The 144,179-nt window shown below is 38.8% G+C and overlaps 4 protein-coding genes across 7 annotated transcripts; 2 read left to right on the top strand and 2 right to left on the bottom strand.

The window, feature by feature from the left end:
* Window positions 1-39,763: 39,763 nt before the first annotated feature.
* LOC149821481 (vacuolar protein sorting-associated protein 41 homolog) lies at window positions 39,764-95,883 on the top strand. 3 transcript variants are annotated; one of them, XM_089982016.1, is made up of 19 exons: window positions 39,764-40,156; window positions 70,054-70,323; window positions 70,445-70,624; window positions 70,700-70,954; window positions 72,206-72,338; window positions 72,576-72,666; window positions 74,251-74,353; window positions 75,200-75,303; window positions 75,394-75,487; window positions 75,586-75,741; window positions 75,847-75,909; window positions 76,038-76,103; window positions 92,553-92,753; window positions 94,024-94,101; window positions 94,184-94,303; window positions 94,438-94,518; window positions 94,601-94,686; window positions 95,115-95,196; window positions 95,283-95,883. In XM_089982016.1, exons 1-19 carry the CDS (start codon window positions 39,821-39,823, stop codon window positions 95,694-95,696), a joined length of 2,913 nt encoding a protein of 970 aa, XP_089838142.1. In that variant the 5' UTR covers window positions 39,764-39,820; the 3' UTR covers window positions 95,697-95,883. The 3 variants fall into 3 exon arrangements, with proteins under 3 accessions (XP_089838142.1, XP_089838143.1, XP_089838141.1); XM_089982017.1 differs by having other exon boundaries at window positions 72,203-72,338; window positions 95,287-95,883; XM_089982015.1 differs by having other exon boundaries at window positions 72,203-72,338.
* A 3,379-nt stretch (window positions 95,884-99,262) lies between these two features.
* LOC149821480 (serrate RNA effector molecule-like) lies at window positions 99,263-122,253 on the top strand. 2 transcript variants are annotated; one of them, XM_089982013.1, is made up of 12 exons: window positions 99,263-99,938; window positions 102,255-102,364; window positions 106,172-106,226; window positions 118,006-118,080; window positions 118,195-118,269; window positions 118,355-118,402; window positions 118,971-119,039; window positions 119,174-119,980; window positions 120,059-120,107; window positions 121,044-121,318; window positions 121,412-121,606; window positions 121,789-122,253. In XM_089982013.1, the coding sequence occupies exons 1-12, from the start codon at window positions 99,541-99,543 to the stop codon at window positions 121,847-121,849; spliced, it is 2,217 nt and encodes a 738-aa protein (XP_089838139.1). In that variant the 5' UTR covers window positions 99,263-99,540; the 3' UTR covers window positions 121,850-122,253. The 2 variants fall into 2 exon arrangements, with proteins under 2 accessions (XP_089838139.1, XP_089838140.1); XM_089982014.1 differs by having other exon boundaries at window positions 99,289-99,938; window positions 121,044-121,240.
* Window positions 122,254-123,966: 1,713 nt separating this feature from the next.
* On the bottom strand, window positions 123,967-129,628 carry LOC149821479 (large ribosomal subunit protein uL4c-like). The gene is made up of 2 exons (XM_089982012.1): window positions 128,706-129,628; window positions 123,967-124,282 (listed from the first exon to the last, which is right to left on the bottom strand). The coding sequence occupies exons 1-2, from the start codon at window positions 129,553-129,555 to the stop codon at window positions 124,245-124,247; spliced, it is 888 nt and encodes a 295-aa protein (XP_089838138.1). The 5' UTR covers window positions 129,556-129,628; the 3' UTR covers window positions 123,967-124,244.
* A 2,376-nt stretch (window positions 129,629-132,004) lies between these two features.
* Window positions 132,005-139,655, bottom strand: LOC149821478 (peroxisomal nicotinamide adenine dinucleotide carrier-like). Its single transcript, XM_089981956.1, has 11 exons — window positions 139,329-139,655; window positions 138,325-138,441; window positions 138,124-138,198; window positions 137,207-137,337; window positions 136,868-136,929; window positions 136,578-136,729; window positions 134,072-134,251; window positions 133,892-133,999; window positions 133,739-133,807; window positions 132,916-132,970; window positions 132,005-132,516 (listed from the first exon to the last, which is right to left on the bottom strand). Exons 1-11 carry the CDS (start codon window positions 139,407-139,409, stop codon window positions 132,317-132,319), a joined length of 1,230 nt encoding a protein of 409 aa, XP_089838082.1. The 5' UTR covers window positions 139,410-139,655; the 3' UTR covers window positions 132,005-132,316.
* Window positions 139,656-144,179: the final 4,524 nt, after the last annotated feature.

Below are 144,179 nucleotides of genomic sequence, written 5' to 3'. Positions count from 1 at the left end.
TGTAGATGGGTATTTAAAGTCAAAACTAAGAGTGATGGGTCTCTTGAGAGATATAAGGCCCGCTTAGTTGCAAAAGGATATGGTCAAAAATATGGGATTGATTATGAGGAGACTTTTGCCCCCGTTGCTCAAATGGTCACCGTCCGATGTCTTATAACTGTTGCTTCAATCAATAAATGGAACATCTATCAGATGGATGTTAAGAATGCATTTTTAAACGGAGATTTAAACGAAGAAGTATATATGGATGCTCCTCCTGGAATGGAATATCCTAAAGGAAAAGTGTTTCGTCTTCGGAAAGCACTTTATGGTTTAAAACAAGCTCCCAAGGCTTGGTATGATAGGTTTAACTCCATAATGTTAGAAAATGATTTCTCATCCTACTTTACTGATACTGCTTTGTTTGTTAGAAAATCTAATGCAGGGATTGTCATTCTACTACTTTATGTGGATGACATGCTTATAACTTAGAGCGACTCTAAAGGGATTAAAAGCATAAAATCCATTTTAAAAGATAAGTTTGAAATGTCTGACTTAGGCTTCTTAACTTATTTTTTGGGTATTGAGGTAGCTTACTCTCATAGAGGATATTTTCTATCTCAAACTAAGCTTGCATCTGAGATTATTGACAGGTCAGGTATTACAGATGATAAAGTTTGTGAAACTCCTGCTATAGTAGGAGCTAAAATGAAGATTGATGATGGTGTTCCCCTCTCCGATCCTACTCCCTACAGGCAACTAGTAGGATCGTTGATGTACCTAAGCATCACCAGACCAGATATCTCACATGCGGTGCATACGGCAAGTCAATTTCAGCATGCACCAACTTCTGTTCACATGGGTGCTATCTTACGTGTCGTAAGATATCTAAAGCACACTATTAATAAGGGAGTTTTTCTGTCTTCTTCTTCTGAGTTAAGATTAATTGCTTATACTGACTCTGATTGCGGAGGTGACCCAAATAACCGTCACTCCACCACTGGTTTTTGTGTATTCTTAGGTGACTCATTAATCTCATGGAGATGTAAAAAGCAGCAAAAGGTGTCTCTATCATCAACTGAAGCGGAATATCGTGCCATGGCAACTACTATCATGGAAATTGTTTGGATTCATCAGTTGTTGGAAGACATGAGGATCACTATTGAAGGTCCTACTAAGCTTTGCTGTGACAACAAAAGTGCGATTTATATTGCTAAGAATCACACTTTTCATGAGCGGACCAAACACATAGAGATGGATTGTCACTACGTTCGGGAGGCGTACCTCAAAGGAATCATTGACCTTCCATATGTCACGTCCGAATATCAATTGGCGGACTTCTTCACTAAAGCCTTGTGTGCTCCGCGTTGCCTAGGTTTGAGGGGGTGTTAAATTATATACCTAATCATTCAATGTAATATATATATTTTATATATATAAAGTAATACATATACATATATTAATATATATGTATATGTATCTACTTATTATATATATAAAATATATATTTCTGTTTTGTTTAGCCGTAGGGGTAGATTAGTCTTTTCCTCCATTTTACGCACATTCAATTTATGAATGTGATTGTAATTTATTTTCGTTTTTCTTTTCCTTTTATTTTTTATTTTCTTTTATGTAAAGTACCAAAAGGTACCTTGGGGGGCCCACTAGCATAGACGTTGGGCCCTCTCCAACGGTCACATTTGTGACCGTTGGAGGGGCTCCAACGTCTATGAGTGGAGCCCCTCCAAGGCCCCTCTTGTGTTGTTATAAATAGGGGTTTCACCCCTTTGTATTTTTAATGGCTTTGAGTCAAAGCCCAAGTTCTCAATAAATCGATTCCATTGTTTTTATGCCTTTGTGCATTTGTGAGTTATTTGTGGGTTGTGCTTTTTGTGCACAAGTGTTCTAAAGTGTTCTTATTGTGCTTTCGTGGTGGGTTTAATATCAAGAATATTAAGGTCTTGATATTAGTATCTTATTGGAGATACTTTCACAATGTTTAACACTGAACTAATGGAGTGAGAATCAGCATATCAGGTACTAACAAGGGAAAAGGCAGTAACACTGGATCCAAGACACAGAATCAAACATAAATCAGGAAGAGAACTACCTAAATTTACAACCAAAATCAAAGCAAACTACATAAATTTATGACAGAATGTCAGGAAGCCTCATACAGTGTCCAGCAGTTTGCTCTAATTATGTAAGTAATTTAAATGGAGAGAACTAGTTGCCAAGACAAAATAAAATAACAGGCCTGAAGAGTTTAAGCAGGGGTGTCAACGAGAAGGATCTGGTTAGGACACAGGTATTAATATCCAAACCCGACTAAACTCAGACCCAGGTCCTAACAGGTATTTAAAGACAAGTATCATACCCGCCACTCCATGTCATATATGTAACACCATATCTGGATTTCATTTGAAACCCAACTACCTAGATCTGACTAAAAAATCCCTAGGCTAAACAAACCCAAAACACCTAAAAATAACAATCATCAAACCTGACCGATTAACATATACATGGAATGGGTTTACATTGGTTCGAGTACACAAGGCTCGGATCAAAAAACTAAAAAAATCATTAGACGACCTTGATACTTAGAGCCTTGGAGACAGAAGATTATCACAAATAAACCAAATAAAACATGTAAAATAGCCAAATTTCAATTCTTAATCCATATATAGGTTCAAACATACAAAACAAAACAGCTAACTGCAACACTATAACTTGAAAATTACAACTTTTAAATAATAATTCAATTAATCCATTTATAAGTTAAACAAACCAAAAGAAGTACCAGGTAATTGCAATACCGCAACCTATAAGTTGTAACTCTTATAACTAGAAGATGAAGCTAAAAATTTCATTCATAAAATCAAGAACAAGTCATCTAAGTTCACAGTCATGCCAAGCATGATGGCATCATTACAAAATACAAAATTTTGTTTCCAATATGCCAAATTTTCCAAAAACAGCAAACGTGCATCTCCAACAGTCAAAGGCTACTCATCCCCTACGACAAATCTCCAAAATGACACAATATGCTTTACTCATTATCTCCCAAAAACACAGTACTAGAGCTTGCATGTCCTAATGTCTCAACTTCAATTGTTTAAAGTAGCCCAAATATTTCCAATAGCTTCAATAAACATAAAACGCATTCCTGTCACAAGTTCAAATTTATGGTTGTTGGCTGAAGTTAATGTAATACGATAAATTACACAAAATAAAGATTAGTCAAACTCAAGAATGAGAGATGGTGAAATAGCATTGTTGTGATCCATGCTCAAATTATGGCAATCAAATATTGATGACAAAAATAATGAGTGTAGAGCCAGAAAATTCAACAGTCAAAACAATCGAATAGAATAACCATATTAAAATATTCAAAAATTAAAATAAAAAAATAGTAATAAAGTAACAAAAATGAACCCTTTGTAGCATCTATCCATCAAATGAGCTCGAAAAAAAGTCAGTAATTACTAAGTCGATATCATCTACTACTGATTCGCATTGATAATAATCAAAATCTAATACCTCAACATCTGAAAAAAAAACATAAACAGACAATTATGTGAACCTCCTAACCAATCTTAAGCACAAACTAGTGTTTGTACTATATTAGGCTCCAATAAACTACAATATGGATCAAATATTCTTCCTGCCATACTAAATGTTGATTTTGAAACAATTATTGAACCATGACTGGGTAATACATCGCGTGCCACCAATTATAGGATTGGATATTTTATAAAATTATGTTTCTACCAAACGAATATGTCAAAATTTAGATTTTTGAAAAAAACATTCCATTCAAAATATATATCCATGTTTGTTTTTATGTTTTGGCCTTGAGAACATAGTTGGCAAACTTGGCGAGTCGACCCTAATTGGACGGGTCACCAATTTAAAACCATTGATTCACATGTCACTTGTGTGTGTTTTGTCATGCATTTTGTGGTTTTAGTGCATAATGCTCCTACAAGAATACTTGTTATAAAGAATCATATGTTTTTAAATCATAAATATTAACAATTATGTATAGTTGAATACATATATAGCTTAGTTATTGATGTCATGTGCTAAATTTAGTAATTATACAATATGGATTTTGATTTTTTTGGTATGTTAACACTAGAAAATGCATAGTCCTAACTCGTCCGAATTATCGAGTTGACCAGCCGACTCGTGAGTCAAGGGTTCAGCGATATGAATCCGAGTTTGCCAACTATGTTTGAGAAGATTCATAAAGGTAAGCTTTGAATCCACCTAAAATATCCAAAGATTCTTCACAAATATTACGAACAATATAGTCCAATTAAAATACACTAGCACTTGACTAACTGCCCGAAGTACTAGAAATAGGTATATATTCATTGTAAAGAGAGACGAGACACTCTTATTTCATAGTTTCGATCATAACTCTGAACACCATAGATATGTGGGTAACAATACTCTATCGATTTCATTTTATACCTTCAATCTAACACATCCGCCACTCATGGTTAAAGAAAATATCTTAAAACCAACGTTCCAAGACATGGATCCATAATAACACACCTAAGACGTGCACACCCACCTCTTTTTCTATCTTAGAATCAATGTTCTAAGATATCAAAAATTTATTTTAAAAATAAAATCTGATTTTTTAAAAGAAATTTGTACTTAAAACAAAATCTTCAAAATTAAAAAAAAATATCGTGATATTTTACATTTTTATTGACTACAATATTTCTTGTGGATTTTCATGATCTTTAAAAAAAATAGCCAATATTTGTCAAAATGTGTCCAAGTATATAGCACTCAATGGTACATAATAAATTTAAAATTATACAGAGAGAGAACAAAAGATGTGTTAAATTATGTATCCCAATCTTGTAATACAATACATATTTTATATATATAATAAGTACTACATATACATATATGTATATGTATATATAGTACTTATATATATAATAAGTAATTTTCTCAATATTAGCCATAGCGGTAGTTTAGGTATTTCCTTTTATTTTTATGCATATTCACATTTCGAATATGCGTGTAATTTCTTTTTTCTTCTTTTCTTTTCTTTTGTCTTTTTCTTTTTTCTTTTTGACTTTGACTTGCCTTGGGGAGCCCAACCATGTAGACGTTGGACCCCTCCAACGGTCACAATTGTGACCATTGGAGGGGCTCCAACGTCTACATGTTGGCCCCTCCAAGGCCTCTTGCATTCAATAAATAAGGGGCTCTCCCCTTTGTATTTCTTAAGCTTGTGGGATTATAGCCCAAGCTCTTTTAGTGGAACTTATGACTTTTGGGTTCGCATTTGTGCATTTGTGAGTTTGTACTGTGCTCTTTTTGCACAAGTGTTCTTGTTGTGCGTGTATGTTCACATTTGTTTCCAAGAATATTGTAATATTGTTCTTGGCATCTTGTTGAAGATACTTTTACATGGTATCAGAGCAAGGTTAGTGATAAAGGATCGTGGATTTGTTTGTTTTTCGAGTGCCTTGAAAGCACGCCTTCGGATATTTGAAGATTGAAGTGGTGGAGCTTGCTTCTCAAATATTTTGGAAGAATATTGTGCAAGAAAGAGCTTTAAATTTTGTGTTGGTGCATATTTCTCCCTCTTTTTACTCCTTAATAGGTGAAAAAAAGTCTCATTTTGCTCTCGACTTTAAGCTAAATGGATCCAATTATCATGTTTGGGTCGGGAACATGGAGGCTCACATAAAGGGGAAAGGTCTATGGGGCTATGTGCAAAGCACAATCCCCGAACCGGAACAAAAAATTACCATTGTTAATGAGGATGAAATCAAAATTCTCGATGGAGAAGAAAGAATCAAAGCTCTTGAAGAATATTCAAAAAAACATGAGGAATGGGAAATGAGGAATTTTAAGATCCTCTCTTGGATTTTTTCCTCCGTAGAAACAAAAATCAATGCAAATATCATCAAATTCAAGAAGGCCTCTCAAGCTTGAGAATATCTTGAGAAGATGTACACGTCTAGATATTTATCTCATAAATATTATCTTCAAAAGAAGGCGCTAACGCTTCAACAAGGGGAGATGTCTATAAGAGAGTACTTTGTCGAGCTCTCTTCTATTTGGGACAAGCTTGCTATGCTCGAACCAAAATGGAGTGGAGAAGCAATAGTGCTTCGCCACAAACAATTGGAAGAAGATAGGTTCTTCAATTTTTTGAATGGGCTTAGGCCCGAATTTGAACAAATTCGGTCTTCCCTTCTATCCGCTTTCACTTCCCCCTCTCTTGAAAATGTAATTACTAAACTTAGTGGGGAAGAGACTCGCATGAGGATTAGCAAGAACCATCTAAGTGTTCTTGCTAGTCCTCACATTAAAGAGAATGAATGTGCTAATGCCGTATCAAGACTGGAGAGTAATTTAAAGTCCTGCAAGCCTCCTCATTTCAAGAATCAAAACACAAGTGCTCAAGGATTGAAGAAAGACTATAGCAAGCTTACATGTCATTTTTGTAAAGAACTGGGGCACATTAAACCTATATGCCCTAAATGGAAGAAAATTCTTGCTATGGCCATAACATCTCAACCGGAGGAACAACCATCAACATCCAATGGGTCTCTTTCTCTTCATCAAATTGTAGAAGCTTTGCAACCTTTCCTCAAAGGAGGAACTTCCAGAGCCGCTATGTCTACCTCCTCTCCTTCCGGTAAGATATCTTGGCCTTTAGATTCCAGCGCATCTTTTCATATGACCTCAAGTGTTTGTTCACTTTCCGAATTTTCTAAAAATTCTAGTATATCCTTTGTCTCAACAGCGAATGGAAAACCTCTTGAAATTGAAGGAATAGGAAATTTTGAAAAACAAGATTTTTTTATCCCCAAAATCCGTCTTATACCTAAACTAAATTTAAATTTACTTTCGATCTCTCAACTCTCGGATCATGGTTGCGATGTAAAATTGACTTCTGATAAATGTTGGATTCAGGATCGTCAGTCTGGGAGATTGATTAAGGAAGGCTCTAGAAGAGTCGACCTCTACTACATTGACTTTATTCAAGTCCCCAAGAATCAATTTTGTAATGTTCAAAACAAAGATATTCATGTATGACATAAGAGACTTGGTCATCCCAACATTGTTAAAATCTCTTATTTGCCTTTTGTTAAATATCTTTGTAAAGGAGATTTTGTTTGTAATGATTGTATTCTTGATAAAATGAAAAGTCTACCTTTTTCTCAAATATCCATGTTTTCGACAAAACCCTTTGAAATTGTTTATTGTGATGTATGGGGTCCCGCTCCTGTAATATCTAAGGAGGATTCTCGTATTATGTTATTTTCGTAGATGATTTCACTAGGTTTGGTTGGATATACTTTCTTAAACATAAACATGAAGTTTTTTCAACTTTTAAAACATTTCATATGATGATTTTAAATCAATTTAATGGAAGTTTAAAAATTCTTAGGTATGACTCCGGTGGTGAATATCTTTCAAATGAATTTAAGAGTTATCTTGAAAGTTATGGTATGCTCCATCAGAAATCATGTCTAAAAACCCTGCAACAAAATGGGTTAGCCGAACTGAAGCATAAGCATATTATAGAAACTACTAGAACCTTGCTTATTTCGCAAAACATTCCAAAGAAACTTTGGGCTGAAGCCGCCCTTACCTCGGTATATCTCATAAATAGATTTTCATCAAAAAATTTGAGCAAAATTTCTCCTTTTGAAAAGTTATATAAAAGTGCTTTGTCCTTATAGATAGAAATGATAAGCTTTCGCCAAAGGCCATCCCTTGTGCCTTTCTTGGGTATTCAGAAACCCATAAGGGTTTTCAGTGTAGCCAAAGATGATGATTCTAGTGATGATGAGTCAAATCAGAATGACTCAAGTGATATTGAGGAAATCTCCTCACAACAACCTATCAATGAAGGACCATCTAGAGATCCCATCACCTATATTCATAGAGATAGAAGCACCTTTAGAAGTGCTCTTGAAAGATATGATAGTCAGACGGTTCCTCGTGAAGAGGAAAATCTTCGTAGAACCGAAAGACACGGAAAGGCTCCATCTAGGTTCATATCGTATGACTCCTTTTCACCTAGATATAGAGCATGTTTCAGTGCTATTCATTCTTATGTAGAACCTAAAAACTTTGTGAAAGCTAGTAAAAGTCTTGAATGGATAGTTGTGATGGAAAATGAACTCAAAGCTCTAAAAAAAGTCTAAGACATGGGAATTTCAAGATCTCCCTAAGAGAAAGAAAACAATAGGGTGTAGATGGCTCTTTAAGGTTAAAACTAAGAGTGATGGATCTCTTGAGAGATATAAGGCTCAATTAGTTGCCAAGGGTTATATTCAAGAGTATGGGATTGATTATAAACAAACTTTCGCACCTGTGGCCCAAATGGTCATTGTTCGATGTCTCATCACTACTGCATCCATTAACAATTGGAACATCTATCAAATGAATGTTAAGAATGCCTTCCTGAATGGTGATTTGAATGAAGAAGTTTATATGGATGCTCCACCTGGAATGGAGACTCCCAAAGGAAAAGTGCTTTGTGTTAAGAAAGCACTCTATGGCCTAAAGCAAGCCCCTAAGGCTTGGTATGATAAGTTTAATTTTGTGGTGTTAGAAAATGATTTTTCTTCTTGCTTTACTGACACAGTTTTGTTTGTTAGAAAATCTAATGCAGTGATTGTGATTTTGTTGTTGTATGTGGATGATATGCTCATTACAGGAAGTGATACTAATGGGGTCAAAAATATAAAGTCAGTTTTAAAAGATAAATTTGAAATGTCTGATTTGGGTTTTCTAACTTATTTTTGGGGTATTGAAGTAGCTTACTCTCATAAAGGGTACTTTTTATCTCAAACTAAGCTTGTTTCTGAGATCATTGACAGGTCAGGCATTACAGATAAAAAGGTTTGTGAAACTCTTGCTATAGTAGAAGCTAAAATGAAAATTGATGGGATTCCTCTTTCAGATCCTACCCCCTACAGACAACTTGTAGGGTCTTTGATGTATCTGAGTATTAACAGACCAGATATCTCTCATGCAGTCCATACTGCAAGCCAGTTTCAGCATGCACCAACTTCAGTCCACATAAGTGTCATCTTGCGAGTCGTAAGATACATAAAGGGTACTCTAAATAAGGGAGTTTTTTTGTCCTCCTCTTCTAATTTAAAAATTAATTGCTTATTCTGACTCTGATTGGGGAGGTAACCCCAAATAATCGTCACTCCACCACTGGTTTTTGTTTTTTCTTAGGAGACTCACTGATTTCATGGAGGTGCAAGAAGCAACAAAAAATATCACTTTCCTCAACTGAGGCTGAATACCGTGCCATGGCAAATACTACAATGAAAATTGTATGGATCCATCAGTTGCTAGAAGACATGGGGATCACAATAGAAGGGCCCACCAAGTTGTACTGCGATAACAAAAGTGCAATCTACATTGCAAAAAATCACACCTTCCATGAGCGGACTAAACACATCGAGATGGACTGTCACTATTTTCGTGAGGCGTATCTCAAAGGAGTCATTGACCTTCTATATGTCACATCAGAATATCAGTTGGTTGATTTCTTCACCAAAGCATTATGTGCTTCGCGATTCAACTTTCTTTTTGGCAAACTCTCGGTCATTCTGCCCTAAGTTTGAGGGGGTGTTAAATTATGTATCTCAATCTTGTAATACAATACATATTTTATATATAATAAGTACTATATATATGTATATATAGTACTTATATATATAATATGTATTTTTCTCAATATTAGCCATAGGGGTAGTTTAGGTATTTCCTTTTATTTTTATGCATATTTACATTTCGAATATGCATGTAATTTCTTTTTTCTTCTTTTCTTTTCTTTTGTCTTTTTCTTTTTTCTTTTTGACTTTGACTTGCCTTGGGGGGCCCAACCATATAGACGTTGGACCCCTCCAACGGTCACAATTGTGACCGTTGGAGGGGCTCCAACGTCTACATGGAGGCCCCTTCAAGGCCCCTTGCATTCAATAAATAAGGGGCTCTCCCCTTTGTATTTCTTAAGCTTGTGGAATTATAGCCCAAACTCTTTTAGTGGAACTTATGACTTTTGGGTTCGCATTTGTGCATTTGTGAGTTTGTATTATACTCTTTTTGCACAAGTGTTCTTGTTGTGCGTGTGTGTTCACATTTGTTTCCAAGAATATTGTAATATTGTTCTTGGTATCATGTTGAAGATACTTTTACAAGATGAGTGTGCACGGCTTAAGCATGTTATTATGAATTGTTTAATGTTTTGAAATATTGATTTTAAGATATTTTCTTTAACCATGGATAATTGTTTTACAAATGATTGCGCTTTTTCAAGAATTAAAGATAAACTATGCAATGGAAAATTGTTCTTATGTGATGGCCATTTGTTTTATATTCGTTGTGCAACTCACGTTTTTAATTTGATTGTGCAAGATGGTTTGCATGTAATTTATTTGAATCTTGAAATTTTTTGAATGCAATTAAAGTATATAAAAGGATCATAGTTTAGGGATTCAAGATTTAAATAGGTAGTTAATCAAGTATGTATTAAGTGTGAGAAGTTATTATGTTTGCATGTTCCTACCGAGTGGCACTCAACTCATTTCATGCTTCAAGTAGCTTTAGAATATAAGGGAGCAATCTTTCATTTCCAAAACCGTGATCCAAAGTTTAAAAAAATCGCATCATCTATTAATAATTCAGAATGTACATGACAAATTTGTGATAAGTTAAAGGTGTTTTATGTAGTCGCTAATGAATTTTCAAAGACCAAGTTTCAACTTTCAATATATTTTTTTCTTAAATATGTTCGGTGAAATTTTAACTTAAATCATGGTCAAAGAGTGCAAATGTAGATCTCTGTAATATGGCCAAAAAATAAAAGAAATATTGATAAATATTAAGATAGTTGCAATTTGGTTTTGTAAAAGATAGATGTGCTAGATCTAAGGTATAAAATAAAATCAATAGAGCATTATTATCCACACATCTATGGTGTTTAGGGTTATAATCATATCCTTAAATGAGGCTCAACTCTCTTTAGATGGAATACATGTCCATTTCTAGTACGAAGACATTCAAGTACTAGTGTAGTTCAACCGAATGATGCTCATGTTCACGACATGTGTGAAGAATCTTCAGATATTTTGGGTGGATTCAAAGCTTAGCTTCATGAAGCTTCTCAAATACCAATACATGAAAACAACATTGTTTTTATGGATATATATATTTTGAAGAAAATGTCTTTCCCGAAGATCCAAATTTTGACATATTGAATCGATGGAAATATAATTCCCCAAAATATTCAATTATATCATTATTGGTCTTCAATCACGTTTCAGCCTTTATACATGCATCTTTATAGAAAAATAGAGAGAGAGGGTCCATCGACCTCTCAAATTCCTTTTTTATTCAGCCTTCTAAAATTAGGTACAAAGACATGTATGCCCTCTATAAAAAATACAAAACACAAATGTATACATGGGTAAGTAAATGACTTTGATAAGTCAACTATTGTGGACCATATTAGACTCCTCTTTAACACTCCCCCTCAAGTTGGGGGTGAATATATCTAGCATCCCCAACTTCTTGGTCATCTCTACATGTTTGGCTTTAAAAAGTACCTTAGTGAGTACATCAGCCACCTGACTCTGAGTCTTCATATAGGTCACCTCAAAAGTTTGGTCTTCAATTTTCTCTGGAATAAAATGGCAATCCACCCCAATGTGTTTTGTCCTTTCATGATAAACTGGATTGGTAGCTATATATGTGGCATATTTATTATCACAGATTCACAATACATTTTCATTGGTCGCTCAATATTCATGCCAATTTCTTACAAGATCGAGTTGAATTCATGTTCTCTCACAAGCTTCAAGGGCCTTGGCTCGATATTCTAACTTTGCACTAAAACGATATACATCTTGTTTCTTACTTTTCCAAGATACTAGGTTTCCTCCCACAAAAAACACAATATTTAGTGGTAGATCTTTTGTCATCAAGGAAACCTGCCCAATCAGCATCTGTGAAGATTTCCACCTTACAATGATTATGATCTGCATAAAGAATGCATCTTCCAAGATTTCCCTTGAGGTATCTTGATACTCTAGTCACTCCCTGCACATGTGCCGGACTTGGAGCATGCATGTACCTTCTCAATATGCTCATTGCATAAGTATTATTGGCTTTGCTATGGTGAGATAAATCAACTTCCCCACTAGCTTTTGATATTGAACCTTATCCTCGTATGGTTCTTCCTCGCTCTTGCATAGCTTATGGTTCATCTCTATAGGAGTTTCCAATGGTTTGCATCTTAGCATACAGATCTCCTTTAATAGATCTAGCACATACTTCCTTTGAGAAAGAACAAGCCCCTTGGAGGATCTCAACACCTCTATTCTAAGAAAGTACACCAATATCCCCATGTCCTTGATATCAAAGACATGTTTCAAGTAAATTTTGAGTTTAGAAATTTCCTCTCCATCATCCCTTGACACTATTACATCATCAACATAAACAATGAGGCTGCTCACTTGCTCTCCTCTTTTTATGAAGAGAGCATGATCGAAGGTACTTTTCATTAGCCACAAATTGGGCCTTATATTACTCTATAGTCACAGATGCCTTAAACTTGAGAGTATAGACCCATTTGCATCCTACCACCTTTTCCAAGAGCTAGTGCCACAAGATCCCCGGTCTAGTTCTTTTGAAGTGCCTCCATTTTACAAATCATGGCTTCTCCAATAAGGAAACTTCATAGCCTCTTTTGTGGATATGGGAATAGGAGTGGTGTCGCAAGTGGCAATAAAGGTTTTGTAGGATTCAAAAACTTGATAAGAAACAAAATTGCTCAAAGGATATTGAACACAGTTTCTTTTTCCTTTGCGAAGAGCAATAGGCATGTCCAGGTCATTGGGAGCAGGTATAGAAGTATTTAGTTCATTTGTCTATGTATCATCTGGGACCTCTAAAGCAGGAGTTTCTTCAATCATGAGCTTTGAAGGTAGGATAACATTTCTTTCACCCCTAGTACGAGTTTTAGTAATTACAGATTTTTGGACAGGCTAAACATTGGTAGAGTTAATCAATAGGAACTCTAGGAAGAAAGGGTATTCCTAAGTTCTCATGTTCCCAATTTGCAAGCTCTTGATCCTCATTACTCTTGGTATAACATGGCATTTCCTCAAAGAATGTGACATCCATTGACACAAATTTTCTCCTAGTTGTAGGGTCATAACACTTGTATCCTTTTTTAGAGGAAGGGTACCCAATAAAGATACATTTTGTAGCTCTAGGGTCAAGCTTATTTATGGATACACATAAAAGATGGGCATAACACACACATCCAAAAACCCTAGGAGTGACATGAAACCGAGGCTCATGAGGTTTTAACAAACTAAGTGAAGATTTACTACTTAATATTTCACTAGGCATCCTATTGATCAAATAAGTTGTTGTAAGAACCCCATCTGACCAATAATTTTTAGGTACATTCATTTCAAACATGAGTGATCTAGTCACCGCAAACCTTAAAGGTCAAAAGTTGTGCCTAGGCGCAGGGCCACAGCCTAAGCTTATGGATCTATGCAATAGGGCCCCTATTTTTGACCTAGGCTGCCTAGGTTGTCCCCGCCTAGGCCATAAGGACATGGTTGTCAATTTTTTTAATTTTTGTCTTCTTCCTTTCTTTCGTTTTCTTTTTCTTCTTCCTCCCACCCCAAAAGCTTTTTTTTTGTTCTCTAGTTTTCTTCTTCTTCTTTTGCTTTTCTTTTTACCTACTCATTTTTTTCTTTTTTTCTTCCTTCTTTTTCACCCCTCCGGCTTCTCTTTTTCTTCCTCTTCCTCTTTTTATTTTTCTTTCTTTTAACCCTTTTCTTTTCTTTTTTTCCTTTTTCCCTTTTTCCTTCTTATTTTTTCTTTTTTTCTTCTTCTTCCTCATCTTGCCCCTCCACTCCTTATTTTCCGTCTTTTTTCTCCCTTTTTTTCTTTTTTTCCTTCTTTTTATTTTTGTTGTTTACATGTATGCATGTGTCTTTGACACACACAAATACACACATATATAAAATCTGTTTTTTAAGTCATCTATTTATCGATATATAGGGTTAATCTAACATTAAACTACTTGTGTTTAACATTAGATGGATTCAACCTTATCAAAATAACTAAAATACACTTAAAAGGCAGTTTCAAAAAATACATGATTACTTTTTGAGGTAAAAAAGGTAACTTTGATAGATTCATAAAGTTGCTTTTTTCAAAAAGGTGATTTGACTTTTCAACCTCTTCAAGTTCAAAAGCCTATAATGCACATAGAAGTAATCATGCATTTTCAAAAATATCATTATTTTAATGGGTTTTTTAGTCATTTTAATAAAGTTGAATTCATTTAATGTTAAACATAACTAGTTTAATGTTAGATTAACCCATATATATAGAATGAGGTTCATCCTATCCCCTTTTTTTACGTCACCATTGAGACTCTAAATATCAAAGTTTTCTTTGTTTTATGCTCAATTTGAACCATTAGACGTGTTTCAATTTGATTTGATGTAAAAAATGTGAACATCGTATCATGAAATTTTACTATGATACCAACCGATGATTTTTTTTACCTCTTTAAAATACACATATGAGCATAAAGATGCTTAATCAATTACATGTTCTTTATTCGACAACAATCAGAAACACATCTAGCGGTTAAGATAGAGTATAAAACATTAAAAAACTGTGATTTTTGGAGGGTCCTAACACTGTCCTAACCAAACAGGGGCAAGATAATCCTCTCTCTCTCTCTCTCTCTCTCTCTCTCTCTATATATATATATATATATATATATATATATATATATTGTTTATAGAGTAATAGGATGGTGTGCCCCAAGTTTTGGTGTGTGTTCTATCATCCTCCCTTTGAAGAATCATATAAACTACACCTAAGAGAGGAAACTCCTCACGCACCATAATAATCGCCTTAAACTGTTCATACTCTTCACCAAGACCACAAGAAACTGAGTACTTTCCTCTCTTCCAACTCTTCTTGTCTTTGCTTGGTGCAACTAGCACACTTAGCACAATTTGATTTAGAATATAGGCTCAGTTCTTCCCACAACATGCGAAGCTCGCGGTAATATTAACTAAGAGACCAGGTTCCTTGTTTGCATCTGTGAATTCTATCCATGACATCACATTTTTTAGCCACATTTGTCTTCCTCGAGTAAGCCTCATAAACTGCATCCCACACTTGGTAATTTCAAATTTCATGAAAGTCCTTCCAAACTGAAGGTTACATGGATTGGAGAAACTATGCGATAACCAAATATTTATCACTCCCAATCTGCAAAAGTGGATCACTTTCCCCATGTTTTTTCATTCTATCATTAATATATCCAAGTTTCCTCTTTGCCCCAATGACTCTTCACAGAACTAGACCATTCTTCGTAGGTTTTACCATCAATCTTCACATTTGTAATTTGAAAGGAGGATCCTTCACTTCCATAAGTAGGCCCTGCACTAGAAGACTTAGATTTAGTTAAAAGGTCCCCGAAGGGAGTAGTGGTTCCCTTCTCGTTTGGTCCTTCCTGAAAGTTTTTCATCTGTACCTGTATTGAGAAAGAGAAGAGAGAGAGAGAGAGAACCCAAAATGTCGATTGCAGCTGTCACGATTTCTTCATACAGAAATCGTGACCTAATGGTTGTGTATTAATATACTTATGTTTACATTGTGGGTCGGGTCGGGTGGAATATCCAAACCCGGATACAAATGAAAATACAAGCTTAGGCTTATACATGAATGAACTCGGGTCTGGTATAGGATCCAGACCCGAAACGTTGTTCACCTTTTTCACCCCCCCTCAAGTTGATCATGGTTATGGACCATGCACAACTTGCCTTTAAGCATCAAAAAATGATCATTTGTTAACCCTTTTGTAAAAAGGTCTGCAACTTGTCTTTCAGTATTGACGAACTCAGGCTCAATCTATTTTTCTTCAACTTTTTGTCTCACAAAGTGTTGGTCAATCTCAATGTGCTTAGTACGACTGTGATGTACTGGATTGAATGACATGTTTATAGCACTTTGGTTGTCACATAGCAAGATAGTGTGGGAGATCTTTTCTCCTACTTCAGTTAGTAGATGTCTGATCCATGTGACTTCGACAGTAGCAGCAGTCATAGACCTATACTCAGCCTCAGTACTTGATCTAGCGATAGCCTTTTGTTTTTTACTGCTCCAAGAGACTAAATTTCTTCCAATGAAGGCACAATATCCTGATGTAGATCTTCGTTCATCAGGATCTCCTGCCCAGTCTGCATCACAATATACAGTGAGTCTATGCTCATCTTTGCCATATGGTCGTGGTGAGTATGTCAATCCATCCCCAATAGTCCCTTTCAGATATATAAGGATCCGCTTGACGGCTTCCATATGTCCAGTACGTGGTGCATGCATAAATTGAGACACTTGATTGATTGAATAAACAATATCAGGTCTAGTGATATGTGAGGTACTGTAACATTCTTATTATGCTTCGATACCTGGTGGGGTCATCACACAGATCTCCATCATGAGCGCTAAGTTTTTGATGAAGCACACTCAGAGTTCACAGAGGTTTGCAGTCTTTCATGCCTGCCTTGCTAAGAACATCTACGGTGTACTTGTGCTACGATGTACTTGTGCTGAGTGAGTGTCAAGCCATGAGCCTGACTATCAACTTCTACACCAAGAAAATAGTGCAGAGCTCCAAGATCTTTCATTTTGAACCTTTGACCTAGTAAGTCTTTTACTTCTTGGATATGGGCCGCAGAGTTTCCTGTGATAACAATATTATCGACATAAATTAATAACAGAGTGGTCACAGTCTGACTTCTGAAAATAAACAATGAGTGGTCCAGCATGGAACGTGAAAATCCATGTTTCTGAATCTCTAGTGAGAAGCTATCAAACCAAGAGCGAGATGCTTGCTTCAGACCATAGATAGCTCTCTTTAACCTGCACACATGAGTTTTACAATTTTGTTCTTGATATCCAGGGGGTGCTCCATGTACACTTCCTCCTTTAAGTCCTCATGCAAGAAAGCATTTTTTACATCAAGCTGACTCAACTTACATCCATGTTCAACAACCAGAAAAATAATAATTCGAATTGTTCTCATTCTTACAACTGGACTGAAAGTCTCATCATAGTCTTGCCCTGCTTCTTGAGTGAATCATTTTGCCACGAGCCTTGCCTTGTATCGTTCAATGGTTCCATCTGGCTTGTACTTTATCTTGTAGACCCATTTACATCCGACAACATTTTTGTCAGGTGGTCTGAGAACAACTTCTCAGGTTCCACATTCATGCAAGGCTTGCATTTCATCATTCATGGCTTCTACCCACTTGGTAGAAGTGGCTGCCTGGTAGTACATAGTGGGCTCATCTTCCTTATTGAGAGCAATTAAAAAGAGTTGAAGATCCAAGGAGAAGTTGTTATAGATAACCCACCTGTCAATGGGATGTCGTATGCGGCTCGATTTTCTGACCTCAGGAGTGTGAGAAGGAATCAGATTGTTGACTGAGACATGATCTGAATGGCTTGATGTTGTCGGTCTGTTATAGCTAACCCACCTGTCAATGGGATGTCGTATGCAGCTCGATTTTCTGACCTCATGAGTGTGAGAAGGAATCAGATTGCTGACTGAGACATGATCTGAATGGCTTGATGTTGTCGGTCTCTGTCTAGAATAGACAATGCCTTTGTATATGCCCGGTACTTTCTCTGAATTCTGTGGCCCCGACCTCTCAGTGTTCTCAGACATCTCTTCTTCTTGTTGCACGCAATCTGATGAACATGCTTCATTGGAGCCAGGAAAAAGTTATGAACTCAACCAAGGATATTAAACTTCAGTTGGTATATTCGTTGCATCAGCTTTGTCATCAAAATTTTGTTCATCAAAGACAACATTTCTTGAGATTCTAATATGTTTGTTGGTGGGATCATAACACCTATATCCTTTGAAGTCATCTGCGTATCCCACAGACCTACACTTCTGGGCCTTGTCCTGAAACTTGTTTCTCAGGGACCGATCAATATGCACATAGCAAACACATCCAAAAACACACAGATCATGATAACTAGGATGAGCTCCAAAGAGACAGTGATAAGGAGACTTATTTTCCAGAACGACCATCGGCAATCTATTTATCACATACACGACAGAATGAAAAGCTTTTGTCCATAGGTTGATGGGAAGATTGCTGTCATGAAGCATACTCATGGCACTTTCAACGATATGTCTATGTTTTCGTTCAGCAATCCCATTTTGTTGAGGAGTGTGAGGGCAGGATACCCTTCTTCCTATTCTGTTATTTCGAAGAAAAGAAATAAAATCACGGGATGAGAATTCCCCACCTCCATCACATTAGAAAAATTGAATGGACTCAGAAAATTGATTTTTGACCAAGGAAAGGAAATTTTGAAACAAAGAGAAGACTTCTGACTTATTTTTTATGAAATATATCCAAGTGTATCAAGAATAACTATCAACAAAGATTAGATAATATCTGCTTCCAGACCGAGAGACAATTAGGGCGGGTCCTCACACATCAGAACAAATAATCTCAAAAGGTTTTGAAGCTCTCTTATTAATGGAATGGAAAGACAATACATGACTCTTGCATGAAAGACAACTAGAACATTTATGACTGCTCTCATCCCCATTAAGACTTTCTTTTGGAATGAGATTATTAGAAACAAGTTTCTCAATAAAATGACTCTCAGAATGTCCTAACCTACTATGCCATAAGAATGGCTTATTATATTCAGAGATATTAAAAACACTGGCAGAAGAGGATGAACACGAATCTAATGAAGGCTTCGAAATCAGGTGAGAAGGGCGAACATCATGACATGGAGCTTCTTCAAAGACATATATGTTGTCTCGTCTCTTTCCTTCAACGAATGTTTCCCTCGTGCGTAGGTCCTTGACCTGTACAAAGAAGGGAGTGAATTCAACTGAAGCATTATTATCATCAATAAGTTTGGAGACGGAGACAATATTTTTCTTAATGTCAGGAGCATGAAGAACGTCAGAAAGAGTAAGAGTGGAATGTGACATGGGAAAGACAGTCTTTCCAACATGAGAAACAGGATGGTGGGATCTGTCTCCAGTGACAATCTTACTTTTTCCGAAATAAGGAACAGGGTTAGAAATTTTACCTGCATCACTGGTTACATGAGTTGTTGCCCCTGAATCGACAAACCATGTGCCTTTGACACTCTGCTTCAATTTTAACTCTGACAAGGCAAATATCAAGAAATCTTTAATCTCTCCACAGTCTGGTATTTATGAACTTTCTTTTGGTTTCTGTCTGTGGACCCTTTCCTTTATTCTCTGGATTATACCAACAATTCGCCTTGATATGCCACTTCTTGTTACAAAGGAAGCAAGTAGGAATGGATCTTGGTCCCTGCGCATGAGCTAACATGTTTGTGTGAAATTGTTTACGAAGAGACAATACGCATACAAGCATAAATACTTTATAAAAGAAGTGCACGAAAGCACTCTCATAACACTTAAACAAAATATGCAAAAAGCGTATAAATAATAAACATGCAATAATGCATGTATTTCATAAAATGGAAGCAAATGCTTGAGACTCTCAAGCTTATTTTACAACAAGGGGGAACACCCCTATTTATACAAGAGGAAAGGGGTGCAAGAGGGGGCTCCCCAAAGGAGTCGTTGGGGGGGCCCCAACGACTCTATTGGGGGGACCCCCAATGCACCTTTTTGTTATGCAAAAAGGAAAAAGAAAAAAGAAAAAGAATTACAAAAAAATAAAAGGAAAAAAATACAGCATATTCCAAATGGAATATGCGCAAAAAGTAAAAAGACAGAAATACCCTTTTGGGTAAAAGAGAAAAAGGGAAAAATATATAAATATATATACTTATATATAGAGATATGTATATATATAATATATGTATATGTATCTCTATGTATATAAGTATATATATTTATACTTATAATAATGTTTTTGAGTATACATTTTAACAACCCCCCTCAAACTTACGGTGTGATAACCGCAAGTTTGTCAAGAAGGAAATGAAATCTAGGCGAACAAAGAGCTTTTGTGAAGAAGTCCGCAAGTTGATACTCAGACGTCATGTATGGTAAATCAATGACCTTTTTCAAGTATTCTTCCCTGACATAATGGCAGTCCATCTCTATATACTTTGTTCGCTCATGAAAGGTGTGGTTTTTGGCAATATAGATTGCACTTTTATTGTCACAACACAACTTTGTTGGTTCTCTGATAGGCACTCCCATATCTTCCAAAAGGCGTTGAATTCATACAATTTCCATGGTAGTGGATGTCATGGCTCTATATTCGGCTTCCGTGGATGACAGAGAGACCTTTTGTTGCTTCTTACATCGCCATGAGATCAAAGACTCAGCTAAGAACACACAAAAGTCAGTGGTGGAGTGACGGTTACTAGGGTCACCTTCCCAATCTGAGTCAGTATAAGCAAGTAATTTCAATTCAGAAGAAGAAGATAGAAATACTCCCTTATTCACAGTTCCCTTCAAATATCTGATGATGCGAAGCACAACACTCATATGAACGGTTGTAGGAGCGTGCTGAAACTGACTGACGATGTGTATAGCATGTGACAAATCAGGTTGAGTAATGCTAAGATACATTAAAGAACCTACCAACTGCCTGTAAGGAGTAGGATCGGTTAAAGGAACACTATCGTCAATCTTCATTTTTGCTCCCACAACTTCAGGAGTTTCACATACTTTGTCATCAGAAATCCCTGATATGTTAATAATCTCACAAGCAAGTTTAGACTGGGATAGAAAATAACCACGTTGCGAATAGGCAACCTCAATTCCAAGAAAATATCTCAGAAAACCCAAGTATGACATCTCAAATTTTGAAGTCAAGACGGATTTAATACCCTTGACTCCTTGAACATCATCACCTGTAATTAACATGTCATCAACATAGAGTAATAATATTACAATCCCTGCATTAGATTTTCTAGTAAATAGAGCAGTGTCAGTATAACAAGAGGAGAAACCATTTTCCAGCATTACACTGGTAAATCTGTCATACCAGGCTTTGGGAGCTTGTTTCAAGCCATAGAGAGTCTTTCGAAGACGAAGAACTTTATCTTTAGGAATCTTCATGCCTGGTGGAGCATCCATATACACCTCTTTGTTAAGATCACCATTTAAAAAAGCATTTTTCACATCCATTTGAAAAATGTTCCAATTTTTAATATATGCAATAGTAATAAGACATCTAACTGTAACCATTCGGGCTACAGGAGCAAAAGTTTCTTCATAATCAATCTCATACTCCTGCCCATACCCTTTTGCAACTAAGCGAGCTTTATACCTTTCTAGGGATCCGTCGCTCTTAATTTTAACCTTGAAAACCCATCGACAACCTATAGTTTTCTTTCCTATGGGTAGAGTTTGGAAATCCCAAGTTTCAACCCTTTTAAGAGCATTAAGTTCATTTTGCATGGCTTCTTGTCATTCTATACATTTTTTAGCTTCTTCAAAATTCCTTGGCTCAAAGTAAGAGTGAATGGCACTAAGACAAGCCCTATACCGGGGTGAAAAATAATCAAAAGAGACAAAACGAGTTGGAGGTCTCCTATTCCTCTCAGATCTTCGGTGATCGAGAGCAGGAACAAGCTCACTATATTGGTCAATGGCACTTCTAAAGGTGTCTTGGTTTCTACGTGAGTAGGTTATGGGGTCACTTGAAATCCGGTTTTCTTGTTCATTGAGAGGGTTATGTTCTTCAACATCACTATCATTTTCCTCATCATGGTTTGATGATACATCATTATCACTAGATATATCATCATTACTAGTCAATAAATAATAAAGGAATGAGTAGTCAAAATTTTCTTGTTGAGAAACATTTTTTTCAAATCCACTTTCATTTTCTAAAAACGTTACATTTCTAGAAACATATAACTTATCATCTCGAAGATCATAGCAACAAAACCCTTTTTGAGTTTCGGAATACCCAAGAAAGGCGCAGGGGATAGCTTTGGGAGAGAGCTTGTCATTTTTATCCGTAAGTATAAAGCACTTGCACCCAAACTCGCAACCTATTATAATCAGGTTCAAGCTTATATAAGATCTCAAAGGGGGATATTTTCCTTAATATCCTAGATGGTAAACGATTTATCAGGTAAACAGAAGCAAGAGCTGCTTCAGCCCAAAAAATCTTAGGAATGTTTTGGGAAATAAGAAGGGTCCTAGTGGTCTCAATGATGTGCCTGTGTTTTCTTTCGGCCAACCCATTCTGTTGAGGGGTTTTAGGACAAGACCTTTGGTAAATAATTTTGTGATCTTCAAGATATACATTAAATTGGTTGGAGAGGTATTCTCCTCCAAAATCACTTCTAAAAATCTTTATATTACTGTTGAATTGATTCTTGATCATTGAATGAGAGGTTTTAAAACACGTAAAAACTTCATGTTTGAACTTAAGAAAATAGATCCATGAATATCTGGAGAAGTCATCCACAAAAATAACATAATAAGAAAAGCCTCCTTTTGAAACAACAGGTGTGGGTCCCCAAACATCGGAATGAACTATTTCGAAGGTTTTAGATGAGAACATAGTTTTTTGCTCAAAAGGTAAACTTTGCATTTTTCCGAGAATACAATCATTACAAGAAAAAGAACTTTTACATAGATCCTTCGCAAAATGTAAATAAGATAACTTGGTGATATTAGGATGGCCAAGTCTCTTGTGCCACATATTTATATCTTTGTTCCGGGCAATATTACAAAAAAAAATTAGAACTTGGAGAGATTCCATATAGTATAGGTCTCCTTTTTCTAAAGTTTTCCCTAATCAATTTCCCTAACCGGCGATCATGTATTAAACATTTATCACATGAAAATTTAATATCGCAACTATGGTCCGAGAGTTGAGAAACAGAGAGAAGGTTTAAGTTTAGTTTAGGTATAAATCTAATGTTTGGAATGGAAAAATTTTGAGTTTCAAAATTACTTATTCCTTTAATTTCAAGAGAGGTTCCATCCGCAGTGGAAAGAAAGGATGGAGAAACATTTTTTTAGTAATCGGAAAGTGAAAACATGTTTGGGGACATATGAAAAGATGCACCTGAGTCCAAAAACCAAGAGACTTTACCTGGGATGGAAGAAGTAGACACGGCGGCACCGGATGTAGCTCTCTTGAGAAGAGGTTGAAAGTCTTTGTACCTGCATATTTTCAGAAAAATAGAGAGAGAGGGTCCATAGACCCCTCAAACTCATTTTTTATTTAGCCTTTTAAAATTAGGTACAAAGATATGTATGCTCTCAACAAAAAATACAAGAGACACATGGATACATGGGTAAGGAAATGACTTTCATAAGTCAACTATTGTGGACCATATTAGAGGCCTCTTTAAAAGTTGGCACATGATGTATTAGTCATTCATGTTTCAACGGTTACTTCAAAATCAGCCTTTAGTACGTTAGGAAGAGAATTACATTCATAATGCAATTCATTGGAGCCTAATATGGTGCAGGCAATAGTTTGTGCTTAAGATTGGTTGGGAACTTCATTAATAGGTATTATAGTTTTTTTTAATATACTTATCAGTTTTCATCACTTGTTCAATTTATATAGAAATTGTTACTCAGTTGCTCACATAATGTGTGCTAATGATTCTTCTTTTTCAGGTGAGGTATCATATTTTGATTCTTATAAACGTGAATCAAGAGCAGATGATATAGACTCATTGACTCTTTTCTCTCAAGCTCCTTTAATAAATAAATGCTACAAAGGATTCAATTTTTGTTACTTTACATTTGTTTTTCACTTTAATTTTTAAATGTTTTAATATTGTTTACTCTATTCGATTGTTTTTTGCTATTGGAATTGTAGGCTCTATACATTGTTTTTGTCATCAGTATATGATTTCCACAATTTGATCATAGATCACAATACTTTCACCATCTTTCATTCTTTAGTTTGACCAATCATTGTTTTTGTGTAATTGTATGGTATTACATTAACTTAAGCCAACAGGCAATTCATCTTTCATATATTGTTCCTACTTATAAAATATTATTTGTTATTAGTATGAAGTCTAAACTTATGATTTGAATGTGTTTTATGATTATTGCTGATATTTGAAAGATTTAGGTTGCTTCAAACAAACAAAGTTGAGACATTAATATGTGCAAGTTGCAGTGTTTTATTTTGGGAGATGATGAGTAAAGAATATTGTGTAATTTTAGAAATTTGTCAGAGTACATGAACGGCTTTTGACTCTTGGAAATGCAAGATCATATTAAGAATTAAAATTTGGCTATTTTACGTGTTTTATTAGGTTTGTTTATGATAATATTCTATGCCTCCAAGGCTCTATATATCAAGGTCTTTTTTTATTTACGGATTTGGTGCTTGTGTACTTGAACCAATTGAAACCCGGTCCATGTATATGTTAATCGATTGGGTTTAGTCATTGTTATTTTTAGGAAATCCGGTTTTGGTAAGCCCTAGGATTCATTAGTCGGATCTGGGTAGATGGGTTTCGAACCAAATCCAAATATGGTATTACATATATTATGTAGAGTCAGGTATGGTACTTGTCTTTAGATACCTGTGAGGACCCAGGTCCGAGCTTGGGACAAGTACTATTTAATGAAGTTTGGATATGACTACATTTGGGTCTGAACCAGATCAGACCCATTGACACCCTTATGCAAGCTGCATAAAAATGTAAAGGACAAAATGGAACACATGCTTAATCAAGACTTACATTCACAAGACCCCTTAATTATGCGGATGCAAAGTGCAATTGAAGCAGCCATGAAAAAACCTCATCACCACCAATAAATAATAATTAGTTATAGGAAGCACCTTGTAGCAGTTGGGCACAAAAGATACCCTTACTTGATAATTGTTCCAACACGAGAGGAACACACAGACACTAAACCAACCCACCAACTTCTGAGGCCTCAAAATGTTGTTTCAAAGGGCCAGGACAAAATTTAGACACAAAAGAATATTTATAAATCACAAAAGAAAAAATTGCTTACGAAACAATATGTGAAGGTTTAAAAGAATATCACGGTTACATGGACTTGGTCTCAAACAATCCATAACATAGTCGTTGCATTACTCATTATGCATCTCAGATACATCTAGTATCAGACATGGAGCAGCAGGACATTCCTTGCGACTTTGGTGCACACAATAGACATATGCAAGTATATACGATATGCCACATGGATACAAATATGGATATTGATAGTTGCAGTTGTAAAAAATGAGAGACAAACACATGGCTGAGAGCATACATAAACGCATAGGCTGTACACTTTAAATTAGAACAATTAATCATAATGATTCAGAATTATTGACCATGAATTCATAGTTTCATACTTATAAGATAAAAATGTTCATGTATTAAGTTTTTTATTTTCATTTACAGATTAGGAATATGTCTCCGTGTTCATGCATCTAACATGACCGAGTTCTAGAAAAATGAGTGCTGCTCTACCTTTATTCATGCCATATTTCAGACCTACGCCCATGCCCATGTCAACCATTGTGTTAACATGAGTTTTACTATGAAAACAACTGTTGTCTGTAATGTTTAAAATATGCTATGAAAATAATGGCACACGCAGTGTTCAAGCTATGCTACTAAAGATTCTAATAAGTGCCAATAAATTAACGCAGGCTTCTCTAACAACTTATTAAAGTATCAACATAATAGTTTCTCTCGTTTTTTTCATTTATCGATGTTCTTTCCTGGTTCCAAGTGCGCATCTTTCATGCATGAACCAGCAGAGTTATCCTAGGATCAGCAATATTCACACAGAAACAATACTTGGTAAAAATCGTTACAGCTAACGAACTAGCAAACGCGCCAAGGATGAAATTCCAAAGATCAAAACAAATTTGAAGCCGCAGAAAAGTTGCAGGATATTAGAGCTTCTAATGCGTTTAGAGTAGCACAACAGGAACAATGGCGTACACAAACAGGAAGCTAACAGACCTGTCTAAGATGAGCAAGGAGATGGTCCTCCGCCACACCTCCTTAAACCTTCAGTTTAAGCAATGGCAACCTTCATCCGCTCGGCAACCACCGATCACCTGCATACCCAAAGCCTGAAACCACTGCAACATTTTGTTTCTAGTGTCGTCCTGCCGAAACAACAGGTCTACTTCGCCAGGATAGAAATCCTCTCTGCAAGACCGATATCTCTACAGAGCCCCTGCCTCAAAGCGCTTTCTCCAATGGCAAACGTCACCGAGTTCACAACAGAAGAAGGAGAATCCCTCGAAATTGCACGAGTAGAAGCCGAAGCTCCCGATCCACAATCCCCTTCACCTGAAGAAGCACGAGAAGAGCTTCCCGTGATTCAATGATTCTCTGCATGCACCAAAGACTCAGCGACAGCCCACGGAAACCAGAAACCCGATCTACTTCCACCTCAGCCGTCGGAGATCAAAAAGCGGCGGTACTTTCCGAGATAAAGCTATCGGAAATCAAAAAGCGGTAGCAATAGATCGAAGTCGATGACCAAGAATGGAAAACGACGATCGGACGAAGAATGCAGGCTTTGCAGAAAACCCTACGAGAGCCGAGCTCGGAAGGGTGAACATTAGGAAATCAAACCGGTCGAAACGGCCTTCAGGCACCCATATTTATAGGCAACCGTCCGGATCTCTCTTCGCGTTATTGGCTACATCTTAATGCCATTTCGCGTCCGTCCACGGCACCCATCAAGCCACGTCAGCAAGCTATTTTGTTGGACGGCAATGAAAAAGGAAGTGGGACCCACAGGAAAAGAAACCGTTATCCTTCTGCCACGTCACACAAACTTTTTGCTGACGAAAAGTAAACGGAACATGTGTAAGGAAAAAGGGTCACGTGGGTCGGGTAACGACCAACGACAAAAGACGATGCTTTCTCTGTATTGTTGGTGGAGAGAGGAACAGGTGCAATGTTTTCTTTTTTCTTTTTTCTTTTTCTTTTTAAATCGAAGGTGAGACTTACACAACGTACCATTTGGTTTTGAACTTGCGACGTCCGGGTGACCTGCACTAATAGCTCCAAACAAACAAGCAGAGCTCCCCCCATCAGCCTACCTTACTCTGATAATGTCTGCCTAAAACTTACCTCTAGACCTCAAGGAATCGTCAAGCTTCAGCTTACGCAGGAAGGTGACGCCCATAAGATTTAATCCTAGACTGCACGTCTTAACAGTCTACGACCCATCCCACTACACCAAACCACCTAGGTCATTGCAGTATCTTGTTGCACCTTATCACAAAAGCAAATCAGGTCATGCTGAACATAAGCGTTTTTGCTCACGCCGACATCATAGCCGTCTGTTTGCATTTTGGATGAATGCCACGTGGTTTTGTTGACTTTTGAGCTTTTAAAAATGCAAATAGGATGGCCACCATGTTAGCATGAGCAAAAACGCTCATGTTCATCTTCCTCTTACTCTTGCCCGCCAGTATTTTCATCTCTCTCTATTGGGCGTGATCGACCACCTTTATCTCTTTATCTGGTTTAACCACCTCTCTCTGACAGGGGGTGATCCACTCTCTTTCTCTTCCTAAGAGGAGGCTGATCAACAGTCTCTCCCTCGTTTTTTCAGATTTGTCAACTTATTTTTTATTGGACATTATGGGTTACGGGTCCAACCCGCAGTCTAACCCGGTTTGACACCCTGTTAGTGGGTCACGTAAGTGACTGGATAATGGAGGTAGTGGGTGGGAGTTACGTGAATGTAGAGAGACCACATTCACGTAACTGCCCAATTCTCCATTATATAAAGAGGTTTGGGGTTACGAAAATGATGAGATTTCGTAACAATCCCCTGCCAAAATATTGTTCTGCATTCAGGCGCAGCAAAACGGGTCCTGATCACCGTCGACATTAGGCCTGGGCTCATTGTGGGCGTCGACCGGCTGAGGAAAACGCCGAATTGACTACACGGACAATGGCAAATTCAGGTACGCTCCCTGTCTTGTTTGTTTTACAGGGTTTCGCCCAACAATGGGTTATGGGCCCACGGCCACGCATTTCCGCTGTGTGTGGCTGCGTAGGCCGTTTCGGCGTTTTGGCGTCGGTGGAGTCGCCGTGGGGTGACAACCACCGGTAAGCGGCAGACTGTCGCTGTGGGGCGACAGTCATCACCGGCAAATGTCACCGTAATGGGCGACATCTTTTTTCCCTGTTCTGGCAAACCTCAAAAAAAAATTGTGTTTTATACCTGTGGTCGTTGGGCTGCAGGGAGGTTTTGCTGTCGCCGGGATCATAGCCGGAACTGTCGGGTTGGCCGGCGTCTGGACATTTTGCCGGAAAGCTGCAGGTGACAGCGGTGGTCTTGTCGGTGCCACGGATCACCCACCCCATCGCCGGAGGAACCTGCAAAACCGACGATGTCAATAAAAAAAATATATAAAACCCTTACCTGTCGCCGGGGATGGGTGGGTTTTCGCCGTGGATGGGCAGCCATTGGCCGACAGCATCCTTACTGATGTCGGCGGGGCTGCCGCCGGACTGGCAGGCACTGCCATGACCTTCAGCCATCGACTCCACCTCCATAGTCGTCGCGGGGCGACGTCGTCTGACGAGGAGGGGGGTTGTCGCCGGACCGACGTCACCGTGGGGTGACGCAGGTCGCCGGCAGCTGCGCCGGTCGTCGTGACGGCGACGTGGGTCGCCGTGAAACCGAAAAAGGGGGAAACCGAATACCCTTTTTCGATTTTCCCTAAAACTGAAACAGAAACCATCAGGTTTCTGTTTAGGTTTTAAAATCGGACCGGATCGGGTCCGGCGAGGCGACCCGTGGACAGACCCGATCCAAACCATTTTGGGTGGATCGGGTCTGCACTTTTTCCTTTTGGATCTGACCCAGACCCATAAAGGTATCGGGTCTGGGTCTGGTCCGGAAAGGATCGGGTCCGATCCGGACCCATTTTTGGATCGGGTCCGATCCGGGACCATTAAGGACCGGGTCGGACCCGGATCTGGTTTAATCCGGGTCATACCCGGTATCCGGTTTGGACCGGGTCCATGTTGTACCGGGTAGAACCCGGTATCCGGTTTGGACTGGGTCATACCCGGATCCATGTAGAACCGGGTCTTACCCGGATCCATGTAGGACCGGGTCGTACCCGGGTCCATGTTGAACCGGGTCGAACCCGGTATTCGGTTTGGACCGGGTCGTACCCGGGTCCATGTTGAACCAGGTCGAACCCGGTATTCGGTTTGGACCGGGTCGTACCCGGGTCCATGTTGAACCAGGTCGAACCCGGTATTCGGTTTGGACCGGGTCGTACCCGGGTCCATGTTGAACCGGGTCGAACCCGGTATTCGGTTTGGACCGGGTCATACTCGGGTCCATTTTGGACCGGGTCGAACCCGGTATTCGTTTTGGACCGGGTCCGACCCGGGTCTGTTTTGGACCGGGGCCTACCCGGGCCTGTTTAAGACTGGGTCTAACCCGGGTTCTGTTCGGACCGGGTCTGATCCGTATTAAGTATGGGTCAGGTCAGACCCGGATCCCATTTAAAACTGGGTTGGATCCATAAAAACAGCACTATTGAGACTGAATGGGATCAGGAACCTGATCTGACCTCTTCCGTAACCGGTTCGGAGCCGTTTTTGACCGGTTCTTTCCAGATTTTCACCGATTCCGATATGCTGAGACCCTATTTTCATAAATATAAAGAAATACAAGGATTTTGGCATACGCTTATAGGGTTTTATGAACTTTTGTTCATATTAAGTATCGGTTTATAAGGTTCAGAACCGGTTCAGACCCTTAGATGACCAGTTCGGGGCGGTTTCAGACCGGTTCAGAGTGTTTCTAGACCGGTTCCTACATGTGGACCCTGGGTTTTACCCATATGAGCATGCTTTTGTTATATTTCATGCTTTATAAAGTATTTATTTTGAATAAATGCATGACTTATGCATGTTAATTCATGTATTTAACGTTGGTTAAGTTATGCATGATGATTTTAAGCATGAATTATGACTAAATTTATGACAATTAGTTTAAGCATTTTTGTTGTAGTATGAACTGATATTATGTCATGAATATACATGCATTAAAATGTGTGCATGGGTGTGCTCCATAATACGAATAGATTTTTCGGTAAAAGATTTTGATTAACCGATTCATGTAATCATCAAAGTGATCTGAGTCATGTTAATTAAAGATTCTTTGGACCGTATTAAGATTCGTAATTATGATTGTGTGTGAATTTATGAAACATCGATTCTACCCAAAGGTAGGTCGTTGTGTTCCAAATTTACACAAGGTGTGATAGTAGATGTGCATTCCAGCCCATGAAGCATGTTCGTACCCAAAGGTACAATGCTGAATTGCCTCTGAATTCATGATCTACTAGTTTCACCAACTGTAGTCAATTCCTTGAGAATTGAAGAGACGGAGCAATTATGAGTAGTATCGTTTTCACCAAAGTGAAACGATAATGGCTCAACTATGCTTGTCTCAGAAAAGGTGAAAATAAAGGGTCTCACTTTTACCTTTTCAACACGAGTCTCGTTTGAGCAATAATAGTAACTTCTTTTCGTTTTTCGTTCCTTTAATATATCAGGTTCCTTCCATATCGACGGTTCTAGTAGTATCCTTATCTTAGACGGATCGAATTTTTCTGATTGGAAAGAAATAGTGTTATTCACTTTGGGCTATATGGATTTAGATCTGACCCTTAGAATTGACGAACCTCCCGCTTTTAATGAGCAGAGCACAGCCGATCAGAAGGCTGCCTCTCAGAAGTGGGAGCGCTCTTACAGACTCAGCCTGTTGCTTTTGCAATCTCGGGTGGCTAAGAACATTCGAGACGCAATTCCTCACTGTAGGACTGTGAAGGAATTTTTGGGAGCCATTGAGGCTCAGTTTGTCACTTCTAATAAGGCAAGGGCCAGTACCCTCATGTCCAAATTAGTGTCTATGAAATATGCTGGTGACAGTCACATCCAACAACACATTTTGGAAATGAGGAATATTGCGACTCAACTGAATGACATGAAGTTCGCCATCTCTGACTCCTTTTTAGTCCATCTGATCTTAACCTTGTTACCTACTGAATATGGACCCTTTGAAATCTCCTACAACACACATAATGATGAGTGGTCTTTTAATGACCTCTTGAGTAAGTGTGTTGAGGAAGATGAGAGATTGAAGGGTGAGAGGGTGCCAAGTGCACATATGGTCTCTCATAAGGATAAACAGAGGTCGAGGTCAAAGAAAAGCTCCTTCAAAAGGAAGCATCAGAAGAGAGCCACTGGGGAGAGTTCAAACTCTCAGGCGAAAGCCAAATCCCAGTTGGGTGGTCCTTCTATAAAGTGTTTCTTCTGCAAAAAGAAAGGACATAAGAAGGTGGATTGTTTGAAGTTCAAAAAATGGCTTGAAAATAATGGTAATAAGTCATTCGTTTCTCATGAGTGCAATCTAATTCATGTTCCATTGCATAGTTGGTGGATTGATTCTGGTGTCACGGTGCACATTGCCAACTCTTTGCATGCATTTATGAACAAAAGGGAACCAACGAAGCATGAAAGAAGCATCTTCTCAGGAAATAAGATACGTTCACATGTCAAGAGCGTTGGGACCTGCAGAATTGTGTTGGAGTTGGGATTCATGTTGGATTTGGTCAATACATTTTATGTTCCATCTTATAGTCGGAGCCTAATTTCAATTTCAAAACTTGATAAGTTTGATTTTGTGTTTAAATTTGAAAAATCTGAACTTATTATTATGAAAAATTCAATGAATATAGGTTCTGCATATATGTGTGATGGTTTGTATCGATTAAGAACCAAACTCCAAATTCAGGAATCTCACTCCGTTGAGAACACAATGATTGACAATAAACGTGGTCTAAAGGATGATCAATTCTATTTGCTTTGGCATCGGAGGTTAGGACATATCTCGAAAGAGATAGTCCAAAGACTCGTGAAAGAGGGAATCCTTGGATCCCTTGATTTTACGAATATAGAGCCATGTGTTGACTGCATAAAGGCTAAGCAGTGTAACACATATAAGAAAGATGTCAAACGCAACAATGAAAAGTTAGAAATAGTGCATATGGATGTCTGCGGCCCTTTTTCACCGTGTTATACAGGTGAAAAATATTTTGTCACCTTTATAGACGATTACTCACAGTATATGTATCTTTACTTATTATCTGAAAAATCGGAAGTCTTTCAGGTTTTTAAGGACTTCAATAAAGAAGTAGAGAAACAAACCGGTGAAGTTATTAAGGTTGTCAGGTCAGATAGAGGTGGCGAATATTATGGTTGTTTCATTGAGATGGGACAAAAGGAAGGTCCATTAGCACGATTTCTAAAAAAGGAAGGCATTGTACCTCAGTATACCATGCCTGGTAGTGATTATCAGAATGGTGTAGCTGAGAGGAGAAACCGTACGCTTAAAGAAATGGTTTGAGCGATGTTGAATCACTCAAACCTTCATTTGACCTTGTGGGATGAAGCTCTTAGGACTGCAGTGCATATTTTGAATAAGGTTCCTATGAAGGATGTTCAAAAGACTCCTTACGAGTTATGGAAAGGTAGAAAACCTTCTTTGTCATATATGCACATATGGGGATGTCCAGCAGAAGCTAAATTGTATAACCCACGTATAAAAGCTTTTGATCCTAGGACAACTAGTGGTTTCTTCATTGGTTATCCAGAAAAATCGAAAGGCTTTAGGTTTTATTGTCCATCTCATACACCACAGATAGTGGAAACAGATAAAGCAATATTTCTTGAAAATGGTTCTGGTGGGATAGATGCATCTCAAAATATTGATTTTGAGGAAATGCAGGATTCAGGTTCTACACCTGCTGAGAATAATGACCCGATTTTCTCTATCATTGTTCCTTCGAATAAAGTAAGAGAAAGTTCAGTCAATGAACATCAATCTCGACTAGATCCGGTTGTTGATGAGGATATACAACAACAACATGATACAGAGGCTCATTTTGAACCACCTGTAACACCTGTATGGAGGTCCACCATAATTAGGAAATCTGCTATCCATCCGGACTATGTGGTGTATTTACAAGAGTCAAATGATTTCATAGACATTGATGAAGATCCCTTCACATTAGCAGAAGCCATTCAAAGTGAAAGATCAACACATTGAATCAATGCCATGAAAGAAGAGCTTGACTCTATGACAAAGAACCAAGTGTGGGATCTTGTACCTAGACCTGATGGAGTTAGACCTGTTGGTTGTAAATGGGTTTACAAAACCAAAACAGATTCTAAAGGGCATGTGGAGAGGTACAAGGCTAGGCTTGTTGCAAAAGGTTTCACACAGATAGAGGGCATTGATTATAATGAGACTTTTTCTCCTGTCTCAACTAAAGATTCATTAAGGATAATCATGACCCTCGTAGCTCATTTTGATTTAGAGCTGCATCAGATGGATGTGAAAACCGCATTCTTAAATAGGGATCTGGATGAGGAGGTATACATGCAACAACCCGCCTTCTTGAATGGGGATCTAGATGAGGAGGTATACATGCAACAACCTCCTGGTTTCAGTATAAATGACTCAAATATCTTATTTTGCAAATTGAATAAGTCAATTTATGGACTTAAACAGGCCTCCCGCCAGTGGTATAAGAAGTTCAATCAGGTAATAATGAACTTTGGATTCACTGAAAACATTGTTGATCAGTGTATTTACATTAAGACTAGTGGGAGTAAGTTCATAATTTTGGTTTTATATGTTGACGATATTCTTCTTGCAACTGATGACTTGAGTCTTTTACATGAAACAAAAGACTTTTTTTCCTCTTATTTCGATATGAAAGACATGGGTGAGGCCACTTATGTCCTTGGAATCGAGATCCGTCGTAACAGAACTAAGGGTGTCCTTGGCCTATCTCAGAAATCCTATATCCTTAAGGTTCTTAAAAGATATAGGATGGAGAATTGTTCTCCTAGTTCGGCACCTATAGTGAAAGAGGATAAATTGATCTTGAAGGACTGTCCTCAGGATGATATTGTGAAGGCTCAGATGGATGTTGTCCCATATGCTTCAGCTGTTGGGAGTTTACAGTACGCGCATACTTGCACTCGACCTGATATAGCATTTGTTGTGGGAATGCTTGGTAGATATCAGTCAAATCCAGGCATTGCGCACTGGAAGGCAGCGAAGAAGGTCATGCACTATTTACAATGAACGAAAGACTATATGTTGACCTACAGGAAAGCTGACCACCTAGAGGTCGTTTGATACTCTGATGCGGATTTAGGAGGGTGTATTGACAGTAGAAAATCCACTACTGGATACATTTTCCTTCTAGCGGGTGGAGCTGTCTCATGGAGAAGCGGAAAACAGTCTACCACTGCTGCTCATATCATGGAGGCGGAATTTATTGCTCTATACGAGACTTCGTCACAGGCAATTTGGATAAGAAATTTCATTATGGGTCTTGGTATAGTGGATTCTATTGAGAGACCACTAAAGATCTTTTGTGATAATGAAGCAGCTGTTTCCTTTTTAAATAACAACAAGAGCTCAACATCGTGTCGACACATGGAGTTAAAATATTTTGTTGTTAAAGAAAGGACTGAGAATCATCTGATATGTATTGATACAATTGGGACGAAGGAAATGATTGCAGATCCCCTTACTAAAGGGCTAGCACCGGGATTGTATTCCCAACATGTAAAGGGGATGAGTCTTTTTTATTCCTTCTGATGTATGACAATACATTATGTAATCACATTTGTGTTTATGTTTTGATTCTCTAAGTTTTTGAGTTATTGTTGATTTTGCATAAAGAATCTCTCATATGGGTTAGAGAGAATAGCAAAATAACAATATTAAAGGACCAATAGAATAGGTGAGAGACCAACCTATTCATAAAGGTAATTTCTTTACATGCCTAAGCACTGAAGGTGAATTGTAGTGTAGTACAAGGAAATATGACATTTCATAAAGGGGTGTTCATATCCTTGACTCATACGATTCATCCTTGTGATAAAGGGTGGCATGTGAACCCATGTGAAGAATTAAATCGAGATAACGGTATACACCTCGATTTAGTACACTTTTGGTGTCAATGGGTCAAGTGTGAGAATGTTGGACATTATGGGTTACGGGTCCAACCCGCAGTCTGACCCGGTTTGACACCCTGTTAGTGGGTCACGTAAGTGACTGGATAATGGAGGTAGTGGGTGGGAGTTACGTGAATGTGGAGAGACCACATTCACGTAACTGCCCAATTCTCCATTATATAAAGAGGTTTGGGGTTACGAAAATGATGAGATTTCGTAACAATCCTCTGCCAAAATATTGTTCTGCATTCAGGCGCAGCAGAACGGGTCATGCTCACCGTCGACATTAGGCCTGAGCTCATTGTGGGCGTCGACCGGCTAAGGAGAACGCCGAATTGACTACACGGACAATGGCGAATCCAGGTACGCTCCCTGTCTTGTTTGTTTTACAGGGTTTCGCCCAACAATTTTTCTCATGCTACACAAACAACACGTGTGAAATGAATGTAAACGTGTGCAACATAAATCAAAAGCTCAAAACTTTGACGCATGATATGGAGTCAATGATGGCAATGGTTATGGCGCGATTTGGGTCGCATAAAAAACACTAGATGAGCAATCCCGACCCAATCCTATTAAACACAACGACAACAATGGTAACCGATCTCAATCCTATCATGCAACTTCATAACGTAGACCAAATAACGATCGAGGGATCATTGATGGGAACCAACACAAACCTAGATTCGGTTGGAGCGAACCCCAACTTGAAGGGAATAGGGGTGAATCTTGTGGTGAGTCATCGTTGGATTCAACTCTCGCCCGTGAAACTCACATTATCAAACAGGTACCTATTGTTTGTTGTCTGAGAACAATGTCAAGGTGGCAAGGAGTTTCGTGACTCTTATCCTCGCCAAAGTTGGCTGAACGGAGGCCCAATATGCTCGTCGAACGGCCTTTACTGGCCAACGAAACCCCTTTGGGTGTCACCGGCTCATGGCTATCGTGAGAGCCCACACCCGCCGGCTAGGGGACCAACACCAATCGGCGGTGTCGCGTCGGCCGAACCTTGCCATCCCGAAGGGAGCCCTCCCTGCTCCACTGCCATGGCAGGCGGTGGGTTGGGGTTCTCTCTCTCTCTCTCTCTCTAGGGTCGGGTGACCCTCAAAGTACAAGAACCAGTTCTCAACTGTTCTGGTTCAACCAAGAACCCGTTTATGGAGTCTGAACCAAATTTTAATGGGTTTGGATATGTTTAAACTCCAATATGTGCCTAATCTTATCCAGTTTGACCCCACCTCTTACGGGTGTCAATGGGTCTAGTTTACCCAGACCAAACCACATAGGTCTGAGTATAGTGATAAATAAGAAGACCCAATTAAGACCCAAAAGTCTGATTAATACATGGATCCAGATATGGTTTGTGATTTTTTTATTAAGATCCACATTTTTTTCACTGTAAAATAATAAAATTATTATTTTATCGGGTATGGTCCGAGTCTGGTTTATGCACTTTTTATCAGGTCCAGGTATGATTTGTCTTATAGTGGACCTGATTAGACCTGGGTCTGGACCCAATAACCATACCCAAAATCAGGTCCAAGTCTGGTTCACCTGGTCCGAACCAAACTTGACCCGTTGACACCCTACCTACTTTGTTTTTGGTTTTGTTTCCCAACTAGGGATCGCAGTGGGCTTGGGGGGCCCGCCCCATTTGGATCGGGGATGAAGGGTATGAAATGGGGACGAAGGTTAAAATCCATCCCCGTTCAGGGATGGACTTACACTTTTCCCTGCCCCGCCCCAATCCCCGCCTAGCCCAGCCCCGCCCCATCCTCGGTCCTTCTAAAGGATGGAAATAGACTACGAGGAAACAGGACCCTGCCCTGCCTCATCCCCGTTTGAACCAGTGATGGAGGACATGAAACGGGGATGAAAGCAGGGGTGGAGGTTAAAATCCATCCCCGTGCAGGGATGGCGGAGGGGATGGAGGTTTGTTCTTGAGACGGGGCGGGGGTGGAGACCCTCTCCCCCGCCCCTGCCCCAGTCCATTGCCATCCCTATTCACAACACTTATTTTAGTCTCAAGCCATTTAACTTGTTCCATACCATACCGTATTGGACCTAGATGAAGCCCTAGTCGGCATTTGGACCGAGTCAAGGCTAGGCCCAAAATCATTTTGGTCATGGGTCACATCTAAAACAAGCTTTAAATCTCCCAAACTCGATCCATAACTCATTCCAATCAAAATTGTGTCCAACCAATCATGAGAATCTTGATATGGTCGATAACCAACGAGATTCTAACCAAACCCGTAACCCAAATCTAATCCAAACTCAAAATTAAATAAATCAATACCCAAATCATCATCAACCCATCTCAATACATTCTCATCCTCGATTAAATCCAATCCTTAGCCCACCCATAATTATCCAAACCTAGATTTTGGACCTGCAAAAATTTAAGGTCCACTTGGTTACCCAGATTCACAACCCCCACAACATGAAGTCCAGCAGGGGCAGCACATTCCTACACCAACAACAGGTCAATGTGAGTAGAGGGGTGCAAAGTTATTACAAATCCTCTTGCAGAGAGGAATTTGTTTTGACATGCAAATCGAGGCAATGCAATATATCAATTTGGAGAGCCCGATAATGAGGTTGATGTTTGGCTCATGCATCCTATATGATATATTGAGTGTTATCTAGAGGCTAGAGGTGAGATAGCTAGTTAGGATATAGATCTTTCATATATGGGTCCAAATCCTATAGGTCCTTAAGAGTGAGAACGTTACTATGGAGTGAAGGTGGAGTCAGTGTGACAAATATAACGAGATTTATGAAAATCTCACGATAATATTGTGAGAAATTGCCTGAAAGTTTAAAACGGTAATTTATTGCGAGTTTTTTAAAATATCACTAGATTTATGAAAAAACATAAATACCGCTATTTAAACATGATATTTACGTTTTAAACTGCTATCTATCACGAAAAAAATCCTATATTTTTATTTAGAAATAATTGTTAGTAATATTTTCTTATAAAAAGTACATTTTATATTTTTTAATTAATTTTTTATTGCCAAGATTTTGCCGAAAAAAATGCAAGATTTATGGATTTTTTTTCAATTTCTTGAGAGTTTTTGAAAAACTAGAAATTGCCGATAAAAACTGTTGTCACTATGGGTGGAGTTCCTTGAGTTTTGAGGTCTCTTGGACTCAGACAAGTTAATTTTTTTGAAGTATGCAGTAAAACACTTCTTTACGTGACAACATATCCCCAAGCATCGCAAGGTGATTTATGGTGTCTACGAAGCTGTGTGGATCGATGCAAGCGTGTTGGGCACAAATGAAGTAGAGTCGGTCCGATCAAGGCCCTCCGGTTCAATCAAGAGAAGAGATGTACAGATTCATGCATAAAAAGTTTGTCCCTCCAAACTACCTGCAACAAGTTCATAAGCATATATCACACTCCATCCAGGACAAGAAAAAGTTTGTCCCTCCGAACCGATTCAACTCTCCAATGTATTTTGGGATAAAAAACCCTGCACATTTGTGTCCCTAGTCTCATGGACATGTCATTCTTGGGTGTTCATGATAACACGAGCTATCAAATACATCATTGCTTTGATATTTTTAAATAATATTGTAATGCTGCAATATTATTTCAATAAAACGTATTCTTATTAAAAAAAGCATCAAAATCGTTTTTATTGTTAAAAAATTCAAAAAAAATCGTATCATCCTATCCTGTTTTTATGAAAAAATTCAATCTTGCGTGTCGAATCAGAATCACGTGTCATGTATTTGTGACGCAGATAGAAATCGAACTCCTAAAAGCTGACCACCATGTAGGTCGGACAAATACGACGATGGTTATGATCCCCCTCTCCCTCATATGAAAAACGAAAATTTACATTTAGACACCTACACTTTACCCTTAATTATAAGAAACTGCACTTTTTTTTTTGAAACTCTTGATATGTGATACAGTTTTGCCAACATTCATCATCTTTAAAAACTAGTTCTTTTTTGGTTTCCCTCTGTTGCCCCTCTGAAGTTGAAAAATATACTCATTCATCTTTACGAAAAATGAAAGGACAAACATTTTGAGTAATTGATTACAAAGGCTATTATTATAATTTGACTTATGATTCAACTTGAATTAATAAAAAATAAAAGTCCTTATTTGGTAGTTTTCATTAAAACAAAAGCTCATATAAAAAATTTGAGAAGCATGAATCCTATTTTCAGAATACAGAAAATCACTACACTTTTTCAAAGGCAAGCTGGGGTTAGGCAGACCCTTATCAGTTATACAACTATACCATTAGGTTTTGAACCTGCAATGTCTCAACACAAGGTGACATGCACTAGCTAATCCTATCAGACAAGTGGAGTTCAGATTGATGGGAAAATCACTACACCCATAGTGATTTTACATAGAAAATCACTAAAACGGGTAGTGATTTCCTGTGTTCCGTTTTATACAAAAAATTGCTAAAATTACCCATTTTAGCAATTTTTTGTGTTTTGTGTGACCTGATTATGATTTTTTTTTCTTAAAAAAACGAGAAAAAGTACCGAACAGGTCATTAGTAGTTTTTCAAAATGAAAGCGGCGTATTTGGAAAACAGAAAAACAGGGAGGGGTAATCGTGAAATATTTAAAGCTAATAATAGAGCGGAGAAAAGGAGCCTAGCAAAGCAACAGACCGGGCCATGATCAAATTATAACACCGCCCTTTTCGTTCCCCCGCAAAGAGATAACCCCGATCGCTGCTCCGGCGGGAATGGCTGCCGGAAAACCCACCGCCAACGGCGACATCCGCCCTCCCTCCTCCGCCGAGAGCGCCGACGGCGACGACGAGAGGGAGGAGGGCGACGAGGCGGACGACGTCGACGAGGAGAGGCAGCCCCCTTCGGCCAACGGCGAAGGGGGAGAGGAGGAGGAGGAGGAAGAAGAGGATGAAGAAGACGAGCCCAGGCTCAAGTATCAGAGGATGGGAGGGAGCATCCCTTCCCTCCTATCCACCGACGCTGCCTCCGCGATCGCAGTCGCCGAGCGGATGATCGCGCTCGGAACTCACGACGGCGCCGTCCATATACTGGATTTCCAAGGGAATCAGGTTTTTTTTTCAGAGACTTCTTATTTCTTTTGTTTAGTTAGTTGTTCAACATATGCAATTCATCACACTCTCTTTCAACGATCCTTTTTCTAGATGATTTATTTTTAGTGTTTGCTATGATGATTATGAACGAGAAAGGTGAATAACTAGATCAACAATCATAATTCTGTCTGTCTTTCTTAGTTTATAGCGGTTATTTTTCAATATAATGGAAAGATGTGCTAATCCATGAAATCGAAGGAGAATATGTATTGGAGAGGAGGGAGGATCGGTGAGTTCTTCTATGTCGTAGGTTTTACGATGGAAGGTTGATTATTTCGCTCAAATATGCCTCTATGATAGCATCTATTGGTGTCGCTAATCTGCTCCCTGAATGATGCCAGCCGGGTTTCTGGATTTGGCAGTGCGTCACCGATGCCTGCGATGGGACAATCCAGAGTTCTCTTGAGCTTGTTTTATTTGTTCCAGGGGTTGCTAATTGTTATCATGTGGCTGATGGGCATTGCATCTAAAGCAATAAAATCCACTGGTCAGATCCAATTCATCGGCTATCTATTAGAATGGTAACATTGAAAAGCCTCTGCAAGTATGCTGTTTGAGTGAATCGTGACTATATCCTCCATAGAGTTCGCACGTCCTAATAGACTATTAATGCAATGCCTTTTTGCTTGCATAGTTTTTGGTTATTTCGGACCCTTGCGCCATGCGGTGGATAGGATATTGGAACCCGTATGTGATTACACAATTTTGCAAGCCTGCACAACAATTAGTTGGGTTGTGGTCCACATGTTCTAATGATAGGAAAACTCGAATCTGCACTTAAGTTGCTAAATTTTGAGTGGTTTTTTCGATCTATTGGTGGAGTTGTGCCACTTGTGTTAGGAACAATTATCCTTGCTATGATATGCTACAAGATGCTGGATGGAAGTTGGCCTAGTTTCAGGAGCATGAAAATTTTCTGTTGGTTGACGTTCCTAATGGTGCGGTTTTTGGGGGATCCCATTACTCTATATTACTCATTTTCCTGTCCACTATTCACATGCAATGGTTGTGGGTATAGGTGGGGCTACTTGAACGATGCCACTCGTTTCACACCAGACCATGAGCATAACTGTTAACTAAGAAGCTTTTACTAATTGTCAATTTCCATGTCTTTTATGGCAGAAAATATCTTCAGTGGGTGGGATGAGAAAAATTGGACTAATGATGCAGAGCAGGATTGATGCAGATCCATACAGCCTGACCCAAGCAGGGGACCGGACATGCACGATGGGATTGAGGATCGGACCCACGTAGTGGATCCGACCTAGAACATGGTACCAAGCCGCAGGGATGGTGTACCCCTGCGTACCTATTCCAGACGAGCACAAGTTCGAGCGTCCCAGGTCCAGCAGCAACGAGAAGACGTCTCGGGTCCAGGACCGGACCGAGACCTGGATCCAGTTGATGCCTTTAAAAAACCCTATTCTAGGGTTGCGTGGGAGCAAAGAATATTCAGATTGCAGCAGATTTTCTTCCTTCTATTGCTTGTTCCTTTTCATTTACATTCATTGATTCTATTGTTCAATTGAAGTTTACATTGAAATAAAAATAAGCTCATCGTTTTCGGTGGGCATTCTTCTTACTTTTTGCACAACGCACGACCGTAAGGGTCGTGCCCTCATCAGCCGCCGTCAAAGGACGCGAAAACCGATCCTCCTCGCTGCATCAAAGTGGTATCAGAGCCCAGCCTTCCTCCTTCGTCAGCGGTATGGCTCAAGAGGCGAGAAACGATCCAGCAAGTGGAAAAGAGCGGGAGGAAACCAACAACGAGGATCTGATGATGCGGATGCTCGACATGATGACGAAGATCCAAGAAAACCTGCTGCGCGTAAGCAAGGATGTAGCTGGTATGTCGAAACGTATGAATGGACTAAAAGATCGGATCGTGACCATCGAATCGTCGGGGGAGGCATGCGCGACTTCTATGCTGAAAATGGGAGCAGGATTGGGTGACGATGCAGGCAGTCAAGCACATGCTGCCACAGCCAAACCAGGCCAGCCGATCCCACGTGGTCGCGCCACCGCCCCGAATCCGGTACCCTCCCTAACGATGGATCCTGTCCCGGCTGCCCATCTGGCCGCCGGTGTTTGCTGTTTGCCAGACAACTCACAAAGCGCTGGCTGGGCCTCCCAGCGTCAGCTCGGGTGTGCAGGCCTGGCCTCATGCTCTTGCGCCTGTGCCGTAGCTCGGGACTGGGTCGCAAGGCCCTAGCGTGACGCTGGGCTGGGAGGCGCAAGCCTGACCTTGTGCTATTGGGTCTGTGCCGCAGCCCGGTCCTGGTTCACAAGGCCCCAGCGTGACGTTGGGCCAGGCTGCTGGCACAACAACGTCAGGGCCAAGGCTGATCCGGCCCGCTTACCCGTGCCTGCGCGTGGTGGCGTTGCTACAGCGCACCAACGTGCAGGGGGTGTCAGGTCCTCGTGGATGGGTCCGAACCCGAGAGGGTCCGAACCAGACTATGTGACAGCGAGACCCCGACCCGAATTTTGGGGACCATCCTTTGGGTCCCAAGGAACGGGTCTGGGCCTCGAACCCCATTACCCTGTAAAAGTATCTCCAAACAAGATACTAAGATCAAGACCTTAATATTCTTGATAATAAACCCGACACACATGCACAATAAGAACACTTTAGAACACTTGTGCACAAAAGCACAACTCACAAAAACTCACAAATGCACAAAGGCATAAAAAATATTGGAATCACTTTATTGAGCACTTGGGCTTTGACTCAAAGCCATGAATAATACAAGAGGGGGAAGCCCTTATTTATAAGGAAGCAAAGGAGCAAAATAGGGGGCTCCCAAGAGAGTCGTTGGGAGCCCCCAACGACTCTTTGGGGAGCCTCCCTATGTGGCACAAAAAACAAAAGAGCAAAAAAGAAAAAAGAAAAAAGAAAAAAAGGAAAAAGTAAAAAAAGAAAAGGAAAAAGAAAAAGTAAAGTTACAAGCATATTCCAAAATGGAATATGCGTAAAACAGGAATTTACAGAAATACCCTTTTGGGTGGATAAGAATATATATATATATATATATATATATATACATAGTATATATGTATATGTATCTATATATATATATATGAATATAAATATATATGAGATTACAAATATCGATACATAATTTAACACCCCCCCTCAAACTTAGTGCAAGATGACCGAGAGTTTGCCAAGGAGAAAGTTGAATCTTGGGGCACATAAGGCTTTGGTGAAAAAATCTGCCAACTGATATTCTGAAGTAACATAAGGTAGATCAATGACTCTTTTTAAGTAGGCTTCACGAACATAGTGACAATCCATTTCAATGTGCTTAGTCCGCTCATGGAAAGTATGATTTTTGGCAATGTATATTGCACTCTTGTTATCACAACATAACTTAATGGGCCCTTTAATAGTGATCCCCATGTCTTCAATCTGTTGATGAATCCATACAATTTCCATGGTAGTAGTTGCCATGGCACGATATTCAGCTTCAGTCGAAGATAGAGAAACTTTTTGTTGCTTCTTACATCTCCATGATATTAAAGAATCACCTAAGAATACACAAAAACCAGTGGTGGAGTGACGGTTATTTGGGTCACCTCCCCAATCAGAGTCAGTATAATCAATTAATTTTAACTCAGAAGAGGATGACAGAAAAACTCTCTTATTAAGAGTACGCTTTAGGTATCTTACGACACGTAAGACGACACTCATGTGAATAGAAGTTGGTGCATGCTGAAACTGACTTGCCGTATTCACTGCATGTGAGATATCTGGTCTGGTAATACTTAGGTACATCAACGATCCTACAAGTTGTCTGTAGGGAGTAGGATCAGAGAGAAGAACACCATCATCAATCTTCATTTTAGCTCCTACTATAGCAGGAGTTTCATAAACTTTATCATCTGTAATACCTGACCTGTCAATAATCTCAGATGCAAGCTTAGTTTGAGACAAAAAATATCCTCTATGAGAGTATGCTACCTCAATACCCAAAAAATAAGTTAAAAATCCCAAGTCAGACATTTCAAACTTATCCTTTAAAATTGATTTTATGCTTTTAATCCCTTTAGAATCGCTTCCGGTTATAAGCATGTCATCCACATATAGAAGTAAAATAACAATCCCTGCATTAAATTTTTTAACAAACAAAGCAGTATCAGTAAAACAGGATGAAAAACCATTTTCTAACATTACAGAGTTAAACCTATCATACAAAGCCTTGGGGGCTTGTTTCATACCATAAAGTGCTTTTCGAAGGCGAAACACTTTTCCTTTAGGAGACTCCATTCCAGGAGGAGCATCCATATACACTTCTTCGTTTAGATCTCCGTTTAAAAAAGCATTCTTAACATCCATTTGATAGATGTTCCACTTGTTGATTAAGGCAACGATTATAAGACATCGGACGGTGACCATTCGAGCTACCGGGGCAAATGTCTCTTCATAATCAATCCCATATTCTTGACTATATCCTTTTTCAACTAAACGGGCTTTGTATCTCTCGAGGGACCCATCACCCTTAGGCTTAACCTTAAACACCCATCTACACCCTATTGCTTTCTTATCTTTAGGAAGGTCTTGAAATTCCCATGTCTTTGCTCTCCTTAGAGCTTTAAGTTCATTATCCATAGCGACTATCCATTCCAGACATTTTCGTGCTTCCTCGAAGTTTCTAGGTTCTATGTAAGAGTGAATGACGCTTAGACAAACTATATTTAGGTGAAAAAGACTCATATGAGATAAACCTAGAAGGGGGTTTTCTCTGTCTTTCGGTCCTACGAAGGTTTTCCTCACTTTGAGGAGTAGTCCCACTAGCATCATCATATCTTTCGAGGGCACTTCTGAAAGTATTCTTATCTCTATGAGTGTAGGTTATGGGGATCTCTATGCGGTTCCTCATTGACATGTTGATGAAACGTTGGGGGCACAGAATTGGTTTCATTATTACTTGAGTCATTTTGATTCGACTCATCATCACAAGTATCATCATCTTCAGTCAACAGATCAAACATAAAAGAATAGTCTATATTCTCGTCATTAGATTCAAATTTTTCGAAACCACTGATATTTTCCAAAAAGCTTACATTTCTGGAAATATATAGTTTATCATTTTTAATATCATAACAATGAAAACCTTTTTGAGTTTCAGAATAACCAAGAAAGGCACAAGGAATGGCCTTGGGGGAGAGTTTGTCATTTTTATCAGTAAGGACAAAACATTTACATCCAAAAACCCTTAACCTGCTATAATCAGGTTCTTTTTCGTATAATTTCTCAAATGGGGAAACCTTGTTCAAGTTTTTTGATGGGAGTCTATTTATGAGATAGACTGATGTAAGGGTTGCCTCAGCCCAGAGTCTTTTCAGAATATTTTGTGAAATGAGCAAAGTTCGTATTGTTTCAATAATATGCCTATGATTTCGTTCAGCCAACCCATTTTGTTGTGGGGTTTTAGGACAAGATTTTTGATGGAGAATACCATGATTTTCAAGATAACTTTTGAATTCATTGGAAAGATATTCGCCACCCGAATCGGTTGTAAGAATTTTTAAACTTCCATTGAATTGATTTAAAATCATCATATGAAATGTTTTAAAAATCGAGAAAACTTTATGTTTATGTTTAAGAAAATATATCCAACTAAATCTAGTGTAATCGTCCACAAAGATAACATAGTATGAGAAACCTCCTTTAGATATCACCGGAGCCGGACCCCATACATCGGAGTGAATAATTTCAAAAGATTTTGTTGTAAACATGGATCTTTGAGAAAAAGTAAGACTTTTCATTTTCCCAAGAATACATTCATTACATACAAAATTTTCATTACAAAGATGCTTAATAAAAGGCAAATAAGAGATTTTAACAATGTTGGGATGACTCAATCTCTTATGCCATACATGAATATCTTTGTTTTGAGCAACATTACAAAATTGATTCTTGGGAATTTTAAGAAAATCAACATAGTAGAGGTCTCCTCTCCTAGAGCCTTCCCCAATCAACTTCCCAGATTGGCGATCCTGTATCCAACATTTATTAGAAGAGAATTTTATATCGCAACCATAGTCCGAGAGTTGAGAAACCGAGAGTAAATTTAAGTTTAGTTTTGGTATAAGACGAATTTTTGGAATAAAGAAGTCTTGGAGTTATGTGAAATGATGCACCGGAATCTAGGAGCCAAAATGTCTTACCGAGAGAAGAGGAGGATGACATAGCGGCTCCGGAAACGCCTCCTTTGAGAAGAGGTTGAAGTGCATCTACAATTTGTTGAAGGGAAATATGCTCATTTGATGAAGAAGGTCGTTCCTCTGGTTGGGATGCTATAGCCGCGGCAAGAATTTTCTTCCATTTGGGGCAAATGGGTTTGATATGCCCGGGTTCTTTACAAAAATGGCAAGTTAATTTGCTATAGTCTCTTTTGCCATATCGATCATTTCCTCCTTGTCCTTGATTTTTGAAATGAGGAGGTTTGTAGGCCTTCATATTATTCCCGGGTCTTGACACAGCATTAACCGCTTCATAATCATTTTGAGAAGGTGCAAGAAGGATGCTAGGATTATTTTTACTAATCCCAATACGGGTTTCCTCACCACTTAGCTTAGTGATAACATCTTCAATAGAGGTAGATGTGAAGGCAGATAGAAGAGAGGACCAAATTTACTCAAATTCGGGTCTAAGACCATTTAGAAAATTGAAGAATCGATCTTCCTCTAGTTGTTTGTGTCTTAACTCGATTGCTTCTCCGCTCCATTTTGGTTCGAGCATAGCAAGCTCGTCCCAAATAGATGATAGTTCGACAAAATATTCCCGAATAGACAAATCGTTTTGTTGAAGGGTCAATGCCTTCTTTTGGAGGTAATATTTGTGAGATAAGTCCCTTGAAGTATACATTTTTTCAAGGTACAACCAAGCTTCAAAGGCCTTTTTGAACTTAATGATGTTGGCGTTGATCTTGGTTTCTACGGATGAAAAAATCCAAGACAAAATTTTGAAGTTCTTCATCTCCCACTCATCATGCCTTTTTGAATAATCTTCTAGGGCTTTTTGTCTATCTTCACATTCAAGAATCTTAATATCCCCTTTTTCTATGATTGTAAGTTTGGGTTCGGGTTCCGATATTGAACCTTGAACGTAACCCCAAAGACCTTTCCCTTTGATATGGGCTTCCATATTGCCGGCGCAAACATGATAGTTCGAACCACTAAGTTTAAAACCAAGGGAGAAGTGTGAGTCTTTTTCACCCATTAGAGATGAAAGAAGATAAAAAATAACACGTACCTCAAATGATTTTCAAATCTTTCTTGACAAAAGATGCTTCTAAAATATTGCCCGAAGGAGTTGATCCACTTTAAAACTTCAATAACTTGAAGGCACATTTTTTGAGGTACTTCAAAAATGAAGAGATGCACGATCCTCCTCCTTCAACGAGGCTCTGATACCATGTAAAAGTATCTCCAAACAAGATACTAAGATCAAGACCTTAATATTCTTGATAATAAACCCGACACACATGCACAATAAGAACACTTTAGAACACTTGTGCACAAAAGCACAACTCACAAAAACTCACAAAAACTCACAAATGCATAAAAAATATTGGAATCACTTTATTGAGCACTTGGGCTTTGACTAAAAGCCATGAATAATACAAGAGGGGGAAGCCCCTATTTATAAGGAAGCAAAGGAGCAACATAGGGGGCTCCCAAGAGAGTCGTTGGAAGCCCCCAACGGTCACATATGTGACCGTTGGAGGCTCCCCAACGACTCTTTGGGGAGCCTCCCTATGTGGCACAAAAAACAAAAGAGCAAAAAAGAAAAAAGAAAAGGAAAAAGAAAAAGCAAAGTTACAAGCATATTCCAAAATGGAATATGCGTAAAACAGGAATTTACAGAAATACCCTTTTGGGTGGATAAGAATATATATATATATATACATATATACATAGTATATATGTATATGTATCTGTATATATATGAATATAAATATATATGAGATTACAAATATCGATACATAATTTAACATACCCGACCTACCCAGTTGGGTCTGGTTCGCGGGTCGACCCGAACCAAATCCAACCTATTACTTTTCAACCCCAATTCAGATCTCCAGCCTACCCAAACCCATATCGGATCCGGACGGAGCTCCAGTTTGAATTTGAGTCGGGTCAAAACCAGACCCATTTTGTTATGGATCAAGGATCGAGTTTAAACCAGGCCTTGTCACGTCACAACTCGATCCATGATCCTGCCTATCCCACTCTGGGTTCGACAAGTAGTTTAGGACTTGACCCGATCCAGATCCAATCGGGTGAATCATCCCAGTACTACACCAACCAAGCCCAATCCATTAACCCGTCCCCAATCCAGAATCCAGTACCATACCTGACCCAATACCTGTAATAACCACAAATTTTATGCGTAAATTTGCATAATTTATGTGTTATGGACCTAGGATCCACCTTTCGGATCCATATGTAAATAATATCATATTTGAAATATATATATATATAATATAATAAATTAATAAACATTAATAAAAATATGCAAGGGATCCACAGTTGGATCCATTTGGACCCAACCTATGGATCCACTTCGCAATGGGTAGCGGGTCCAAATTGCGGATCGTAATACCCATCGAATCTGCAGCGGGTCCCGGGTTCGGACCCGAGCCACGCCCCACGTACCGTGTAAGTAACACGTTAAAAAAAAAACTAAGGATAAAGGCAACCCGATACGGGTTGCCCGATAAAAAGAGAGGGTTAGGGTTCAGAGTGAACCCTAACCCCGCAAGAAGCAAATCGTAATGGGGGAACAACATCGCGGCTGTGGAAACAACAGGCCGACCATCGACAGCAGCCTCCCGATTGCGCCCTTCACGGCGGCAGGAGCAACCGGAGCCGGCCGACCATCGTCTCGCGATAGCGGTCTCCGATCGTCGGAAAGAACATCGGAAAAGGTAGGATTTCTGCACTTTTCTTGTTTGGTGTTGATTGTATCTTGTGTGTGTTATGGGTCGGTCAAGAAAGCAAGACATTGGGTGCTCGGTCGTTCTTGGCTGCCAGGAAGCAAAAGACAGTAGATGATTTGGGAGTTTAGACTACTGGGAAAGCCCAAACCGGGTGTCTGTGCCTCGGATTTCATCTTGGGGCTGAAGCTACTGAAAAACCCCAAATCACTGATTTGGGGGTTTTCAGTTTTTTGATTTGGGGGTTTTCAGTTTTTCGATTTCGGGGGTATCCTTCTCTTTGGTTGGTTTAATAAACTTTGATTTACATTTCTAGGATCGAATCCCAATGGTTAACTCTTGATACAAAAGAAAATCGCAAATATTTTTCTGAGTTTCTTATCTGGTATTGATATTCTGTGAATGAAGAAAATGACTATACATCATCTCTACCAACAGAAAAGCTAGGACAACACCATGATCACTAGGCACATTTGTGTTTTCTATTTGGTCGTTCTTCATGATTTTGCATAGTTTAATGTTGATTACAATATATATACAAGAACTGGACCACAGACTGTGTGATTTCACTCTTAATCTTATATGAATGTTTTTTGTATTTCCTTTATTTTGAAAATCATGAGATAATTTGTCATCTGACATCATCTTCAGAAAGTATGATACATGTTTGATTAGGTGTCCTCTTCCTTTTACTGTATGAAGTGATCCTGTCTTCCTTTTTTAAAAATACCAAGGATTTATGTCTTTGAGAATAGAAAATGAGACGTCTAAGATTAGAACAGTTTGCTCTTGTTTTGGACATTGAAAGCAATCGATTCTTGCAGTTTCAAGTGCTTTCTTCCTTAAAGATTTTGAACTTGCCTTTAGTTACACATCATTTTGCACCTTTTGCCCATGCACATCTATGAAAGACTGAGCACGAAGATAAGCAGTCAGCTGCTTGCCACCATACTCTTATGAACAACTTTACTTGCTAGAAAGAGTAATTGTCTGCGTATTTTAAAAGATGGTGTTTGAAAAATATCATAATGAAACGTCAGTTATGTTTCCATGCCAGGATGATTCACCATCACTGATTCTGTTTAAGGCTTCCCTTCTATTCCCTTCAAATAGGAAACAAAAGATAGGGGGGGGGAGCCTTGTCAATCTATCTAGCAATCTTTGAACTCTGTAGTGAATGGTAAAATATAAGTAAATATGAAAATGTTATTATGCTCTGGTATCATTGAACACCACATCCACCTGGTTAAAAGGCTCCAACTTCTCATGAAAAAAGAATATCTTGCGTGATCCTATGACTTGTACATTGAAGCCTTCAATTGAGATATTTGTTGAATGGGGAAAGCAGTTTTGTTGTAAATGTGCATCGGTTTCTATTGATCTACATATAATCTGGTGGCACCTGTTGTTGGGTTAATGTTGACTTGTAGTTTTATTCATTCATACGATTTCCCGTGGGCATCTTAGTGTAATGAGAGTATATTTTTGGCCTTTGTTTGGCCTTGAAAGTCGTTTAAGAAGTATGATGGGAATTGGTGGGTAGAATTTTGATAGGTATGTGATTCGTCTGCATGTGAATGCCAACAATATGAGTGTATTATGCATAGAGATGAGTATTATTATTTTCCTCGCAGCTTAAGTACATTTTGTAAAAATATCATGAGTCTTGATATATGGATGCTCAAGCTATGCCATGATTGGAGTATGGTTCCATGGTCACACTACCACGGGTTCAGCCAGGTCAATACTCAGATCCCAGTATATGTTGAGAAACTCTGGGTTTTTGGCACAAGTTACATACATAAGTTAATTCAAAGTTAACAAATTTATGTTGATAGCTCTATCCGTTATTATATACATAAAGTTGAGTTTGAATATTTAATGGCTCATGTTAGCATGCTTGATAGTTTGTAACATGTGAAGATGTTTGATGTCTGTTAACATGTTATTTTAAAGTTTGTTTTGGGAAGTGCATACATGATATGAATGTGTGAAACCCTAAAAATTCAAGTTTTAGATTCGGGCTATGTTCATGTGTGTGGATGTTAACACATGAAAAGGTTTCCTGTGCCTACATTGATGGGACATGTTTATTTATCGTGCATTTATGAATTTGTTTTGAGTACATGTGCCTACTTGAAGTCGATGTGTGTTTAGCATGTAAAATCATGCATAAATGTTCTCATGTACTTATGAATTATGGATGAATGCATGTGTGTTAATTGATTACATAAAAGCACTTGCACGTGGATGATAAACACATGCATATGATTATGGTAACTCATGCACATTGTTAAATTGGTTTGAATGGATGTGCATTTGGAGGCATGCTGACCTCATTTCATAAATTGTAAGTTATGATTTTTGCATTCGATGCATCGATGATCTAAATGAATCATCACAGGCCTGGAGAGCCTTGAGCTTTGGTTCGCTCTTTCCTTAATTGTTTAAATGCATCACAAAAATCATATTTTATATTATTGTTCGATATTGAAAGTTTTCCACTGCACCTGCGTTGAGAAAGAGAAGAGAGAGAGAGAGAGAGAGGGAGAGAGAGATCGATTACGACTGTCACGATTTCAGTAATACGAAATCGTGACCTAAACTTGTCTATTTAAGTTTACATTACAGTATGGGTTCGGGTCTGGTGTATCCAGACCCGATAAATGTAAAAAGAGTTACATGGCCTTTACATGGATCAGTTACATGGATCGGGTCAGATCCTTTGCACCTATCGGGTCAGATCCTTTGCACCTTTTTCACCCTCCCTCAAGTTGATTATGGTTTTGGACCATGAACAACTTGCTTTTAAGCATGCAAAAGCGGTCCTTGGTTAACCCTTTGGTAAATATGTCTGCAACCTGTCTTTCAGTGTTGACAAACTCAGGCTCAATCTCTTTTTCTTCAACCTTCTGTCTCACAAAGTGTTGGTCGATCTCAATGTGCTTGGCACGACTGTGATGTACTGGATTGAATGACATGTTGATAGCACTTTGATTGTCACAGAGCAAGGTAGTGTGGGAGATCTTTTCTCCTACTTCAGTTAGAAGATGCCTGATCCATGTGACTTCGGCAGTGGCAGCAGCCATGGATCTATATTCAGCCTCAGTGCTTGATCTAACGATAGCTTTTTGTTTTGTACTGCTCCAAGAGACTAAATTTCTTTCAATGAAGGCACAATATCCTGATGTAGATCTTCGTTCGTCAGGATCTCCTGCCTAGTCTGCATCACAATATACAGTAATTTCGTGCTCGTCTTGGCCATATGACTGTGGTAAATATATCAATCCATCCCCAATAGTCCCTTTCAGATATCTAAGGATCCTCTTGACTGCTTCCATATGTTCAGTACGTGGCGCATGCATAAATTGAGACACTTGATTGACTGAATAAACAATATCAGGTCTAGTGAATGTGAGGTATTGTAACATTCTTATTATGCTACGATACCTGGTGGGGTCATCACACATATCTTCATCATGAGCGCTAAGTTTTTGATGAAGCACACTCGGAGTTCCCAGAGGTTTGCAGTCTTTCATGCCTGCCTTGCTGAGAACATATACAGTGTACTTGTGTTGAGTGAGTGTCAAGCCATGAGCCTGATTATCAACTTCTACACCAAGGAAATAGCGTAGAACTCCAAGATCTTTTATTTTGAACCTTTGACCTAATAAGTCTGCAGAGTTTCCTGTGATGATAATATCATCGACATAAATTAATAATAGAGTGGTCACAGGCGGACTTTTAAAAATAAATAATGAGTGGTCCAGCATGGAACGTGAAAATCCATGTTTCTGAATCTCTAGCGAGAAGCTATCAAACCAAGAGCGAGATGCTTGCTTCAGGCCGTAGATGACTCTTTTTAGCTTGCATACATGGGTTTTACAATTTTATTCTTGATATCCAGGGGGTTGTTCCATGTATACTTCCTCCTTCAAATTCTCATGTAAGAATGCATTTTTTACATCAAGCTGACTCAACTTCCATCCATGTTCAACAAACAGGGAAATGATGATTCGAATCGTTCCCATTCTTACAAACGGACTCAAAGTCTCATCATAGTTTTGCCCTGCTTCTTGAGTGAATCTTTTTGCTACAAGCCTTGCCTTATATCGTTCAATGGTTCCATCTGGCTTGTACTTGATTTTGTAGACCCATTTGCATCCGACAACATTTTTGTCAGGTGGTCTGGGAACAACTTCCCATGTTCCACATTCATGCAAGGCTTGCATTTCATCATTCATGGCTTCTACCCATTTCATAGAAGCGGCTGCCTGATAATACATGATGGACTCTTCGTCCTTATTGATGGCAGTTAAAAACAGTTGAAGATCCAAGGAGAAGTTGTTATAACTAACCCACCTGTCATTAGGATGTCGTATGCGGTTTGATTTTCTGGCTGCAAGAGTATGAGAAGGCGCAAGATTGGCGGCTGAGACATGATCTGAATGGCTTGATGTTGTCGGTCTCTGTCTAGAATAGACAATGCCTTTGTATCTGCCCGGTACTTCCTCTGCATTCTGTGACCCCGACGTCCCAGTGTTCTCAAACACCTCTCTTGTTGCACACAATTTGAGGAACATGCTTCATTGGAGCCAGCAAAAAGTTCTGAGCTCAGCCAAGGATAGTAAATTTCAGTTGGCATATTCGTTGTGTCAGCTCCGTGATCAAAATTTTGTTCATCAAAGACAACGTTTCTTGAGGTTCTGATGCGTTTGTTGGTGGGATCATAACACCTATATCCTTTGTAGTCATCTGCATATCCCACAAATTTGCACTTTTGGGCCTTGTCTTGAAACTTGTTTCTCAGGGACTGATCGATATGCACATAACAGACACATCCAAAAACACGCAGATCATAATAACTAGGATGAGTTCCAAAAAGACAGTGATAAGAAGACTTATTTTCCAGAACAACCATAGGCAGTCTATTTATCACATGTACGGCAGAATGGAAAGCTTCTGTCCATAGGTTGATGGGAAGATTGCTGTCATGAAGCATACTCATGGCACTTTCAACGATATGCCTGTGTTTTCGTTCAACAATTCCATTTTGTTGAGGGGTGTGAGGACAAGACACCCTTCTTCCTATTCCGTTATTTTGAAGAAAAGAAATAAAATCACGGGATGAGAATTCCCCACCTCCATCACATTGGAAAAATTGAATGGACTCAAAAAATTGATTTTTGACAAGGGAAATAAAATTTTGAAACAAAGAGAAGACTTCCGACTTATTTTTTATGAAATATATCCAAGCGTATCGAGAATAGTTATCAACAAATATTAGATAGTATTTGCTTCCAGATCTAGAGGCAATTGGGGCGGGTCCCCATACATCAGAACAAATTATCTCAAAAGGTTTTGAAGCTCTCTTATTAATGGAATGAAAAGGCAATACATGACTCTTGCAAGAAAGACAACTGAAACATTTGTGATTGTTCTCATCCCTATTGAGATTTTCTTTTGGAATGAGATTATTAGATACAAGTTTCTCAATAAAATGACTCCCACAATGTGCTAACCGACTATGCCATAAGAATGACTTATTACATTCAGAAATACTAAAAACATTAGCAAAAGAGGATGAACACGACTCTAATGAGGGCTTTGAATTTAGGTGGACAGGGCGAACAACATGACAAGGAGCTTCTTCAAAGACATACATATTGCCTCGTCTCTTTCCTTCAACGAATGTTTCCCTCGTGCGTAGGTCCTTGACCTGCACAGAGAAGGGAGTGAATTCAACTGAAGCATTATTATCATCAATAAGTTTGGAAACGGAGACAATATTTTTCTTAATGTCAGGAACATGAAGAACGTCAGAAAGAGTAAAAGTGGAATATGACATGGGAATGACAATTTTTCCAACATGAGAAACAGGATGGTGGGATCCATCTCCAGTGACAATCTTACTTTTTCCAAAATAATGAATGGGATTAGAAATCTTACCTGCATCACCTGTCACATGAGTCGTAGCCTCTGAGTCGACAAACCAAGTGCCTTCATCACTCTGCTTCAATTTCATCTCTGACAAGGCAGATATCAGCAGATCTTTAATCTCTCCACTATTTGAGAACTTCCTTTTGTTTTCTGTCTGTGGATCCTTTCCTTTATTCTCTGGATTATGCCAACAATTCGCCTTGATATGCCCCTTTTTGTTACAAAGGAAGCAAGTAGGAATGTATCTTGATCCCTGCGCATGAGCTAACGTATTTGGAGTGAGAAGCAGACCACGCCCTCCGTGTCCACTTTGCCCTTGTCCTCCTCGTCCTCGTCCTCTACCATAAGTCACTCCTGTGGCAAAAACTTCCTGAGAATTTGTGTGAATGTGAAATTCCTCAGAGAACCCTTTCAGAGTCATCTCATACTGAATCAATTTTGCTCGCAACTCATCAAAGGTAGGAAGGTCAGGGAGACACAATAGTGAAGTGACGATCATATTGTAGTCAGATCCCAATCCACTCAGAGTCTGTTGTACCATATCACTGTCACTCACCGCGCATCCTATAACTGCAAGTTGGTCTGTGATAGTCTTCATCTTGTTCAGATATTCCATGATGGTCATGGAATCTTTTCTCAGCATTTGAAATTCCCTCTTGAGAAAAACCATTCGTGCCTGCGAAACTTGTGAATATGTTTGAACCAATTTTTCCCAAAGTTGCAGAGCAGTACAATTGTCGGGAATTGCAACAAGGACCTCTTGGGATAAGGTGGAAGTGATATATGCAACCACCGACTGATCTTTCCTTTCCCAGTTGAGGTACTCTACATTCTTGACATACACAATTGAACTTACTCCTTTGTTGTCTTTTTCCTCTCTCGTAACAAATTTGAGTGGAGCGGTAGTGGTTCCATTAAGGTGACCTAAGAGACCTTGACTCCTTATAAAAGGAATGATTTGTCTCTTCCAAATCAAGAAGTTTGAGGTAGTTAACTTTTCGGAAACGAGTTGAGTGAGAAAACTTGAAGAAAGATTGGATGAAGAGGAATGAAGATCCATGAAGAAAAGAGTTTTAACAAGAAAAATGAACCCCTTTTTCTGTTACCACAGTATCCACAGAGTGCTCAGTCTGCAGCCAGAGAGGTTTGCTGATCGTCTTCCTTTTTTTTTTTTGACGACTGAGAAACTCAAAAAATTGGCGACCAGAGGCTGTCAGAAGAAGGACTGAGTTTTCTCTTCTACCTTTTGTAAGGTCAGATATTTAAGCAATAAAAAAAAAATCAGACTGTATTTTTAATGTGGAAGCAATGAGAAAAGGAAAAAAAAAAATTCAGACTGTATTTTCATTGTGGATCCCACTCGTAACAGTCAAAAGAAATATGATATGAGAAAGGACAAAAGAGAGCAAAAGGAATGAGAGTCGAATCAAAAGAGGATGTCACACAGCATGCTGGACATCAAAAGGGTTTAGAATCCCAGATTTGATGTCGCAGGTCTGCTCGAAATGCACGATCAGACTTGGATATCCAGCCCAGTAGAAGAAGGGATACGCAGAAAAGAGAAGGGATATGCAGAAAAAAAATTGAATGGGTTATAATTTAATCTTAGTGTTTCACGTGAAACAGGACATTCACGTGAAACGAGCTTTTCCCTTTCTTTGATGTACAGGGTTATCGTGAACCAAGATTCACGTGAACTCTTCGTGAACAACTTAGGGATTCACGTGAGGCGTGAATCCACTAAAAAGAAAAGAAAAGACTGAAAAAAACAGAAAAGGGAGAAAATGAGAGATGGAGATTGAGAATGGAGGTAGAGAAAAAGAAATCTGAAGTTGAAAAGAAGATGGGAGATGAACGAATCCTCAAACCTTTGATCTGTCGCACCTTTGGAATCCTCTTCAACCCCTAGATGGATCTACGCTCTGATACCATGAAAGTTTTTCTCTGCACCTGCGTTGAGAAAGAGAAGAGAGAGAGAGAGAGAGGGAGAGAGAGAGATTGATTACGGCTGTCACGATTTCAGTAATACGAAATCGTGACCTAAACTTGTGTATTTAAGTTTACATTACAGTATGGGTCCAGGTCTGGTGTATCCAGACCCGATAAATGTAAAAAGAGTTACATGGTCTTTACATTGATCAGTTACATGAATCAGGTCAGATCCTTTGCACCTTTTTCAGATATTGCACTGTTCAATGTGTTTTCACGGGCTGGAGTCTTGTGATGGTTCTCGCAGGGGTAGATGTGAGCTTTTGCCTTGTTTTTGCATGCGGAACTGCAAAACTCAATAATTGGCTTTTAATAAAAAGATAATGAATAAGAACAGTGTAATATACGTTCTGGGATATCTCATCTGGAGTATGAGAATCTTAGAGTTCCGGTCTTGGGGAGACTGTGAGGATATAAAAACTCCGTGTACTGCAATTTTGTCCCCTGAACTCGATATTGAGGTTCTTTCTCTTGGCCACGGTTTTAGGGAGAGTCCGCCACTTTACCCGGGAGTGGTGTGTTTGACACAACTGTTGTTTATGGTACCAAGGAAGTGGCACATGTGGGCGTGAGGTGTCCCTTGTGTCCCCGACATTAGATGTGGAGGTCTAATGTTCCGATGGATGGTGCGGTTTCCTGATATCGGTTGATGGCTAAGTTTGAAACCCAGTAATAAAATACAAATTGTGTGTTAAGCTACTCTGAGAACCTACTTGACCTCGGAGTTTTGTATCCGTTTGGTGTATCCGCGGACAATGATATTTAAAAGGAGGAACTTAAATTGTATGCATTTAATAGGGCATGCATATGGAAAGAAAAACTTAAGGAAAAATAATAAGATGATTCATGCATTACACATAAGTCATGCATTTTCCTGTTATGCATTAGAACATGCATATGTTATATGTTTCCTTAATTGTTATATGTTTGGTGGATGCATGATGTTTAACTTTCAATGTATGTTAAATGTCTTGTTGTACTAAAATTATAAATCATGATATGATTTAATATTTTTTTTATGCATAATGGATGTACCTTGTGATATGAATGCGTACCTGAATTATGAATTGTCATAATTGCATTCCTCTGAATAATTGTGTGGATTCATATTGTGGTTGTGATATATATATATATATATATATATATATATATATATATATATATATATATATATAAATGTTGCTATTGATGTTACCTTCCAGTTAGCTGCTGATAAATTGTTGATTGACGTAGTATAGACCTTTGTTTATTTTTGGTATATACTGAAGATCATACTTGACACCCATATCAATACTGGATTCATGATGTACCACATTAAAAGTTACGGGTTTCCTACTTAGACAGTTGTAGTCTAATTCCTATAAATTTTTAGGTGAAGAATTGAAGTTAGGAGCGGCTGCGAGAGGAGGCTTCGATCAATATTTTGGATTTACTGTTCCAGGGATAGTGTGAGAAACTCTGATCTTAATTTTCATTGATATTCAATGAAAAGAATGTTTTGGTCTTGCTCCACCTGTAATGTTTTGGAATGCTTAGCCCTATGGTATGACTGGTTTTCGCTGTATAAAAAAAAAATTCCTCAAAAAAATTGGGTTAAGATTTCGGGGCGTTACAATACCTCTACCCTAACCCAACCCATAACCCTGACCAATATTATCTCGTTCCTACCCACCTAGAGCCCGAGACCCGACCGACCCGTCTACCTTTAGTAGGACCTCTTGTCATACCGGTGCCACAACGCCGTCCACAGATGGCTCCCACCCACGGGCAAGCCAGACCAAGGCAGTTTCCAGCAGCCGCCATGCAGATTCAGCAAGGGCCGGTGCGACCTGAGCGCTGACCACCGGTCGTTGGAGTTCGTCAGCACCAGTATCCAGGCGAGCAGTACCGCGCAGAGGGTGATAAAGAAGTGTTGGATGAAGACGCCTTCTGGAATGAGTACCCTACAGGACTGGTGGAGACCCGTCAGTAGAGAGCATAAGAGCATCCCTCCACCTACGGGGTGAAGCTAGACCTTCCGGAGTTTGTAGGATGATTCAATGCAGAGTAGTTCTTCGATTGGTCCTATGCCGTTCAGTTTTTCTTCGACTACCACACTGTAGCTGAGCACCGTCGTGTCTCTCTAGCATCTACCCGGTTGAGGGGCCTAGCGCAAACATGGTGGGTTGAGCTGTAAAGGTCGAGGGAACGACAGAGACTAGAGTGCATACAGACATGGGAGGAGATGCAGAGGTTGATGCAGTCCAAGTTCGTGCCGTCGGACCACGCTAAGAGAGCCTATAAGGAGTACTTGACCCTGCGTCAAGGAACCCGTACTGTGGCGGAATACACTGTTGAGTTCTATCGTCTATCCCTGCGAGTACAGATCGAGGAGACCGCACGCCAACAGGTCACGAGGTATATTTTTGGTCTCTGTCCCACTATTTCGGATGATTTCAGTTGTGTCACAGTCAAGACATTAGATTAAGCAAGCAGTTATGCCATGAATGTTGAGGAAAAATTGAAAAGGAGGCAGGAATATAGAGTCTCCCGTAGTGACCAGCCCGATCGACCCAAGTCGAACTTCCCAACCAGGGGAGTGAGCTCCCCTAGGAAGGAAGACTCAAAGTCCACCCCTAGAGTAGATCCTAGCAAACCTGACCGGTCCAGACCCGCATACAATACCAGATCCAAAGCCAAACCTAGTGAGTCTACCATCCGTTATTTTAGGTGTCAAGAGTTAGGACATGTCGCGTCTAGGTGTCCTACCGTGAACAAGATGCCTATCTCGTCAAGCATATCGTTGAGTCAGCATCCGATAGTGAGAGTGAGGGTGAGTCATTGGTTGAGGAAGAGGATGAGAGGGAAGTCATCGAGTTCGACGACAACGTCAAAAATTTATTGTCCATCTGTCATGTTTTGACCGCACCTCGAGAGTCAACCCCTGCAAAATGGCTGTGGAACAACATTTTTAGAACCCGACGCAACTGTGAGGGTCATGCGTGTGATTTTATTATCGACACTGGTGCGTGTGAGAATATGGTTTCCGAGAGTGTCGTATCCACCTTAAACTTGAAAACAGAAAAATTGTCCCAACCATACAAGATGGCATGGTTCAAGAAAGTAAACGAGGTTCCCATCACCCAGCGTTGTTTAGTTCAGTTCTCTATGGGGAGCATTACCATGATGAGGTGTGGTGTGATGTAGCCCTTATGAGTGCGTGTCACATCCTTTTGGGTCGTCCCTAGCTGTTTGATCGCAAGACCATTCACGATGACCGTAGGAACATGTACTCCTTTATTTTTAAGGGTCATAAAATAGTCCTTCTACCTATCAAGGAGACCGATTTTCCCACTGTGGATAAGCCTAAGCGAGTTCCCAGGCTCGCAGGCCTCTCTTACCGGTCTTTCTTGAGCCATTGTCGTGAGGATGGTTATTGTTATGCCCTGGTGGCTAAGCCGTTGATGAGTACGTCTTTGTCCGTTCCTGCGGACATCGCCCCTCTTGTTGAGGAGTTTCGCGACATTATGCCAGATGACTTTCCTGATAGTCTATCTTCGATGAGGGTGGTTCAACACACCATTGATTTTGTCCCGGAATCGAGTCTCCCTAACCTCCCCCCGTATCGCATGAACCCATCAGAACATACAGAGTTGTTAAGGCAGGTTCAAGAGTTACTGCAAAAGGGTTTTATTCGTGAGAGTGTGAGCCCTTGCGCAGTACCCGCCTTGCTCACTCTTAAGAAAGATGGGTCCATGCGCATGTGTGTTGATAGTCGAGCAATCAATCGCATCACTGTCAAATACCGTTTTTCCATTCCTCGATTGGATGATATGTTGGCCGGTGCCTCTATCTTCTCCAAAATCGATTTAAAAAGTGGGTACCACCAAATCCGTATCCAAGAGGGGGATGAGTGAAAGACGACATTCAAGACACGTGATGGATTGCATGAGTGGTTAGTCATGTTATTTGGGTTATCCAATGCCCCGAGTACCTTCATGAATATGATGACCCAAATGTTGCGCCCTTGTATAGGGAAGTTTGTCGTTGTTTATTTTGATGACATTTTGATTTATAACTCGTCTTTGTCTGCTCATTTGAGTCATATGCGTCAGGTCTTAGAGATTTTAAGAAGGGAAAAGTTGTATGTCAATGCCAAAAAGTGTGAGTTTATGACGTTAAGTGTCGTATTTTTGGGTTTTATTGTGTCGTCTAATGGAGTTAAGGCGGATCCCGCCAAAGTCCGTGCAATTGTGGATTGGCCTACCCCAAAGACTATAGGAGAAATCCGTAGTTTCCATGGGTTAGCCACTTTCTACTGTCGTTTTGTGAGAAACTTCAGCACCCTCATGATCCCCATCACGGAGTGCCTAAAGGGTACTAGTTTCTATTGGACATCTGCTGCGGGAAAAACCTTCACGCTCATCAAAGAGAAAATGACTAGTGCCCTTGTCTTAGCCCTTCCTGATTTTAGCACAATCTTTGAGGTTGAGTGTGATGCCTCTAAAGTGGGAATTTGTGCAGTCTTGAGTCAGAACCGCAGACCCATTGCTTTCTTTAGTGAAAAGCTGACTCAAGCCAGGTGTCAGTACTCCACTTATGATGTTGAGTTTTATGCCGTGGTACAAGCCCTTCATTATTGGAGGCATTATCTTATTTATAAGGAGTTTGTCTTGTACACGGATCATGAGGCGTTAAAGTATTTGAATAGTCAAAAGAAGTTGAGTGCTCATCATGCCAAGTGGGTCAGTTTCTTGCAAGAGTACACATTCACTATTCGCCATCAATCGGGTACTCTGAACAAGGTAGCTGACGCACTTAGCAGGAAGAATAACCTTTTGATCATTGAGTTCGAGCAGTGCAAGGAGCTGTACCCGACAGACCCTGATTTTCATTTTTTATGGGAAGGGTGCCTCTCCCCTGATAGCACAACTGACCCACGATTTAGTATACATAACAGTTACCTTTTTCGAGGTAATAAGTTATGCGTGCCTGTATTCTCTCTTAGACTCCAATTGATTTCCAAGTTGCATGAAGGGGGACTAGCTGGGCATTTTGGACATGATAAGACATTCGCTTTGTTAGACGAATGCTACTTTTGACCCAAAATGCGCAAAGATGTTGCCAAGTTTGTTGAGAGTTGTCGAGTGTGTTAGGTATCCAAGGGTCGTCGTCAGAATAGTGGTCTGTATACTCCGTTGCCCATCCCTAAGCGACCCTGAGAACATGTGTCCATGGATTTTATTGTGGGTCTTCCCAGAACCTCGCGTCGTTTTGATTCCATCTTAGTTGTGGTTGATCGATTTTTCAAGATGGCTATCTTTGTCCCGTTTAAGTGAACCACTGATGCCTCGTTAGTAGCCTCGTACTACTTCAAGGACGTGGCCCGTTTTCATGGATTGCCTCACACGATCACCTCAGATCGTGACACGCGTTTTATGAGTCATTTTTGGAAATCGTTATGGGCCTTATTGAAAACTAAGCTCCAGTTCAGTAGTACATATTACCCGCAAACCGAAGTCGTGAACCGCACCCTAGGGAACTTATTAAGGAGTCTCATTGGAGAGAATGTCAAAACATGGGACCTAGTCTTGCCTCAAGCCGAGTTTGCATATAACAGCTCCATCAACTGGTCCACGGGCAAGTCTCCTTTTCAAGTGGTTTATGGATGGTCACTGTAATAACCTCAATTTTTGACAACTAATTATTTAAGTTTATTGGAAAATACGGGTACTTTTCTAAATTTGGGACTCGGATCCGTTACCGGATCCATAATAGAATGCGTAAATAACCCACAATGGGATATTAAAACTATACTTGTAATATTTAAATAAATAATTAATAGTATTTAAAAAAAACCCAAGTATTTAAGGTTGGATCCGTGATTGGACCCAAATGGATCCAACATGTGGATCTAAGATCTATAAAGTAGTCTTTATATCCACATCTATAATAAAACTAATAATAATAATAATAATAATAATAATAAGAAGAAGAAGAAGAAGAAATAAATAAAATTTAATTTTTTTTATTTATCCAAGGATCCATAGTTGGATCCATTCGGATCCAACTTGTGGATCCATATAGCTTGGGGTCGGGTTACGAGTCTCGGGTTTGGACCCGAGCCGCGCCCCTCTGTAAGCCCTTTTAAAGAAAGGGGCAACCCGATAAGGGTTGCCCGATAGGTCTCTAACAGAACAAGAAAGGGGCAAAAGGGGGGGTTACGCAGGGCGTAACCGAAACCCCGCGCCTCTCGGCAAGAGGGGGGGGTTGTTCGGCGATAAAAGGGAGGTGGAAGAGGGGGTCTCACCCTCTTCCCTCGTCTCTCTCTTTCCCGTCTCTCTCTCTCTCCCACTCACTCCCTGCGTGCGACGCTGGCCGATGTTGAAGTCTCCCTTGCCTCCTTCCATCCGGCGTACCTCGACAACCATCCGACGCCGTCCGGCGAAGCCAACTCCCTAGCTACTGTCACCGGCGACCTCTTTCTCTCACGGCAGCAACCCCAAACACCGATTCAAAGGTACGAGTTTTTCTTTTGGGTTAAGTGAGGAAAACGAACATGGATTCGATTTCCATGAAGTATTTTAGTGTAAAAGCATGTGGGTGAGTAAATCCAAGCATTTACTCTAGGATCCATGGATGAAATCCATGTGTATTCATTTTTTTTTTGTATGCTATTGCGGAATAATACTCGTGTAGTGGTGTTTTTACATTAAAACAGAAGGTTTGATCCATAAAAATAAAAATAAAAATTAAAATAAATTGATTTTCTTATGTATGTGTAGGCTAGTATTTCCGATCCTTATGAAAAACCCATATTAGGGATTATTAGTGCTTGTAAATCTGGAAATAAAGCCAAAAACATGGTTGAACGTATGTTATGACTAATATTTGTTTCATGACCCGGTTATGAACTTTATAAACCTGAGTATGTTTGAGTTATGCAAGCATACATGCTGTTCTGAATTTTTTTTTTTGGGATTTTGGTATGCTGTCAGCAATAAAAGAAAAAAAAACATATTTATAATGTGGGCTGTTGGCAGCAGCGGGGTGCCTGGCAGCCCAACCGAACTGGGCTCGGTTGGGGCAGCTGTCGGCCCTGCCAAGCCAACCATGGGCAGACCTATTGCAGGCCTGCCAATCGGCTGGTAAGCTTGGCAGCCTATGGCAGACATTTTACACAAGGCATTTTCTAGGCACATTCGTTGACATGTTAAACCAGAATTTTATTCTAATGTTTTTCTTATTGTTTATACGATAATAGCACATACCGTTGAATGCTTCATGTCAATTTATTCTCGAAAGACTCGTAGCAAATTTGGGATGCCCAGAATCAGTATATACATGCCTGTAACTGAGTGTTCATGTGTGTATATATGAACATGACATTTGACCCTGTAAGAAACCAACCATATACATTTGTATTTAGGTATACCAGGTATAGAATAAACCATGGTTCGCCCCTGCACATTTGAATCTGTTCGAGTTATTTATGGGCCAGTTGCCTGTAACTGTATGGAAGTTAAGCCTAGTACATTAATTTTTAGGAGAGTGGCCAATCGTGTTAGACTTGGCTCCTCGCATACAGGTGAATGGAAATGCTAACATGCTTAAGTTTATTTTGTTGTGCTTGATGGAGGTACCATTGCCTAGTTATTTTCATAGGTCATGGGAGCAACAATTCTTTTACAAAAAGGGAAATATATAGAATATGCAATTTGGAGAGGATCTGCCCAAATTTTCGTTGCTTATGAGAATAAAATATGCCAAGTGTATTAGACTTAATCATATGCACACAAAGGGATGATAATTCTTATGTCCTTAAACTTGATAAGTAATGCTTATTCGAAATTATTGTTGTAAGAGAGTGTACTTGTGCATATACCCATATGGAATTTAGATGCTTTTGCAGGGTCAAAATGGCATGGTTGTTCGTATGTTTTAATTGGATCGATTCATGAATGAACTCTTGCATTTGACACGAGTATGTACATGTCATGAAAACATGCATTTAATGTGGGTGTGTGAATTTATGCTTATGCTTATGCTTATGAAATTATTGTTTCATGCACAACTTGCATACATGAATGCGCATTGAAAAGCATGTGAAAAAAATGCATAAGTGGCATACTCTTTATGATTTTTGCTTATGAATGTAGTGATGATCAAATTAGATCATCAGGGGCTGGGTGAGCCTCGAGAACCAGTTGTTCTCTGTTTTAGTTATTTTGATGCATTGCAACAAATCAAATGTGATATTATTGTTTTACCGCACTGTTCTATGTTGTCACGGGCTGTGGTCCCGTGAAAAGCTTAGCATGCTGATGTGCAAGCTTAGGTTATTAATTCTGCATGTAAATTTGCAATGTAAAAGAGATGAATTAATAACCAAATAAAAGAAAGTAAAGAACAGTGTAATTCATTTTTCTCCTTGATGTCCCTGCTTTAGTGTGGGAATCTTGGATATTGCGGTTTGGGGGAAACCGTGAGGATACAAAAACTCCGTGTGCGTGTTGTTGCCCCTGAACCCGATATTGAGGTTCTTCTCCTGACCACGGTTTTAGGGAGAGTCCGCCACTTTTCTTGGGGGTGGAGTGTTTTGACACAGCTGTTGTTGTTTTGATATACCAATAAAGTGGCGCCAGTGGATGCTATTTTCCATGGTGTCCCCGACTTTGGATGCTGTTTTCCAAGGTTCTGATAGATGGTGATGTTTCTTGATATCGATCGATGGCTAAGTTTGGAACACGGTAATAAAATACAAATTTTGTGTGAAGCTACCCCGGGAACCCTACTTGACCTCGGGGATTGTACCTGTTTGGTGTATCCGCGGGCAATGGTAAAATAAAAAGAGGAATTTAAAGTTGTGAGCATTTAATAGGACATGCATATGGAAAGAGAGGAACTTAAATGAAAGATAATAAAGGGGTTCATGCATTGTACATAAATTATGCATATTCTTGCTATGCATTAGATTATGCATGTTTATCTGTTCCCATGGTTGTTATATGTTGATCATTGCATGATGTTGATCTCTTTTGCATTTAATTGCCTTATTGATTAAATTATAATCACTGTTACTTACTTAGTGTTCCCTCATGCTTAATGTTTATTTTATTTTTGCATGAATGGTTAATTGCCTTATAATTTGGTTATAATTGTATTCTTCTAAAATATTCCATGAATCTTATTTATGTTCTTTTTCTTATTTGATTCATTAGGAAAACCTGTACGCAGAATTCTTCGGATTTCTGACCCTCTTCTTTTATTGGTTTTTCCCAGACACAGGTGATCAGTGAAATCGACTCGTACGAGGGTCACATTTGCTTCAGACTGCTTCACTTACGGACAAAGTGACTCTACTTTTGTTTCTTTTAGTTCTTATTTCCTACAAGTTGTTATTTTACTTTTGACATTGAATATGAGACTCTTATTGATTCATTAATAAAAAAGTTTAGTTGGTTGGTTATGGATGATAAATGTAAGTTTGTTTGTAGTGTGTGGTTATCCAACTGAAATTGGAACTGTAGGGACCACAGGTCTCTGGGAAGTTTTCCGCAACTCTCTTTAAAAAAAAAAAATTCCGCATTTTTCAAAGGTATGAGTTGGGGTCGTTACAGTCACCCACTCATGTAGTAGATCTAACCCCTGTGACCAGTCTCCCAGACCCCGCCCCAGACGCGTTTGATGCCGTTGAGTACATGCATGATATTCATAAACAAGTTTGAGCCAAACTTGTTGAAAGTTACGAAGCCTACAAAGCTTTCGTAGACCAAGGTCGTCGAGATGTCCAGTTCCAAGTCGGTCAGTTAGTATGGGTTTACCTGCGTTCTGAGCATTTTTCAGTGGGTACTTATGGCAAGTTGAGTCCTAAGAAATATGACAATTTCAAAATTATTCGGCGATTAGGTCTGAATGCCTACCTCCTTGAACTACCTGAAGAATGACACATTTCGCCTATCTTCAATGTGTCTGATCTATATGCTTACTGTGGGGACAACAAGTCGTCAGAGCCGACTTCTTCCCAACCAGGGGAGAATGATGCAGAGCAGGATCGATCCAGATCCATACAGCCTGACCCAGGCAGGGGACCGGACATGCACGATGGGATTGAGTTTTGGACCCACGTAGTGGATCCGACCCAGAACATGGTACCAAGATGCAGGGATGGTGTACCCCTGCATACCTATTTTAGACGAGCACATGTTCGAGCGTCCCAGGTCCAGCAGCAACGAGAAGACATCTCGGGTCTAGGATCGGACCCGAGACCCGGATCCAGTTGACGCCTTTAAAAAAATCCTATTCTAAGGTTGCGTGGGAGCAAAGAATATTCAGATTGCAGCAGCTTTTCTTCCTTCTATTGCTTGTTCCTTTTCATTTACATTCATTCTATTGTTCAGTTGAAGTTTACATTGAAATAAAAATAAGCTTCATCGTTTTTGGTGGGCATTCTTCTTACTTTCTGCACAACGCACGACCGTAAGGGTCGTGCCCTCATCAACCGTCATCAAAGGACACGAAAGCCGATCCTCCTCGCTGCATCAACTAACTACAAATTTTTTTATTTATTTTTTGGTATAAAACATAGCTTATCATGTTTTTTAGTGTGGTCCTTGACATTTCAGGAACCTATGCATAGGACATGAGCAGAGTTGCTTGTGTACCATATCATGTTAAATTGTAAATAGTTGGGGTTGGTGGACAACAAACGAGGAAACCTTCTTGAACTTTTGAATTTCAGGCTTCCTACCAACTTGTGGGCACCAAAAGAAAATTCTTTCTTAGCCCAACAAGTATCTTCAATTTAATCTGATGGAGTTTCTGTCATTAATTCCAGTGTTGTATGATAGTAACTTCGTTCTTTATCCGTGCCTACATCATATTTATCCATAAGAAAGTGTAAGGAGGAACTGAGAAGGGGCGAATTTAAGAACAGTGGTTCAACTCTTACATAACAAAGAAAGGCAACATGCTAAAATACTTTACATATCATTGTTTGCACATCTGCTATGCGTCTGTGACTCTGTATAAATAATAATATATATATAAATAAGAAAATAAATTATTGCGGTTTGCTTTTCTTTTCACCAGCTTACCTCCAGAATTTACCACAATCAGGGTGAACTCTTAAGATGTTTGCCAGTAGGCTTATAAATCACATAGCATGACATAGCTGCATTTATAGCACTAATTTTGGGCTCAAGTTTTTTAAGGCTCCAGACTTGCCTTTTAAGCCAGTCATATGTCGAGTTCTATCGATGTTTATGCACAATAGCAGAGCCTGCCTAAGTGGATGTCATGTTTCGGACTGAATGCAATTCTTTGCTGTTTGGGACTTTTAACCTTTTTCATTTCTTTGTGGGTTAAGAAAGGATTCACCCCGGAGCTGATGTTTTCTTATATTTTTATTCCTTGTCATTTGTTTGAAAGATGTCTAAATTTCCATATCCTGTGGCAGTTGCCATTCATCAATCTGCTTCAGTGTAGCTTATTGAATTTTCTTGGTCAAGCTATTCTGCAAGATGATATGCCATTGCTCATGGTTTGAAATACATAACAACTGTCTACTTTTAGCTTTGCCTCCCATAGGGCCAATATCTTTCATTACAAAGTTATAATCTTGTTGACCTTGTTTCTTTGTGAATGCATTCAATTATGGTAGTCTATGAACCATGCCACATGGTTCCAACAACAATGAGGCAAAAAATACAGAACTGATACTACTGGAAACTGGAAAACACAGTTTCAATATTGGTCATACTTGATGCTTTGTATAGATGTTGGGACAGTGCATACTAAGATGGAGTAGAGCCGCTAATATTCCCAAAATGTGGGCTGCTATATTCTATGTACACGTATAACCTATCTACATATATATGGATTAGCCTAATATTAAACCCTTTAGTTTGTTAACTGGCAGAAATTACCAAAGCACCATTAGGTAGTGCCACTTTTAAAAATCTGTAAAATTTTATTTTATTTTTACATAACAGAAGACTTAATTTATCTCTTTTAAGTTTTACCCAGAGTTACCGGAAGCTTCTTAGATAGGTGGGAACACTGGGAAGCCCGCTTCCTGGATACTCGCTTCGGAAGGGTGATACTCCTTGCTTTCGAAACTTGATGAGAACCTCGATTCCCCCACGCTTCTCCTATGCTTTTCACACGCTTCATCTATTCTTCTTATATGTTCTCTTACTCGACTTTTCATGTTTTTTATGTGTTTTTTTCTCTCTTTTCACTCACTTCCATGTGCTTTTTCTAAATTGGTAGTCAACCATTTTGAGATTTTGTTAAAAATTTAATTCTTACACTAAAAAATTATAAAATTTAATATTAGTCACTTTTATTTTAGTTTTTATTTGTGTTTCATTTTGATTCTCATTCAATTCTTGTATATATATTATTCCTCACTTTATGCTTCCTATACATTTTAAAATGCATCGCTTCTCGCTTCGGCTTCTCATATTGTTTCTCGCTTTCACTTTCTAGTCTGGCAACCTTGATTTTACCATTTAAAAAAATAAAAGACCTAATCCACCCCTAAAAGTAACTAGACAGAATGCTGGCGCTCGTTCCGGTCGAGCGCAGGCAATTGGCTAACTTTTACATGTATTTATGTATGCATGCATGATGTATATATGTATGCTTAATTTAACTTTGAACTCTTTACATTATGTTAGAAGTATTCAACTGAATGAAATGACCAAAATGCCCTAAAATGCGTCACTTTTTTGAAAATGTGTAATTATAGATTAGATCTTTTGTTTTGGAGGGATAAGAAGAAAGTCAAACACATTTTTTTAGAAAGTAACAAAGGGAATTTTTGAAAATTCTCTAAAAAAAGGTGAAAGTGACCTTTTTTTACCTTAAAAAGTAATGATATATTTAAAAAAAATTGTACTACTTTTGAGGGTGTTTCAATCATTTCAATCTGTTAAATGCTGTTATATGTGCATGTCTGGGATGCCATTATAAACCCGTTTCTGTTTTATCCAGGTCAAGGAACTTTTGGTCCATACTGCTAGTGTGAATGACCTCAGCTTTGACTCTGAAGGTGAATATATTGGAAGCTGCTCGGATGACGGCTCTGTTGTTGTAAATAGCCTGTTTACAGATGAAAGGATGAAGTTCGAATACCATCGTCCCATGAAAGCTATTGCTTTAGACCCAGACTATGCTAGAAAGTCATCATTCAGATTTATTGCTGGTGGTTTGGCTGGTCATCTTCTCCTAAAATCAAACAGCTGGCTGGGATATCGTGATCAGGTTCATCTTGTAGCTAATCCACTTGTTAATGATAATTTTCTTTCATATCGATAAGTTTGTTACACAAAAGGCTCCTTCAAGATGATATTTTATTGAGTGGCCAGAACACATTCTATTACAGGTTTTGCACTCAGGAGAGGGTCCAATACATGCTGTAAGATGGAGAAAAAGCCTTATAGCTTGGGCCAATGATGCAGGTGTGAAGGTCTATGACATGGCAAATGATCAGCGTATTGCTTTTATTGAGAGGCCACGAGGAAGCCCACGTCCTGAGTTGCTGCTTCCTCATTTAGTTTGGCAGGTTTGTTGATAAAAAGGCAAATTGGAACCTCAGCTAAAGCTTAATAAGGTCTCTGACCACTTATGCTTTATTTAGGATGATGTCCTGTTGGTTATTGCATGGGGGACTACAGTAAAAATTGCCTCTATCAGGACAATTTCATTGGGATCCAATTCCGCGCAAGGGCGTTTCCCAGCATCGAGTGCAAAGCAGGTGGACATTGTAGCTTCTTTTCAATCCAGATACTATATTTCTGGGATTGCACCCTATGGCGATGCTTTAGTCATTTTAGCATATATCCCAGAAGAAGAGAATGGAGAAAAGGGTGGCTCTACTGTTCCTTCTCACCAGGTCTTTTAATCACTTAATTCCATGATAAAATGAAATGATCTTGTATCCATTTTAAATATTTCATAAGTCAGTTTGTAAGTGTAGTTGCTTGACTGCACTTTTTCCTATTTTAAGCTAGGATTTATGGGACTTTGATGGCTGCGAAATGATTGAATTGATGCTGATTAGCAAAATTTGCTGATCAAGGTCACTGGAACTTGGCATTTACTTCAAAGACTATTGCTTTTCTAATATTATCAGTCTTGGCAATATCCTGGGAAATCTATTTCTTATGATATTAGAGTTTTTTTTTTAGTCTTGAAAAAGTTCTGGTGAAAATTTCAGCATAAAAGAAAATTTTAAGATAAGGGAAGAATCAGGTATGGCATTTTTATTAGTCTTTTAAGAACACTAGAAAGAACGTAAATTTACTTAAAAAGTGTAGTGAAATTAAAATACTTTGTTGAAGATAAATTATTAGAAATATCTTGATTTTTCTCAAAATATTCCTGATATTTTTTAATATCTGATTTTATTGTGATTTTCTCTGTATATTGATATTTTGAAAGATCACGGTATATTCCTTTTTTGAAATGCCTTTTAAAATGAGATGTCTTGAAAATATTGCCAATAATCGGTGACCCAGGATTTTTCTAGAATGTTGAATTGCAGCAAATTGTTGAACAGGTTTTAGCTCGATATGGAGCCCATGCACCCAGTTTGACCTGAATCTGGAGTCCTATGTGTAGTCACCATAGAGAGTGAAGATGTTATTCGATGTGAACTATAAGTCATGAATATCAGAACATTTTCAAAATTTTAATGAATTAACTCCAAAAAATCATGATGAATTGAAAAATTCAAATGTCAACCTCAAAATAAAGCTATCATGATATTATCGTGATAATTTCATTGAAAAACATTTCTCATTATTCAAAAATTTTAATACGATATTTTCCCTAGGAAAACCACTTGTTTTTTAGTTCCTCTGGTAAAAACCTTTGCTGATCTTATTGCAAGGTTGATGGTCATGACCATGCTGTGAACACAACCCACAGAGGATAAATACATGTCTTTGATTGCTAATATTGATTATAGTCTAGAGCCCTAATTTTACATGATACTGGATTTATTTATCCTCCTGTTCTGATTAATCCCTTTTCCTTGTAGAGAGAAAAACACCAATGGCTTTTTGGTGGAAGCTAATATCCTCTTTATGGAAATTTGTGGAGATACTAATCCATAACATGCTGTATACACAATGTTTAGCAGGGAAATGCACAGAGACCAGAAGTGCGGGTAGTTACCTGGAAAAATGATGAACTTGCAACAGATGCTCTTTCTATACATGGTTTTGAACATTACAAAGCAAAAGATTATGCACTTGCGTATGCTCCTTTTACAGGTATATGACGCCCTGGTTTTGTAGCTTGATTCTCCAATTGATCCGAATTGTTCTTTCACTCATTCTGCATTTTCTGGGTGTATTCATTTCAGAGTTGACCTAATTGCTCCTTGTGCCACTCTAAACGTTCTCCTGCTTGTGATACATTGAACTACTACTTTTGAAATATCACCATGGGATTCTATGGATGATTGAGTAGATTTATGTTTTCCTGATAGTTATTGTGTTCAATTGTAGGAAAAAGCTACGCAGGTGGGCAGTGGGCTGCTGGGGATGAACCACTATATTATATAGTATCCCCAAAAGATGTTGTGATTGCAAAACCTAGGTAAGAGTTGATTATTCTGAGAATGAATCATACCTCATCTTTTTTTTTACTTTTTTTTCTTTTTCTTTGAATTTAGAATAATGAAATAAAAAATCAAATGACCTGGGACTTATTTATTTTAATATATTAATTTATCACTCACCTTTTTGAAACCTTGTACGAGTCTGAATCCTTGACTCATTAGTCACTACCCTTGAAATCAACAGTATTACAGGGACTGTTCTTTGGTATCATGTCAGGAAAACTTGTTTTCATCCATCAGTGCCATGAAAAACCATCTCAAGTTTCTAGTTCACAAAGTTTGTGGACGAGGTATTTTTAATGGATTTTCAACTTCAACATACGGATGGAAGAGAAATGCTTGATGGTTGGGATATGAAATTGCTCCAAGCAATGGACCCTCATTCAAGGTTATCCTCCATCATGATTTTGAAAAATAAAAGGAAATGAAAACTTTAGAGTATGGAAGTACACGTTAGTTCTTTCTCTTCTAATATTGATGCAATAATTGTAATACTGTAGTTATATTTGTTATTTATCTTGTAACCAACTAAGCTATGGGCCAAATGTGTTTGCTGAACTGCTAAGTCGCACTTTCTAAATCAATGAGACTTTGGTTCTAATCTTAGTAGTCAAAAGTTCTAGGTGATGCCTAGGCGTTGATCCCCAGGCCTAGGTTTCATTTAGGCAACGGCCTAAGCCGCACATAGAACCCATATAAATATAATAATTTTAAAATAAAAATTCTAAAAATGTAAAGAATGGTAAAATTAGAAACATTTTATAGAGTTACTAAACTATGATCATAACTTTTTAAACATTTATAATTATAAATATATGTATGTATGTGTGTTTTCTATTTGATGCAAATGTTGAACTCGTTACTCGTATCAAACATTTCATAAGATACTTGATAGTCTTTTACCAAATATACTTCCTCAAAAGTTCCACTTGCATGCTTATACACATATAAGCAGATAGGAATCATTTTATGTTAAAGTTAAAACATTGTTTTTGAGGCTGTTGATGAGAGAATCTAAGAGTAAATGAGCCTAGGTTTGCTGGATCTGCTAACAAATCTAATGGTTGGTAATTATTGCATCTTTGGACATTGAAATGACATGTGTGTATGCATGTGCATTACTTGCCGTCCTATCCCTTATTTGGAGCAATATGAGAAGAATTTTTTTTGAAGTAACTAAAATACTCTCCCAAGTTTCTCATGTTCCTTCCCTTTTTCCCACTTAATAAATAAAATCCTTTTGTTTTTTTGCTAGTCCAAGGGAACCAACAACCCCACTCACTGCAGATTGGCTGGCCTCAGGTTGGTAAAATTCTTGAGGTCTCTCTAGCCAATAAGGCGGAGTCTTGTGGGCTTCACCTGGCTTTCCCAAGTTGCTGAATGTTGTTTAAATTTGCTTGAACTTCATATTTATTCTTTTTGCTTGCATTTGATGCTCAGAATGAGCCAGTTTTCAGAAACCATATTGCAACTTTTTTGTGTGTACGTGTGTGTGCATGCATGTGTTTGGATGGATTTTTTTGTTTGTTTAAGATATCATAATGCTTGCATCCGATTTGCAGGGATGCCGAAGATCACATTTCTTGGCTTCTTCAACATGGTTGGCATGAAAAGGCTTTAGCTGCAGTTGAAGCAGGACAAGGACGTACTGAGCTTCTTGATGAGGTGGGTTAACTTCAGATTTATTTCTTTTACTTATCCACATGTTCTACATATGATCAGTTGAAGATTATATGTGATTACCCTAATATATGTTCTTTTTGTGCTGTGTACTGTGACTTGTGAAAGGCCCAAGTTCCTTTGTTGACTCAATGCAATGTGCATAAGGGCTTGTATAGCTGTGGGTGCAGCTGGGTACAGATCAATGAAGAGTTGGGTGCAGTCAATAAGCTCCTGAGTCCTGACCTAATTTGACTGGTTATTGTCATCAGTGGTGGATGGGTTTATAACTAGAATACCAAGCGGAAAATGGGGTGAACATACTAGCTGCTACAAGAGAACTTGTTCAACAGATCAACATCTCCACCACTCTAATGCCATAAAATGATGGCTCTATCTAAACATACACAAGAATGACGTTGTTCATACGAGAAGGGCCACTTAGTGCCTGAACACATGCACTACAATCTGAAATATAAATTGGATAGACAAATACAAGAATGCCTCAGATAAAGAGAACAAAAACTCATAAGAAATGCAACTATATACAAATGAAGCTGCATACACTTATATGCATTTACTGTTTGGTGACTGGCCATTTTCATTTTCTCTATATACATTTAACTTTTGGCATAATCTTTGCTTTTTTGAGATTTCATTATTGTTCCCTACATTTTATGCCTGTCTTGTATGTTGCTGTTCATGTTTGTCTGAAATTGGTTGATATTCTGCAGTAAATATAGAACACTGCATAGTTAACCGGATTTTATTTGCTAAATGTAATTTGCTGACATTTTCTTGTCATCCAAGTATCCAAATCATTGGTCTTTATTCTGTCATTTTAATATTCAGGTTGGATCAAGATATCTTGACCATCTAATTTTGGAAAGAAAATACGCTGAAGCTGCTTCATTGTGCCCAAAGTTGTTGCATGGATCTGCATCATCATGGGAGAGGTAATACTTATGCCCTCATGGTCCTAGACCTAGTTTTTCTATGTTCAGATGTGCATTTGTACATTTTAATAACTGGAATCTTTCTCCCAGATGGGTTTTCCATTTTGCTCATCTTCGGCAACTTCCTGTTTTGGTGCCATATATACCCACAAGCAATCCACAGCTACCCGATACTGCATATGAGGTTTGTCAATATCCTGTTCAACTTCATCGTTCATGGTTGTGCTGCTGATGGTGTGGTTGCCAAAGATATGCTTTTTAAGTGCCATTGTCATTCTGCAGGTGGCACTTGTGTCACTTGCAACAAATCCATCTTTTCACAAAGAGCTTCTGTCGACCATTAAATCTTGGCCACCGGTTATATATTCTGCTATGCCTGTTATTTCTGCTATTGAACCTCAGCTTAAAGCTGCACCAGCAACTGAAACACTGAAGGAGGTAAGTTCATGAGACCTACTCTTACTCTCAATCTAGTCTTTCTATTTTCTTTTTGTTATTTTTATGTTCTAGTCTTCCTCATGTTATTCTCAATTTTTGAAACAGGCATTGGCTGAGTTATATGTTATTGATAAAAAATATGAGAAAGCCCTTGGGCTGTATGCAGAGGTAAGAAACCTAGATTCATCTTGTTGCCCATGAAATCTAATCAATCTTATGTCAATATGTTGATAGATTTAGCTTGTCTTTTTGGGCATCTGTTTTAGTACTAACTTTGAAAATATGCCTTTTTCCAGCTGAGGAAGCCAGAAATTTTTGAATTCATTGAGAGGCATGACTTACATGATGCTGTGCACGATAAGGTATGTCGAGTTGTTGACTTGTAGATGAAGTTTTTTTTTTTTAAATATTTGTTCCATATATGCTGATTTATTCACTTGTTGGTGTGATGATTTTGTTCCAGTTGAAAACTCCTTTATTTTGATAAATTCTTTCTTCTTTCATATTTGTGATGGATTTCTCCATTCTAGTCATCTTAGTATATGGTATTATAGTCATGTGATGTTAGTTTTTTATCACATTTCTATGTGATTGTCCTCGTTTTGAGGAATTTATGAAGTAATGAGAAAGGATTGAAGATATTATTTATTTGCAGCTGGGTTTCTCCGCTTGAAACTTAGCAAAAGAAATGAAGATTCTTACTTACTATTACTTGGATTGGTTTGTAAAAGTATCTTCAACAAGATACTTTAGTCGATAACACAACAACCTTAAGAATAAATGTGTGAACATACACACCCAAGAACACTTGTGCACAACAAACACAACACACCGAATCACAAATGTGCACTTGCACCCATAAGTTTCATAAATACTAAAGAGGTTGGGCTATAATCCCAAATCCCTTTTAAGAAATACAAGAGGAGCTGCCCATATATATAGGGCTTTGGAGGAGGCCTTGGGAGGGGCTCCACATAGTCGTTGGAGCCCCTCCAACGGTCACAAATGTGACCGTTGGAGGGGTCCAACGACTAGTGGGTTGGGCCCCTCCCAATGCATGTACAATGCATTAAATGAAAAAGCAAAAATAAATAAAGAAAAAAGAAAAAAAGAAAATACAAAAAACATATTCTTGAAAAAGAATATGTGTAAAATTCCTAAACTACCCTTACTATGACTATATATATTTTATATATATAATTGGTAAATACATATACATATATTATATATATGTATATGTATTACCTTATATATATAAAATATATATACGAAATTACAAGTTTGATTACATAATTTAACACCCCCCCTCAAACTTAGGGCAAGATGACCGATAGTTTGCCAAGAAGGAAGTTGAACCGCGGAGCGCACAAGGCTTTAGTAAAGAAATCTGCCAACTGATATTCGGACGTGACATAAGGAAGATCGATAACTCCTCGGAGATATGCTTCACGAACATAGTGACAATCCATTTCGATGTGTTTTGTCCGTTCATGAAAGGTGTGGTTCTTTGCAATGTAGATTGCACTTTTGTTGTCGCAGCATAGCTTGGTGGGTCCTTCAATTTTGATCCCCATGTCTTCTAGCAGTTGGTGAATCCAAACAATCTCCATAGTAGTAGTGGCCATGGCACGATATTCAGCTTCAGTTGAGGAGAGCGACACCTTTTGTTGCTTCTTGCATCTCCACGAAATTAGTGAGTCTCCTAAGAACACACAAAAACCAGTGGTGGAGTGACGGTTATTTGGATCACCTCCCCAATCAGAGTCAGTATAAGCAATCAATTTTAAGTCAGAGGAAGAGGACAGAAAAACTCCCTTATTTAGAGTACCCTTTATGTATCTTACGACCCGTAAGATGGCACTCATGTGAACGGATGTAGGCGCATGCTGAAACTGACTTGCAGTATGGACTGCATGGGATATATCTGGTCTGGTAATACTCAGATACATCAGAGATCCTACAAGCTGTCTGTAGGGTGTAGGATCCAACAGGGGAACTCCATCATCAATTTTCATCTTTGCTCCTACAACCGCAGGAGTTTCACACAGCTTCTCATCTGTAATACCTGACCTGTCAATGATCTCAGAAGCAAGCTTAGTTTGAGATAAGAAATATCCTCTAAGAGAGTATGCCACTTCAATTCCCAAAAAATAAGTTAAAAAACCCAAGTCAGACATTTCAAATTTATCTTTTAAGATAGATTTTATACTTTTAACCCCGTTAGAATCACTCCCAGTGATGAGCATGTCATCAACATACAGAAGTAAAATTACAATCCCTGCATTGGATTTTCTAACAAATAGAGCAGTGTCAGTAAAACAAGAGGAAAAACCATTCTCAATCATAACAGAGTTAAATCTATCATACCAAGCCTTGGGAGCTTGTTTTAGACCATAGAGTGCTTTCTGAAGACGAAGCACCTTTCCCTTAGGAGTCTCCATTCCAGGAGGAGCATCCATGTAGACTTCTTCGCTTAAATCGCCATTTAAAAAGGCATTTTTCACATCCATTTGATAGATGTTCCATTTGTTGATAGAGACAACGGTTATAAGACATCGAACAGTGACCATACGAGCTACAGGAGCAAAAGTTTCTTCATAGTCAATACCATATTCTTGACTATATCCTTTTGCAACCAAGCGAGCTTTATACCTTTCAAGGGATCCATCACTTTTAGTTTTTACTTTGAAAACCCATCTGCACCCTATTGTTTTCTTGCCTTTAGGAAGATTTTGAAATTCCCAGGTTTTGGCTCTTCTCAGAGCCTCAAGTTCATTGTTCATGGCATTAATCCATTCAGGGCATTTACGTGCTTCTTCAAAATTTCTAGGTTCTATATAAGAGTGGATGGCACTAAGGCAAACTCTATATCTTGGGGAGAAAGAGTCATAGGAAATGAACCTAGAAGGAGGCCTTCTACTTCTCTCAGTTCTACGAGGGATCACTTCATTCTGAGAGGCACTGGGACTGGCATCATTATATCTGTCAAGAGCACTCCTAAAGTTGTTTTGATCTCTATGAGAGTAGGTGATAGGGTCTCTAGGTAATTCAATAGGTTGATGTGACGAAGGAGACAAGGAGATGTTTTCCTCGGTTTCAAGTTCATTTGGGTTACTTTGATCTGACTCATTATCACTAGTATCATCGTCCTTATTCAATAAATCAAATAAAAAAGAATAATCCATATTTTCATTATGGGGGTCACAACGTTCAAATCCACTAACATTTTCCAAAAAACTCACGTTCCTGGAAACATACAATTTATCACTTTTGATATCATAACAATGAAACCCCTTTTGGGTTTCAGAATAGCCAAGAAAGGCACAAGGAATGGCTTTTGGAGAAAGTTTGTCATTCTTATCAGTAAGAACAAAACACTTACACCCAAAGACCCTTAACCTGCTATAATCAGGTTCCTTATCATACAGTTTTTCAAAGGGAGAAATTTTGTTTAAATTTTTCGATGGAAGTCGGTTTATGAGATAGACAGAGGTAAGGGCTGCCTCAGCCCAAAGATTTTTTGGAATGTTTTGAGAAATGAGCAAAGTCCTAGTTGTTTCAATGATGTGCCAGTGTTTTCGTTCGGCTAACCCATTTTGTTGAGGGGTTTTCGGACATGATTTTTGGTGAAGAATTCCAAAATTTTCAAGATAACTCTTAAATTCATTTGAGAGGTATTCTCCTCCAGAGTCAGACCTAAAGATTTTTAAACATCCATTGAATTGATTTGAAATCATCATGTGAAAACTTTTAAAGGTTGAAAAAACTTCATGTTTATGTTTAAGGAAATAGATCCAACAAAACCTAGTATAGTCATCCACAAAGATCACATAATATGAAAAACCTCCTTTTGACATTACCGGAGCCGGTCCCCATACATCGGAATGGACAATTTCAAATGGTTTTGTCGTAAACATGGATCTTTGAGGAAAAGGCAAACATTTCATTTTCCCAAGAATGCATTCATTACACAAAAAGTCACTTTTACAAAGATGTTTAACAAAAGGCAAATACGAGATTTTAACAATATTGGGATGACCCAATCTCTTATGCCATACATGAATGTCTTTGTTTTGGACAACGTTGCAAAATTGACTCTTGGGAAGTTGAAGAAAATCTACGTAGTAGAGGTCTCCTCTTCTAGAGCCTTCCCCAATCAATCTCCCGGACTGACGATCCTGTATCCAACATTTATTAGAAGAAAATTTTATATCGCAACCATGGTCCGAGAGTTGGGAAACGGAAAGAAGATTTAGGTTAAGGTTTGGGATAAAACGAATTTTTGGAACAAAGAAGTCTTGTTTTTCAAAATTACCTATTCCTTTAATCTCAAGAGATGTACCGTCCGCGGTTGATACAAAGGATGGAAAAGCACTTTTAGAAAAATTTGAAAGAGTGCAATAACTAGGGGTCATGTGAAAGGATGCCCCGGAATCTAAAAGCCAAGATGTCTTACCGGGGGAAGAGGATGACATAGCGGCTCCGGAAGTACCTCTTTTGAGAAGAGGTTGTAGGGCTTCCACGATTTGTTGAAGAGAAAGAGACTCACTTGATAAAGGGGGTCGTTCTTCAACTTGAGATGCCATAGCCGTTGCAATCAATTTCTTCCATTTAGGACACAAGGGTTTGATATGTCCGGGTTCTTTACAATGATAGCAAGTTACTTTGCTATAGTCTCTTTTGCCATACCGATCATTTCCTCCTTGACCTTGATTCTTGAAATGAGGAGGTCTATAGGTCCTCATGTTATTTCCCGGTCTTGACACGACATTAGCCATTTCACCATCTTCTTGAGTAGAAGAAGTAACAAGAATGCTAGGGTTATTTTTGCCAATCCCCATACGGGTTTCTTCACCACTTAGCTTGGTGATAACATCTTCGAGTGAGGGGGATGTGAAGGCGGAGAGAAGAGAGGACCGAACTTGTTCAAATTCGGGTCTAAGGCCATTTAAAAAATTGAAGAACCGGTCTTCTTCAAGTTGTTTGTGCCTTAATTCGATAGCCTCATCACTCCATTTAGGTTCAAGAATTGCGAGCTCGTCCCAAATAGAGGATAATTCAGCAAAGTACTCCCGAATGGTCATGTCATTTTGTTGGAGAGTCAAAGCCCTCTTTTGAAGAAAGTACTTGTGGTGTTAGTTTTTTATCACATTTCTATGTGATTGTCCTCGTTTTGAGGAATTTATGAAGTAATGAGAAAGGATTGAAGATATTATTTATTTGCAGCTGGGTTTCTCCGCTTGAAACTTAGCAAAAGAAATGAAGATTCTTACTTACTATTACTTGGATTGGTTTGTAAAAGTATCTTCAACAAGATACTTTAGTCGATAACACAACAACCTTAAGAATAAATGTGTGAACATACACACCCAAGAACACTTGTGCACAACAAACACAACACACCGAATCACAAATGTGCACTTGCACCCATAAGTTTCATAAATACTAAAGAGGTTGGGCTATAATCCCAAATCCCTTTTAAGAAATACAAGAGGAGCTGCCCATATATATAGGGCTTTGGAGGAGGCCTTGGGAGGGGCTCCACATAGTCGTTGGAGCCCCTCCAACGGTCACAAATGTGACCGTTGGAGGGGTCCAACGACTAGTGGGTTGGGCCCCTCCCAATGCATGTACAATGCATTAAATGAAAAAGCAAAAATAAATAAAGAAAAAAGAAAAAAAGAAAATACAAAAAACATATTCTTGAAAAAGAATATGTGTAAAATTCCTAAACTACCCTTACTATGACTATATATATTTTATATATATAATTGGTAAATACATATACATATATTATATATATGTATATGTATTACCTTATATATATAAAATATATATACGAAATTACAAGTTTGATTACATAATTTAACATGGTTAACAACTGGCTTATGCTTCCCATGACGTTGTCTGGGATGACTTTCAATGGGCAAAGTTGGAGGCCTTGCCTGGTTTGCAGTTTTCAAATCAAGCCTGCATTGCCTCACTCTTTGTATGTCCATTTGAGTCTGTCTTAAGTGTATCTCAGAACAAACCGGATCAACGCTATCAAATGGTTGAAGCAAGCCTTGTAACGCCCCAAAAACTTAAACCAGAAACACTGGGATTTTTTTTTATACAGCGGAATCATTTTATAACTCATGGTTAAATGAATGGAGCGATACAGGTAAAAAGATCTTCAACCAATCGGCACATTCTTTATTTCACTTCAGTTCATGAACTTTACAAAAGTATATTTACAAAGAACGAATCCCTGATGGCATATCAGTTACAAGTTGGCCAGGGAACCAGTAGATCAAACAGATGTCGAAACCTCTCCTGTAACCGCTTGTGGTGACTACTCAGGACCTGAAAATGTTAAAATAGAATAGGAATTAGACTATCACGTCTAAGCAGAAATTCTGTACTGATAGTGCAAGTATATCGTGAATCGAGTGTGTGGTATGAGTGTTATGGTTGAGTTTTAGTGCGTATCAAAATAGGTAAGCACTATATAAAAACAACAACAACAACAACTGCGCCTTCATCCCAAAACAATTGGGGTCAGCGATATGAACCAAAAAAGAAATTCATTTTGGGTCTTCCACATGAATCCTTTTCCTCCAATCATTTCTATCCAACGCCATGTCCTCGGTGAGGTTCAAAGCATTCATATCCTTTCCTATCATCTCCGTCCAAGTCTTCCTAGGCCTACCCCGACCTCTTTTAACTAATATATTTTCCCATTTCTCCAACCTTCTAACTGGAGCATCATTAGGCCTTCGCCGAATATGTCCAAACCACCGTAAACGATTCTCTCGCATCTTATTTTCAATGGGTGCAACACCTACCTTCTTACGTATCTCTTCGTTCCGAATCTTATCTTTTATTGTATTTCCACACATCCATCTAAGCATCCGCATCTCAGCTACACTCATTTTTTGAATATGATGTCTCTTGGCAGCCCAACATTCCGTACCATATAGTAAAGCGGGTCTAATAGTCGTCCTATAAAACTTTCCCTTCAACCGCAATGGCATTCTACGATCGCACAGCACTCCAGTAGCACTTTTCCATTTCATCCACCCAACCTTTATCCTATGATTTACATCTCCATCAATTTCTCCATACTTTTGAATGATGGATCCCAAATATTTGAAATAATCATTCACCGGTATATCTTGCTCACCAAGCTTCACTACACTCCCATCACTACTTCGTTGCTTACTAAACCGACATTCCATATATTCAGTCTTACTCTTACTCAACTTAAAACCTCTAGCTTCCAATGTCTGTCTCCATAATTCTAACTTAGCATTAACCCCAGCTGTAGACTCATCAATCAAAACAATATCATCAACAAACAACATACACCACGGTACATTTTCTTGAATTGATCTCGTAAGCTCATCCATCACTATCGCAAATAGGAAAGGGCTTAAAGCAGATCCTTGATGTAACCCAACCGTTATCGGAAAATTGGTTGTCACCCCTCCACAAGTGCGGACATTGGTTACTACTCCTTCATACATATCTTTAATTATACTAATGTACTTGAGAGAAACACCTTTCTTCATCATTGTCCACCAGAGAACGTCCCTAGGTACTCTATCGTATGCCTTCTCTAAATCAATAAAAACCATATGCAAATCTTTGTTCCTCTCTCTATATCTTTCAATAAGTTGTCTAAGAAGATGTATAGCTTCCATAGTTGATCTTCCAGGCATAAAACCAAATTGATTCTCCGATATCATGACAACCTTCCTCAACCTAGACTCAATCACCCTCTCCCAAAGTTTCATAGTATGACTCATGAGTTTTATACCACGATAGTTTGTGCAATCTTGTATATCACCCTTATTCTTATATAAAGGCACCAAAGTACTCTTCCTCCACTCATTAGGCATCTTATTTGTTCGCCAAATCAAGTTAAAAAGATTTGTCAACCATTCTAAACCTTTCTCTCCCAAGCATTTCCAAGCCTCGATAGGTATACCATCTGGGCCAACTGCCCTTCTTGATTTCATTTTCTTCAAAGCCTCTGCAATTTCTTTCTTTTGAATCTTGCGCATAAAGTCACGATTTATCTCATGAAAATGAATGGAAAAGTCTCCAAGATCTTGAGCATGACTATCATTAAATAGCTTATCAAAATAATCTTTCCATCTCTCCTTAATCTCCTCATCTTTGACTAAAACCCTTTGCGTTTCATCTTTGATACATCTAACCATACCCAAATCTTTCGATTTCCTATCTCTCATCTTTGCAAGCCTATAAATATCCTTCTCGCCTTCTTTGGTATCCAACTTGTCATAAACCTCCTTATATACCTTAGCCCTCGCGTTTCGAACAACTTTTTTAGCTTCCTTCTTTGCTATCATATACTTCTCCAAATTCTCATTATCACGACTCTTACTTAGATTTCTATAACACTCTCTTTTAACCTTAATAGCTAATTTGACATCCTCGTTCCACCATGATGTATCCTTACCTAGTGGTGCACCGCCTTTAGACTCACCCAATACCTCCTTAGCTACTTTTCTCATACCACCCGCTATCTTATTCTACATTGATATAACAAAGATCTAAATTCATGTACATGAGCAGGTTAACAGTTATATAACAATAACAACTATGTCACACTAATAAGCAGGTGAGGTATGCCATAATCAATGTATTAACATGTACACTTTCAGATAACAATTTAATTACCTCGCATTCACCAAGTTAAGAATTTTACTAATTTACAAGTTAATAGTAAAAAACATCTGAAATACAACTTACATATATCTCTCTAGTGTCTCCACTAGTCTTGACACCTAACTCTTCTAAATGATGTTTAATTATCTTGTCTCGTGGGTACACACGGGCACAGGTGACCATCTCAGAAGAGAACGTTCGGAGGTATATTATTATTGGTAATTTTATTAACCCGAACATTCTAACGGAGACGAAATCCCCAAGGGAGCGACCAATAGCCGAGAGAATCTCCCAAGGGATCAACTCAAATCAGGATGCATCCCTAACTTCTGCAGAAGACGTGAGACTACCACCTAGGACACATAGGTAGTCCTGGTCCCTAACTCCGAGGACGGTGACCCACGAGCCGCTTCACGCTCGACACCAAACACAAGTCCTCGAAGTCTTGTATCACCCACCCTCTCCAAGGTAGGTCTCAACTGAGTAATTGGGTTTCATTAATTTAGTTATTTTCCCAAAGTTTAGAACATTTTTACAATTTCTAATCATTGCCATAACATTAACCCGTTCTTAGTAATAGACACACACTCAAACATTGAGACCCAATTTCCTTGTCATGTGATATGTTCATTGTTCACCATATACTAAACATGAGTACCTATCATATGTATCTATCTCATAAATATGACCCAATTGCTTTGTTAACAGAAGTATCATGTACCTTGAGAGTTGGTTCTAACCAATTTGTTTCCAGCTAGATATCTTTTCAAAAATAACAATTAAGCTACTCTGAAATTTGTGGTAAACTACTTTGTGCTGACACTTGTTCAATATAGAATGCAGTTGAACACTGAATTAGTTCAGAAATATAACTTTTCATACATAGGGGTGCAATAACGTATCAAACAAATTTCCAAAGAAAACAGATAGCACAATTGACAAGGGTTACTTCTTCAGCCAGATTTAATAATCAGTCATAAACCATTTAAGATGAGAAGTAATAATGGCTCCAAATGTACCAATATGCAGGTCACTCATGGACTGACATGATTCACTACCTAAAGCTAAGATAAACTGACGGAATTAGCCACTAATGGATAGGAAAAAAAACTCATTCTGGAACTACCCTTGCATGTCAACAGGGAATCAACATCTTCAGCAAATCAAAAAAATAAAGGATTCAATACAATCATGCATAGAACAAAAATGCCGGAACAGTATCAAACAGTCTGTGTTAGCATATCAAGAAGGGTGCTGGCGCAGTTTATAATATATATAAATATATATATATACCTTTCACACAGCCCTGCCGATATTTGAAACTATCATTACTTTTGGATTCTCAAGAACAACAGATGAAACGAAAGGAAAAATACATATATAGGGGCTTATTAATACCACTGGTTACTCATCTGAAGTTAACTGAACAATGAAACTTAACAATTATAGATTAGGATCTGATGCAAGAAAATGCTATTTGCCACCAATCAACCATGAGCAAGAAAATCAGTCTGACAGATAAAAGAAAAACAGATCCTAATAAGAAAGTGAATAAGATCCAACCGAAGGCCCAAAATGTTATAAATTAAATATTTAAGGCTTAGTCAGTCAGCCCCTTTTTTAATTTTTTTCTTGGATCGCACCAAGAAAGGTAAACAAGAATCGGCAACCCCAATCCAATTTGATTTGGGGATTAGGTATCGCCGTGTTAGGGTAAATCAAGAAGACCCCTAAATTGATTTGATTTGGGGATTTTTTTGTTTAGGGCTAGGCAAGAAACCATATTCCCCCTCCAACTACTATCTTTACCCTTATCAGAAACCCCAAGCCACAACGTTGGAATTTCCAAAAACCAAGAACAACTTGGTAAGCTCATACGTGCCCACTAAATTGGGGTTTCCCTGGACCGACCCAACCCCAACTCGATTCAATCCATACCCAACACAATCAGGGATAGAAATCCTACCTTTCTTTTCCTACGATGGATGAAGAAGAACAAGGCTGACGACCGAGCTCAGGTACCTCCAAGATCGCGTTTCTTGCTGCACTCTGATGCTGTAAAGGAACGAGGAATGAGAGGCGAGAGGTGGGAAAAAAATATGGGAGAGGTGCATGAGAGCTCAACCCTCTCCACCTACCTCCTTTATAGCGGCGACCCTCCCCTCGTCTCCGATGCCCTGGGAGAATCGGTTACCAGACTGTAACCCCTTCTCTCCCCCGATCTCTGTTATATGCACCCTTAGGCAAGAATCGTGCCCCAGGCACGATTCTTATGCTCAAATTTTCATTAAAAGGGGAATGGGTCCGAACCCGATAACCCACAGTACCGGATCTACTCCAAAGTGGATCCGGGTCTATAATAGGTTATGAACCCATTCAAACCGATAAATTCTTAAGTGGATCCATTTGGGTCCATAATGAATTCGACCCAACTCATAATATTCGTACCTTATTGGCTATTCCATTTGGATCCAGTGAAGGGATCCAAGACCCAAATCTCTCTATTTTTCGGAGTTATTACAAACCTTCTTCTGGGACCTGAATTAGACTTAGTGAGGCCTAATAGGTTCATTTGTCTGGCTAAAGCCTGATATAAAGAGGTTCAGGCCTACTTAGCTCATCAGCATGCGTTTGATACTTTTGGGGATAAGGGGAGGGGGCATCTTAAAGTTTGTGCCAATTGAAAGGTTTGATCTTTTCTTTTTGGGATAAGAAACTGTTCTATAAAAGGTTGTAGAAGGCGTGTTGTAACCCTTATTGGCTGGGCCCAAAATAAGATACATATTGTATCGTATCATATAATAAAAAATCATATTTTAATAGAAAACCTCCACAATTTTCAAAAAAATCAGGAAAAATCTAAAAAAAATCATAACACATTAAAAAATGATAAATAAAACCATAATATCACATATCAAGCAATTATTAGTTGTATAAGACATCAAACATCCAATAATCAAGATAATATGCTATGATTGGCATGCATATCTCATAAGAAAAATGTAAATTGTGAAATAATAAACAACAAAACTGAGCTAACAAGTCATTAGATTCATAACACTGCATGTTTGCATAAACAAAATCAAAATCCCAAATCTTTCTCAATACTTAAATTTTTTACATAAGCAATTTTTTTTAAGTTCAAGCAAAAATGAAGACTTCTTATTCTTGCAAGAAATCAACCCCAAATCAATCTAAAGTTCTTTAGGAGTGAACACAAACTTACCCTAAGGATTCTTATAAGTTAAAAAAAATGAATTAAGTGCAACATAAACTGTACTAATTGTGTATCATAAGATACACATTGCATCAGGGTGTATCGTACACTTAGTTGTCAAAAGCTCTAGTCGGATCTTAGGAGGAAGACCCCTAAAATGACTAGTCGGGGCCTAGGCGGCACAAAAAAAAATAAAACATCAAGAAAAACAGAAATATTACGATAAATTAAATTTAGCAACAAACATATGATTGTAACTATGAATAAAGTGTGTAATTCAATGTAACATATTGCAAAAATCATAAAATTGCATAACATAGAACATAAAACATTATATATATATATATATATATATAGAGAGAGAGAGAGATTTGTTAGCCTCGTCGATAAAGAAACCCCTAGTTAGCACTCAAAGGGGAAAGTTGTTTTGACCAAATTTGAACACATGGATGTGCTCTGCATTGTCAAAATAGTAGGAATCGACCCTCAGATCATAGTTTTTTAGCATAAAATATTTTTTTGAGGTTTGAAAATTTGGTGCATCATAGGTCATTAATTTCTCAACCTTTGTAAAATCTGGCATATGGATCAGAAAAACATGATCCAAAGGTCAATTTTTACTAAATATTATAGATCAAGGTTATAAGTATCGTATCGTTACCCGTATCGGTCGGGCTCAAAGTAACATTGTATCGTATTGTATCATAAACGCATCATAAATTTTTAATATTTTTTTTAAATTGCAAAAAATCAGAAAAAATTAACAAAAATTCTAAAAACATCATATCACATGAAACAATGATGAATTGCACAAAATATAACCATAAAATCACATATGAATCATTTATGTCTCTATGAGCTGCATAAGACATCATCAAACATGTCAGAAGACTCATACTTTCATATTACATAAACAAAAATATTATGACAATAGTTGCACTCAATTTTTAATTGGTTTCCACTTATTACTTGAGTGTGCCATTGCCATGCTAGATCATCTTATGCCATCTTTGTTGGAGGTGCGTGGATCCTGATTTCTACATTGATATAAGTCTTTAATTTTCGTAGATCCAACTTCGCGGTAAATTAACGGGGGGCAGCGCCTCCCAAGGCAATTTTTTTGGAGAGTAGCTTTGTAATTTTACTCATAATAAATATTTTTTACCATTTTTTAAGTAAAAAAATAATGAAAATTCACTTTTTTTTTTACTTTAACCCGCTTCTTTAGGTGAAAAAATGGTGGAAATGCACTTCTAATCATAGTTGGCAAACCCGACGAGTCGATTCGGGAATTGCCTGAGTCGACCCAGATCGGACCCCAACTGGCTCACGATTCAAGACTGCCGATCCACATGCAAAAACAATGTTTTTTTCATGCATTTTGTGATTTGAATGCATAATTCCCATAAAACAATACTTGTTATAAAGAATTATATGTTTTTAAATCATAAATATTAACAATTATGTATAGTTGAATACTTATATAGCTTAGTCATTGATGTCATGTGCTAAATTTAGTAATATACAATATGAATTTTGATTTTCTTCCATATCTTAACACTAGAAAATGTATAGTCCTAACTAATCCAAGTTACCGAGTTGGCCTGTTGACTTGCGAGTCAAGGGTTGGGCGATCCGAATTCGAGTCGCGAGTTTGCCAACTATGCTTCTAATGGCCTCTACATAAATGGAGAAGTCGGCCCTCAAAAGGTATTTAAAAGTTAAAACCCAAAATGAAAAAAATAACTTTCGGCCTTTTTAAAGTGCGTTAAAGGTATATCGTATGATACACCTTGTATCGTACGATATGGCACGATATAGGGGTGTATCATACAATACACCTGATGCGAGCGCAATATACATTCGTATCACGATACGAGTGTATCATATCACAAAACTGAAAAGTAACGTATGTATTGTACGATACGGTACAATACTTACAACATATCCACGAGGGTAGCGAACATTAAATTTTTTCACTAGGGGTTTCTTTACCCACGAGTGTAGCAAACATGACCCCATATATATACGAAAACCCGTATTATAGAATGAATTTTAGTCGAAGTTGGGTTATACGCGTGGCTTCCCACCACACGTCAAAAAAAATTCAAAAATGACCTTTTAGCGGTCGTTCTCGACTGCTGCTAAAAACCCTCTTCAACACAAATTTTTTTGCGCGGTTGATCGCGCCTGTGATCAGCAGTGCAAAAAATGTACGATTTGTGTCAGACTTTTTGTGTTGTTTGATGAAACACGCGTCTCTCTCTCTTTATATATAGCCGAGCACCCAACCACCTCGTGGCAAATTAGCACACAACTCACACAGCCACGAAAGCGCCGGGCATCAAAGCCAACACAACTCGTGTGCCAATGCATGTACAACATGCCCGAAGCTCCGCCCACTAGCCGGCACAACGGCCGAATGAGCGAGCAAGCAAGCCAGGGGCAACAGACACGCTGAACGCGAGAGAAGATCCGATGCAACCCATACAGTAGGCAACGCGTGCACAGGGCGCCTCGCTTGTGCATATCACGCACCTCAACATTCCGAAGTTCAGTCTCCTATATAGGTGTTTTGGGCGCTGACCCCCCGCTGACAGGAGGAACCCGAAAAACACCTGGCCAACCATAAAAAATTTGAACACCCAATCGCTGTCGCAGTGCGCAACATGTGCAACGACCCCACTAGCAGCTGCTGCACTGTGCTGCAGCTGCGCGCATCAGGTGCACTCAACCGCACCCACAAGTACTGCAGCCGCGCGAACCATGTGACGCACATGAGGTGCCGCAGCAGCACCGCACCGTGTGCCACGAGGATACAAAATTTTGGTCCCCTATATAGGTGTTTTGGGCGCTGACCCCCGCTGACAGGAGGAACCCAAAAAACACCTGGCCAACCATAAAAAATTTTGAACACCCAATCGCTGTCGCAGTGCGCAACATGTGCAACGGCCGCACCAGCAACTGCTAAACTGTGCCGCAGCCGTGCACATGAAGTGCACGCAACCGCACACACAAGTACCGCAGTCGCGCGAACCGCGTGGCGCACATGAGGTGCCGCTGCAGCAGTGCACCGCGTGCCATGAGGATCAATCAAAAAATTTTCCCCCTTTTGGGCGCTGACCCCCAGCTGATAGGAACGAATACGAAAAACACCCGGGCAACCATAAAAAATTTTTGACCCACAAGATTGCAATATCTACACTCATTCAACCGATTGAAGGAGAGCATCCGACGAGTCTACGAGTCTCAATCAAGCTCTAGATCGTCGAATCACCAATTCCAGTTGAGCGCAATCACCAATTCCAGTCGAGCATACATGTAAAGAACAAAAATAAAAAGAAAAAAGGGGAAAAAGGAAGAAGAAGAAGAGAAAAAAAAAGAAGAGAGTGGAGGAGGGCATGAGGAGGAAGAATTAAAAAAAAATAAGAAGGGAAAAAAGAAAAAGAAGGGAAAAAGGAAAATTGAAAGGAAGATGAAGAAGAGAAAGTAGAGGGGTGAAAGGAGGAAGAAGAATAAAAAACGAAGAAAATAAGAAGGTGAAGAAAAAAAAGTTAAGAAAAAAAGAAAGCATTTGGAGTGAGAGGAAGAAGAAAAAGAAAAAGGAAAAGAAAGAAACGAAAAAAATTGACAGCTATGTCCCTAAAGCCTAGGAAGGGACAATCTAGGCGGAAAAATATGGCCCTACTACCTAGACCTATAAGCCTAGGTGGTTGCCCTGTGCCTAGCCAGCCTAGGCAGTGCTTAGGCACTGCTTTTGAGAACTAAGATTGTATGCTAGAGAGGTGTATTGTACAATACACCCGATATAGGTATCGAGATACGAGTGTGTATCATATCGATCTTCTCCAAACGATACATATCGTGTGATATAATATGATACCACACTAGTTTCATATTTTATGGTTTGTTAACCAGTGCTCATATTTTCTTTCTATGGGAATAAAAACAGGAAAAGAGATGCTTCACTATTTTTGGAATTTGATATATATATATATATATATATATATATATACACAGGTCGAGTTATTCTTATAAAATGTGGTTGGTTGAGGTTGACATGTTGGCAAATTCAAGTAGGTTGGATCAAGGTTTGCATCACTCCCATGTATGAAGTTAACAGAAATGACTAGATCTAATATCATTATGAGCAGGTTTGATGGTTGATGGTCGTGCCAATATTGATGACTAGTAGAAGTTAAAGACGGCTATGCCCTAACTCTTATTTTCCATAATCATGCTCAAGCAAAAGGCAAAATAGTTATTATCATGATCTTTTGTAAAAATTTACTTAATTTGGATTTCTCATAATCATCCTTGAGTAGAGGGCAAAATGGTCATTTTAATGTGTTTTTCTTAAAACATCCCAATTTCATTTTTTTTCAAAAGCTCCCTGATAAGGGGGTAAAACCATCATTTAACAGCTGCTAATGGTTTCCGTCGGTGGGTTGGGATGGTGGTTAACCAGAAGGATGGATTTGGAAGGGTTAAGAAAAAGGTAAGGGTGTTTTTTCAAGAATCATGATAAACAGAGATGGATTTGGGTATGGCCAATAAAACAGATGATTTTGGAAAAACCTAAGGAAAATTGAATGAAGTGTTGTTGACATATTTATGAATTCTCTTCTCATGATGGTTCCCTGTAGGCTCATTTCAGGAAAACCTGCTTGGTTAATAGCCAGCCCTTAATTGGATATTTATTGTTTTCTGGGCTAATGTTAAATAACTGCTGTGGACGTCTGTATTGACCATACTTTTTTTAAGTAGAAGATGAAGAGGCTTCATAAAACTTTCTGTTTTGTTATAATTCTAATTGCATAATTCATCCTTCTAGCATTTGGTGCTATATATCTTGTATCGTAACTTTTCGGTTGATCTGCTTGACACATATATCTGCTGTTTTCTGTTGATATAATAGGTGGTCCATTTGATGGAACTGGATGCCAAACGATCAGTCTCTTTATTGATCCAGCACCGGGCTAGGATTTCTCCTTTTGAAGTAGTTTCACAATTAATGAATGCCAACAATGATGGCAACCATAAATATTTCATTCATTTATATTTGCATTCTTTATTTGAGGTTGATCCTAATGCTGGAAGGGACTTCCATGATCTTCAGGTAATTCTTTTGCTCTAACTATTATTCAATTCTCTCTAGAGTGGTTCCTGCAATTTTTTTCAATTCATGCGTGTTCTATGTCTGCTCGCAAAGCATCAACCTAGGATCTTGAAAGAGTATGGATGGGCAACAAGCTGAGATAATTCAAATTGTTCAGGTTTGACACGTTAGAAGTTAGAACCCACTAAAACATGGGTTTGGGTACACTTTGCTCCAAGAGGCTTGTTAGGTTTGTAAAATGGAGGAAGCATGTTTAGCTTGGCTGCATTTATTTTAAAAAATTAGATAGTTTGTCAATGACAGACAACTGGGTCTTGTAACAGAAAGGTTATGCGTTCAAACTGTGATATCTTCTTCTTCATGACTGAAAGAACACAAACAACAAATAAATAAAAGGTACCAGCTGTGCTTGAGCTTTGGTCAATTCTTGCGCTTGACTCTAGCATGTATCCTAGTGCTGATTGAATTTGAACCAAACCTGAGCAAGTAGTAGCCGAGTGGAACCCAAAATAAACAAAATATCCAGGTTTGGAGCACAAGGCTAAATGACAGTTAATTTAGTAGTATTGTGTGCTTCTTTAAGATTTCAGCTTGTTTTTTGGGTTATACCTTAATTGCAGAACTCTTTTTTGTTGTGGGCTCATTTAACAGGCTCCACGCTTGTATTTAAACATACTGGAGGTGGCTTGTGAAATCATCAATTCAGAATTTAACATTTCCTCCCAAGCATTGAACAGTTTTTTGTTATGTTATTTTTTCTACTCACCAACTTTCTGATGATGTTATTTATTGCTTTGCTTTATTATGAACCAGTATCTGTTTATATGCTATTTGATGGATGGATCCAACTAAATACCTTGCTCAAACTGTAAGAAGTTGGGGTTATTAACAATCTTCATGAAACTCTATTCGGAAGCACGGGCTCACTGATCATGCAGGAAAATGTTTGGGCCTTAAACAATATTCATGAAACGCTAGTCAGAAGTAGGGGTTATTTAATGGCCATTATTCAAACATTTCTTCTGAAGAACAAACAAACTGATTGCTAGCAATAAGTTTAATATCTGTAAATGGTCATACTGCCATGACACAAGTCATTCCTCATAACAGTCAAATTTGCAATTCCTCTAGGCTCTTTATTGATGTTATACTAAAGTTTGTGGGTTAATGATTAACTATGCATTCCGATTATGCAGATCATTCGGCAAATTGGTTTGCTTAGCTATTAATTTTGGTTTTGTCTAACTATTTACTTGTGTAAACTTGACAGGTCGAGCTTTATGCAGAATATGAGCCACGAATGTTAGTTACTTTTCTTCGTAGCAGCCAACACTATAGGCTTGACAAGGTCTACCTTTTGATTTTATAAAAGTTTCATTCATGTACTCGGTGCATTTTTGAACTGATTAGGATCCATGACTTAATGACAGGCATATGAAATATGCATAAAGAGAAATCTTTTGAGAGAACAAGTGTTCATCCTTGGAAGGATGGGGAATTCTAAACGAGCATTGTCTGTACTAATTAATAAATTGGAGGATATGGAAGAGGTAGGCTCATTCCACTCTCTTATGTTGCCAAGAAAGGAGATTTTGCAATACCCCCTTTGTGCAGTTTGACATATTCTGTATTATTTACTTGTTGCACTTATGCATAATCAGCTGATGCCTTACAGCTATTGTAGGCCATGGAGTTTGTCACGTTGCAGAATGATAATGAATTATGGGAAGAGTTGATCAAACAGAGTCTCTCAAAGCCTGAAATGGTAAGTGATGGTTGTAGATCCGTTGGATAGTTTATCTATTACTGATTGGTTGCATTTTAACCATTTTTTTCACAATAAACAGGTGGCCAAGTTGTTGGAACACACTGTTGGTAATCTAGATCCACTGTATATCGTAAACATGGTTCCCAATGGGATGCACATTCCCAGGTTGGTATGATAAAACATGCATTCATTTTGTTGATGTAGACTACACTTTTGGAAGATGGTCATCCTGTTTACCTTGCTAGTCTTGTAATTGTCTGTTAGGCTTCACAATTTATTTTAATACTGCCAACAGAAATCTTTTGAATGTTTATGAAATCTTTGGACATATTCTGAGCTTGTCATTCTTTTCTTATTTTGGTTTGTTGTGTTGGTGGCTGCTTGAACTTGTGAAATTTGATGAAATCATCCTTGGATGGCCTTTGTGCTTTCCACTTGGAGCTTTCTTGTACATACATATGTATATACCTTTGTGTTTGTGGTTATGTATACATGCAGATCTTGTTTTTATTAGAATACTCATTGAATTGCTTCAGATTTTAAGTAGGTGCATGTAATGCGCTCAGTTTTGATTATTATGTGTTCACTTTCAGGCTTCGGGATCACCTTGTTAAAATTATCACTGATTATCGGACAGAAACATCTTTGAGGCATGGTTGCAATGACATCCTTAAGGTATCTATATTTAGGTATTGGTGCTTTCTTTTGCCAGTGTTTTAGTGAAATTGCCCTTCGAAAGAAACTTGGTGTGTATTTTGCAGGCAGACTGTGTTAACCTGCTGGTGCGATGCTATAACGAGGCTCGACATGCAATCTGTATCAGCAGCCAAGATGATGAAGTGCGAGCCAAGAGGGATAACCCTTCAACTTCACGCACTTCTGGGAAAGCTGAAAGTGTGAAGGCAGTGGGAGTGAAGTCCAAAATGAGGGCTGGTGGAAGATGTTGTATGTGCTTCGATCCGTTCACAATTCAAAATGTTTCCGTTGTGGTTTTCTTCTGTTGCCATGCATATCATATCACCTGCCTTATGAGTTCCTCGGATGCTTTAAGTTTGGATGCGAAAAAAACAGGTTTGTCATCTCATGCTTCAGAATCGGATGACGACGATGATGATGGTACTGGATCCAGTGCATCTCAGATGCGATGTATTTTATGTACAACAGCTGCCGCATGATTTTTCGAGTGATTTTGTGTTTAGGATGTGAGTGATGAGTGATATTGTGCCGGATGTATTTTGTCCAATTGTTCATTATTGGTTTGCTGTCATGTTCTAGTTTTGTTGCCTTTTGTAGGTTTTAACCTTGATCGAGTGTATATTATTCCGTTTCTATGTTGGGCAGTTTTGGCAAGTTCTTTGGAAACATGACCATCGTGAGCTAGAACTTGGGTGCTTTTGCATGCGGGTATGTTTTTTCCTGAGAAAATGAGAAAATTAATTGTCTACATGTTTGCGTATACATATTTCCTGAGAAAATGATAAAATTAGGCAATCGTTAGCCCAAATTCTAGCCTCATATTTGTACTTTAGCATGACTACTGGGCCTTGGGAAGTTTCTAGCTTGTGATTTGATGGTTTCAGCTGAACCAAGGATGGGTTATTTTCTTTACTGTTTTCCTGAGCAAATGAGAAAATTAGGTATCTTTAGACTAAATTCTAGCTGCATATTTGTACTTTACCTTGACTGCTGGGCCGTGGGAAGTTTCTTGTGATTTGATGGATTCAGCTGAACCAAGGATGGGTTTTTTTCTTTACCGTTTTCTGACCATCACAACAGCCTGGTTATGATAGTGCCACCTACCATCCAGTCATCTCATTTGACCTCTAAAAAATTTCATTGTTTTTTTAGTCAACCGACGCATCTGGGCTAGAAAAACTGGTCGCCCTGGCTCAGCCTGCCATACCTACGGTCATCAGCCTTATCCTTTTGCTCCACAAGTCTAAGAGCAGCCCCGGTCAAGCTGACTTCTTAGTGGTTTATCCATAGGCGTAAAGTTTTGAGGCTAGGATCCTCACCCCCAGGCCTATGCTGAATGTATAGCTTGTGCAAGGAAGTGACGCTCGCAGAAATTTAACCTCGACTGCCCGTCTAATGGCTTAGGCCTCACCCCACTACACCAAACCCCATTGTATCTCAAAATTTTCATTGCTACTTAGTGCACTTCGCAAACTGTGATTGATTCTTATGAGACAACCATGTATCGCGATCGAGGCTCTGTTTGAGATTCTTGAATTAGAGGTGTGTTTGCGCCAATGCTCTTGGGTTCTTTTCTGTTTGGGAGCAGTGGTGTTGCTAAAACATCATTGAGATTGAAGTTGGCAGCTCCAGTACCACATTTCAAACACCATTCATAAGATGTTTTTGGCAACTGTCTTCAACACCACAATTTGACAAAACCATATTTTGGAAATGCATTGAAGTAGTGTTTCCATAATGCAAAGCTCCCAAACAGAGCCTGGAAGCAGTAAAATTGACAGGGATAGGAACTTCCATCATTTTTTGCAAGATTATACATACCATGATGTCAGATTCAGGATGCATTTCACGGCATCTGAATCGTGACACGATTCACGCGCTTCATTGTGTCTGCCATCGAGATCGTGAATTCCGTAGGCTACAATTTTGAACTTTCAGGTTGTGATGGAACATGAGCACCTGGTTCTGGGTGTGTCAATGAGTTTGTGGTGGATTATGGTTGACCGAACCTGTTTAGAGTGCTAGCCCTCAAGGCCCCAAAGGGGCTAGTGTAGTTGGAGCGGGCCTTGGCTATCAGACAGGGACTTGGGGTTTGACTCCTGCGGGCACTACCCTCTTGCGTAAAGCCAAAACTGGATGACTCCCTGAGGGCAAGGGGTCTCTGACCTCGGATGGTTTTCCCCTTCTGCATGGAAAAAGATAAAAAAAAGCGCTAACCCTCAAGTAGTCCTGCACACGAGCCAAGCCCGAGTCTGAGTTGCTCGAAACTCAACTTGACCATTACATACCTAGGCTCGAGGTCAGCTTGAGTTGGACTTGGCTTAGGTATTAAATCTCTTTTATTTAGCCATGTTAAATGAGAGGGGCGGGGCTCGAACTATGAGCACTACTTAAGAACATTAAGAAAAACGCCTACAAAAGCACTTGTGATAACAATATGGACAGTATTCATTCCAAATAAATAAATAAATAAATAATAGCTTACATTTACATGACAAACACGCTTAAATTAGTGTGTATATATATATTTCTAACCCTAAATCCTTCATCTCCTTGTTTTTTTCTTAATCCTCTTAAAATAAGAATGAAGTTAGTTTGAGACGGGGATGACAGCAGGGATGGGGACAGCTATTTTGAGACAAGGATGAACCGATGACTCGGAGGGCAAAATTTTGAGATGGGGTGGGGGTGGAGACCTTGTCCCCCGCCCTGCCCCGGTCCACTGCCATTCCTATTTTCGAGCGATATCCTTCTAAATCCAGCCCATATCACCTATTTTAAAAATATCATGTTCTTATCACTACAAATCACATTGTTATATTTTTATTGTTCATATATATTCTTAATATTTAAAATATACTGATATTTTTTAGAGAAAAAAATCGTTTTGTTTTAATTTATTCTAAGAACTAGAAAATCACTATAACAAGATTTGTGACTATTGTCCAAATCATAGTTATGGTACGAATATGTCAGGCCTTAAAAAGTGTCGGATATGTTTTTATTCAAAACACATATTGATATGATTCCAGAAAACATCAATACGAGTTTCTAATATACATTGATACCGTTTTTAAAAGAATTGGTGTGAGTTTCTAAAAAAGTTGATACAAAAATTATGTTTTTATAAGAATACTTGCAAATTAAAATATCTAAAAATTAATATGTAAATTAATATTTATTGCTTAATAACCTTTACACAAATTATAATATTTAAAACTCTTAACAAAAATAGTGTCTATAAAAATGAAATTATTGCTTGTATGCAAAAATGTTAATATAAACCAACTTGATATTAATTTATAATGTAATAAAAATGTATTTCTACATAAGATTGTACACCTTTCTCAAATAATTGAAACAAGTATTTGATGTGTTTGTTTGGACGGTGTTTGGATGCAACCACTTATCTAGGTGAACAGGACAGTATGTGGTACGGATACGCCTAATACGTGATAGGCTGCTAGAGCAGAGGTGGGCAATGGGTCAGCCTGTGCATATATTGAATCTTTAGAATATGAGAATTTAAAATATGAGAACTAATGTGAACCATGATTTTCATGAATTTTTGTTCTTTTCTCTTGAATAAACATGCTTGGTTTTACAAGAACCCGCTCTTGAATCATCGGATTTTAATGCATAAACAAGATTTTTTTAAGGCTTTAAAATCAATGATTCATAATCTTTCTAAATATTCAAGCATTCTAAAAATCACATTTTATCCAATGGTTGACTCCTAGCAAATTCACCCTGCCGAGCAATGGTTGGGTTTGCAAAAAAAAAAAGGTGTTGAAAATGCTCATATTTGCTCATGTTTCTAGTTTTTCATATTCTAGTGACTCATATTATATATAATAGAATAATCCCGGCCCGGCCTGACCTGACCCAGCCTGATTACACTCACGGGTCTAACGGGCGGGCCGTGGGCCGGGTTTCCCAGCGGGCCGGCCCGTTGCCTACCCGTAGGGCTAGGGGTGTATTGTGTACCAATGCGGCCCAGATCAATGATAGGCGGACCTACGATCCATGACGAAAGGTCATTTATGTCTCGGCTCGTCGTGTGGAGTCACTCGTCCTCTCTTCCGCTCAGGTTGCGCTTCAGCCCCCGAAGAAGAAGAAGAAGAAGGTGGGGTTTCTCAGAAATCCTAGCAAAGAAAGCATTTCTTCATCCTCTCGATTGAAAGAGGGGACTCGAAGCTCTGGTCCTTAGGGTTTAATGATTTAATCCCCGCCCTCAATTTCTTCATCCCGATCCCCAATTCTAGTCTTCTCTCGGGGTTTTGTTCCGTCGTTGGGGTTCTAATCTCCCATACACTCGCTTCGATGGCGGAGGTGATAGATGTACCACCGGAAACCCTAGATCGGAGGCGGGAGAGGCAGCCGGAGCCGAAGGAGAAGGCGGCGGAAGAGCCGCCGCCGCCGAGGAAGAGGGATAGGGACTCCAGGGAGAGGAGGGATGAGCGGGACGACAGGTTACCTAATCGGCGAGGCGATTACTACGAGCGAAACCGGTCGCCCTCGGCCGCCGCCGCTGGCTCATCCAGGGACCGGGACAAGGAGTACAGGCGACGGAGCAGCCCTAGTCCTCCGCCGTACGTCTCGCAGGATCGCCGGCCATCGCCTTCTCGACATTCTCCTCCGTTCAAACGGACTCGGAGAGATGACGGGTACGATCATCGCCGCGGTAGCCCTAGGGGAGGTTTTGGTGCCGATGACAGGAGGTAAGTTTTTTCTTGAATTCGTTGGTTTGATTGAAGTATTCCACCTGGTTGCTTGTTAGCCAATGCTCCAATAGCTCAATTTTAACACAGATGGGTTAAATCTCTATCCCTTCTCTTTCTTCTCCTACTCTTTGTGTTACAGCGCAAGTTTTAGTTTATTCATGCTTTTCTCTACTGGTTTGATTGATGCGAGGATATCTGAGAGCATATATTATATAAAAGTGATAAGGGTTGCTTTCTTTTTGGTCTTAGAAACGCATAGTGGCCAAAATTAGCGATCATTAGGGGGTAAAACTATAGAACAAATTTAGTTTTTGTCACAATTGGATGACATGATTTTTTTTTTTGGAGAGAAAAATGAAGAAAAAAGGGTGACATGATTTGGTGGACAGAACAGCCGTTGGATTCAATGAGGCAGAATCAAAGCATTTGAGTGAACTCTGTGGTGGCTTATACTTGCAGTTTAGCTTTTTGTCCTACATATAAGCTCTGGCTGTCATGTACATCTTCCTGATTTGAAGAATAGGCGAAGATTCACCATCATGCTGTTCTAGAAACTTGGAGTTTTGTTTTGCTAGATGTTTAAAATATCCATGTTAGCATCCACAGTCCATCTCTGTTTCTCACTCGAGCTTTGCCGCTCACTCTTCGGTGACTAAGTTGAAGTGCTGAACTGAACTTATTTTAGTGTGTTTGAATGGAATAATTTGACGGATTAAGTGGAATGGTACTTTCTCTTTTTTTGGAGTGGCAAAGAATTGCAGAAGATATTGAACAAATAAGTCATGAAACAAACTTGAAAATGGAACTTTTGGAGATTATAAGTGCCACCATTAGGTCTTCCTTTTTCTGAATTGTTTGTGTTGCACAGACTGATGTTGGGTTAAAATATAAAATGTTTTAGAAAATGGAAATGCATGGTTCAGGAACCTAAGGAAGTACTAGAAACAAAGTAGTCCTTGCATAGGGCCTGCATGACCTACAAAAGCCAGAAGACAGATGTATATATACATATGTAGGTGATATATGTCACGATATGTATAAAAATAGATATTTGTAGACCTGGAATGGTTGAGCATTTTGTTAACGAATTTCTGTTGTCATCTGTACAAATTTGCTATATATGCCGATCCTATACATTATGTTAGTTTCATATAGGCATTGGTGATCATTCGGCTGGTTTTTTCCATTAGTGTGGATCTGGTTACTTGGAATAAAAGAAAAAAGAGATGTTGGTGCCAAATCTAATGTAGAGGCCTAGTACAGAGCCATGGCTCATACAACATGAGAACTATTATGATTGAAGATGCTATATGTTGACATAGAGTTGGACATGAGGCTCCTATGATGAAGTTGCAATGATCAGGGAGTGATACATATCACCTTAATCACATTCCATGAGTGCAACTTGAATACCAACATCCACCTTAGTAAAGTTTACCCGATGATTTATATTGTCTGCTCGTATACACACATTTTTTACCACCTTAATCACATTCCATGAGTGCAACTTGAATACCAACATCCACCTTAGTAAAGTTTAGGTGATGATTTATATTGTCTGCTCGTATACACACATTTTTTTACCAGATTTCATGGAGCAAGCAAGATGAAGGATATCATAGAAAATCTTGGTATGATACAAGTTCATTTATAGGCTTGAGAGAAGCGAAGTGATTGTCAAATGTTGATGCCTAGGGCTATAAGCCTATAACAGTGATTGTAGATGTTGGCTTAGTTTTAGGATTGCTTGTTCTTGACAAGTGTCATTATAGCCTTATTCTTCAAGAGTCTATGGGAAAGAATCTGGGCTACCTTTTATTTATTTATTAGTATTGGTAATAGTTTTCACATGCCATTTTGGACTTGGTGTTTGATGCAATAGAGAAGCTATGGAGTATGTCAGATGCTCAATGCTGTGAAAATTACTGTAAATAGATTTTCTTTTGTTTGGTCTCATGGGTCCTAGTGTAAGGCTTTAAAGCAGTAGCTCAACTCGGCTGTGCCTCTTGTATCGACTCAAATGACATCCTTATCTGCAATAGTGACAACTTTTTGAGGATACCAGATAAATGCAGCACTAAAATCCTTTTGTGGTTAGATCAACTTGGCAAGTATGAGTGCTAAGCACTGTTGGACCTTTTTCTTTTCCCCTTCTAAATTTTTGGATAAGCTTTTGTCCTCTGCTTTCATAAATGGTGGATTCTGATGAAGATGTAATGGATGCCATAATGTTTTGCTTAGTATCAAAGGTACATGCCTGTATATTTTCAGTTCCTTTTCAACAAAATTTGCTTATCTTCAGTTTCATTTCAGGTTTGGTTATGATTATATGGGAGGATATGATAGAGGCGTAATGGGGGGGAGACCTGGTTACCATGATGAAAGGGGCCGACATGGAAATCGCTCATATGGAGGTTATCAAGGTGGTTGCTGTTTCAATTGAAAAGTTCAACCTCAAAAATATAGTAGTTAGTTATACTGATCACCGTATTTGAACTTCACAGCTGAAAAAGAGGCAATATACTTTTAAGCTTGCATTATCTTGAAAGGAACATGTTTGCGTTCTCTAACTTCAGTTTGGTATGATTAAAATTTTATATAAAATTGTTTGCGTCCTTTAGGGCACATTTGGAAGTGGGAAAGATGTAGGAAAAGTGATACAAAGTGGAAAATCTGTACGGTTTTTCCGACCCTTCCAAACGAGAGAAGAGTTTTTTTTTAAAGTACACTTTTTGATAGGAAACATTCTTCCAGGGGAGGTGGAGAAATGTTTCCTATCAAAAGTTTTCTTTCTCTCTCCGGCCACCATTTTCCGGTGCACCGACCATCTCTCCGGCCATCATCACCCCCGCTTCCACCACACCAAGGTAGCGAAACTTCCGGTTGTCTTTTTCTGGTGATGGGGTGGCCGGAAAAAGGTGGTGGGTGAAGTGCCACGCATGTCGGATAGCACCTTCCCACTTTGTTTTCCAGCCACCCTTTTGGCCGGATGCAGCTGGACCCTTCTTAGTTACCGGAGATGGGGTGGCTGATCTGTTGTGGTTTTTTGAAGGGCCGTCCTGAGTCAAATGGCAGATACTAGCCCTTTTTTCAGGTGACCAGGTCGGCCGGAAGAGGGCAGAGTACCTCTTCGTATCTAGCAAGGGCCAATTTTATTCAGACCCTTGCTGGTTTTGGGCTCTGGTGTAGGATCCATTGATGGTGGGCTTTTGGAAGTGGGTGAAGTGCCATCCTTGTTCTTTTGTTATAGCCACCAAATTGGCCGGAGGTGCCCTGATGGATTGCTTTTAGATGCCGCCAAAACCTCATGTTCCGGCAGTCAGATGGCTGGAAAATGGTGGTAGGTAAGATGATGCTAAAAATGCAAATTTAGACCTATGACTACTTGTGTCTATGGGGCTGGCTTTATTTGAAAGAGAAAATGATCTGCAATACATATTCATAGTTAAATCTGTTAACTATTGGTTTATTCGTCCATTTAAGAACAAATTGGTTTGTGGGTTTTCATCCATTTAAAGAACGAATCAAGAAATGATTTGGTGGTGAATTTCGAGTTTTTGGTTTGGTTCATCCATTTAAGAACAAATGGATTTGTTGGTTTTCATCCATTTAAGAATGAATTGATTTGTTAGTTTTTCATCCATTTAAGAACGAATTGATTTGTTGGTTTTCATCCATTTAAGAACAAATTGATCTATTGATTTGGTGTGAATCTTTGTTGGTTCTAGAAAGTTTTTCCAACACACAAACAAGCAGAAATTTTTCTTGTACTTTTTCAGCCTGTTTTTCTCATGCTACACAAACAAGCAAAAAAATTTCTTTTAGAAAACTTATCATATCAAAACTTCTCATAGGCAAAATTTTCTTTTCCTATGAGCTATTTTCTTGCTTCCAAACGTGCCCTTACTGCTGAGTCTGTGCATAGGTTGTCATGCTATGACATGCAATTGCTGGTTACGTCTTTTCCATGTTTGAACCATCAGCATGGAAAATTTGTGCCATTTTCTTTATGAGAAATATCTTTCTGGAACCATATTATTTCACTTTGTGTTATGAAAGCTTAATTTTAGAAGGTAGAAATTTATCTTTAAAAGGCATGATATTGCTTTCATACATTTATGGGCTCTTCTATCAATGTGATGTTATTTTCCTTTTTGGTTTGAGGTCTCACTGAATAGCTGAGATTTGTTTATCCAAGAAAAAGTTAGAGTAGGTCTTTGGTTCCTAAAAGGCATGTAGTTATTGCTGGAAGGCTTTAATTTTTTAACTCTTCGAATAGATGTGTTATTCTGCTAATTTTAGTGCTGATTTAGTAATACAGCGTTGTCTCAATCTCAATTTTATTCTATCAGCTCTCTTCTCTATGTTTGCTATGGCTTGAAGATTCCCAACTACCTTTGCGTTTGTACTGTCTTATCTAACTATGTGTGCTATGGCTTGAACATTCTTAAATTTGTTTATATTGGTGTGATATAAGAAATGTTTGGTTATGGAAGCTCCTTTTCCATACTTGTGCAGTTACAAAGTGTTGTGTCTTGTAGCCTTGTTGTCTTGTCATTAGCTGATGTGCCACCTCTACTGGCTGAAATTCATCATTCTCATGTATTGACATCCTTTTTATCATGTGGCATAGAAAGGAACATATCTTTATAATTGCTTTTGTCCTTATGTCCACAATTTCAGCAATGCCCCCATTTTTTCTTTCCAAGCCAAGGAATTAAATGATTCTCTACCTAAAGAAAAAGGGAAAAAAGCTCATTTAACGGGTAAAAATGAGATACAGGCGTGGTTAAAAGTTCAGATAACAAGATGGTGGTGCCAGATATGCTTGTACAATATGGTATCTTCCCCTTCAGTGGGATCAGAAAAATGTACTAAAATTTCAATAGATTAAGATCAATGTAAATTGCTCTGCAAGGATCAGTGCTGCCTGTCCCACATGTTTCATTGAATATATTCTCCTTTACCTCTATCAATGAAGGGATTATGGAGTGTTTTTTTTCTATGTAAAATAGGTACTTCTACCTGGCCCCTGTACCGGAGTCATAGCTATCTGATACCTGTACTGGTGCTGGGTGTTGTTGGGCAGGGGTCAGATGGGTGTCAAACTGAACTTGATGCATTTATTTATCTTATGTTTCAATCAACCTGTTATTTATTAATTTACTGTAAACCTTTTAGCATAATTTGGACTTGTTGTTTGTAAAGGACAGCATATAACTTCATATCTTGAGCATTTGTAAAGTGTAGCGTAATTCTACATTTTTGCATGTTTTTGTGTATTTGTGTGTATAAACACACCCACCCACCCATCCTTTTGGAAATTTTCGTATTCTACTCTTTGTACCTGTACCTATGTGACATAGGCTGTTTTTTTGCCTCTAGTGCTAGCCCAGGTCATTTTACCAGTCCTTTTATGTTTGTTCATGAGATAATGCCCTTTGCTTGAGCATATGGATATGACAATGGATCTTATCCTCAGAACGCTTAATGTTCCCAATCCTCAAGCACCTGCAAGTTGCGTTCAGCCACCTATGCTAAATCCTCACGCAACATTCACCTTTTTCCTGCAAGCTTTCTGGCATACATCAATACTATCTGAATCCTTTAGTACACTGTACAGAATGGGTACTAAAACAGTCATAATATCCTGAATGTTATGCTGCCTCTGCAAAAACCTTGTGTTACACTCCACTTGCAACTGCAAGTTAACTTCGATTGTGAGTGCCAAATCTTTGTCCAATTTTTACCTCTTTCCTACTGATGGCCTTGTAAGTAGGATCTTCAGCTGTCTGATCTAGGTTAATATTATCTGAATCTTCCAGTTATGTTAGAGAGAATAGATGCTGAAAACTATCATAATATTGAGTCAGCGTTGCATCTGACACTTCACCAAGCTTAAACAGTTTCCCATGTTTAGCAAATGTCTAGATGTAGTGGTTTTCCTGCTGTTCATTGGTCAACTTTGTCCATTCATTGATTGTTTCGTCTTTTTTCCTAGTAATATTATTGGCCCTAGTGCGGAACCATTTAACATAGTTTTGTGGTTGAACAATCTCTTCAAAGGCTGGATATATATAACAATTATTCAGTGGATCTATATGGTTATTATTTATTCATATATGCAAATTGTAAATCCATATGGCTCTCTCTGAAATGTTTAATTTTCTCGAAGTATGTTGATCACATTGTTGCTGAAACCATTTGCTTATTTAAATCATCCTTTGCAGATTGGTCTGATTCACACTTTGGTGATGGCCCAAACACAATTGGTGGCACACAAAGGTTTGAGTTCCCAAATGAAATGGATATCCATGTAGCTTCTCTAGCATGCATCAATATAATTTTTTTTTGCATCAGCATGTTGATGTTATCAATATAGTTGTTTGTCTAATATGCAGCTTGTCATAATTGGTTTCTTATCTTACAAACACAAAGAATCTTTACTGAAATTTGGCCACTCCATTAATTCCTGTCTTTCATGTGTCCAAGAAGGCACGAACTGTACAGATCTTACAAAGTAAGTGGACCTGGCCCATTGAATCATGACTATATCAGCTATTCTGATACCAAGACTAATAGTATGATTCAATGTAAATGAAATTGTGGAAAGGGACACCTAAATATTCCCACATTACTATATTATCTTTCCCAAATGTCAGACCACTCTCTCAATTGCCCTTCAAAAGGGCAATCTACCAGCTCCCTTCCTCCACCCCCACAACATAAAAACAGAAAGTCTTGTAAGTTAAACCAAACTACTTTTGCAGCCCTTATCTATTTATATCTTTCCATACATGCCCTAAATATTTTAATAGGAAAATAAGTAAATACCACAATATGTTTATTTAGGGATAAAATATGTTACAATCTTAAATATTGCTATATTCTGGCATAAAATCATCTATTATGCCCTAAATACATTGGAAAGATGATCTTGTGATGCAATTTCTTATGTATTGGTATGTATTTTAAGAAAACATGACATTCTTTTGTATCAATTTTCATCATTAGTATTTTAGTAAAGACATCTCTGGCTTCAAGCATTAGGTTGCTGATGTGTAGAATGCGTAAAAATAAGGTTCTGAAGCAATTAACATGTGAATCTTCGTGGTTGTTGTATGCTAGCCTTAGCTTGTTTACGAGCACCAGTTCAAAAGTAGAGTGAGTTTTAAGAGCAAAAGCAGTTTTTTTTCGTTTAAAGGCAGCTTAGGTTGATTCATATCTTGTCATAAACATTTAGTGACCTAAAGTGCATGTAGTTATAATCTGAATTTCCATTCTAGCATGGCTGATCTAGCTCCAGCAACATGTTCAACATGCTCACATATTCCTTCACTTTCTGATACATCAGAATATAACTGCAGCATATAAAACATAAAAAACTTTGTCAACCTGTAATTTTGAATTTCCATTTGGTATTGTTATCTGCAGATGGCTTGGCTGATTTTCACTTATGATACTTCCTTTGGCTAATGAAATTGGGATTCTGACTGCCTCTACCTTCATTACCCATTTTGTATGCTTAACACAGAAGCTTGCTCTAGGCATACCACACACCCTAATGATTTGTTTGGAAATTTGGACATAAGAATTATAAACACGGCACGAGAAAATTTTCAGCCAAATTTTCTTGGATTCATATTGAAGACTTGCTGTTGTTTTATTCAGTTGGATTAGGTTATTTATGCTATGTGAGATTGGCTTGCTCTAGTACCTTTCTTTCCATGTATTGATAGGACCCTCCACAGCCAGCCCAATTGTCTGTGGAAAGGAAACAAATCATAGTGAGTGTTTTCTAATTATAGGTTATATGTGATTGTCAGATTATACATCTTAAAGGGAGTCGATCCCTTTTGTTACACTACAAGACAAATTCTGTTGACCACTAACCTCTTGAAAAAGTACAAAAGTGCCCCTATAAATAATTCCATATACACTTGACCATGAGCATCATCTTAAGATGAGAGAGAATCGTTTACGGTGGTTTGGACATATTCGGTGAAGGCCTAATGATGCTCCAGTTAGAAGGATGGAGAAATGGGAAAATATATTAGTTAAAAGAGGTCAGGGTATGCCTAGGAAGACATGGATGAAGATGATAGGAAAGGATATGAATGCTTTGAACCTCACTGAGGACATGGCATTGGATAGAAATGATTGGAGGAGAAGGATTCATGTGGAAGACCCAGAATGATTTTCTTTTTTGGTTCATATCGCAACCCCAATTGTTTTGGGATGAAGGCGTAGTTGTTGTTGTATACAATCCATATTACACTCTTCAACACTCCCCCTCAAACTTGAGATGATGCTAGAGGAATCATTCTAAGTTTATTGAGAAATGTTTGAAAGCATATATCAGGTAGACTCTTGGTGAACACATCAACAATTTGCTCCTTTGAGCTCACATGCATTAATGTTGGGATCCCATCCTCATGGGCCTTTCGTGTAAAGTGACAATCAATCTCGATATGCTTTGTCTTTTAATGAAATTCTGGTTTCTTAGCAATATAAGTAGCACTTATATTGTCATAATTCTAGTGACAACACCACCAAGCTCTTCTAAAAGTAATCTTATCCATATGATTTCTGCATTGGTCTGAGCCATGGCCCTGTACTCAGCTCCTACAGTAGACAAGGCAACTCGTTTTTTGCTCTTCCACGAAATCAAAGAGCTCCCAAGGTATACACAAAATCTAGTTGTTAAGAGAAGATCCTTAGTTGATCCACCAAAGTCTGAATTACAAAATTCTTGGACTTTTGTAGAAGAGGATGAGGAGAAGAACATCTCAAAATGCATGGTGTCTCTCACATATTGGATAATCCTAAGCACAATGTCTAGATGAACTGAGGTAGGAGAGCTCATTGCATTGGCAGACAACATGAACAACATAGGTGATATCAAGCATAATAATAGTCAAATATATCAAACTGCCCACCAATTGCTTATATATTGCTAGATCTTCAAGTTTCTCTCCATTAGAGGCTCTTAATTTGACATTAGCTTTCATCGGAGAAGTTACCCACTTGGAATCATCAACCAATCTAGCTTTCACCACAAGATCAGTAAGTACAAGAAAGTATTTCAAGCTTTTCAGATCTTTCATTTCAAAGATGCTAGCCAATCTTTTCTTTGTATCAACTATCTTCTGCACATAATCACTCGTAATGATCATGTCATCAACATAAAGAAGTAATATACACCTCCTAGATGCAGAAGAGGATACAAACAATGCAGGATCATGATAACTCCGCACAAATCCAATCAACTTCACAGCTGTACTGAATTTTTCAAACAAAGCCCGAGGCACTTGCTTAAGCCCATATAAAACTCTCGTTAATCTACGTACTCTGCTCTGTGAATCTGAGTACCCTTGGGGTAACTCCATATATACCTCCCCTTCTAAGTCACCATTCAAGAATGCATTATTCAGATCTAACCTATGTCACATGGGTACGTGTACGGGCACGAGTATGGGTACAGAGGGTACGACACAACAAATTCAAAAAGTGAGGGTACACAGATACGATTATATATATAAATATATAAAGAAAGCGAGGGTTTGAATATGGATCTATATTAAGATCCATTTCCAAACCTACCTTATAAAAAGGGAAGGGTGTAGCCCTTCACCCTTTTCTATCTCTCTCGCCCTTTCGATGTAGCGAGAAGAAGAAGAAGAAGAAGAAGAAGAAGAAGAAGAAGAAGAAGAAGCAAAGGTAGGTTATCTCTCTCTCTTTCTCTCTCAGGGTTTCTCACACTCTCTCCCCCTCTCGGTCTCTCTTTGCTTCTCACTCTCTCTATTTGCCAAGGGTGAGAAGGAGAGGGTTTCGAGTCTTCCTCTTTCTATTTCTTCCTCTCTTTTTCTTCTTCTTCTTCTTCATCCTCCCCTTTCTTTTCTTCTTCCTCCTCCTCTTCCTTTTTTTCCTTCTTCCTCCCTATCTTTCGCTCGAGAAACAAAAAAGAAAAAGTAAAAGTTGGGTTGGGTCAGGGTTGGACCCGACGCGACCCGGACCAGCACGTACCCGTGCTGCGTCCTGTACCAGCACCCGTGTTGACACGGGTATGACTGCCAATATGGTGTGTCTATGTGACAGAGGATCTAATTGCTAAATATTCCAATGCCTAACCGTAACAATCACAAGTAAAGTACTAATGGTGGTCATGTGGGCAACTGTGACAGGTTTCAACAAAGTCAATGCCAAACAATTGACTGTATCTTTTAGCAACCAATCTGGCCTTATATCTCTCAATAAATCCATCTGCTTTGGTTTTGATTCTATAAACTCATTTACACCCAATTACGTTCTTTCCAAGTGGAAGCTCTACTAGATCTAAGCATGCATCCTCTTAAGAGTGCTCAACTTCTCAACCATAGCCTATTGCCATTCCTCATTAAGGGTTTCCTCTACATAAGAATTAGGCTCAACATAGAAGTAAATTATAGCTAAATAAGCATGATGTTGAGGAGAAAAGGAATCATAGGTCACAAAATGGGTAGTAGGCACAAAAACTCTGGAACTTCTACGTACTTGAGGAGGTGAAGAGGTGGACAAAGACTCTGAACTGTTGTGTTCCACATCAGCAGGAAGGGGATCATAATTGGATTTTATGGTTTCAGTATCCTCTACATCTACCTGATCCAAGAAAGGTATCTCTACCACATCTTCCTGCCTTCGACTATAAGTTTGTCCAAATCTATTTCTTCTCCCTTGAGTTTCTTCTCCCTGACCTTCCACTTCCTTTCCAACTTTTTCTTCCACAATGAAAGGTATAATAAATGAGAAATCTACTGAATTTTTCTCCTTAGTTTTACTTTTACTGAAGTAGGGAGTATTCTCATGAAACACAACATGCCTCGATACCCAAATCTACTTTTGAAAAACCCCAAAAACAACATTTTACAGAACAAGGAGATAATTTGTTTCTATATCTACTAGGCAAGAGAACAAAACAAGTACACCAAAAAATCTTCATCACTTTATAGTTTGGAGCAAAACCATACAACTTCAGATATTACGATATACCTTTAAGCACTCCTGACGACATGTGATTGATTTGATAATTTTCACATATATATATATATACATATTTTAACATCTAGGCACATTTCCACCAAATACCAATGCTCTAGTGGTCAACATAATGTGCCTATTCTTCCTTTCAACAACACCATTCTGTTTAGGAGTATGTGGACAGGTTTGCTGATGCTTAATCCCTTTTTCCTGCATAGAACTTTCAAACACACTGCTCATATAGTCTCCACCAGAATCAGTATGCAACATTTTAATTTTAATAGAGAACTAAGTCTCAATCTTAAAAAAAAAATTCTTGAAAATGTCAAAAAGCTCATTTCTATTCTTCGTTAAATAAACCCATGTGAACCTGGTACAATTATCTATAAAAGTCACAAAATATGAAGAACCACCCTCAGATAAAATGGGTGAGGGCCCCCAAACATCAGAATGTACAAACTCAAAGGGACTTTTAGACTCTTTATCTCTCACTTCGAATGGAAGGCATGAAAATTTTCCAACCTACAGCTCTCACACTTCTTTACATGTTCAGACACGACTAACTCAGATGTACCTAAGCTACTAGAAGCTACAAAGTATTGCAACCTAGAGGTGAAAACATGTCTCAGTCTCTCATGCCACAAAACAGACTCATCCAAAATAGCTACACCCTTCTACACTTCTCTTTTGCTCAACCATATCCCTCCGGTTCAGATAATAGAGATCTCTCTTCCTATGGCGAATCCCAATCCTCCTCCTTGATAGTTAATCCTACACAACACAATTAACATGAGAGAAGGTAACATTGCAATTATATGTAGTAATTTGGCCAACAAAAATAAGGTTCATACTAGAGAGAGAACATGATAGACTTAAGAGATATTTAACTTGTAACCAGGGTAGGAATTTTGAGAGATACAACCAATTTCGGAAATTGATATAAAAGGCCTATATGCAGTTTGAAACACACCACTCTTTGTCACCTGGGTATAGGTGTAGGTGTGGGCACGAAGGGTACGATACGACAATTCCAAAAAATGTGGGTACGAGGACACAACTATATATATATAAATATATATGCTATATCTAAAATATATATTATATACTGAAAATATAAAGTTATAAGCTGAAAATATAATTATAAGTTATAAATTGAATACAAACTTGTATGCACGAAGGGTAAAATAGTGTGTCCAAGTGTCGACTCATGTTGACACGGGTATGAAGGGCAAAATGGAGTGTCCGTGTGACATAGACACCATTGTAGGGCTGTCAATTAGTTAAAAGAGATTCATGAGTTGTCATATGATATGAGTCTCTTGAATCTATCAACCAACTTGAAGGACTGTCAGAGATACTTGCGAAGGCAGTAAGAAGAGGAAGGCTCTGAGGAAAAGGGGACAATGGCCGACTGAGCAAGGAGCTGCAACTGCTGAAGTTGCTGTTTCATTTGCTCCAGGATTTGAATCTGAGCACCAGTCAATTGCTCTGAGTGACACTCATCTTGGACGAAGTACTGCCCTGAGTACCAACACTACCACTCTCTAGCTGCATCTTGGGCTTAGAGCCCTCATCTCCATTAGAAGCTGCCACTAATCCTCTTCTCTTCTTCTTCAAGGTAGGACATGAGTTCTTCATGTGTCCAAACCCTTTGCAATAGTGGCACTGAAGAGAACTCATATCCTCTCTGCCATCACTCGACCTCAAGCCTCCTTTACCTCCCCCTCTACCACCAACCTGACGAGCTACTGTAAGTACCGCCTCACTGGTGAACTGGTTGTTGAGAGACTTGAGCTTAGTCTCTTCAGCTAACACCTCTCACAAAGTCTGAACCAATGAGGGTAGTAATGGATGATGGAGGATACTATTACGAACACCATCAAACTCGGAGCGAAGAGCCATGAGAAAATCAATGACCTGTTTCTAAGCTTGAGCTTTTGCATCACGCTTCTTAAACTCGGCCTACTCATCACACTTTGGTGCATTTGCTGATGTTCATCATGGATGCAAGTGTCTGACAACTCCTGAAATCAAGCATAGAATGCTTGCACTAATTCATTGCCTTGCCTCAAGCTTTTCAACTCTTGTTCAAGCTAATATCTTCTTGCCCAATTAGACTTGTCATAAACCTGCTTGAGATAAGCCCATGCATCTTTAGCAACTTCAAATTTCATGATATTCACTTAGATGTTTTGTTCAACTGATCCAAACAGCCCTGACTTCACCTTGGCATTGTCTCTTTCCCATTCCAAAATCATTATGTCATAGTTTGCATCATCCTTGTTGGGTTTGGGTTTGGTACCATCAAGGTACCCATTATAACCAAATCCTCTAACAACAGTTTGCATAAACTCCACCCAATAGGCAAGGTTGGTTCTGTCAAACCTAACTAGAATAATTTGTATTGACTCCTTATCCATTCCCAACAATCTGCCAACTGTAGATGAAGGTGCTGCACAAGGCCACAAACAACACATCAAATACACTGCAATACAAGCAACAATGAACACTACAAGAAGCTAGGCAACAAGTCACCAATTTTTAACACTCAACCAAAGCAAACTGTAACGCCCCAAAATTTCGACTTGTGATTTTGAAAACTTTATCGAAAAACCTTTCAAAGATTTAAAGTTTTAACTTTTAAAAATGACAGCGGAAGACATTTAGAAAGGAACACAAGTCAACAATTCTGGGTACGTTAGCTGAAAAACCATCATTCACATGTACAACAACTTAAAGGAATTTAAGAAATAAGACAATAGATTAAAATCTGCAGTTTATTACAAAATGAGCATTTTATTTCAAAGTTCAATAAATCTAAGAAAACTCCAAAAGTCCCAGAGCCAAGCCGCCAACAGAAAGAAGATGAATCTTGATCTACGTTGCACCACGCCATCGGCCGCCAGTGAAGTCCTACTCCTCACCTGCCCATGAAATGGGTCAGTTTTATAACAAACCAGTAGGTGCACGAACAGATAGGTAGAATGAAAATAAAACAGGACATTCATGAGATAAACAGTTATGATATTTAAGCAATTAATGCAGTTGTAGTCTATTCTAACAAATGTAATAAGTGCAAAGAGTGGTTAGTTGAAACAGTGTAAGTCTCAGTCATCTACATCTATTCATGAATATATTCTTTAAATTCTGATATTAACTGGCCTGTGGGTACGCACAGACGCGAAACGTAGAAACAGCCGAGACCGATCCGGGGGTTTATTATGTCAGGTGTTTTCATTAACCCGGATGGCTGACTGAGTCCGCTCCTAAGGGGACGGTCAGTGACCAAGAGAGTAAATCCCCAAAGGCATTCGTGGCCCATGGATGCATCCAACTTCTGCAGAAGTGCCTGGGAGTTACCACTTAGGATAATTTATGGTAATCCCAATTCCCCTAACTCTGATGACTGGGGAAAACCGAGTCTTTCGCCCGTGGGGTGGTTGTTAACAACCTGTCCATCGGAGTCTTTGTACCATCCATCCTCTCCCTTGATGAACCGTGAAGATCGGATGGGTACGACGGGGGTTTCTTAACCGCCGCCCCATCCTACATGCTCTGGTCCATTAGACCCACTCGAGCATCTTGCCTGTGAAGGCGAATGGTCACCTGTTTATGTGATCTCAGCATTTTGTTAATTTCACTCATCGAGGTTGCCACAACCTCATCATCCCACCATCGTAACCCACATGCGACGTACTTGTCTAAAAGTACGATCGTACCTTCCTAGAGGTACAACTACGATGAGAGGGCAACATAATGGTTTATGATTCTTTTGGTTCCTACATGACATGTTTTGCTTTTCTGAGCAATTGGCCTGTGGAGGCCGATATTACCACATCAAAATCAGTAAAGTATAGATTTCACACTTCAATACCCTCCATGATCTTACATAAAATTCATACCGTACCTACCTTAAGGTTCGGTTATAATAGCAATTGCAGCAGGTTTGAGTCTCTTCACAAAGTCTATCTTAAGTATGCAGTTTCAAAGGAATAAGCATGCATAATAGACAATTATGAGTTAAGTAATCGTACACGTAAACAGGCATGCCAAGTAAACTACTTGATTCTTTTTAGAATGAGTCTACCCAAAGAATTTACATTATGCAATTTCAAAAGAATCACACAGAGTAAAACATTAATCAAACAATACTTCTTCAGATACGCAAATGTGCAAAAATAATTATTCTATCTCAGAACTCTTATTTTATTTTGTTCATACACACTATTCGTGCGACTTTCCCCTACCTCGGGATGTCGTGCAGCTACGTGCGCCTACGCGTGTAGATGATATGAGGCTCGGGCCGCGGAGCCAGAGCGGGGTCCGATGCGAGGTCTGCAACAGTGCTATGTTAATTATAATGCGGAGAAATAGAAGAACAAGCCTGCCTATAGGGAAAAAAGAGAGGCAGCAGGGGTGTGCCCCTGCTGGCCGAAAACCGAAAAACGACAAGGGGCGAGCCCTTGCCTGCAGACAGCCGCGGGGTGACAGGGCTGAGCCCTCTGTCAGAAACAAATAGCGTGGAGGCAGGGGGCAACCCCTGCCGACAGCCACCAAGTGGCAGGGGCTGAGCCCCTACCGACAGCAAACAGATGGCAGGGGGCCAGCCCCTGCCGAAAGCACAGGACGACAGGGGCCAACCCCTGCCGACAGCAAGAAGTGGCAGGGGCTGAGCCCCTGCCAACCGCACACAATGGCAGGGGCTGAGCCCCTGCCGACAACAATGAATGGCAGGGGCCAGCCCCTGCCGAAAGCACCAGACGGCAGGGCCAACCCCTGCCGACAGCAAGAAGTGGCAGGGGCTGAGCCCCTGCCGACAACACTGGACGGCAGGGGGGGCCCAGCCCCTGCCGAAAGCACAGGTCGGCAGGGGCCAACCACTGCCGACAGCACGAAGTGGCAGGGGCTGAGCCCTTGCCGACAACACAGGTCGGCAAGGGGCCAACCCCTGCCGACAGCACGAAGTGGCAGGGGCTGAGCCCCTGCCGACAACACAGGTCGGCAAGGGGCCAACCCCTGCCGACAGCACTAGACGGCAGGGGGGCCCGGCCCCTGCCGAAAGCACAGGTCGGCAAGGGCCAACCCCTGCCGACAACACGAAGTGGCAGGGACTGAGCCCCTGCCGATAACACAGGTCGGCAAGGGGCCAACCCCTGCCGACAGCACTGGACGGCAGGGGGGCCAGCCCCTGCCGAAAGCACTGGTCGGCAGGGGGGCCAGCCCCTGCCGAAAGCACTGGTCGGCAGGGGGCCAACCCCTGCCGACAGCTCGAAGTGGCAGGGGCTGAGCCCCTGCTGACATCACAGATCGGCAAGGGGCCAACCCCTGCCGACAGCACTGGACGGCAGGGGGGGCCAACCCCTGCCGAAAGCCACAAGGTGGCAGCAAAAAGGGGTGCCGCAGGGGCCACCGGTCCCCTGCCGGCACTCCGGCGAATCGCAGAGGGAGAAGGGGACGACAGGGGCCGCGTAGGTCACCTGTTGGGGCCCCGGTGACACAGGGAGGCGGTGGGAGGCCGCGGCAGTGGCTGTGAGCCGCCTGCCGGCCTCCCGGCGAGGTGACAGGGAGGGGGTGAGGAAGAAAAGAGGGAGGAGAGAACGGCGTACCTGGGAGTGGTGGCCGGCGTCGGCGGCGGGCGCAGCAGGGAAGGAGACTGGCGCGGGGGAGGAAGCTCGAGAGGGGAGGCGTGCCTCCCCTCGCCCTCCAGCAATGCTCATAAAGAGCTTGGGGGGGGGGGTGATGAAAGGGGAAACCTCGGTGGGTTTCCCCAATCAACCCGAAAACGAAGGGGGAGAAGAGGGGGGGGGGGTTGCGGCGCCCGAATGCTCGGGTTTTTTGAAAACCCTAAAATAAAAAGGGGCTCGGGTCGGGTCCGGACCCGACCCGGCCCGGGTCCAAACAGATTTTTTTTATGGGGTTTTACACAAACACTACACCAAAGAGAGACGAGAGACAAGTAGCAAGTCGCCAAATCCCAATATGCAACCAAGAAAGCACAAATTCAACCAGCTGAGTATAAGGTTGTGCCTAATCAACTATACCATTTAGGAAAAAAAAACAAATAGCACAACATACAATCGCAATAGCAAAGTGCCGATTCTTTATATTTAATCAAAACAACATAAACTCAGCCAACAGAGTATAGGACCTGTCCCTAATCAAGCATACTAGTATCATAAACATAGAACATCACACAAACTTCTACTTCTCAATCCAAAACGGTATATGCAATAGACATATGTACTCCAGAACAAGTTAACGTCAAGCAGAACTCCTCAAACGTTCATTAAATCCACTTGGAAACACATCTAATAAACCCAAAACCAATATTCACAGCATGCCATATAAAAAACGACCCTAAACAACCATTCTTGAAGGATTAAAAATAGAATAACAGGGCACAGTGAGCAGATTTCTCAAATCTGAACTCAAAAAGGGGCGGAAACATAAAATCCTTTAAAAATCCATATAAAAACAAAGGCAGTTCTGATGAAGCCGATTCTTGTTCCAACAGACTCCTAAAATCACCCTTTACTGAATTCCTACCTCTCTACCAGTGACCTTGAAGGTGCTGAAGTTAGCAGCATGGCACACACAGAAAGGCAGGAAGCAGTAGGGCACATGAACAAGGGTTTCAATCCACCCACCTTCACTTGCTAATGGCTTCCCTAGGGCTGTACATGGCTCTGATACTATATACACAGTTATGGCACAAGCACACTAAGGAAGAAGAGGAAGATGTGTGAGAAGCACAAGAAAACCTTCATTCCCTAATGAAAATGACAGTATACATAGTAAAGGGAGTCAATTCCTTTGGTTACACTACAAGACAAATTCTGTTGACCACTAACCTCTTGGAAAAGTACAAAAGTGCTCTTATAAATAATTCTATACACACTTGACCATGAGTAGTACAAATAATAGTAATACATATTATGCAACCCATATTACACTCTTCAACAGTTCCTTGATAGAATAGGTTATTTTATGAAACGGGAGCTACAAATATGTTTCTTAGATGTGGTTATAAATTCAATGCTGTTTCCAGGGAAGGTTTGATGACGTACAAGCAGTTCATTCAAGAGCTTGAAGATGATATACTCCCTGCTGAAGCAGAAAGGAGGTATCGAGTTGTTTATATCTTGCAACTATGGAATGCTGCACTTACATTAAACTTCCTTTTTGTTCTTATTCTTTCGAAGGAGTTTAATTTAAGCATTTTTTTATAATCAACTAGGTATGAAGAATACAGGTCAGAGTATATCTCAACTCAAAAGCGTTCATTTTTTGATGCTCACAAGGATGAAGAATGGTACTTACTCATGCCTTACAGATACATTTTTATTTGCTGTTTGCAATCCACATTCTTATGTGCTTGTCATTATGCAAAAATATAGGCTGAGGGACAAATATCATCCAACAAATCTACTGACAGTCATTGAAAGGTCAGCTGTTCCTTTTATATTTCCAAGTTTCTTGTTTTGTCTTTTAGACCATATTTGCCTTCTCTTCATTTATCTCAGAATTTCAACATGACAGTCTTAATATTTTGATGAAATGGTGAACAAGTTGAACAGCTTTACAGAAAACTGTTTCTGAGGATCATGTGTGATGCTACTGATCAGTTTTCTGCAAATCTTTAATTACTGTCTTATCTTTAAGGGTGTATAAAGGAGAAATTTGATATAATTGCTGAATATCACTTTTAATGCATGCCTGTCTCCTGCTTGATGATTATAAGAGACAGTATGAATTGGTGCATGGTATGGTTTCAGTTGTTGCATGTTAAGTTAAAGGAGAAAACTAAGTGATTGCCAATCCATGGAAGAAAATAGGATAAGCTTATCTGCTATATCCTATTATGCATGCCTGGTTGGCTGGCCTAGATGATTTAATGGAACCATATTGAGCAAAAGTTCACTATAGCATAGACTTCCCAATGGCAAAAATGGGTCAATGTTTTCTCGGTATCACAATCTGGTTCTCAGAAGTGTTTCATCTTTATGTTATCAGGAGAAATGAAAATGCAAGGGCTACCGCAAAGGAGTTTTTGTTGGAGCTGCAGAGCGGAACTGTGGATCTGTAGGATATCTACTTTGTTTCTGGTCTTTTTCATGTTTCAAGATAAATTATTGCATTCCTTTGTTTCTGGTCTTTTTCATGTTTCAAGATAAATTATTGCATTCCTGACCTTTTGGCCGTTCTTATGGAATCAGTGGTCCAGGAGTCACTGCTTTATCAAGTAAATCTGGACCAGGCAGCGAGCCAAATTCAGAGGATGAAGCAGATGCCACTGGCAAAAGAAGGCGGCATGGAAGAGGTCCTGCCAAAGAAAATGAGCTTCTTTCAGCTGCCCCAAAGGCTCACCCAGTTAGTGCTGAGCCGAGAAGAATTCATACCGATGTTGAACAAGCACAGGCACTTGTGCGGAAGCTTGATGCTGAAAAAGGCATTGAAGATAATGTCCTTAGTAGTGTGGATCAGGATAAGCTGGAGGTTGAAAAATCTCATGGTGGATCCATGGGTCCTATTGTTATTATACGCGGTCTATCAACAGTCAAGGGATTAGAAGGTGTTGAACTATTGGATACTCTTCTTACATATCTGTGGAGAATCCATAGTTTAGATTACTATGGTATGACTGAAACTAGCGAACCCAAAGGCCTGCGGCATGTAAGGGCTGAGGGTAAGAGCTATAATGAATCGAATCCACCATCAGGGATAGAGTGGGAAAAGAAGCTTGACACTTTCTGGCAAGGAAGACTACAAAGTCAAGATCCACTTGAAATAATGACAGCGAAGGATAAAATTGATGCTGCTGCTATTGAAGCCTTGGATCCTTTTGTCAGAAAAATAAGAGATGAGAAGTATGGGTGGAAATATGGATGTGGAGCCAAGGGTTGCAGCAAACTCTTCCATGCTGCAGAATTTGTGCATAAACATCTAAAGTTGAAGCACGCCGACTTTGTAATGGAACCGACTTCTAAAGTGCAGGAGGATCTCTATTTTCAGAACTACATGAAGTAATTCTCTATCCCTCGTTTGGTTTATCCATTGCCAAGTTTTAGAATGTTGATGGTTGATCATGTTTGGTGTTGCAGTGATCCAGATGCACCTGGTGGTACACCTGTTCTTCAACAACCTAGACTGGTAAGAACCATATGATGGATATGATCTTATCATACACAGTCTGACTTGCTTTTTGACACATTTTTAGTGCACACACTGTGGAAATTGACAATTTATGCATTTATGTTTTGATCAAAGCAATCAAGAGTGATTCTTTGCTTGCCTCTGAAAGGGAGTGCTTTTCAGCTTTTGCATTTATACCCTTACCTGGTGGCCTTGCGTATGTGTTGGAAGGCCTCTAAGCTCATAATTGTCATAGGAGTGCCTTCCATTTCTTGGCAGATTTCCGAGACTTCTCAGCAATCTTTAGTTCTAAATATTATTTTGTGGTAAATACCCCCATTAATCTTATAGTGGCCTTTTCCTCTTGCCTGAGATGGGAAGTTGAAAGGTAAGAATAAATGCAATTTATTAAATATCTTGTGAACATATAAACAGGAGATAATTATTTTTAAACTTTTAGTGAGTTATCTGGGAAGACTGAAATGGAATTGGTGGTACCATAATTATTTTAACGTTCACTTTCAAATACCAGTTTCGTGAGAAAAAATATGCTGAAATAATGCTTTATCACCTTGTATTAATAACCAATGGCTTTCAAATGTCTTATTATAGTACTTAATTTTTCTAGCTAATTATTTTCGACCCTGGTATATTGGTCTTCATTTATATGCTTTTGTGGTACGGAAGGGGACATAATTTTCTTTTTAACTATCAAATTCATTCTAGCATATGGAGTATTTGTTTGAGATAAATTCTGTCTTCTTTTTCTGTACTTAGTTCATCCATTGGTCTCTGTTTAATCCTATCTGTGACCTTCCCTCTTTAACATATATTTCTTCAACTTTGTGCTCCTACTGATGGTCTCAATGGGGAGAACTAATGATGATTGACACATTCACAAACAACCACCCTCGCCATCAAATTGTAATTTTGCTTGCATTCCTGCTTGTGCAGAAAGACAGATCACAGAGACGTAAGCCTGGTTCAGATGCGGTGGGCCGTCCAAGAGATGATCGTGGTAGTCGGAGGGAACATGACAGGGCTGATAAGGCTAATGGAGGAGAAAGGTACAATCAGGACGAAAGCTCACCATCCCGTGATTATCCATCCAATGCTGGTGGGACAGAAGGGGGAAATCCTGATTCTCCAAGGTATGATGCTTATAGTGGTCCTGGGATCCATGGTATGCGGCCGCCTCCTCCTGTCTTAATGCCAGTACCTGGTGCTGGGTATGCTTGCTGTTTCTCCTTTTTGCTATTTAGTTTGTCTGGATGATCAGGATTGTCTATTTTGTTGATCTTATGTATTGGATGTTTTTGCAGACCTCTTGGTCCATTTGTTCCTGCCCCACCTGAAGTTGCCATGCGGATGTTGCGAGATCAAGGCGGTCCAGGTCCTTACGAAGGAAATGGTGGTCCCCGTGTCTGGAAAACACGTTCAGGGCCATCAGTTGTTGGTCCGGCTCCCATTATTGCTGTCCCTCCAGCTTTCAGGCAGGATCCTCGACGCCTCAGGAGGTGAGTAAGGTTCCTCTTAGATGGACAACTTGTTTGTTTAATTGTTTCTTTGTTATATATAGCTTAAGGTGCAACTTGCCTGTTTTCATTGATTTGTTTCTCAAATTTGGAAATAGGGTATGATGAATGAATGCAGTTTGCTTATAATTCTCTAACCGTTTTTTCTCATCTTGTTGATGCAGTTACCAAGATCTTGATGCCCCAGAAGATGAAGTTACGGTAATCGATTACCGTAGTTTGTAGTTTTTCTCCATGTACCATCTTCAGATTAAATTAATCCAAAGTTGGAAGGGATAGCGCATACAACTTCACAAATAACAGTTATCGTGGCACTACGAGAGATCTACCCATGATTGTGGGAGTGTTGGCATGTTTTGTACTAGAGGTTGTGAGCGACAGCCGTGGAGCTGGGAATCATTTGAGTGGAATCATCTGTTTTGGTCTCTTTGTTTATCTTCGAGCCACCCAACCGAATGAACACAAAACATCAGAGGGTATCATGGCTGCTTCCATTACTCTGAACGCAGGGTGCTACTTCAATTGTTAACAGTTTCTTTCTTCTGGCAGCACGCATGCTTGTGTTTTCAGCTTGATTGTGCATATTATTATTGCTAATGTAAGATTTAAGCTTTAGTGTTCTGGGTTAACCTGTGATGCTAAATGTGTCCGTTGTAGGCGAGATAAAAAAGACCTTGTTCTTCAAGTATCTGTAGCCAATAGAGAGGTGAGCCATGCAAGGCAGGGTAGTTGTGACACTCCACCCGGGGTTTTCTTCCTGGCTTTGGCCAGGGTTCTTCGTCTTTGTCGTAAAAAAACAAATACCTGTCGCCTATAGAGATATATATATGTAATTTTAATCTTTTTTTCTTTTCAGGATCCAAGCACCGTGTCTTTATTCTTGTGCCATGGTTCTTAGCTTTGTATTTCGAGTGATTTGATCACAACATTTGACCTTGGTTCAACGTGATGCTACTGCTGCTACGACTATTTTTTAAAGACGGAGAACCTTCGCCAAAGCAAGGAAAACCCTGGGTGGCGTCCCACGACCACCGTGCCTTACTACTATACTACGACTATCGAAACACCAACGCTCCCAACATCCACAATCTACTGTCCGATTACTTGAGGCTACACGCTTCATTTTTCGGTTGATAGGCTTTATCATTTCTGGGTCTTTGAGTGTGATGGACCAAGCCAAAGCCAACTATGAATTTATGTTACCCACAAGCAAGCAGAATTAAACTGAATGGATCCGGAAACGTCCCACTTGAAAAGACTTAGGTAGTTCACGTGCCTTAATCTTAAGATAGAGTTACATATTCCCTTCCTCCAAAGTTCAGATCCTTCTGCTCCTTCATTATTGGTTCGCCACATTTGAAGTTGAAACTGCTCCGTTTGCTTGGGTTTGGAATTTCAGCTGAAATGGATCCTCAAGCAAGCACGTTTACAAATGAAGATGTTTGGCTTCTTTCATGCATTCATAAGCAAAAACAAGCGCAAAAGGGCATATAGCCAGCGCGACTAGGTCAGAGTTTCATTTTCATGGGTGTCAGCGCCTTGCATATAAGGGGACAGTGCATTATGCCATTATGTCCCTTGCTCGTACCAATGCAAAGCGACTCCCTAGGGGCAAAGAGTGCACCATGAGGCATAGCCAGCACAATAACGTCTCTGATCCCAAAGGGTCGTTTCCCCGTTATGAAAAAATAAACACGCATAAAATTCTAGTTTCACCTGTATTATTATGACTTGCTTTTTCTCTTTCATGTACTTGTTTGCTTTGTCACTAATTTCAGTTTTTAACAATAAAAACTTAATTAATTAGGCTTATCAATGTCTGATCTCCCAAACCATTCTAAATGGCTTCAAAAGACAATTTAGGGTGCTTGCTTGATCTGAACTTATAGATGCATTCTTTATAACTTGCTTAGTAAAAAATATGTATTATAATAGTCTTTTTTTCTTTTTTATGTTTAGACGTGTTTTTGGAGCGACTGAAAATCAATGGCTCATATAGCATCAAAATTTGGTGAAATAAAAATCAAAGTTTATCATTAAATTGATTCAAACCAAAGCATGTTTTTTAGTGAATAAGCAATGATGAACACCTCTATAGATTAAGAATAAGCACAAACACATAACTAAGTTTTTCAAAAGTGTTTAGGATAATTTAGGACATAAACGGTGTAGGGGCTACTCATTATATATAACTGTAAAAAAGAGAACTTAGGTCTGAAACTACATCATCGGTAGAGTAATGAAAATTATATATTGAAAAACAATATAAAAATCTAACATGGTAGCTATTAGTAAACAGAGTAGCTAGAGATCTTAATGAAAAAAACTAATATGAGAATAGATTCATGTAAAAATAAAACTTCATTTCCTCCATCAAAAGATCGCCTTGTTTTGTCAGAAGGCCTGCCCAATTTGCCAAATTAAAGTCATAATAAGGCAACACAACAAGAAATGAAACACATGTTCTTCATTTTAGATACAATTCTTATCTCATACAAAGTACACAAGTTAAAAATCAATGGACTGTTCCCAACAAGAATTCTCCTTGAGGTTTGCAAAATGGATCTCAACTGTGCAGTCTAATGCCCTACCAAAGAACCACCAAAGCATGCCAGGCCAATTAACTTGATGCCTCGGGACTGCCTTTTCCTTCATCCCCTGTCATGGAGTTGACACAATACCTCAGATACACCAGAATGAAGCAGAAGAGAGTAACAATTATAAAGCACAAAAATATGGATATTATTAATCTGACAAAAGAAAATGTTTACAGAAAGCTGATTTTTTTTATGACGAAAGAACTCTCAATGAGAACCGGGTCACTTAATGAGCCCGCCTCCCTACGAGATAAAACTCAGGGTTGAGGACACAGCCACCCAGTTACATGCCTCAACCGCGATAAAGCAACGGCAGCCTCCATGCTGCCTGTGAGATTCGATCCTGGGCCTTCAGCTTGACACAGGACCCCGCCGGCCACACGGGTAACCACTGCGATGGTTTTCCAGTTTCAGCATCTTTTCCGTAAGGAGTGGAGAGGAACTGGAGTCTAAGGTTTCTGTCATAGCATTGTTTCACATTGTAGGTATCTCAGAACTAGAAAATAAAATGGTCCAGAGATGGAGTTGACAGTAATGGGCAATTGGGGATTTAGGAGATAATGATAAGTAACCAGATCAACATATTTCTGGAGATGATATGAGGGCTTAAGCACTAAGAATTGACTGTATACAGTGAAATAAGTGAAACATCTGTTTTGAGGGAAATAAAGCAATCAATCACACTTTCTAGCTCTAGATTGCCATCCCCACGATTAACCACGGGAAGGCATATAGCATAAATTAAAAATAACCGTGAAATGGTAAGTAATAACACAATGTGAAGCACATTACCTGGTTCATAACTAAATTTTCCTGAGAATTTTCATTCCCAATATTGAACACACCAATCCAATTCCTCAAAATAAAAAATACCCTTTCTCAGAATGAAACCAAAACTGTGACGCAGAAAGAAATGCCCCAAAATTGAAGCACCCAACTTCAAATTCAGCAGAAAAAAATACCAACAAGCAATAAGAAAATCATGTAAACAATAACATCACCAAAGAAAGATCTGTTTTTGGGGAAATAAAGCAATCAAGCACACTTTCTAGCTCTAGATCGTCATCCCTATGATTAGGCACAGGAAGGCATATAGAGTAAATTAAAAATAACCGTGAAATGGTAAGTAATAACACAATACGAAGCACATTCCCTGGTTCAAACTAAATTTTCCTGAGAATTTTCATTACCAATATTGAACACACCAATCCAATTCCACAAAATAAAAAATACCCTTTGTCAGAATGAAACCAAAACAGTGACGCAGAAAGAAATGCCCCAAAGTTGAGGCACCCAACTTCAAATTTAGCAGAAAAAAACACCAACAACAAATAAGAAAATCATGCAAACAATAACATAAGCAATCAAGCACACTTTCTAGCTCTAGATTGTCATCCCCATGATTAACCACAGGAAGGCATATAGCGTAAATTAAAAATAACCGTGAAATGGTAAGTAATAACACAATATGAAGCACATTCCCTGGTTCATAACTAAATTTTCCTGAGAATTTTCATTCCCAATATTGAACACACCAATCCAATTCCTCAAAATAAAAAATACCCTTTCTCAGAATGAAACCAAAACTGTGACGCAGAAAGAAATGCCCCAAAATTGAAGCACCCAACTTCAAATTCAGCAGAAAAAATACCAACAAGCAATAAGAAAATCATGTAAACAATAACATCACCAAAGAAAGATCTGTTTTTGGGGAAATAAAGCAATCAAGCACACTTTCTAGCTCTAGATCGTCATCCCTATGATTAAGCACAGGAAGGCATATAGAGTAAATTAAAAATAACCGTGAAATGGTAAGTAATAACACAATACGAAGCACATTCCCTGGTTCAAACTAAATTTTCCTGAGAATTTTCATTACCAATATTGAACACACCAATCCAATTCCACAAAATAAAAAATACCCTTTGTCAGAATGAAACCAAAACAGTGACGCAGAAAGAAATGCCCCAAAGTTGAGGCACCCAACTTCAAATTTAGCAGAAAAAAACACCAACAACAAATAAGAAAATCATGCAAACAATAACATAAGCAATCAAGCACACTTTCTAGCTCTAGATTGTCATCCCCATGATTAACCACAGGAAGGCATATAGCGTAAATTAAAAATAACCGTGAAATGGTAAGTAATAACACAATATGAAGCACATTCCCTGGTTCATAACTAAATTTTCCTGAGAATTTTCATTCCCAATATTGAACACACCAATCCAATTCCTCAAAATAAAAAATACCCTTTCTCAGAATGAAACCAAAACTGTGACGCAGAAAGAAATGCCCCAAAATTGAAGCACCCAACTTCAAATTCAGCAGAAAAAAATACCAACAACCAATAAGAAAATCATGTAAACAATAACATCACCAAAGAAAGATCTGTTTTTGGGGAAATAAAGCAATCAAGCACACTTTCTAGCTCTAGATCGTCATCCCTATGATTAAGCACAGGAAGGCATATAGAGTAAATTAAAAATAACCGTGAAATGGTAAGTAATAACACAATACGAAGCACATTCCCTGGTTCAAACTAAATTTTCCTGAGAATTTTCATTACCAATATTGAACACACCAATCCAATTCCACAAAATAAAAAATACCCTTTGTCAGAATGAAACCAAAACAGTGACGCAGAAAGAAATGCCCCAAAGTTGAGGCACCCAACTTCAAATTTAGCAGAAAAAAACACCAACAACAAATAAGAAAATCATGCAAACAATAACATAAGCAATCAAGCACACTTTCTAGCTCTAGATTGTCATCCCCATGATTAACCACAGGAAGGCATATAGCGTAAATTAAAAATAACCGTGAAATGGTAAGTAATAACACAATATGAAGCACATTCCCTGGTTCATAACTAAATTTTCCTGAGAATTTTCATTCCCAATATTGAACACACCAATCCAATTCCTCAAAATAAAAAATACCCTTTCTCAGAATGAAACCAAAACTGTGACGCAGAAAGAAATGCCCCAAAATTGAAGCACCCAACTTCAAATTCAGCAGAAAAAAATACCAACAACCAATAAGAAAATCATGTAAACAATAACATCACCAAAGAAAGATCTGTTTTTGGGGAAATAAAGCAATCAAGCACACTTTCTAGCTCTAGATTGTCATCCCTATGATTAAGCACAGGAAGGCATATAGCGTAAATTAAAAATAACCGTGAAATGGTAAGTAATAACACAATACGAAGCACATTCCCTGGTTCAAACTAAATTTTCCTGAGAATTTTCATTACCAATATTGAACACACCAATCCAATTCCACAAAATAAAAAATACTCTTTGTCAGAATGAAACCAAAACAGTGACGCAGAAAGAAATGCCCCAAAATTGAAGCACCCAACTTCAAATTCAGCAGAAAAAAATACCAACAAGCAATAAGAAAATCATGTAAACAATAACATAAGCAATCAAGCACACTTTCTAGCTCTAGATTGTCATCCCCATGATTAACCACAGGAAGGCATATAGCGTAAATTAAAAATAACCGTGAAATGGTAAGTAATAACACAATATGAAGCACATTCCCTGGTTCATAACTAAATTTTCCTGAGAATTTTCATTCCCAATATTGAACACACCAATCCAATTCCTCAAAATAAAAAATACCCTTTCTCAGAATGAAACCAAAACTGTGACGCAGAAAGAAATGCCCCAAAATTGAAGCACCCAACTTCAAATTCAGCAGAAAAAAATACCAACAACCAATAAGAAAATCATGTAAACAATAACATCACCAAAGAAAGATCTGTTTTTGGGGAAATAAAGCAATCAAGCACACTTTCTAGCTCTAGATTGTCATCCCTATCATTAAGCACAGGAAGGCATATAGCGTAAATTAAAAATAACCGTGAAATGGTAAGTAATAACACAATACGAAGCACATTCCCTGGTTCAAACTAAATTTTCCTGAGAATTTTCATTACCAATATTGAACACACCAATCCAATTCCACAAAATAAAAAATACCCTTTGTCAGAATGAAACCAAAACAGTGACGCAGAAAGAAACGCCCCAAAGTTGAGGCACCCAACTTCAAATTTAGCAGAAAAAAACACCAACAACAAATAAGAAAATCATGTAAACAATAACATAAGCAATCAAGCACACTTTCTAGCTCTAGATTGTCATCCCCATGATTAAGCACAGGAAGGCATATAGCGTAAATTAAAAATAACCGTGAAATGGTAAGTAATAACACAATATGAAGCACATTCACTGGTTCATAACTAAATTTTCCTGAGAATTTTCATTCCCAATATTGAACATTCCAATCCAATTCCTCAAAATTGACGACACTTTCTCAGAATGAAACCAAAACCGTGACGCAGAAAGAAATGCCCCAAAATCGAAACACCCAACTTCAAATTCAGCAGAAAAAACACCAACAACCAATAAGAAATTCATGTAAAAAATAATATCATCAAAGAAAGACATCAAATAAGAAAACAAAACACTAACCCAGTTCTCCTGCTTCATCATCTTCTTCCTCCTCCTCTTCATCTTCTTCTGCATTAGAAGACAGCCCATACATTTTATTCAGATACTCGACGGCCGACTTCGTGAAAACCAGTTTCTCCGAATTGAGGATGTCGAACAGGTTCAGAGTCCTGGGAGTGAGCAGCTTCAGCGTGCCGATATTCCGGCTGGACAACCTGACGTTGTCCGACACCTCGGTGCAGAAGAGCAACGAGCTCGAGGTCGGGTCGACGCCCCAACGCCTCATCGCGGCGACGAATTCTTTCGTCCTCGGCCGTTCGAATTCGTCGGCGAAATCCTCGACGACGATGGTGTTCTCGGCTGCGCTGATGAGGGCGGTGGAGAGCGCCAGCCTCTTCTCCTTCCGGTTCATCTTGATGCTCCAGTCCCTCGGCTTCGGCCCGAAGACGACGCCTCCGCCCGGCCGGAGCGGCGTTCTCTGCGAGCCCCGCCGCGCCTTGCCGGTCTTCTTCTGCTGGAAGGGCTTCCTCCCGCCCCCCCGCACCTCCGCCCTCGTTAGGGTCGAGGCGGTGCCCCTCCTCTGGTTCTGCTGGTCGGTTATGAGGCCACGGTGCACCACCGCCCGGGCGGTCTCCGGAGGCGCCGATTTGAGATCGAGGGTCGTCTCTCCGACCTTCTCTCCGGCGAATGTGAGTATTGGAAGGGTCGCTAACTGTGCTTGGACAGGTTTTGAGTGGTGGATGTGCTTTAAGGGTTGGGAGTTCAGAGTGGAGAGGTGGAGATTGGGGGAGACGTAGAGTTTTAGGGATTGTGAGGGGGAATGGTGGAAGATGGAGGAGGAGAAGAAGCTGATGGAGGTGGTGGACGCCATCGCTTGTCTCCCCAGAATCTGCAGAGTTTTAGAGGGGAGTATCTGCTGATGTATGTTATCCGTTTCTCATGCCGTGGGTGCTGTCAACGGGTCTTGTTTGTATCGGATACCCGAATTCCCGGGTACAGGCATAGAAAGTGCCGACCGATAATATTCCAGTGGACTCGAACCCGACCCGAGCAATATGCGGGTCGGGTTTGGGTCATGATTTTTTCCGGGTACCCGACCAACCCAGTTTTTTTGCCGGGTATTGGACCGGACCTGAGTATCACATATCTATTTTTAATAAAAATAAATTTATAAAATTATGCTGGTCTGGTTATGGGATTCTATTTTTGTGATCGACAAACCCGAACCCCGGTTATTAGTTATATGGGTGGGTCCAAGTCAACCCTTACCCGACCCATTTAACATCGGAGATATTTTACAAATACTGCGATTTCATCGTGATATTTTCAATGGCCGATAAAATTCAACAAAAATCACGTTTTTCTCCCCTATTAATGTCAGAATAATTAGTTTTATCTGTTATTGTAAACTTTTTTTTATGACGTGTTTATATACGTTTTATCAGTGTGTGTGTGTGTATATATATATATATATATATATATATATATATATATATTTGAACTTTTTTTAAAAAGTAGAATTTATGTATTTTATTATATCACAATACTTAAAGTAAAACCCATGAACTTTTGACAATGTTTACCTATTTCAAAATGTATTGATATTTTGTATAGATTGAGCTATCAAACTTAACTAGTTTCTAAGATTTTTTTATTGAGAATGAATGAAAAGATTCGGATTCTTATAAACCCTCATTTGTTTTTATGTTATATTTCTTTTAAAATGCATTTTCTTACCTTTTCAGTTGACTAAAATTTTCATCTTTTTTTTTAAAGTTTTGTGGAAAGGTTTAGGTGCTATTGGTTTGTTTGGATTGAGTTTTAGGTGATGTTCAACATATATAAGTCTTGATTTAATGATTAAATGCTTTGTATTTAATCTAGTGGGTCTGAACATGAGATATAGGGCTAATATTGGCTACTAACGAAGGTAAAGAACTAATGAGTAGAGATCACTTTTTTTATAAAACAAAAACCCAATTTTTTATAGATCAAATGGTACTCGTGATCTACATGGTTTGTTTAGCCAGAAACTTGTTTTGAATCATGTGATTATGACAAGTAATTACGCTTTTAAAGGCCTTGGGATGCCATTCATTGATTGGAAGAACAGTTACGGATGCAAATGGATCGGATATGAGTTGGTCAAGATTGGACCAACACTGTACCTGACTACTAAAGAGTCTGTTTATGGGTCTGAAATCAAATATCACAGTTCGAGTCTGGGATTTGATTATGCTTTGAGCCCTTGTGGTACTGAAAAAAAAAACTGTAGCATCTGCTAAAAAGATAAAGAAATTGGTTTAAGCCCTATCCTGACCCAGATCCAAACACGTTTGTTTACCCATTCTTAACCAGATCCAACTAATTGTTCTGAATCCAACCCCTATCTGGATAAGAAATACCCACATCAGATAATATGATTGGATCTGGTTCTGATCCAGGACACAACTCCGAGGATTTGCATCCCACTTGGCATGAACAGCCCTGGACCCGTGATCCAAGAACACATGATAAAGCATAGATTCAGAGCCACTGATCCAGCCCGTGCAATGCAGCAAGTTCGATATCAGGTTGCATGTACTTGCAGAAAATAACTGACAAGGAATAACTAGTGGGCTAGATAAAATGTTGCCCCTTTCCTTTTTTTACTTGTTTTAAGGGCTGAATATGAATTGAAACATTTAGACCCACATCAAGATCCAAATAAAATAAGCTCAAGCCAGATCAGCACCTAATTAGATCCAATTTGAACAATCAAGGTCCAGCCTATTTTCTTATCGGCCATATTTGTCTTAATCCATATGCAGGGATCGAGTATTAACACAATTCTTCCCTCGGGGCAAGGGGTAAGCCCACGGAATTTTAGGCTGTCAGGACAGTTATAGTAAGTACGACAAGCAGAGCCAGCACAGCTAGGTCTTTGATCTTGGGGGCGGTTTCTCCATGTAAATATTAAAAAAAAACACAATTCTGAGTTGTAGACTAAGACTATTCTAATTCACATCCATAACAATTTAGATGATACACGTGTCTTCAGCTAATGTAAACTTAATGATTAATAAACAAGCAGGACTCTGGTCAGGCATATGCACTATTAGATCCTCCACATTCAGACGCAGGCTAACCAAATTCAAGATCTGGACTTAAATACAGATAGAATGAGCAAATCACAAACCGATCTGTTTAGCTATTTAATCCCATTTGGCATTCTTACATGAAATAAAGTTTCAAATGGTAGTTGGGTTTGGATTTTTTTTTTCAGATTCAGATATAAGCCAAAACCAATACCAACTCATTTAGTCAAGTATTCAGAAAATCAGATGAATGGTTATCTGATAATCACTGGCAAGTTTGTTGGTGGTTTTCAGTATAAATTACAACCTGCTAAACCTCAGCCAGGCTGAGTTAAGTGATGCAATCAATTACTTTACAATGATTTCCAGACTCCGGAAAGATCAAGGACCACACTTGGCATTTAGAATTCTAAATAAAATTTTGGGTAATTACCCATTCATTCAATCGACAGTCTTCCAATTTTACCTCCAAGCTATATATCAAAAGTGAGTCAATTTTATCTCACTGGAACAAATGGAGCCATTTGAGATTCAACCAGAGTTTACAGATATTTATCAAGGTCTCCTAACTTTTACCTTATCAAGGAGGCCATTGTTGCCTGTCACAAGCATCCGGGCTACCTTCACAAGCTCTTCTTTAACCATAAACAAAATTGCAGCAGCAAGCACACTCTGTACAATCTTTGTGTTCATCCCTTTGTAGAAGCCACCTAAGCCTTCATAATGAATCATTTTCCCAATAGCATCAATAGTACCTATGGCCCAATCCAAACAGAAAAATCATGCCATGAGACAGTTGAACAAAAAAGCGCTAGTCGGGATCATGACCCGACCCCCAAATTAGATCATGACTACATTAACAAAATTCAACTCATCACCAACTTGGCTTGAATGATAGCTGGATGAGTCACGGTACCTACAATGAATAGTTATGGGCATTGAACCCCACCAGCAGCCATTCCCAAGCTTGACTGTGAAAATGAAAACACAGCACCAACTTGGGCTGCCTGGCCTGATTTATCCAAGTACAAAGGAGACTTATGCTTAATGACCCTAGTCCGTCAAATGCAAAAATCTGACTTCGACACTTGGGCTTGGCTGGGGTTACTGTGCCTTTACATTTTAATAAGTGCAAAAGTCATTCCATAGATGACCTTTGTAATGATGAATCTTGTCACCACCTGCCACTTGCTTTACTTGAAGCCTTGACTGCACATTCAACAACCAGTCATGAAGAAAAATACATTCAGTATATGAAATAAATCAGATATTCAGAACAGCCATATTGAAGTATTGACTGATATTCTACCCTCCATGTTAGGCTCTCGAAAGTAAAGGCGATTTTCTAATACACACCAAACGTTTTATAAAAAGTAATATACCCGGCGCAGTTTTACACTTTCAAATGAACCTCTAACTTTTGCTACCCTTGAGCAAATACCGTCATTTGTCTACCACTACAAGTTTAATCTTGGATTAGTGTTGGTTATGGAGTTAAACTTATCATGTCATCTTGATAGAAGCTTATGTACAAATTACCCAATATACTCCATATAATTTATTCTTCCATCCTTAAGACACAATACAATGTTTGAGATGACTGGACAAGGATGAGCTATAGGGTTGGATCTAAAATGAGTTACTTTTGTGAGGGTAAACCAGTTATTTCAATTACAAGTTTAACAGGTAGTTACGTCATGGGTATGTTTGAAAGAATGAGAAAACTTTGATGGATGCATTACTTAGGACCAAAACTTTCAAAGTCATTTGACAATCAGCCCCCCCCCCCCAAAAAAAAAAGGGGGGACGATTATTATTGATCAACCAATTGTCCACCTAGTAAGGAATCATATTCGATATTACTAGTTTAGGATTTAGCAGCTAGATTTCACAAAGTTTCATAAAGAGACAAATTGCTAGGGAATCATATTAACTGGCAGCAGCAGCAGCAGCAGCAGCAGCAGCAAGAACATTTACCTTCACAACCAGAAGGGGATAAGTGACAACAGTGGCTCCAAGTTTTGCAATTGCTCCAAGAAGGAAAATCTAAGACAGAAAAGGTAAGGAATTCAAAAAATGAAGGCAATCTTTGTAAAGAAATAGGACTTTATTATTCCACTACTGCTGTACCTCCAAAGCAGTGACCCCATTTTCTCCTTTCTTGTTTAAAGCACGCCTTTTCTTTAGCTGCTTTAGCATGGTTTCGTACAGCATGAACTGTATTGAAGGATTGCTCACCTACAAATACAAAGTAATTTGATTTATTCCCTAGAACCTTTCCTCGACCAACAAACCCTGAATCACACTAACCATGATTAGTGTTGGAACGATACCCTTCCAGAAACCCAAAACTCCAGCTTCATCATACACCTCCTGGACCTGTGAAATGGAAGTCCAAGCATGAATAAGATCTGAAAAACATGCAGCTGCACTCCTCGAGAATGACACCTTAGGAAGTTTTTCACACACACATGCACCCACACACAGTCTCTGCAGTGCACTCTTTTTGTGATGTCAGTATTCAGAAGGCCAACAAAGTTAAAGGAACCTAGGGAGTGCATATTAATGGTTGGCTCAAAAAAATTACACATGGCAACTTGATGTTACATTACACTTTCTGACATTGAGATCATTTATCAGTAGTTAATGGCTACATTGATATTCCTTATGATCATAAAACCTGATATTTCTAATACATCACACAGGTATGCAAGTACACATCTTTGCAACTTCCCTAATTGGTCATCTGTTAAATGTTTTGTCATATACTTCATTTTTGAAACTTATTATTTGGATCTTATCAAACTGGAGATCTTACATCAAGTGTTCAACCACCAGTTCAAACATTTGCTAAAGCTATGTAAGCACTCAGAAATGTAGAAAAAAGAGAACACAACCACAACAATACTGATTATATGGCAGTTACGAAACGATCGTGTACTGTGTACACTGGCACTCCTTTCTTCAAAAGAAGTTCGTCCACCACTTTCATAGCTATAAAGGCATCTTTCTGATGAATAAAGTTGGCGCAGGTAGACACTTTTGTCTTGAGCCTATCCCTAGCCATCGTAGGCACCCGGAGAGTAACCCGACGTCTCTTCTTGTGCACCCTATCATAAAGCCATATATCCGCTCTTTCGCTACACATATAATCCTGCACTGCAGTTAAGTACGGTGGCCCTTCGACCTTCGTTTGATTCTGACGGCCGGCATAGATCTCATGAGACCCGCCCACTCTTACTACGAAAAAAGCCCTGCCCTTTTCCTCATCTGTTCCACAATTGTTGATATGCATCTTCAGTTACATTTCATATCTACTCTATTCCATTGTCAAGACTATGTGTTAGTAATGATGTGATGAGCAACCATGTTTGCTATCATTTTATACCTAAAGGGATGGGACGCCTTTACTACCTAACGCAGCAACTATGAATTCTCACAATGCTTACTGTCCCAAGCTCCTTGTACACAGGCTCTGTCTTGAGATTGTGGTTTTTTTTCGTAACAATTGCCGCTGCTTACATCATAAGGGGGAATGTTTCAAAATGGAAGCCCCATGTTTTGTATAGTGGTACTCCACAATTGTTGATATGCATATTCAGTTACATTTCATAGCTACTCTATTCCATTGTCAAGACCATGGTTTCCAGTTGAGGAAGCGGGAGCGGTAAGCGAGGCACTTTCAAATTTTTAGGAAGCGGGGAAGCGTGGGACCACTTAGGAGCGATTTGGGAAGTGTCTCGGAAGCGACTTAGGAAGCGTCTCGGAAGCGAGGGGGAAGCGAAAAAAATAAAATTAAAAATACAAAAAATTGAAAAAAACAGGGGAAGCGAGGGGGAAGCGAGGGGGAAGCGCGTTTCCCATTAAAGGGAAGTGTGTCCCACATTAAAGGGAAACACGTCCCCCATTAAAGGGAAGCGCGCTTCCCAAAAAAGGGGGACGCTTCCCCCCACGCTTTGGAAGCGCGACGTTTCGCGCTTCCGAAGCGCACTTCGGGGAAGCGCGCTTCCCCTTTTAGCTAGGCACTTCCGGTAACCCTGGTCAAGACTATGTGTTAGTAATGATGTGATGAGCAACCACGTTTGCTATCATTTTATACCTAAAGGGATGGGACACCTTTACTACCTTATGCAGCAACTATGAATTCTCACAATGCTTACTGTCCCAAGCTCCTTGTACACAAGCTCTGTCTTGAGGTTGTGGTATTTTTTCCTAACAATTGCCACTGCTTACATCACAAGGGGGAGTGTTTCAAAATGGCAAGCCCCATGTTTTGTATAGTGGTACTCCACAATTGTTGATATGCATATTCAGTTACATTTCATAGCAACTCTATTCCATTGTCAAGACTATGTGTGTTAGTATTTAGTAATGACGTGATGAACAACCATGTTTGCTATCATTTTATACCTAAAGGGATGGGATGCCTTTACAACCTTATGCAACAACTATGAATTCTCACAATGCTTATTGTCCCAAGCTCCTCGTACACAAGCTGTCTTGAGGTTGTGGTTTTTTTCCTAACAATTGCCACTGCTTACATCACAAGGGGGAATGATTCAAAATGGCAGCTGTTTTAAGCCCTATGTTTTGCATAGTGGTACTATAGCTATTTGTTATTGGATTACCATTGTAAATCGTCACTTTTCAAGAGTTTTTATGCTTTCTAACACCTTCTTGTTGCTCATACACTGGTTTATTCCCGTATTGGTGTCATTAATTCACTCTCTGAGTATTAGTAAACTGGTAAAGACTTTGGCACTCACATTAACATAGCAACAGCTGACGTAAACCATAATGCAGTAGCAGCACATACCGCATGACTTGTTCCAAAGGGAGAAGGTTCAATCGCAGAAATTTGGATTGCTTCAGGAGGGATCTTTTTCAGAATATCAGGCTGGTTTTTCTTCATAACTTTTGTGTGTGTCTGCAAGCAAAGTTTAGCATCAGTATCCAGTAGCAAATAAGCTCATGGTGGCAGGCTTAGGTAAACAAAGCACAACCTCGTAAATCGAAACTAATAACTAAATTAACTTGAGAAATAGAGCATAATGTTTACAAATCAATAGGTCTCATTAGCAACTTGAATAGTGTATGTCCAGAAGCTTATTACCTGCATACGTGCAACCACAACCCATATTGGGTTTGTTAGAAGCACATTCACACACCTGCATATAAAGGAAAAGAAATACTAAACTGAAAACCTTTCTTTTTTTCATTCTAAACCTGTTTGATAATATTTCGCAAAGTTAACAAATGAAGAGTTAGCAATGGCAATGTTAAACAGACGATGATTGGTTGTCATGCTAGAATCAAACAAAACAGCATATAAGGATTTCCAGTACAACTAACATGAACTTCATGGGATCATCAAACGGAAAGAAGCATGACATCATATCATACGATTGTATATAAGAAACAGCCCAAGAATACAAGGAGACTTGCCCAGATAATGCCGCAACAACAAGTGAGGAGAACATCCCAACAGTTCCATCGCCAGAACCTTTATTGAAATGATCAAGAGCTGCAGCTTCGGCTCTTGTCCTGAATATTTGATAAAAATAATAATAAACACCCTGTGCACAAAGTAATAAATCAGATAATATCACGCAAAAAAAAAAGAAAAAAAAGAAAATCAAAATGATGCCAACTGCCCTAGTAAAATAGCATCTACAATTGAATAGGAAACTCTCAAAGCCACAGGTATCACGTAATCAACTTATCATAAACATTTGGAAACCTTTTTCTCTTGTACTAACACAATCGTGTTGTGCTTAGACTTCAAATAGTGCTGCTCAGATAACTTATTTAATTAAAAGATCAAGAAAGTTATAGTTTATTTGGAATATCAAAATTTCCCACTTCAGTTAATTAGGTGTCACCATTCAAAGTAACATATCTTTATATTAACAAGCATCGCCAAAGTCCATCAGCTACTGAGAGTCTCCATTCAGAGATGATCCAGCAATTTTCAAATTCAAATACTGTAGTTAAGCCATTAACCCAATCCTTAAGAGAACAAAAACTTATGCAACCAAAATATGGGGACCTTATGTTCATCTAATTTTTAATAATATATCAAAAACACCCTTTATGGATGTGACGATCAGGTCTATCAATGGATGCAATGATCAGTGTCTAGAGAAAAGAGAATCGACAAATGGATGTGGCACTCTAAATCAGAACATCAAGCAGATTGCTCAATATGTCATGCAGCAAGCTCTCCACTTTGGTTTAATGAACATAAACCCGTTCACTGTAAATCAACCCACATCAAAGTATAGCGAACATCAAAGAGAGGAAATAATAATCCAATTTTAAGCTCCAATCAAGCAGACTTAAAAAGAGAAAGCAAGTGATACCTGCGATGCTGCCGTACCAGCTAAAGAAGGCATGAGGCCACCATACAAACGTCCCCATCCTTCATGTTTGACAACCTGTATAGTTTGTATAGGATAAAAATAAAGAAAATAAATCACATGATGTTATCTCTGAACTCTGAAGTTTCCAGTAAACAAGTCTCAATTTCAAAATTACAATCATAATAATGAAAATAATTAAACCTGACACATGTGTCCTATAGTTCCCAGATTCCTCTTTGCTAGCTTCTTGGATGCGATCAATAACTCTTCAACTGAAGCATCGTTCGGCTGCCGTTCTGTTTGTTGACGAGTATTAACCTTTAAAAGAAACAATAAAAACAAATTATTCAGTTAAGAATAAGACTGCTTGCACCCAAATGCTGGGACAAAGCAAAAGTAATTACCTTGTTCTACCAAAGATATCAAAACACAAAATCCATTATAAGATCAAGTTATAGCTCAGCATCAAAACAAATTAGACACGGCGTTCTTTCGACCCTCATCATACCACTCCTTCACACCGACTCGTTTTCGTGTTTCCCTATCGCGCTTCCATTCCACCACAAATACCTACTCTCCAATTTTTCTCTCTTCTGAGCGCTATCGTGAACCCCTTCTTTCCTACCCCAACAAACGCATCTCAATTACGTGATTTCCACCTTCAAACTGCCACCATATTTCCAAACGCTACACACCGAGCATTGGTAAAAGTCTTAAACTTCCTCCCACAAGATCACCGTTTCAATCTGCAAGGCGTCGAATTACAACACAACTTACCACTAGTTTGTCCCGATTTCATCCATAATAAACTAATCCTTAACAGTGCTATCTTCCTAAAACCCACCATATTTTCGCATAATAAAGGTTATGAATCAAACTTCGATCCCCATAAAAGCTTTCGACGACAAAAAATCTCCAAGAAAACGCGCTAATAAGAAGCGTTCAAGATCAGAAACTAAAGCATAATTCCCTAAAAAGATATAAAATTTCTCCTCTTACACCAAGGAACGGATTCGCAAAGCTTCCTTCTAACATAGACCAACCGTCCAACCAAATAACTCTCCGAAAGGATCAGAAGGAATTCCATTTCTTTCTATTCCAATCAATACAAACCCAAAAGAAACAGACCCCAAAACATGCAAAAATCCATACTATATTTCCCCCAAAAAAGGATCAAAATCGAGTAAAAAATGAAGAGATCTTACGGTTTGCAAAGGATACGTGATCAACTGGGCGATGATGCCTCCTCCGGCGCCGGCCAGACCGTTGATAAACGCCTGGGACATCTCTCCGTTTCCCCCAGAAAAAAGAAGGGAAAATAAAAAAAATGGAAAAAATGGAAAAAGAAAAGATCTAAGCCTCCATAAGAAAAGGAAATTGAAGGTAGATCGATCCCCGGATCTCCGAGTAGAGAGGTGCAGGAGGAAGGGACGGACTAGATGGTAAAATACGAAGTTCAGTAAGGCTAGATACGGGAAGGGAGAAAAAGAGTTGCAGAAGGAATGACGGAGGGAAGCAACGGCGGCGGCGAAGACGGCAAGAGGGAGAAGGCGCGATCGCGCAACCGTAAAAGAGTAGGGAGACGGCGAAACGACGGAAAATGATGGTTTTTCAAAATTTGACGAAACTACCCTCCAGATTCCCGAATATCCTTTTTTCGAGCCCCTGAAAGGCGTTAAAGACGGTGAGAATGGACTGGCTGTTTAACGGGTCGGATCCATAGTGACAAAAGTTAAAAACGGAAAAATATCGGCAGCCAAAAACTCGCGACAATTTTATTTTTTTTTGTAAATCTTGCATTTTTTGGTAAAATATCGTCAATAAAAAATAAATTTCAAATATAACAAATAAATTTTTATAAGGAAATATAAATATAAATATAAATATTTAAAAATAAAAGCCACATGGTTTTTTCATGATAATTAGTCAATAAAAACATAATTATCGCATTTAAAACATGATATATATGTTTTTGATGAAAAACACACGAGAAATTGAAAATATCGTGAGAAATTACCGGATATTTTTTAGCAAGATTTGTCACTATGGTTGGATCTGGTTCTAACCCATGCGAAACTGAACCCGGATCGAATTTGAGGTGCAGGTACTAAAAGCAAGAAAATAACAGTAAAATGCAAGGAAAATAACTAAAAATCACTAGCAATTCATCATCAATCTCTTGTTTCCCTCTCTATAATGAACATTTATAAATCACAAGGAGAAACCCTAATCCTAGTATATATATGAGATGGATTGAATATTATACTAAGATTCAGAATATAATCCAAAATAAAAATTTAAATTAAATAATTAAAATATATTCTAAATTATGAAAATAGATCCAAACGGATCTTGTTGCTCGGATTATATCCCTCTACCACTATTGTGTCAACTTTTATGATTTATTTTTTTAGAAAATCAAAATTTTAAAAAGACCTCCAAAAAAATTATTTGGTTCATTTTGTATAGGCTAATTATCTAATTTGTTTTGAAAAACGATTGGTTCAAAATCCAATTATAAATTGTATAAGAGAGATGAGGTGCACTTATGGTTGAGAAAAAATTATCCATCGATCCAGTGAGAGAAAGAAAAATAAAAAATAAAAAAGTTAATTTTAGTTCTCAAATTAAAAGGTGAAAAAAAGGACATGCATGCCACAGTAAAAAAGTAAAATGCGCATACCATCTAGAAAGGGTGTGTATGTTTTTGAAATATGTTGTGATCACCAAAGTTTCTATCATTTAGCAAAGTTTTTTTTTTAATGTTTTTAAATACGCTAGGATATCTGTCCTTATGGTTGAATGAGGCTTGATGGAAATGATCATGATTTAGAGGAGGCAGGAAGATGTATTGGGATCGAGTGAGAGCATGGATGTCAACGGGTCGGGCTGGCCCTGATTTTTGGGTATGGTATCGGGTCTGGATCTAGGTTTAATTAGACACATCATAAAAAGAAACCATACTCGGACCGATAAGAACTACATGAACCAGGCTCGGGCCATACCTGGTAAAGTAATATTTTTTTATCATTTTTACATTGAAAAATTGCAGGTCTTAATCGGAACTTAGGTTGGGCCGGTATAAAATTTCAAAAAACTATACCCGGCTCCATATATTAATCGGACCTTCAGGTCTGAACTTGGGTCTTAATCAGGTCTTCTTATTTATCACCATACCCTGACCCTATAGGGTTTGGTACGGGTCGGGTCTGAGTAAACCTAACCCATTGACATCCCTAAGTAAGAGGCATCCCTTTGTGACATCAAGTCTATCTCTAGCAGTGTTAGCTTTTTGATATTTACAGGGAGAAACCAGCTCCAGGATCAGAGACCTAGCTGTGTTGACTCTGTCTGTCCTACTAAGAGCTTACCCCTTGCTTCCAAAGATAATGTTAATAGGATTTTAATATGATGTTAATAGGATTTTAATACTTAGGTTTTGATTTTTTCATGAGTTACGAGCCCACCATTGGTGCGCCTTGGATTCCATTGTGAGCCCATATAACTACATTGGATCCTTTTCAATATCCAACACTGTCTAGGTCCAAACCCATTTGGTGCCTAAGAGTGCTATTTTGATCCTCCCCAATATGATTATACCTAGACCCACATCCATTGACAATGACTTTGCTAATAATGACAAGGTTTTCACCAAATGGGCTGACCTCCAAATTTCGAAGATAAGCCAATGCCAAAGTTGTTATCATTATGCCAAAGATAATGTAGTGTTGTTAGCTGTAAGGTGCAAAGAATTCAAGGGATAGTGATGTGGGATGGAGTCAAGATGTATCTATTTGTTTTTAATTAGATTTAATTATATATATGAGTCACTAGAATATGAGAACTAGAAATATAAGCATTTTCAATACTTTTTTTTTTGCAAATCCAACCATGTGGACGAGCTTGGCATGGTGAATTTAGTAGGAATCAACCATTGGATCGTGTATTTTCGATGAAAAAACAATGATTTTTTAATGATAGAATATTTATGAAGATTATGAGCCATTGATTTTAAAGCCTTAAAAAAATCCCGTTTATACATCAAAATCGGACTCTTCAAAAGCGGGTTCTTATAAAACCATGCATGCAAATCACATCTGTATGGTTAGATTCAAGAGAAAAGTACAACAAATTCATGAAAATTGTGGTTCACACATTAGTTCTCATATTTTCAGTTTTCATATTCTAGTGATTCATATATAGTATTGAATTAAATTTTGAATTATAGTTTGATTTTGGATCTATCTTATATCCCTATTAGAATTAAGTTTTTTGTGTTTTCTCTGTATAAATACTTATTGTAGAGGATTTTATTTTTAGGGATGAAATAAATTATGAGTAATTTCTTGGATTTTCTGCTTATTTTTTAAATATTCATAGTTTAACATAAATTAATATAGAATAAATCATAACTTGGTAGATCTTAGTATAGATTTTTAAGAATTCAGTGATATATATGAGTAACTAGAATATGAGAACTAGAAATATGGGCATTTTTCTAACAGTTTTTTTTGCAAATCTAACCATGTGGATGTGCTGGCACGATGAATTTGCAAGGAATCAAGCATTGGATAATGTATTTTTCATGAAAAATGTATTGTTTGAATGCTTAAATATTTATGAAGATTATGAGCTATTGATTTTAAAACCTTAAAAAAATCCCGTTTATGCATCAAAATCCGATTATTCAAGAGCATGTTCTTATAAATCTAAGCATGTAGATCACATCTGTATAGTTAGACTCGAGAAAATGACAAAAAATCTATGAAAATAGTGGTTCACAATTAGTTCTCATATTTTCAGTTATCATATTCTAGTGATTTGATTTGCATATATATATATATATATATATATATATATATATATATATATATATATATATATATATATATATATATAGAGAGAGAGAGAGAGAGAGAGAGAGAGAGAGAGCTACTAGAATATGAGAAATAGAAATATGGGCATTTCCAATAGTGTTTTTGCAAATCCAACCTTGTGAATGGGATTGGCATGGTGAATCTGCTAGGAATCAACCATTGGATCTTGTATTTTTGATAAAAAAATGTGATTTTTGAAAGCTAGAATATTTAGAGAGATTATGAGCCATTGGTTTTAAAACATTAAAAAATCACTTTTATGCATTAAAATCGAATGATTCAAGAGAGGGTTCTTATAAATCCATGCATGTGGATCACTTCTGTACGGTAAGATTCAATAGAAAAGGACAAAAATCCATGAAAATAATGGTTCACAATTAGTTCTCATATTTTAGTGATTATATATATATATATATATATATATATATATATATATATATATATATATATATATATATATATATATATATATGGTGCTAAACCACGTGTTAAATAGGTTTTTTGGGGTTTTTTCATTTTATTTTTAAATTTTGACCGTACAAATGTGATCTATGTACTTGATTTTATAGGGATCAGCTCTCAAAGCATTTGATTCCAACACATGGGTGAGTTATTGTAAAGTTTGAAAAATCAACAGTGTAAATTTTAGAGTCTCTAAACATCATTTTTTCATCAAAAACACATAATCAAGTTGTGGATTCTTAGAAAATTGATCATGCCCAATACATTTATAGCGCCGGAACTACATAAAAAGCACGAGAGAAGCTGAAAACCTCATTTAGCACCTGGTTTAGCACATACTCATTACTCTCTCTCTCTATATATATATATAGTCCTTAGAATATGAGTGAAATATGAGAACTAAAAATATGAGGAGCATTTTCAACATTTTTTTTTTGTAAATCGGCACGGTGAATTTCTTAAGAATCAACCTTTGGATCGTGTATTTTGGATTAAAAATGTGATTTTTGAATGCTTGAATATTTATAAAGTTATGAGCCATTGATTTTAAAGCCTTAAAAAAACTCATTTATGAGTCAAGGTCGGTTAATTCAAGGGAGTGTTATTATAAAAGCAAGGATGCAGATCAAAACGCTATGGTTAGATTCACGAGAAAATAAAAAAAATCTATGAAAATCCTGGTTCACATATTAGTTTTCATATTCTAGTGACTATATA

This window comes from Nuphar pumila, chromosome 12 (assembly GCF_984573655.1).
Source record: "Nuphar pumila chromosome 12, dmNupPumi1.hap1.1, whole genome shotgun sequence".
Taxonomy (NCBI): Eukaryota; Viridiplantae; Streptophyta; class Magnoliopsida; order Nymphaeales; family Nymphaeaceae; genus Nuphar; species Nuphar pumila.
The sequence above is the reverse complement of the archived record's forward strand: the minus strand, read 5'-3'. Positions and strand labels throughout refer to the sequence as shown.

Coding starts and splice junctions, on each gene's coding strand:
- LOC149821481 (XM_089982015.1), top strand. CDS start 39,821: ATGGCTGCCGGAAAACCCACCGCCAACGGCGACATCCGCCCTCCCTCC. Junction 74,354..75,199: donor GTACTGAGCTTCTTGATGAG/GTGGGTTAACTT, acceptor TTTAATATTCAG/GTTGGATCAAGATATCTTGA. Junction 92,754..94,023: donor GGGACTTCCATGATCTTCAG/GTAATTCTTTTG, acceptor TAAACTTGACAG/GTCGAGCTTTATGCAGAATA.
- LOC149821480 (XM_089982013.1), top strand. CDS start 99,541: ATGGCGGAGGTGATAGATGTACCACCGGAAACCCTAGATCGGAGGCGG. Junction 102,365..106,171: donor CTCATATGGAGGTTATCAAG/GTGGTTGCTGTT, acceptor CATCCTTTGCAG/ATTGGTCTGATTCACACTTT. Junction 119,981..120,058: donor TATTTTCAGAACTACATGAA/GTAATTCTCTAT, acceptor TTGGTGTTGCAG/TGATCCAGATGCACCTGGTG.
- LOC149821479 (XM_089982012.1), bottom strand. CDS start 129,555: ATGGCGTCCACCACCTCCATCAGCTTCTTCTCCTCCTCCATCTTCCAC. Junction 124,283..128,705: donor TGATGAAGCAGGAGAACTGG/GTTAGTGTTTTG, acceptor ACTCCATGACAG/GGGATGAAGGAAAAGGCAGT.
- LOC149821478 (XM_089981956.1), bottom strand. CDS start 139,409: ATGTCCCAGGCGTTTATCAACGGTCTGGCCGGCGCCGGAGGAGGCATC. Junction 138,442..139,328: donor TCACGTATCCTTTGCAAACC/GTAAGATCTCTT, acceptor TTTCTTTTAAAG/GTTAATACTCGTCAACAAAC. Junction 133,808..133,891: donor ATGGGGTCACTGCTTTGGAG/GTACAGCAGTAG, acceptor TTTCTGTCTTAG/ATTTTCCTTCTTGGAGCAAT.